The 119,410-nt window shown below is 43.1% G+C and overlaps 3 protein-coding genes and 1 long non-coding RNA gene across 11 annotated transcripts; 2 read left to right on the top strand and 2 right to left on the bottom strand.

Moving 5' to 3' along the window:
• Window positions 1-15,807: 15,807 nt before the first annotated feature.
• TMEM39B (transmembrane protein 39B) lies at window positions 15,808-34,790 on the bottom strand. The gene is made up of 9 exons (XM_070763788.1): window positions 34,588-34,790; window positions 31,807-31,993; window positions 29,823-30,042; window positions 27,797-27,889; window positions 25,801-25,955; window positions 23,568-23,904; window positions 21,131-21,318; window positions 19,532-19,652; window positions 15,808-16,308 (listed from the first exon to the last, which is right to left on the bottom strand). Exons 2-9 carry the CDS (start codon window positions 31,932-31,934, stop codon window positions 16,072-16,074), a joined length of 1,479 nt encoding a protein of 492 aa, XP_070619889.1. The 5' UTR covers window positions 31,935-31,993; window positions 34,588-34,790; the 3' UTR covers window positions 15,808-16,071.
• Window positions 34,791-37,032: 2,242 nt separating this feature from the next.
• On the bottom strand, window positions 37,033-67,485 carry KHDRBS1 (KH RNA binding domain containing, signal transduction associated 1). 5 transcript variants are annotated; one of them, XR_011560316.1, is made up of 11 exons: window positions 66,961-67,414; window positions 59,052-59,176; window positions 57,566-57,682; window positions 55,851-56,024; window positions 52,900-53,033; window positions 51,436-51,649; window positions 50,573-50,640; window positions 47,041-47,099; window positions 44,120-44,311; window positions 41,204-41,253; window positions 37,033-37,492 (listed from the first exon to the last, which is right to left on the bottom strand). XR_011560316.1 is itself a non-coding variant. In XM_070764343.1 (9 exons), the coding sequence occupies exons 1-9, from the start codon at window positions 67,316-67,318 to the stop codon at window positions 44,214-44,216; spliced, it is 1,347 nt and encodes a 448-aa protein (XP_070620444.1). In that variant the 5' UTR covers window positions 67,319-67,485; the 3' UTR covers window positions 43,833-44,213. The 5 variants fall into 5 exon arrangements, 2 of the variants coding, with proteins under 2 accessions (XP_070620444.1, XP_070620442.1); XR_011560318.1 differs by having other exon boundaries at window positions 55,878-56,024; XR_011560317.1 differs by lacking the exons at window positions 37,033-37,492; window positions 41,204-41,253 and adding an exon at window positions 42,925-43,811.
• Window positions 67,486-67,681: 196 nt separating this feature from the next.
• On the top strand, window positions 67,682-77,841 carry LOC139174173 (uncharacterized). 2 transcript variants are annotated; one of them, XR_011560314.1, is made up of 3 exons: window positions 67,682-67,752; window positions 68,753-68,915; window positions 74,761-77,841. It is a non-coding gene; the product is annotated as an uncharacterized lncRNA (long non-coding RNA). The 2 variants fall into 2 exon arrangements; XR_011560315.1 differs by lacking the exon at window positions 67,682-67,752 and adding an exon at window positions 67,777-67,879.
• Window positions 77,842-78,591: 750 nt separating this feature from the next.
• PTP4A2 (protein tyrosine phosphatase 4A2) lies at window positions 78,592-107,855 on the top strand. 3 transcript variants are annotated; one of them, XM_070764454.1, is made up of 7 exons: window positions 87,160-87,311; window positions 89,784-89,954; window positions 91,389-92,074; window positions 94,034-94,126; window positions 101,800-101,930; window positions 104,412-104,486; window positions 107,566-107,855. In XM_070764454.1, the coding sequence occupies exons 3-7, from the start codon at window positions 91,979-91,981 to the stop codon at window positions 107,672-107,674; spliced, it is 504 nt and encodes a 167-aa protein (XP_070620555.1). In that variant the 5' UTR covers window positions 87,160-87,311; window positions 89,784-89,954; window positions 91,389-91,978; the 3' UTR covers window positions 107,675-107,855. The 3 variants fall into 3 exon arrangements, with proteins under 3 accessions (XP_070620554.1, XP_070620556.1, XP_070620555.1); XM_070764453.1 differs by lacking the exons at window positions 87,160-87,311; window positions 89,784-89,954 and adding an exon at window positions 78,592-78,995; XM_070764455.1 differs by lacking the exons at window positions 87,160-87,311; window positions 89,784-89,954 and adding an exon at window positions 78,601-78,999.
• The last annotated feature ends 11,555 nt before the right edge of the window (window positions 107,856-119,410 follow it).

Raw genomic sequence — 119,410 nt, 5'->3', positions numbered from 1 at the left:
GGAGTTGTAACTTGTAAGTTATCTAAACCAAGAATTTCAAGTCTGGCGGAGTAAGGTATTTTGTGGTGAAGAGTGAAGGACTCTTCTTGTGAACCATGTCGTAGTTCCCCCCTGCTCTTTGGCGAGGGGTTTTATGCTCAGATTTAATGTCCCTCGCTCAGTCCCCTGCAAAGGTTAAGCTAAAGACTGCCTCATCTTGGGTGTGTGGGAATGGTTGTGTGATATTTTGGCTCTTTGTCAAGGCCCTTAATATACACACCCACCTGTGATGCCTTGGGTCAAATATAAATAGAATCCTTGGCTCCTGCCATTATAATCCCCTTTGCCTTGTTTTAAAGCAGTATATCTTCACCTTGACAATTTTATGACGCGTCAACTTCAGCTCCAAGAATTCCCCAGCCAGCACGTTGGGAAGTTCTAAAGGAGAGAGGCCTTCAAACTTGGCAACTTTAAGACTTGGGGACTTCAATTCCCAGAATTCTCCAGCAAGCAGCTGGCTGGAGGATTGGGGGTGGGGGTGGGGGTTTGAAGTCCACAAGTCTTAAAAAGTTGCCAAGTTTGAGGACCCCTGTTCTAAAGTGTTTGATTTTGGCTTTTGAGAAGGTTGCATTTTCAGTCATAAATCTCATACTTTTGAATATTTTTGTTTTGCATCTGACTTGGCTTTAGTGGGATTCTTCTGATTATTTATTCATTTATTTATTCATTCATTTATTTATGTATTAATTATTTATAATAATAAGTCTTCTATTTATTTATTTATTATTATTATTAATAATAATAATAATAATAATAATAATAATATGTATTGCTTGTTGTGAGCCACTCCGAGTCCTCAGAAAGGGGCAACATACAAATCTAATAAATAATAATAATAATAACAATAACAATAACAATAATAATTATTATTATTTATTAGATTTGTATGTTGCCCCTCTCCGAGGACTCGGAGTGGCTCACAACAAGCAATACATCTACAAATCCAATTTAAAAAAAAACAATTTTAAAAACCCCTTAGAAAACAACCATACAATCCAGAGAAACCACACATAAATCGTAACGGCTAGGGGTATGTCAATTTCCCCATGCCTGGTGACATAGATGTGTTTTCAGGAGTTTGCAAAAGACAAGGAGGGTGGGGGCAGTCTCCGGGGGGAGTTCATTCCAGGGGGCCGGGGTCACCACAGAGAAGGCTCTTTCCCTGGGTCCTGCCAGATGACATTGTTTTGTTGACAGGACCTGGAGAACTCCAACTCTGTGGGACCCAATCGGTCGCTGGGATTCGTGCGGCAGAAGGTATTCTATTCTATACTATACTATACTATTCTATTTATTTATTTATATTTATTTATTTATTCAATTTTTATGCTGCCCTCCTCCTTAGACTCAGGGCGGCTTACAACATGTTAGCAATAGCACTTTTAAACAGAGACAGCCTATGGCCCCCATAATCCAGGTCCTCATTTGACCCACCTCGGAAGGATGGAAGGCTGAGTCAACCTTGAGCCGGTGATGAGATTTGAACCGCTGACCTGAAAGATCTACAGTCAGCTTCCGTGGCCTGCAGTACAGCACTCTACCTGCTGCGCCACCCCAGAGTTTGGGATTTCTTAGGGTGTGTGCATTCTTAAGCACCTTGGGTAGCTCTGCATTCATGAAAGGCAGATAAGAAGGGAATGAAATAAGATCTTCAACAAAGGACCAGCAAGCAGACGTGCAGCTGCTGGACATCACAAAAGATCCAACCTTCCCCCCCCCCGGGCCATGAAATGTGCATTGGTGCAAACGGGGGGGGGGAGGGAGGGGAGCTGCGCATGGGGCTATCGGCCGGTGTACCCCCTTGGGCGCTGCAGCTTGTGGAGAGCTAGGCACCTCCGTCGCTCTCAGTCACTTGATGAATCCCTGACCAGAATATCAACTAGGGTCGGGGGTGGGGGGGTGGGGGGCCTCCTCCGGCAGCTTGTTAGCAGAGTGGCCTGGACCAATCGCTCCCGGCCTTCCGGCATTCCTCTTTCTGCCTGGCTGCACTGGAAGATGTGCCCAGCGTTATCAATCAGATACAGCCTCCCCGGGAAAGGCGCCCGGACCAGCCTCCGTTTGGTGGTCACTCGGGAGCTCCCATAGGCTCCCGGTGGTATCACAGCCCTCCAGACTGGGAACACCAATCGTCAGTGGTACTTTTCTTTTCTTTCCTTCCTTCCTTTCTTCTTTCCTTCCTTCCTTTCCCCCCCTTCTTTCTTTCCCTTCCTTCCCTCTTTCCTTCCTTCCTTTTCTCTTTCCTTTCTTTCCTTCCTTTCTTTCCTTTCCTTCTTTCTTTCATTTCCTCTTTCCTTCCTTCCTTTTTCTTTCCTTTCTTTCCTTCCTTCCTTCCTCTTTCCTTTCTTTCTTTCCTTCCTCTCTTTATCTTATTTGTCATGCTTTCTCTTTCTGCTCAAGATCCCCATAGACAATTGGTGGGCCACTGTGTGACACAGAATGCTGGACTCGATGGGCTTTGGCCTGATTCATTTCATTTCTTAGATTTGTATGCCGCCCCTCTCCGTAGACTCGGGGCGGCTCACAGCAATAATAAAACAACATACAATAACAAATCTAATATTTAAAAATATCTAAAAAACCCTTATTTAAAAACAAGACACACACAAACATACCATGCGTAAATTGTAAAGGCCTAGGGGGAAAGAATATCTCAGTTCCCCCATGCCTGGCGGCAGAGGTGGGTTTGAGGGAGTTTACAAAAGGCAAGGAGGGTGGGGGCAATCCTAATCTCCAGGGGGAGCTGGTTCCAGAGGGCTGGGGCCGCCACAGAGAAGGCTCTTCCCCTGGGTCTCGCCAGACGACATTGCTTAGTCGAGAGGACTCAGAGAAGGCCAACTCTGTGGGACCTAACTGGTTGCTGGGATTCGTGCGGCAGAAGGCGGTCCCGGAGATATCCTGATTCAGCAGGGCTCTTCTTAGGTTCATTGGAGGAACAAATGACTTAAGTCGGTGTCCCAGAAAATATTGAAGAAAATGCAACTTAATCCTCCCAGGAATGAGTCATTAAGCTTACTATCAAATCTAATAAATAATAATATCAAAAATCTGCATGCAAAGATGCCGTAGATAGGTGTTTCCCAACCTTGGCCACTTGAAGATATCTGGAGCGAACGCTGGCTGGGGAATTCTGGGAGTTGAAGTCCAGATATCTTCAAGTGGCCAAGGTTGGGAAACATTGCCGTAAATAGTCCATGGTTTATCACCCTTTCAGGCCGAAAGACAGAAGCAGAATTATGGATTTCTGCCCCCAACAGGCAGCTGGGTCAATGTCTGACTATCCTGGCTGGGTATTTAAAAGAAAAAAAATGGGTGGCCTAATTAGGCAGAATTAAGCCAATTGTGCATCTGATGCACAACAGTGATTATGCCGTCTAGAAATGTTCTTCAGAAAATTGAACAATGTGTAATCAGGACCTGCCATGCGCACCATCATCCCTTGCGCTGAGATTTGAGGGGGGGGCTGTGGATGGCGCAAGAGCCCCGTCCCAGATGTACTTAGTCAAAAAAAGGGGGTGAGGGGAGAAGGAGGGAAGAAAAGAAGAGGGAAAGAAACATTTTAAGTTGCAACATTTTAGGAAGATGGAGGGCAAATCCGTGCAAGTGAAGGCATCTTTACTACAGCTGCTTCTCAGCCCATTGTCTCAGCCTGGGACATGGCCAGAGGGGGGGGGGCTGCTAAGGTGGGACGGTGACGTGGGTGGCTCTGAGCTCTAGCAGAGTCCAGTGCAATTACGCTACTGCACCTGGGCAGGTAGCAAAATTGTGCGCGGACACGCAGGGGCGCCTGTGGGCTTTCCTCCTAAACTCCCAAGCAATGAAGGGCTCCAATGTTTTGAGTCTTCGTAGAGGGGCGGCATACAGGTCCAATAAATTATTATTATTTTTACTACCATGCTGTGGGCGTGGCTTATTTTGTGGGTGTGGCTTGCCAGCCATGTCACCAGGTGGGCGTGGCTTGATCATGTGATGGGGCGGTGGCTGGAAGGTCATGTGACTGGATTAAAGCCGTCCAACTTGACGTCACTCAACTCAAGGGTTAGGGTTATGGTGCCTGGCCTCGCCTCAAAGAGATGCAATTCCCCTCTCTATTTACTGTGACTGGACATCCAAAATATACTCTTTAATTCTATGCATATATTCCATATGTGTACATACATTATTTGACCCCTATGACAATCATGAAGTGTTGTACCGCATGATTCTTGACCAATGTCTCTTTTTCTCTTATGTACACTGAGAGCATCTGCACCAAGACAAATTTCTTGTGTGTCCAATCACACTTGGCCAATAAAATTCTATTCTATATCACACAAAAATATACATTATCTACTATATAGACTGTATGTGTATGTACACACACACACATGCACAGCTCTTCTAAAATTATGCACATTCAGTCTCATTTACTGTGATAAGAAAAACATACCCAGAGCCCAGAAAGGGGAAAAAGAATAACAAAGATCAATTTTTTTCTACCTGTTCTGCATACCTGGCCGTACCTGTCTCTCAAGGCAGACACAAACATTGCTACACAACCCAAGGGAGGAGGGGAGTGAGGCAATGCGTCCTGGGATCCTGCTGAGAACCTGTGAGTCACCTCGATTGCAATGGGTGGAGAGTCTGAAGCCAAAAGGCACTGCAGGTGTGGCGGGATTGTGGGGAAATGACTCTGCAAGATACACCTCTCTGCAGGGCCTCCCAAAGGGGCTTTTGCAAAAGGCAAGCGGGGCTTTCCTGGGGTTTCTTCTCCTGAAAACGTTTCGCTTCTTATCGAAGAAGCTTCGGCTCAACTAAACTGAAGAAGAAGCTTCTTTGGGGCAGGTTGAGAATCGCCGTAGACACCTTTGGGTAGAACGTTTGCTCCTAAGTTTGCAAACTGCAGGGCATGATCATAAAACCAGCGACCAATTGGGTCCCACAGAGTTGGCCTTCTGTGGGTCCCGTCGGCCAGACAATGTCGTCTGGTGGGGCCTAGGGGAAGAGCCTTCTCTGTGGTGGCCCCGGCCCTCTGGTATCAGCTCCCTCCAGAGATTTGCAATGCCCTCACCCTCCTCGCCTTCTGCAAGACTCATTTATGTCGCCAGGCACAGGGCAATTAGATCAAGCCCCCTCTCCCCCGTTTACTAAATGTGATGAGTGGCTGTGAATGAATTGGCTGACTGATTTTAATATATTGGGATTTTAGTTTGTAATTTTTTAATTAATTTGATTTATTGTTGCATTGTTCATACTTGGCATTGGACCAGAATACCTCAGGGACTGCCTTCTGCCGCATGAATCCCAGCAACTGGTTAGGTCCCACAGAGTTGGCCTTCTCTGGGTCCCGTCGACTAAACAATGCACAGGGAAGAGCCTTCTCTGTGGCGGCCCCGGCCCTCTGGAATCAACTCCCCCCAGAGATTAGGACTGCCCTCACCCTCCTTGCCTTTTGAAAGCTCCTGAAAACCCACCTAGGTCGCCAGGCATGGGGAAACTAATATACCCCTTAGCTACTATGGTTTTATGTATGGTTTGTTTGGGTGGTGTCATTATTTTATAAGGGTTTTTAAATTGTTTTTTAAACATTGGATTTGTACAGTGTGTATTGTTGTTGTGAGCCGCTCCAAGTCCTCAGAGAGGGGCGGCATGCAAATCTAATAAATTATTATTATTATTAAAACATGTATATAATGAGATTTCTTTTTTTTTTAACTGTATTTGAAAAATTAAATAAACTTTTTTTAAAAAGTATTATTATTACTATTACTATTATATCTTGTGAGCCACCCCGTCTTTGGAGAAGGGTGGCATAATAATAATAATAATAATAATAATAACAACAACAATTAAAAAAGGCAAGACGGCAGCCAGGTCAATGCAGTTCCAGCTCCCCCCATTTTTAATGTGTTCAATTTGCACTGGTGGTCCCCTTTCCTCCCAAACCCCCTCCTTCCCCTCAGCATTAACAAAGAGCACGGCTGTTGTCTTTTTATTGTGTCTCCCTTTCCACTGTGGCGTGGAGTGGCGTCATTCTACACATGCTCAGAGGCACCACGCACAAGGACTCATTGCAGGAAGTGGCCTTTAGGGAGGATGCCGGTGGACCCTCCGCCTCCCTCCTTGACCCTTGAGCCTGGACGTCCAAAGATTGCCCTCCCCCTTTCCTTCTGCTCCCTTTCTCTGCCTTCCTGAAATTTGTGCCCCTCTACATCTGTCGCTCATCTCCCCCTTCCCCATCTGCAGGAAGAGGGGTGGGATGTGGATGCTATGGTAGGGGGTCTTGACGACAGCCGTTCCCATGGGAACCCTCTCCTCCGGTTTCCATGGCAACCATTCAGGGGCTTAGAAAGCCCGTCTTGTCCCCCCCTCCTCACTGCTCCCCCTCCCCACCCGGTTATCAAAGAGGGCATCAAAGGGGATGCGGAAAGGGTTGGCCATGCTTGAGAACTGGAAGACCTCTGTGTGTTTGTGTGTGTGTGTGTCGGCAGCTTTGTCGATAGTGGTCCTGGATCGAAGGAGGGAGGGAGGAAGGAAAAAGCAATGGCTGGCAAGTTGAGGACGGATCATGGCCTGGTTGTGGAGACAAGTAGCGGCAAAAACAAGGGGAAAGAGAAATAGTGTTCCCTCGATTTTCGCAGGTTCAAACTTCGCGAATAGCCTATACCACGGTTTTTCAAAAAATATGAATTAAAAAATACTTTGCGGTTTTTTTCTATACCACGGTTTTTCCCGCCCGATGGTGTCATACATCGCCAAACTAATAATTTTTGCAAATCAATAACAAGAAAAATAATTATTGTTAATAAATAATTATGTTTAGAAATATCAGGATTACTAAGTGTCTTATTCAATGGTGAGTACCAGTAATAATGGTGAGTAGATGGTTGTTAAGGGAATGGGAAATGGTTATTTAGGGGTTTAAAGTGTTAAGGGATGGCTTGTGATACTGTCCATAGCCAAAAAATGGTGTACTGTATTTACTTCCGCATCTCTACTTCGCGGAAATTCAGCTTTCGCGGGCCGTCTCGGAACGCATCCCACGCAAAAATCGACGGAACACTGTATATATATATATATATTTGCAGTTAATTTCATCCCTTTGTTTGCAAAACAAATTTCGTCCCTCGGCTCAGCACCGCTTTGCAAGGCTACGGCAGAGATTGTTGTTCAATTAGCAGGCAGCCAACAAACCCATCGGTGCTCTGAAGGTTTTGGGCTGGGCTTGAAAGATATAGGTTGAGCCATCTTGGATGCTAGAAAGGCTGTTGCTTGAAGATAGCTGAGCAAGAGGAGGCCAGAGAAGTGGGGGGTGCGATGTTGGCAGGGCGTTGAGCATCACTGAAGGAACCACAGATCAACACCTTTTTAGCAAAGGTGCAAAACGATGGCGCAGCTGCAAAACCCCAACCACAGGTGTGTGCTAGCACCTTTTCACCAAAGCCTGCACCTTTTAATAAAAAGAGGGTTCTGATTTTTGGCTAGCAACGTTCTCCACGTAAGGCATGTTATTAAACAGGTGCTCCTCAACTTATGGCAGTTGTTTAGCGATCATTTGAAGTGATGACACATCCCCCCAGGATTACATTACCAGGATTTGAAGTTACGATGGCCAGCCACCCCTAACCCATAGCCACATGTTCACATTTGGGATTGGAGGAATGACACCCCCACTCCACATTTGATGGCTTTTGTCCTCCAAGGAGGTTTGTCCTTGAGTGGAGTGAGAGAGATAGCCACTCGGGCAAAGACTGAGAGCCACCAGCCAAGTGGCCATGACTGGATAGCATGCCAGTTGCAGAAGCATGCAAATATATATTTATTTATTTGTGACATTTGTATGCCGCCCAGCTCCAATAGCACTCTAGGCAGCTCACCATAATTAGCCTGCTCAAGTGTGCGTTTCATTCTGAAATTTAACAGCATTAGAAATATAGAAACATAGAAGATTGACGGCAGAAAAAGACCTCCTGGTCCATCTCGTCTGCCCTTATTTCTCCCAGGCATGTTTCAATTCAGTTCCTGTGGATTTACCAACGTCTGCTGGAAGTTTGTTCCAAGCATCTACTACTCTTTCAGTCAAATCATATTTTCTCACGTTGGTTCCGATCTTTCCCCCAACTGATTGTGCCCCCGTTCTTGTGTTCACTTTCCTATTAAAAACACTTCCCTCCTGAACCTTATTTAAGCCTTTAACGTATTTAAATGTTTTGATCATGTCCCCCCTTTTCCTTCTGTCCTCCAGACTCTATAAATTGAGTTCATTAAGTCTTTCCTGATACGTTTTATGCTTAAGACCTTCCACCATTCTTGTAGCCCGTCTTTGGACCTGTTCAATTTTGTCAATATCTTTTTGTAGGTGAGGTCTCCAGAACTGGACACAGTATTACTCCAAATGGGGTCTCACCAGTGCTCTATACAGTGGGATCACAATCTCCCTCTTCCTGCTTGTTATACCTCTAGCTATGTATAGAAACATAGAAGACGGCAGAAAAAGACCTCCTGGTCCATCTAGTCTGCCCTTATACTATTTCCTGTATTTTATCTTACAATGGATCTATGTTTATCCCAGGCATGTTTAAATTCAGTTACTGTGGATTTATCTACCACGTCTGCTGGAAGTTTGTTCCAAGGATCTACTACTCTTTCAGTGAAATAATATTTCCTCACGTTGCTTTTGATCTTTCCCCCAACTAACTTCAGATTGTGTCCCCTTGTCCTTGTGTTCACTTTCCTATTAAAAACACTTATGCAAGTCCCATCCATCACAGCGAAGGTACCGAAGAGTCTGACTGAAGTCCATGAGTCAGAGGAGAAGATCCTTGTGAGCAACGTCTAGTTCAGAATTCGGTGCGATGATACCTTTCCCCTCCAAGCTGCCAATAAGTGCAATCGTTGGCCCTCGGGGCTTTCCCAGAGTCTGGCCTCCTGCTACCTTATCCAAGGGTGCAGCCCACATCATCCACGTCAGAATTCCAGACCCAGTGGAAGAACGGGTCTGCTCGCTCGAGCAAAGAAGAATCTCTCCTCTGTCCTCCTTGCCTCAGGCTTGGCCCAGCACCAGAGATTCCCTCCCTCCGCACCCCCCCCCCCCCATAAAAAACCCCTTTTAATTATAAATGCTGATCTAGGGAAAGCAGCCAAGAGCGAGTCGGGGAATCCACGGACAGAAACTGGCAGCTGTGCCTCTCTGAGCGCCTCTGGGTTTTGCTGCCACAGTGGGAACGACGACGTGCCAGCTCAAGCACAAGGTTTTGACACGTCTGTCTGGGAACAAGCAGCGGCCCTCCGCGCAGGCGCTCACGGCCAATCTACGGCGGCACCAGCAAGGCCCGTCACGTCTACAGGCCTCTCCCAGGAGGCTGGTCGGGGCAGGGTGTGGGGAGGGCTGTGCCGTGCCACGGGCAAGGATTCCAATGAGAGGTGGCAAAGCCCGAACCTCGTGGTGATGCATCTCGAGTCTGCTCTGAAGGCTGGCCGGGGTTTCTCTGCGGGGAGAGGCGGCGCTCCCAGGAAACAGAGGCAGGGTCATTTTTCCCCTGCCCGTGAGCTGCACTGGGGCACTGAAAGCAAAGCGGGAGGGCGGGGTCTTGTCTCTCACCAGGGCCAGGGAAACCCACTCGCTAGCTTCATGGTGGAGGGAGGAAGCCACCCTCCATCTCCCTCCTCTCAGACGGGGGCTGTTAAGGTGGGACGGTGACGTGTGCTCGCCCCCGTGGCTCTGAGTGCTAGCGGAGTCCAGCGCAATTCTGCTACTGCACCTGGGCAGGGAGAGAAATTATGCACCTGCGTGTCCGTGCGTGATTTTGCTACCTGCCTAGGTGCAGTAGCAGAATTCTGCTAGACTCCATGGTTACCATGCCAAAACAGAAGGGCACCTGCATATCCGCGCATGATTTCGCTACCTGCCCCGGTGCAGTAGCAGAATTGCGCTGGACTCCACGGTTACAGCACCAAAACACAGTCCGTGCGTGATTTCGCTACCTGCCCAGGTATAGTAGCAGAATTGTGCTGCATTCCAGTTACTGTGCCGAAACACAGGGGCCCCTGCGTATCCGTGCATGATTTTGCTACCTGCCCAGGTGCAGTAGCAGAATTGCACTGGACTCCACGGTTACAGCACCAAAACACAGGCGCCCCTGCATATCCACGCGTGATTTCACTACCTGCCCAGGTGCAGTAGCAGAATTGTGCTAGACTCCACGGTTACAGCGCCAAAACACAGGCGCCCCTGCATATCCGTGCATGATTTTGCTACCTGCCCAGGTACAGTAGCAGAATTGCGCTGGACTCCACGGTTACAGCACCAAAATACAGGCATACCTGCATATCCACGCGTGATTTCAATACCTGCCCAGGTGCAGTAGCAGAATTGCACTGGACTCATTACAGCACCAAAACACAGGTGCACCTGCATATCCGCGCATGATTTCGTTACCTGCCCAGGTACAGTAGCAGAATTATGCTGGACTCCACAGTTACTGTGTCAAAACACAGGCGCACCTGCGTATCCGCACATGATTTCGTTACCTACCCAGGTGCAGTAGCAGAATTGCGCTGGACTCCACAGTTACAGCAGCAAAACACAGCCCATGTGTCCGCGCGTAATTTCTCTCCCTGCCCAGGTGCAGTAGCATAATTGTGCTGGATTCCGCCAGCACTCAGAGCCACGGGGGCGAGCCCACGTCACCGTTCCACCTTAGCAGCCCACCTCTGCCTCCTGGCCACCTGCCACACCAGTCCTAGCTGATGTTGATCTGATATTAACAATTGGAAACCTCTGGCAGCAGCTGCTTGGTGATAAACCTGCTATCTAGCCGTCCCATCTGGGAGAAGAAATTGCAGTGGTGGCATCCTGAAGCATGTCTGGATTCTCCCCGTTTTTGAACCCATGCTCCACGTCCCTCCCCACTAGTTCCTCCTCCTCCTCCTCCGCTGGGCTCCTGGCAAACAGCAGAAACAAAGGCTCTGCTGCCCTCTAGTGCCAGCACCGGGAGCGCGTTCCAGCAGGCAAGCATGATCTTGCTCCATGAATGCAAACATGGGTAGAAAGTTTGGGGGAGAGGGGGGGGGCAATTTTCTACCCCGTGAAGCTTCCCAACCCATGAAGCATGAGGTAAGAGATTTTAAAACATTGTGAAAGGCTAACATCTCTAGATAAATTCTTAACAGAATAACAGAGTTGGAAGGGACCTTGTAGGTGACCTAGTCCAAGCAGCAGACCCTACACCAAGTGATGGTGAAATTATGGCACGAGGGCCACAGGTGGCAGGCAGAGCCGTATCTGCTGGCACAAGAGCCATTGCCCTAGCTCAGCTCCAACATGCATGTGTTTGCTGGCCAGCTCATTTTTGGCTGGCACAGGAGCTCTGGGAGGGTGTTTTTGGCTTCCAGAGAGCCTCCAGGGGGATAAGGGAGGGCGTTTTTACCCTCCCCTGGCTCTAGGGAAGCCTTTGGAGCCTGGGGAGGGCGAAACATGAGCCTACCGGACCCACCAGAAGTTGGGAAACAGGCCATTTCTGACCTCCAGAGGGCCTTGGGGGGGGGGAAAGCTGTTTTCGCCCTCCCCAGGCATTGAATTATGGGTGTGGGCACTCACACATGCACAATAGGGTGTCTTCTGGCGAGGACTGGTTGCCAAGCCAAGACGGGAATCGGACTGGAGCTACCTGACCTGGGTTACAAAATTTTGAATGACCATTATCTGGCGGCAAAGGTACGTATCTCGCTGCCTACACACAGTAGACCTACATTTAATGAAAGTTTAAGAGATTGTATAAAGGAATGGGAGTGGGACAGTTGATTCAGGAAAGAAGGGGGACTTCTTTGGCAGAAGTTATTATCTGAGACAGGGAAAATTAGTGTGTGTAAGAAAAAGACCATTGGGCTAGGTGTAAGACTGACAGCTTTCTGTTTCAACACTCTGGTTGTATTGCCATTCCATAGAAACATAGAAGACTGACGGCAGAAAAAGACCTCATGGTCCATCTAGTCTGCCCTTATACTATTTCCTGTGTTTTATCTTAGGATGGATATATGTTTATCCCAGGCATGTTTAAATTCAGTTACTGTGGATTGACCAACCACGTCTGCTGGAAGTTTGTTCCAAGGATCTACTACTCTTTCAGTGAACTAATATTTTCTCATGTTGCTTTTGATCTTTCCCCCAACTAACTTCAGATTGTGTCCCCTTGTTCTTGTGTTCACTTTACTATTAAAAACACTTCCCTCCTGGACCTTATTTAACCCTTTAAGATATTTAAATGTTTCGATCATGTCCCCCCTTTTCCTTCTGTCCTCCAGACTAGACAGATTGAGTTCATTAAGTCTTTCCTGACACGTTTTATGCTTAAGACCTTCCACCATTCTTGTCGCCCGTCTTCGGACCCGTTCAATTTTGTCAATATCTTTTTGTAGGTGAGGTCTCCAGAACTGAACACAGTATTCCAGATGGGGTCTCACCAGCGCTCTAAAGAAGGGGATCACAATCTCCCTCTTCCTGCTTGTTAAACCTCTAGCTATGCAGCCAAGCATCCTACTTGCTTTTCCTACCGCCCGACCACACTGCTCACCCATTTTGAGACTGTCAGAAATCACTACCCCAAAATCCTTCTCTTCTGAAGTTTTTGCTAACACAGAACTGCCAATGCAAGACTCAGATTGAGGATTCCTTTTCCCCAAGTGCATTATTTTACATTTGGAAACATTGAATTCCTTCTAAGACCCTTGTTCCTTGATGCTGCCTCAATAAGAGCTGACAAGCTATCAACAGAGCTTCCTCTTTGGCTCCTACTTTTAGCAGGAGGGTCACTTCTGTCACCGCAGAAAACAAAGCAGCCGTAGGGCAGGATGAGGAAACTCAACCACAAAGCCCAGAGAGACTCAGCAGGCTGGGATTATTCTAATTACCTTGGACATAAACGAAGGCGCAGCTGCTGCAGAAAACACCCTCTTTTTTTTTGCCAACATCCATCAGCAATTGGCTGCGTCCCTGCTTTTGTTTAGAACTAACTTCTGCAAGAGCTGCGGGGAGGGGACTTTGCCATCAAAGCAAAATCTCCCCCTCGATTGGTTTGCCAGATGACTTTGGCTGATGCTCCCTCGGCAATAGGCAACCAAGATGTGAATCAATACAGCTCGCCCTCAACTTATAACTAAGTCCAAAATTGCTGTTGCTAAGTGAGACACTTTTACAACTTTCTTGCCAGTTTTTAAATGAATCTATGCAGTTAAATTAATAATACAGCGATACCTCGTCTTACAAACGCCTGGTCATACAAACTTTTCGAGATACAAACCCGGGATTTAAGATTTTTTTGCCTCTTCTTACAAACTATTTTCACCTTACAAACCCCCCGCCGCCGCTGGGATGCCCCACCTCCGGACATCCGTTGCCAGCGAAGCAATGTTTCCCATAGGAATCAATGGAAAAGCGATGAATGCGTGCAAGCCTAAAACTCACCCCTTTTGCCAACCGAAGCGCCTGTTTTTGCGCTGCTGGGATTCCCCTGAGGCTCCCCTGCATGGGAAACCCCACCTCCGGACTTCTGTGTTTTTGTGATGCTGCAGGGGAATCCCAGCATCGCAAAAACGAGCGCTTCGCTGGCAACGGAAGTCAGGAGGTGGGGTTTCCCAGCAAAGGGAGCTTCAGTGAAATCGGAGCATCGCAAAAACACAGAAGTCCAGAGGTGGGGTTTCCCATGGAGGGGAGCCTCAGGGGAATCCCAGCAGTGCAAAAGCAGGCGCTTCGGCTGGCAAAAGGGGTGAATTTTGGGCTTGCACGCATTAATCGCTTTTCCATTGATTCCTATGGGAAACATTGTTTCGTCTTACAAACTTTTCACCTTAAGAACCTCGTCCCGGAGCCAATTAAGTTTGTAAGACAAGGTATCACTGTAATTGTAAAGGGAATCTGGCTTCCTCATTGACTTTGCTTGTCAGGATGCAGGCAAAAGGGGTGGTATGACCCCGGGACCCCACAAACTATCATAACTACACGTTAGTTGCCAAACCCCAGAATTTTGAGCACAGCAGGGAAGCTGCAACAGTCATAAGTGTGAAAATGGTTGTAAATTATTTTTTCAGTGCCCCTGTAATTTCAAAAGTTATTAAACAAAAAGTTGTAAATCAAGGACTACGTATACCATTGGTTTGAAAAAAAGAATCCCAAAATGGTATAGATCAATGTTTTTCAAAGCTTTAAGAGGTGTGGATATTAACTCCCAGAATTCCCCAGCTACACATGAGGAATTCTGGGAATTAGAAATCCACACTTTTAAAATGACCATGGTGGGAGATACACTGCTCTACAACCTACTCAGGATGCACAAATATACCCCAAGAATGTTTCCAGGAGCTGTTAGAAGTTCCTTTGGGCTGGAAAGATACAATTCCAGATCTTTGCAAAGCAGAAAAGGAAAGATTTGACTGGCAAGAAACTGCCCCCCCACTACCTCTCGCCTTTATATATTTTTTAACCATTGATAGAAAAGGTTCAGTGCAAGGACGGTCTATAAATGGTGAACCTACGGGATGCGTGACACCTGTGGCACATGGGGCTCTCCCTGCAGACACACGAGCCATTGACCAGCTCAGCTCCACTGCGCATGTGTGCACACCTCCCACTGGCCAGCTGATTTTCGGGTCAGACCTGTGCATGCTTTCTCCTCACCTTCGGCAGCCCGGGCCTTCCCACATCCCTGGAGATTCCACCCCAGCGCTGTTTGGGCACGCAAGGCTCTCCCCCTTCCCAGCTCCATTTGGGGAAGGGAGGCTCCCCCCCCTCCATTTGGGAATGGGAAGCTTCCCCCCTTCCCAGCTCCATTTGGGGAAAGGCAGCTGCCCCCCAGCTCCATTTGGGGAAGGGAGGCTTTCCCCCTCTCCCACTGCTGTTTTGGGATGCGAGGCCAAAACAAGGTGGGTGGCGCACACATGCGTGTGTGGGGGGCCTGCACGCTCATGTGCAGGGGGTGGAACGTGCAGGAGAGGCATTGCATTATGGTTGTGGGCATCCATGCACGTGTGGCGGTGCAGGTGCGCATGCTTTCAGCACCCGACAGAAAAAAAGGTTGGCCGTCACTGCTCTGTAACCACCTCGGGCCTTTTCCCTGCACGCGAAGGCCCCTATTTCAAGCAGCTGCTACTCAGGAAACGCTACCCAATCCCTGAAGAGTGTGCACGTGGCTTTTGTTACATTTGCATCCCTTGTGGTTTTATAAAAGCGTTTTGTCACATTTATTAGTCGGAAAAGAGGCTGCCCAATTCCGAGGGTCGTATGCCTCCCTCTCCCCCACTCTCCCATCCCTCCCACCCCTCTGAAATCACTTCAGGGCTTTCCCTTCCTCCTCCTGCAGCGGTGTTTCTCCCCCTTGGCTGCCAGGGGGACTTCAACTCCCAGAATTCCCCAGCCAGACAGGAGGAATTCTGGGAGCTGAAGTTCACACGTTTTAAAGCTGGCAAAGCTCAGAGACACTGCTCCACTGTCTACTCAGGATGTACAAAAGTACACAATCTTAAAAACTCTTACCTGCTGTAAAGATGTACAGTACCACCTGCCATCCAGAACCTGCAGCCCTGGGCTGTTTTCTATGGGGGAGAGAGCAGAGTTTTCTATGGGGGCGAGAGCAGGACTGCAGTTCGGATTACAGACCTTATGGGTTTTTTTTTTCTAATTCTTACAAATGCAGCCACCCCCAACAAGCCCCCGGGCAGCCCAGGACACCAGCAAGAAGCACTCGTAAGACCGGGTGGTTGTCACAGCTCTTACTGCTCCACAAAGCAGGCCGACAGAAATTGAGAGTATAAAAATAAGATATTTTCCTTACCAAAGCAAAACCAAACCAAAAGAAACGGTAAAAAAGACGTACAAAGCTCAGGGCCGGCCTGACGGCAGGGTTCTCGGGCCCCGTGCTCCAGCATGCTCCGTGACCCGGCGAGGGAACGCTCCTCCTGCAGGGCGGGTCAGGCAGCGGAAGGGCCCCTCCTCGGTGCAGTCTCCGGTGGCCCTGGAAAATGCCCGGAGCTGCTGCTGCCCCCGTTACCTTCGGCCACTTGCCCTCAGTTCAGCTTCAGGTCAGCCTCTCGGAGGGCAGAGTAGGAGTAGGCTTTGCCCAGCACCAGCCGGTCCCGTAGGAGTTTGAAGAAAGCATAGTAGTTGCTGAAGAGGATCAGGGCCAGCGAGATGGTCTGGTGCCACTTCTCAGAGACCACCAGCGAGTAGAGCTGATAGAAGATGACGGCCCCCTCGAGCAGCAGCAGGATGTTCAGGATCCGCAGGGGCTTGCTGAAAAAAAACTAGAGGGAAGAAAGGTTACAGTTAGAGTTTATTGGGTTTATATGCCGCCCCTCTCCGAAAACTCGGGGCGGCTAACAGCAATCATAGACAGTGTACAATAATAATCCAATACTAAAAGCAAATTAAAACCCCTTAATATAGAAAACCAAACACACATACAAACATACCATGCGTACCATTGTAACGGCCTAGGGGGAGAAGAAATCTTAATTCCCCCATGCCTGGCGGCAGAGGTGGGTTTTAAGTAGCTTGCGAAAGGCAAAGAGGGTGGGGGCAATTCTAATCTCTGGGGGGAACTGGTTCCAGAGGGTTGGGGCCGCCACAGAGAAGGCTCTTCCCCTGGGTCCCACCAAACGACATTGTTTAGTTGACGGGACCCGGAGAAGACCCACTCTGTGGGACCTAACTGGCCGCTGGGATTCGTGCGGCAGAAGGCGGTCCCTGAGGTTCCTTTGGCGGGACAGCCCACACTTCCTGGTGCCCACCCAAAGGTACAGTGATACCTCGTCTTACGAACCCCTCGTCATATGAACTTTTCGAGATACGAACCCCGGGGTTTAAGATTTTTTTTGCCTCTTCTTCTGAACTATTTCACCTTATGAACTGGGATGCCCTGCCTCCGGACTTCTGTTGCCAAGCGAAGGCTCCCCTCGCTGGGGAACCCCACCTCTGGACCTTCCCTCGCCAGCGAAGCACTCATTTTTGCGACGCTGGGATTCCCCTGCCCATGTTACACCAACACTCCACAGCCTGCATTGGTTGCCGATCAATTTTCGGTCACAATTCAAAGTGTTGGTTATGACCTATAAAGCCCTTCATGGCACCGGACCAGAATATCTCCGGGACCGCCTTCTGCTGCACGAATCCCAGCAACCGGTTAGGTCCCACAGAGTTGGCCTTCTCCGGGTCCCATCGGCTAAGCAATGTCGTTTGGCAGGACCCAGGGGAAGAGCCTTCTCTGTGGCGGCCCCGGCCCTCTGGAACCAGCTGCCCCCCAGATATCAGAGTTGCCCCCAACCTCCTTGCCTTTCGCAAACTCCTTAAAACCCACCTCTGTCGTCAGGCATGGTGGAACTGAAGTGTTTCCCTTCCCCCTAGGCTTATAGAATTTATACATGGCATGCTTGTATGTATGGGTGGTTCTTTAAATTGGGGTTTTTAAGATTATTTTTAATATTAGATTTGTTTACATTGTCTTTTTATATTGTTGTTAGCCGCCCTGAGTGTTCGGAGAGGGGCGGCATACAAATCTAATAAGTAAGTAAGTAAGTAAGTAAGTAAGTAAGTAAACAAACAAACAAACAAACAAACAAACAAACGTGGAAGTCCTGAGGTGGGGTTTCCCATGGAGGGGAGCCTCAGGGGAATCCCAGCAGCGCAAAAAATGGGCGCTTTGGCTGGCAAAAGGAGTGAATTTTGGCCTTGCACGCATTAATTGGTTTTCCATTGATTCCTATGGGAAACATTGCTTTATCTTACAAACTTTTAACCTTATGAACCTTGTCCTGGAACCAATTAAGTTCGTAAGATGAGGTATCACTGCACTGTGGATGTCCCCAATCCAAGCACCAGAGTAAAATTATATTATTTAACATTCACTTTTTTCTTACTTTATTTATACCCCTCCGTTTTTCTCTGGTGAGCATTCAAAGCGACTAATCTAACCAAAACAGAATCTAAAACGTTAAACGTTCAGAGTAAATAACTCAAACTCTTCTACCTGAGTCTTCGGAGAAGGGCAGCACATAAGACCAATTAATAAAATAAACCTTCATCAGATCTTTTGCTATTCTCACCTTTTGCTACTCTCATAAAATTGCAAAAGGGAAATGGAACTTTGGGGGAAATGGAACCCTTAAAAATACAAATTATTTTTTATTTAAGCAGTGCTGTGTTACTCTCTTGGCTGTCAGGGTGAGGCATAAAAACTGTGGGTGACAATACAGGAAAAGGGCCCAAAGGAGAACGGTCCTGGAGAAGGAGATAGTGGTAGTGGCCAACAGAGGAATACGAAGGTGCGTTCTAAGTTATGGGCAACTGTGTTTACTGACAGGGCCTTTTCTTGCCTGTGGTTTTCAGATCAGCTACAAGAATCCAGAAAAAAAGGTTTACTGATACAACCAGTATTTTTTCAACACAACATGCAGATATAAGACAGCCTTCACTTTCACAAAGAATGGCCCTGGAACTCCCAATTCTTAAGAACTCTCTGTTGTTAACAGTGGCATCTTTAGCTCTGTGATCTGGGCTTCTCTTTCAATTAGAAAGTTCCAGCCCAGCCTTCCTGGTGTTGGCAGAATTAAGTTCCCCATTTTCTCTTCTTTGGGTAAAGGATGAAATTCGTGGCATGCTTTTAAATTAATGTTCAAGCCTCAGGATTGAAAAACACCCTAAAATGAATAGTAAAAGAAGGAACAGAGCCTATAGGAAATTCCCAGTAACAGTCTTCCTGCCTGGAATGCCAATGAAAAAAACACCATCCTCTGATCATGGACGGCTCAGAGACCTAGAGGCGAACGCTGCCTCTGCAACACTCAACCACAATCCTTTGGGTTATAGGCTAAGCAAAATGGGGCCAGGTTAACTCCTGGTTGGAAGACCAGCAGGAAATCCCAGGGCTTGTAGGGTGCTTAAAAGGAAAAAAGAAACATATATATGGCATCGGACCAGAATATCTCCGGGACCGCCTTCTGCCGCACGAATCCCAGCGACCAGCCTTTTCCGGGTCCCGTCGACTAAACAATGTCATCTGGCGAGACCCAGGGACAGAGCCTTCTCTGTGGTGGCCCTGACCCTCTGGAACCAGCTCCCCCCGGTGATTAGCATTGCCCCCACCCTCCTTGCATTTCGTAAACTTCTTAAAACCCAGCTCTGCCATCAGGCATGGGGGAATTGAGACATCTCCCCCTGGTCTATATAATTTATGCATGGTATGTTTGTGTGTATGTCTTGTTTTGAAATAATGGGGGTTTTAGATATTTTAAATATTAAGATTTGTTACTGTACATTGTTTTTTACTATTGCTGTGAGCCGCCCCGAGTCTACGGAGAGGGGCGGCATACAAATCTAAGAAATGAAATGAAAATGAAATTTAAAAAAAAAGCCCTTAGCAAACCACTGGCTACACTCATGTGCTCCCTGGAGACCAAGCCAATGTGGAGGAAGGGAAGGACAAAATGGCAGCCACCCACGGTCAACGCTGGAACAAGGAGAGCAGCTTACGTGAAAGCGGAAGTGGGAGACATCCGAAGGCACTGCCACGTTGGAGTGGCCCACCGCTTTGTAGACGTTTTTGCTGTGTTTCACGAGCACCCCCTGGGGCCACAGACATTCGTCCGTCCACCTGAAAAATATATTCAACAGGCATTGGGTGGGTGAAGACGCAACTGGGCCTTTCCCAGCTACTAATCATCCCCTTTGGTGGCACTGGCTGGGGAAGGACAGAGGGCTGCCAAGCAGCACAAGGCTTGTTTTCTTACTGTTTTACATTAAAAAGGAATATATATATATGTTGTGCTTAGCTCTGGCCCAGCTCCTGCCCCAAGGACTGTGGATGTGGGGGAGACATCCACATGCCGCAGGCCTGTTTTGCCCCCGGTGGAATCTGCTGTGGAAGGCTCCTCTGACCAAGAGGACATGAGTGACAGGGAGGAGGAGAGTGGGGCAGACAGCTCAGAAGGAGATCAATTATCTCTCTCCTCCTTGGATTCAGAACAAGAGTTAATGATACAGCCACGCATGCGGAGAGCGATGCATAGGCAGCAACAACTGAGAGATTATTATCAAAGAAAATGAGGCCACCTGTGGTTGGGTGGGGCTGTGGTCATTAGTGAGGCTGCTATAAAGAGCAGCCTGTGGGTTTGGCCATTGTGGAGGATTATCTGATCGTTGTGTTTCGTGACTGCTTTACTGACTTTGACCTTTTGTGTGCTGATTTTTCCCACTTTGAAACTAAACCAGAGCAAAGTGTGTTTCACTTTGTGCAAGAAGAAGGACTGTGAATTGCCTCACAGCTGCAAGATAAGTATCACAGAACTGATAAGGGACTTGTACAAATTACCAGGTTGTTTGGAGACAAGTGCTCTTTGCTATACCAAAAGATGGCTTGGTTTAAGTGAATTTTCATTATAAAGAGCATTGTTTTGAATTTTCAAACATGTGTGTGTCTGAAATTTGTATCTGTGAATTTTTGGGAGGAGTCTACCAGAGAGCCCGACAGAAAAAGTCATAAGTCCCTTTTGTTCATTTTAACTTTGAATTGTTGCTAAATGGACTGTTGTAAGTCAAGGATCATGATTTACAATCATCATGATTTTTCGCCGTGATGGGCAGAGGTTCTATAATGGTCATAAATTGAGGATGACTTATACAGTGGCACCTCTACCTAAGAATGCCTCTACTTAAGAACTTTTCTAGATAAGAACCGTGTGTTCAAGATTTTTTGCCTCTTCTTAAGAACCCCAGGAAATTTGAGAGTGACACGAAGGCCCGGGCAGTTTCCTGCCATTCCCCCCTGGGTTTCTCTTTCTGGCCTTTATGCCAGCTAGTGAGGCCCCAAGTAGCATTTAGCATTTTAGGACTTTTAAAAATGCTTAAAAGAGAGACTCTAGATTAGACCAAACTTCAGACACACGTTACTTTTTCCTTCCATTACTGCTTAATGTGGCATTTGGTACCTCCAGGCTGCAACTGCCAATTCTGAGAATTGGGAACCCTTGACCTCTGAGGGGACAATTGAGGAAAGCTGCTTCGTACATCCTGGGTTTCTGACTGCCTAAAAGGACAGAAAAATTGATTTTTGGAAAGACAGAGGCCACTCACTGATGCTGCAGCACGTTGGAGCAAAGAGACGGGTCGACTTTCTGCCAGCAGCCCAGATGTGCGGCAGCTTTATGTAGGAGGTCGCAGTAGCGGGCAGGCAGAAGGTGCTGCATGAGGATGACGGATGTGCTGATGGAGACCAGCAGGAACAATTCACAAGACCACTGCTTGTCGTAATACTGCGTGCTCTGGAAAAAGCAAGGGGGGGGATCAGGAACAAACAGGGGGGCAAATGAGGTCTATAGCCCTATAGACTTTCCAAACTAGACCTGCATTTTCCCTAAATATCCTGGTCATCCAAGGAAGAGCTCTTTGATGAGTGGGAAACATAAATTATTTGTGGAAGTCTACAGCACTGGGATTAGAAACATAGAAACATAGAAGTCTGACGGCAGAAAAAGACCTCCTGGTCCATCTAGTCTGCCCTTATACTATTTCCTGTATTTCATCTTAGGATGGATATATGTTTATCCCAGGCATGTTTACATTCAGTTCCTGTGGATTTATCTACCACATCTGCTGGAAGTTTGTTCCAAGGATCTACTACTCTTACAGTCAAATAATATTTCCTCATGTTGCTTTTGATCTTTCCCCCAACTAACTTCAGATTGTGTCCCCTTGTTCTTGTGTTCACTTTCCTATTAAAAACACTTCCCTCCTGGACCTTATTTAACCCTTTAATATATTTAAATGTTTCGATCATGTCCCCCCTTTTCCTTCTGTCCTCCAGACTATACAGATTGAGTTCATTAAGTCTTGGTCCAGCAAAGCTGTCTTAACTTCCAAAGTTCTTCATTACATGGTGATTCTGGAGACCAGAATAGCTCAAATATGTTTGATCTTAAAGTCTGATCTGGAGGATGACTTCGAAATAGGTTTATAAATAAAACTACAAAAGCATTTACTGTATGGTAAAATGTGATAATATATGTGAACCGTCTCAAACTTTGGCTCTATAACGAGACTGTCCAAATTTGGCACCTTTAAGACTATGGACCTCTAACGGGTGGAGTTGGTCCACAAGCCCTGAAATTTCCAAGATTGGATACCCCTGTTCTAAAACAATAAACAAATCTGTACAACTTTACCCATGGCACAAAACTGTTGAACTAACTTTCAATAATGGTGCGTTTGAGCAAGACATAAAACCTGACATTCTTTCCATGACTGGGTCATAACAGAAACATAGAAGTCTGATGGCAGAAAAAGACCTCATGGTCCATCTAGTCTGCCCTTATACTATTTCCTGTATTTTATCTTAGGATGGGTATATGTTTATCCCAGGCATGTTTCAATTCAGTTCCTGTGGATTTACCACGTCTGCTGGAAGTTTGTTCCAAGGATCTACTACTCTTTCAGTGAAATAATATTTTCTCACGTTGCTTTTGATCTTTCCCCCAACTAACTTCAGATTGTGCCCCCTTGTTCTTGTGTTCACTTTCCTATTAAAAACACTTCCCTCCTGAACCTTATTTAACCCTTTAACATATTTAAATGTTTCGATCATGTCCCCCCTTTTCCTTCTGTCCTCCAGACTATACAGATTGAGTTCATTGAGTCTTTCCTGATACGTTTTATGCTTAAGACCTTCCACCATTCTTTTAGCCCATCTTTGGACCCCTTCAATTTTGTCAATATCTTTTTGTAGGTGAGGTCTCCAGAACTGGACACAGTACTCCAAATGTGGTCTCACCAGCGCTCTATATAAGCGGGATCATAATACCATAATGTCAACCCATATCTGAGATCCCCAAATTTATGGTGCTGAAGCAAAACAGAACAGGATAAAACCTCCTGATTCTGAACACAGAAGAGACCAGTAACTCCCAGAAGAAAATGACAGAGTATTTATGGGGCAGAGTACATGAGATTAGGTTAATTATATAAATACAGTGTTTCCTCGATTTTCGCGGGTTTGAACTTTGCAAAAAGTCTATACCATGGTTTTTCAAAAATATTAATTAAAAAAATTCTTCACTGTTTTTTCCCCTATACCACGGTTTTTCCCACCCGATGATGTCATATGTCATTGCCAAACGTTCGTCCGCCTTTAATAAATATTTTTTAAAATAAACATTAATAAATAAACATGGTGAGTAATAATCTAAATGGTTTCTAAGGGAATGGGAAATTGCAATTTAGGAGTTTAAAGTGTGAAGGGAAGGCTTGTGATACTGTTCATAGCCAAAAATAGTGTATTTACTTCCGCATCTCTACTTCGCGGAAATTCGACTTTCGCGGGCAGTCTCGGAACGCATCCACCGCGAAAATTGAGGGAACACTGTATATCAAAATAGGCTCATTTCTGAAAGGGCCTATTACCTTTTATGTAATAGGTAATTCCTTTTTGGAATTGGCCTAACCTTGACCGAGGGGTCTGCCCTCTCCTCTCCACAAGTGAATTGTCACGCAGGAGCCCCAGTCCACAACTACCTACCTTCACAAACCACACTGGTACAAAGGCCACATAATAGGCACTGAGCATGGAGCTTAGCAGCACCTCCTTCATGCGCCAATTGAAGTCCACTTTCAGATACTCCACTTCATTGCGGATGAGATCCGGGGAGAGGCAGCAGGCATGGGTGGGCATAGTCTCCATGCTGTAGAGCTGCCGGGTGTGTTGCTTCCAGGTCTCCTTGAGGACGGAGAGGTAGTCCTTTCCCTGCAAGCTGACCTCCGCTGTGTCGCGAGGGCCGATGCTGGCCACAGGAGAGAAGAAGCCGCTCTTACGAAAATCGCAGTTGAGTTGCAGGAAGGGGATGTACATGCCAAACCTTGGAAGAGGAGGACAAGGCTCAAGTAACTTTTATGAAGTTATATTCACCACCCATCTCGCTTTCCAAACACCAAGCAGCTTATAATCTAACTGGTATTCGTTTGAGAGTTCTCATGGAAACTAACATGAATCTGCTCCTCCACTAACAAGACTGTAGAACAAGTCGACTGGGAGGTGGCCTGCTTAAGACAACTGGACACAAGAATAGTTTTCCCCCAAACGCCATCACTCTACTAATTTTGTTCCTGCATGAGTCTGGGAGCCTTGCTGCAAGGTATTTGTACAGTGCTCTGTGTATTTAAGAACTATTTATTTTAGGAAAAGGGTTTCAACAGTTGCAACATCTTCCCCCCTTTGTGGCCAGTGGCCCTTATATATAACAACCTGGTCTGTTGCTCCTCTGGTAATGTCAACCCTTCAAGGTAGACCCAACTAGAAAACTTTGTCATGTGACTTCCTAGCCTGGTCTAACTCAAAGGACTAACAGCTGCCATCTAGACACAAGAACAGTTTTTCCCCGAATGTCATCCCTCTGCTAAACAAATAATTCCCTCAACACTGTCAAACTATTTACTATGTCTGCAGTTCTATTTCTACTAGTTTTTTCTCATCATTCCTATCATCCTTTTCCTCCCACTTAGGACTGTATGACTGTAACTTGTTGCTTGTACCCTAAGATTTTTATTAACATTGTTTCTTCATTGCTTATTTGACCCCTATGACAACCATTAAGTGTCGTACCACATGATTCTTGACAAATGTATATTTTTCTTTTATGTACGCTGAGAGCATCTGCACCAAGACAAATTCCTTGTGTGTCCAATCACACTTGGCCAATAAAATTCTATTCTATTCTATTCTATTCTAATGTCAAGAGTTTAAAGTAATTTAAAGAAATTACCAGTAACATAGCGCAATGCTTATTCTGGCGTAGATAGAATAATTTATTAAAATACAGTCATCAAATATCCAGAAGAGGGCAATTATGTCATTACTGGCCACTGACCAAAACGACTGGAGAAGTAATTGAAACCCAAAACCATTTGGACGCTTCATTCTTTAACACAGCATCCAGGACAGGAATTTCTATCACTAAGCGATGCAGACATAAACGGTGACATCACGTGACAGCAGGTCCAGCACTTCCTGGTTGCTGTGCTTAAGGGAATCCAGAGTAAACATTAAGCGAGGATGTCACTTGGCCATCATTTGTGACCTCCTCTGTCTGCTTTCCCACTGAATTTTAATCTTGCCTTAGACATGAAAGCTGACTGAGTTACTTTGAGCCAATCATTCTCTCTCTCAGCCCAACTCAGCTGACACTGGAGGAGGAAGGAGTATTGTCTGCATTGGTTGCCGATCAGTTTCCGGTCCCAATTAAAAGTGTTGGTGGTCATGACCTATAAAGCCCTTCATGGCACCGGACCAGAATATCTCCGGGACCGCCTTCTGCCGCACGAATCCCAGCGACCGGTTAGGTCCCACAGAGTTGGCCTTCTCCGGGTCCCGTCGACTAAACAATGTCATTTGGCGGGACCCAGGAGTAGAGCCTTCTCTGTGGCGGCCCCGACCCTTTGGAACCAACTCCCCCCAGATATCAAAGTTGCCCCCACCCTCCTTGCCTTTCGCAAGCTCCTTAAAACCCACCTCTGTCGTCAGGCATGGGGGAATTGAGACTTTCCCTCCCCTTGCCTTATAAAATTTATGCATGGTATGTCTGTATGTATGATTGGTTTCTTAAATTGGGGTTTTTAAATTAACTTAAATATTAGATTTGTTTATATTGTCTTATTGTTGTTGTTAGCCGCCCCGAGTCTACGGAGAGCGGCGGCATACAAATCTGATAAATAAATACATAAATAGTGTGTGTTCACCACCTTGAGTTGGTACTTACGGATAACAAAGGAACAAGAGGTTGAGGAGCGAGTAGGACCTGAAGAGGTGGATAATAGACTGGCACAGGCTCCAGCCTGCACCAGTTAGGACAGCAAAGCGCATCGTGACAAGGAAGATGGAGCGTGGCAGAGAGACCTTCCCCGTATGAGAAGCCTAAAGGAACAACAACAAAAACAACAGAATAGGACAACTTCTGGTTAGGAGGGGAATGAATAATTCTAGATGTTGATTTGATTTTTGAGGGACTGTAACTCTTAGGTCTATGCCCACTCAATTTATAAGGACTTAGATTTGAATAAACATGCTTGGGATTGCAAAATATGAGGCAAATTACCTGGATGGTGTGTGTGTGTGGGTGTGTGTCAGAAACCCCATCATCCTTGGAAAGAAAATGGATGGATTACGTATGTCTCTGAGGCGGTCCCCAGACTGGAGCTGCCAGCAGGATCTTGGTCCGTTTTCCTTGATGGGGGTGGGTGGCAAAGGACAGAAATAGGCCTATTTTGCCTCCTCCTACTCTTAGTTCTGTATCCTTTGTGTGTAGGATTCTATCACCAAAGTGGCTTCTGATGGTCTTCAGGAGCTAAATCTAGTTTCACTGGTAGGCAGTTATTATTATTATTATTATTATTAATTGGATTTGTATGCTGCCCCTCTCCGTAGACTCGGGGCGGCTAACAACTATAAAAAACAACATGTAACAATCCAATTAATAAAACAACTAAAAACCCTTATTATAAAACCAAACATACAGTTGTGCCCAAAAATATTCTCAAGGGAGATAATCCACTGAATGTCTACAGCAGTGTTTCTCAACCTTGACCATTTGAAGATGTGTGGACTTCAACTCCCAGAATTCCCCAGCCAGGGGAATTCTGGGAGTTGAAGTCCGCACATCTTCAAATGGTCAAGGTTGAGAAACACTGGTCTACAGTTAGTCCTCGATTTAGGACTGTAACTGAATCTGGAATTATGGTCATAACTCATGGCAGTCATTATGTGACTGCATCCAATTTTAAAACATTTTTGTGGTGGTTGTTTAGTGGACACCCTGATCATTGAATAAATCCATTTTATCCAATAAGCTTTTTTTTTTGGGGGGGGGGGGGGGTTTGGTTGGAAGTAAACACCAGAAACTGGCAAAAAATGCTGAAAATTACATTCATGTGATGAGACGCTGCAAACAGCGGTAGATGTGAGCCAGTTACCAAGAATCAAAAATGTGATTGTGTGATCATAGGGTTTTGTGTATGGCCATTAAAAATTCTGCATGGGACCGATGGTATAATTGGCTACAACAATATAAATACATTAAAAAGTAAAAGAAGTGAACAAATAATTGATCCAAAAAGAAATATCATTATATTTCAGATAAGAGGAATAGTAAACACCTCGGTCAATGACTATCCGACAGCTGCAAAATGTAAATATAGCAAAAACATGTATAAATTCTTGATAGTATTTGGAAAGTCGCAAACCAGCAGTCAACAGTATAGCTGACACATTTTGTTGTTTATGTCTATGTGAAATGTTTTGTCAGTCTTTGCTTGTCTTGCTATTATGTTGTTTCTTCTTTTCTTACAATACGTTGCTATTTTTTTCTTTGTTGTTTTTAACGTATTTAATCAATAAAAACTATTTTTTAAAAAAGAAATTCTGGAACTGGGCTTAAGTATCTTTTCGGAGAGCTTGTTGTAACTCTGAATGGTTGCTAAGTGACTAGTTATTAAACAAGGGCTCCTGTTCCCTTCTCTACCAACAGCAGTTTACAAGGAAGCAAGAACAGGAGAACATTTTTTTTTCCAGATGTGCTTGACAGTTTATTATGGGATGGAGGCAACACTTTCTTGCCACTGCCAGGCATTTTGTGGAAGGCTCCTGGAACTAGGGAAAGCTACTGAGGGCAGAGTTGCTGTTCACATAGTAAGCAGCAGCCAAAGCATAATCTGCAGCAGTGATTTCCCACATCTGTGACCCAAGTGCAACAACTTTACCTCCTTCACCTCCTTCACAATAGCAATGATCAACCTTCTTGCCAGGACAATAGTGGTCACTGCCAGGACATTGAAATCAATGAGATGAAAATTCTGCAAGAAGGAAAGACAAGACTGTGGTTAATCTAGGAACAGCAATCTTAACAAATACCAACACACAATGAGAGTTCTCTGAGTCTCTTAGGAAAAATAGCAAAATAAAGCTGTGCATATTTTATTTATTAATCAGATTTGTATGCCGCCCCTCTCCGCAGACTCGGGGCGGCTCACAGCAATAATAATACAATGTAAACAAATCTAATATTTAAGTTAATTTAAAAACCCCAATTTAGAAACCAATCATACATACTAGCATACCATGCATAAATTTTATAAGCCTAGGGGGAGGTGGGTTTTAAGGAGCTTACGAAAGGCTAGGAGGGTGGGGGCAACTCTGATATCTGGGGGGAGTTGGTTCCAAAGGGTCGGGGCCGCCACAGAGAAGGCTCTTCCCCTGGGTCCCACCAAACGACATTGTTTAGTATTGTTTAATATACAGGTAATCCTTGACTTATGTCCATAATTCGGTCAAGAATCTCTACTGCTAAGCAGGTGGTTATGAAGTGAATTATACCTGACTTTACAAGGTTTTTTGCCATGGTTATTTAGTGTATCATTGCTGTTGTTAAATGAATCACCTGGTCATTAAATGAAGCTGGTTCCCCCCATTGACTTCACTTGTCAGAAGCTGGCTGGGAATGTTGCAAAGGGCAATCACGTGTCTCTGGGGGACTGCAACAGCCATAAACAGATGCCGATTATCAAGCCCCCAAATTTCGATCATGTGGCTATGGGGCTGCTGCGACGCCGTAGGCTAGATGAGCACTTTTTTCAGTGTCACAGTTTTGAAAGTTTGCAAAGTAAAAGGTTGTAAGTTGAGGACTAACTGTATCTGTTTCTCTGAGTTATATTCAAAGAAAGTATTTGAAAAGACTGTCATATACTGTTATGTCCTTGCAGAAGCATAGCTCAACATGCCATTTTCCATATCTTTCGACGTATAAGACGCACTGGAGTATAAGACGCACCTTAGTTTGGGGGAAGGAAAACAAGGGGGAAAGGCCTCTGCCCCCCAGCAATTGGCCAAACAGCAAACAGCACAGATCATATACACCGTTTGCTATTTCTGTGCATGTGTTCCTGACCCATAGAAATATGTTTATGTTTATTAGATTTGTATGCCGCCCCTCTCCGTAGATTCAGGGCGGCTCACAACACAATAAAAACAGTTCATGACAAATCTAATAATTTACATTTTAAAATATTTTAAAAAACCCATTATTAAGCAGACATACATACAAACATACCATACATAAATTGTATAGGCCCGGGGGAAATATCTCAGTTCCCCCATGCCTGACGACAAAGGTGAGTTTTGAAGAGTTTACGAAAGGCAAGGAGGGTAGGGGCAGTTCTAATCTCTGGAGGGAGCTGGTTCCAGAGAGTCGGGGCCGCCACAGAGAAGGCTCTTCTCCTGGGGCCTGCCAACGACATTGTTTAGTTGACGGGACCCGGAGAAGGCCCACTCTGTGGGACCTAATCGGTCGTTGGGATTCATGCGGCAGAAGGTGGTCTCGGAGATATTCTGGTCCGATGCCATGAAGGGCTTTAAAGGTCATAACCAACACTTTGAATTGTGACCGGAAACTGATCGGCAACCAGTGCAGACTGCGGAGTGTCGGTGTAACATGGGCATATTTGGGGAAGCCCATGATTGCTCTCGCAGCTGCATTCTGCATGACCTGAAGTTTCCGAACACTTTTCAAAGGTCGCCCCATGTACAGAGCGTTACAGTAGTCGAGCCTCGAGGTGATGAGGGCAGGAGTGACTGTGAGCAGTGACTCCCGATCCAGATAGGGCCGCAACTTACCGAAGCAGTATATAAGTCTAAATGCTATTGGTAATCTTAAGGCAGCAGTATTTTTTCTAGTTGTACAATTGTGACACTTAAGACCTTGCAAACAGCAATCCGATATAAAATACTCACCAAAGAAGTATGGGAGGGCGGGTGAGATGGTGGGTACCACCACACTGTTTTGTAGATGTTTATGTAGTGGACAAAGAGAGCAATGAGATGACAGAAGAAGAGCTGGAGTTCAAACAAGATGCTCCTCTCAATGGGTAGTTCTGGGATCTTGCAATGCTGGAGGGGAACCACTGTTTGGGTCGCCAAAGGAGGGCTGGAAAGACCTGTCCCTGAACCACTCCTGGAAGAGGAAAACAGAACATGTTGACTCAAAAAAGAGATTTGTACACATTCATGTGCCTTGCTCTGGAGGGGATAATTCCCAATGACCCAATTGATAAGTGAACACTACATGATCAGTTTAAGCCAAGTTTATTTGAACAGCAGGATGGGGTAACAAACAATATTTACCTTGAAGGATACAAATAAACTGCATAATGTGGAGTTTATATCAAATGCCATTCTTATTGGTAACATGGATTAATTTTCTGCTTACAGTGAGACTAGAGTTAATAAAGTGGAGGTTTGCACAAGTCAAACTTTGTGGTTGTTACTTCCTGTTTTGAAATATTTCTGAGCAAGCGTCTGTAATTGATTAGAGAGGGTTATATGCATTCAGGACTTTGGTAATTTTCTGGTCTCTATTTTATGTACTTATTCAACTTCTAGAAATGTAATTTGGCTTTTCAGGTGGTCTTTGACTTGTGACAATTCAGCCCAAAATTTCTGTTGCTAAGTGAGAAATTTGTTAAGCGAGTTTTGTCCCATTTTAAGACCTTTCTTACCAAAGTTGTTAAGTGAATCACTGCAATTAAGTTATTAACTTGGTTTTTAGGTGAACCAGGATTCCTCCTCGATCTTGTCAGAAGATGGCAAAAGGAGATCACTTGACCCTGGGACACTGCAACCATCAGACATATGAGCTGGTTGCCAAGTGACCAGATTCTAATCAAGTGGACCATGGGGACGTTGCAATGATTTTTTAAAAAGTCATAAGCCACCTTTTTCAGTGCCACTGTAATGGTCACTAAATGAACTAGTCGAGGACTACAAATCTATTTTGCCCTGCTCCTTCTCCTATTTTTATTAGCATTCCCATGCCCAATCTGTTTCTTTCTTCATACCACTAGAATACCATGGAAACACCGTTTAAAACTATCATCCTCTCTTGCTATTCTTGATATAGGTTGACTCAGCCTTCCATCCTTCCGAGGTGGGTAAAATGAGGACCCGGATTGTGGGGGCAATAGCCTAGCTCTGTTAAAAAAGTGCTATTGCTAACATGTTGTAAGCCGCCCTGAGTCTAAGGAGAAGGGCGGCATAAAAATTGAATAAATAAATAAATAAATAAATAAATACTATTGAAATTCTAATTTTTTGAGTTTCACTTGTACATCATTTATATAGCGCCTGCTGTACATCTCAAGGCAGTACACAGAACAATTAAAACCAAGAGAACCAGCCCTAACTGAACAGTCAGAGCTCTCTAAGCAGATATATTTTAAGATAGTGTAGAAGCTAATATCAGGCCAATATTTAGCATCAGCATCTGGTCATTGATAATTTCCAAATCAAATTAAAGAGTGATTATTTTAAAGGCTAACATGAAAACAATGAATCATTGCACTAATCTTCCTTGGCTCATAACCATTGATCAGGATGTGATTACCAAAGAAAAACACTTTTTGTTACGGTTTTACATTCGTTTCAACAAGAACACTGCTCACCTTTGTAGCCTTAAAGTAGGAAAGGTTTTATTGCAAATCACCTTGGGAAGACTTCTTTTAAACTACAGTGTCAGAGTGTAACAATTTTTAGTCAAGCACTATGTAAATTAGGCAGGATTTACAATCACTGTAAGCTCACATCTACACACTCTCAAGATCTTGCTCCATACTCTTTATTTCCCAACAAAGTGAAATGTTTAAATGGGACTTCTTACTGGGCCTACTTTAGCTGGTTCATGACTCTGGAATTCATAGAACTTTCCGTAGAACAGCTGTACCTGGTACGTGAACGCACACTAGTGACTGAAGAAGTTGTGGAGTGGCTGGCACCACCAGGAGCTCCAGTTTCACAGAGAGGATTGCGGCAGTAGGATGTCCGGTTAGGTCCCCTTCTTCCCCCTGCCATAACCCCTGGCAATCAGAGGGGCAGCCGAGCTCCTCAAACGATTTCTTTGATTCTATGAACTGGAAATGAAAATGTTAGGCCTGCATTGTAGTAGCAATTCCTAGAATATCAGGAAAGCTCTGCATAGATTTACCATTTCAGGAAAAGCATCTCATGTGAGGCGTGGATGCAGAAATATAAAATCTACACATAAATATTTTAGCAATCTCTACAAGAACGATGACTGGAGCATGATAAAACCCTTCCTAAACTGCAGACACATCAATGTCAAAGTTAAAACTATAGATTTCCGGAAGCTCGTTTCATTAGCATATTTCACATATCTTTTTGCCATTTCTTAACCTGGAGGTCTGCTTCAACGGCTGACTAGGAAAAATGGAAAATATTATCTAACAATATGCTAAAGGTACCAAATTGTAGGAAGATGCAATGAGTTCTACTTATAATAATCCTAGAGTTGCTCCACACAAATACATACCGGTAGATACTCTAATGATTCAATATGATTAAATCTGTGCATCTATTTTGAGGAATCCTGTTCCAATTTTTGAACATTTTATCATTTCGGGAATATTTGCACATGGGCCTAGAAATAGCACTGCTGCATTTAAACATTCAAAACCGGTTTCTAAATATCTCATTTTCTGGGGCCACTTTCTCTCAAGTAGCCTGTTTTATATATAATGAAATTCTGAATGGAAGAAAATAATCTTATGTCACTATCTTGTGGGGGGAAATGGGGTACAAAACAGACTAAAACTATTTATAATAATTCATTCCAAAACACTTTAATCTCTATTTCACAAAATCAGGAACAACCCCCAATAGTGTATAACAGTGATGGGGAACCTATGGCATGGATCCGTAGGTGGCAGAGAGCCATATCTGCTGGCACCCAAGGTCATTGCCCTAACTCAGCATCAACCTGCACATGTGTGCCAGCCAGCTGATTTTTGGCTTGCACAGAGGCTCTGGGAAGTCATTTTTGGATCCAGAGAGCCTGTGGGGGATGGGGAGGGTGTTTTTAAGCCTCCCCCGGCTCCAGGGAAGCCTTTGGAGCCTGGGGAGGTGAAACACGAGCCTACTGGGCCCACCAGAGGTTGGGAAACAGGCCGTTTTTGGCCTCCAGAGGGGCAGGAAAAGCTGTTTTCACCCTTCCTAGGCATTGAATTATGGGTGCGGGCACTTGTGCATGCATGAAAGTGCACGCCCATGCTCTTTCAGCACCCAAGGAAAAAGGTTCACCATCACTGGTGTATAAGAATACACACCATGCAGCAGCATTTACAGCAGCGTTTTTCAAAATTGAGGAGTCCCAGAATTCCCCACAGGTGAATTGGCTGGAGAATTCTGGGAGTTGAAGTTCACATCTCTTAGTGGCCAAGTTTGAAAAAATGCAGGCTTAGAGTGTCCACAGTTAAATAGAGGAGGTAGGGAATGAACTTTGAGCAAAGATGCCGCGAAAAGAACTGTGGGAGAGAGCAGCCGGCCTTAAACCTGCAGTAACTCCTGGGGTAATGGAGCCATTTGTACAGGTAGTCCTTGACTTAGTTTGTTTAGTGATGTTCAAAGTTACAATGGCACTAAGAAAAGTGACTTATGACTTTGCAACCTTTGTAGCATCTTCATGATCATGTGTTCAAAATTGAGACTCTTAGGTTGCCAGCGCCCCAGTGTCATGTGGATCCCCTTCTGACAAGCAAGGTCAAAGCCAAATTCACTTAACAATCAGGTTACTAACTTATCAACTGCAGTGATTCGCTTAACTGTAGCAATAAAGGTCCTAAAACGGGGCAAAACTTACCTAAAAATTGTCTCACCACAAAAATGTGGGGCTCAATTGTGGTGGTTAAGTCAAGGACTACCTGCAAGGGCTTCCTGGTGAGTTGAGAGGCTCATAGGAGAGCGTGGGGTGATTTGGGGGAAGACCACATTAGGGATCTCATTAAACAATTCTGGAGTTGATTCCAGATTCCCTGTGGGATCAACTCCCCCCAGAGATTCACACCTTCCTGGCCTTTTGTAAGAATCTGAAAATGCACTTTTGCCCTCAGGCTTTATGGCCAATCAGACCCCCGTCTCTGCCCAGTGAAGGTGCCGGGTGTAGTAGTAGCCATGTGAATGTTTTGATTCTTAAATGTTTCGCTTTTTAAGATAATTTTTAACTGAATTATTTCTATTAATTTGTGTTTTATATATTGTATTTTTATTGAAATGTTGTAGGCCGCCCCGAGTCCACGGAGAGGGGCGGCATATGAGTCCAATGAGTAAATAAATAAAAAGCCCATTGGGTTTGAAGGGTTGAAGAATCACCGGGATGCGAGGAGGCAGAAACGTGAAGCTCATTCTCGCCCCCGGCGCGGCCCTCCCGTCGAGCCCCGCCATTTCCTGCCTTCAGCTCTCAAGCAAGGCCGCGGCCAGAGCCGTGGGCCTGTTCCGGCGCGACCCTCGTGCCTCGCGTGAGGAAGGAGCCGGGCGGACGAGGCGGAACGGGGGGGCGAAATGCCCACCCTTGTGCCGGAGGAGGCCGCTGCTACCGAAGCAGCAGCAACAGCCGGAGGTCGGAGAAACGCCAGGGCCCCCGCCTCCCCCAGTACGGAGCGCGGCCGAGGCGCCGCAGGAGCCCTAAAGCGGCCCGCCGCCTTCGCCTCACCCATCGCCAGCAGAATCCCTCAGCTCCGGCGGCCGCGGGAAACAAAATGGCGGGGGCGCGGCGCGCTCACGGCACTGGGAAGGGGACGGCGGCCGGCGAGAGACAAAAGGCCTGGCGCGCATCCCGGTGCAGCTTCGGAGGAAGGTGCGCGCGCAGTACGACCCCCCCCCCCCGGTACTCTTGATGGAATTCCAGCGCGTCCCGGGGCAATGGGAGCTGCGCCCAGATTAAAGGCACCGTTTTGCCTTCGAAGTCAAGGCGTTTTATGCGAACGCCGCCGCAAGGATTCTAGTCTAGACAAAGCGGCGCTCCTAATGCACCAGTTGGGCAGGTGCAATGACCCGCCCGGAGCTTGGAACCCTGCAGTGTCGGATGGGAGACCACCATTCAATCTCACAGCAGGCAGGATGCTCTCACAGCACCAGCTAAGCTAAGCAAGAAATAGCCTGGCTCAGGAATTCTGGGAGTTGAAGTCCACAAGTCATAGAAGAGCCAACTTTGCCTACCCCTGGCCTGGAATGGTTGGCCAGCTTTTGCCTCGTCAGCTATGCAGACTTGTCTGTGGACTCTGGGCAGGAATGAAGCTACTTTTAAATTCAGACACTAGTTCCTGAAAGCATCTTTCTCCAGCTGCCCAGTGAAGTGACAGCATTTTGGCATTAGGTCTGTGGTTGTCTTCATATGCAGCATTTTCTTCTTGGTGTATTGTACAAAAATGACCACAAATAAAGATTTTTTGATTTCCAAAATGGAAAGCCCGCAAATCCTCCTGAGCTTCAGATAATTTGCTTTAAGGTGAAAAATTATATAGCAGGAAATGTTGCCTGCATGTAACTAGGACCACCAACTTGCATTTTCGAGAGCTGTGCATTTACCCTTAATGCCATTTATGCTGTTTTGTCCCACCTGCTCTCCACACTTTGAGGGTATTTGACCATTAGATTATTTAAATTTGATTTGAAGGTGTAGGTCAAACACTGTTTGATCCCTTAAAAGTGAGGAACTACCCTGTTTCCCCGAAAATAAGTCATCCCCGAAAGTAAGACATGGGAGGTAAGACACAGAATTGCCTAATATAAGGCATCCCCTGAAAGCAAGACGTAGATGTTTCATTTCGCAGTATTCTTGAACATATATAACACTGCTGTCCATAAATTGCATTCCCAAACGCTGCATCAATTAGTTTTAAAACACATCCAATACGCATCCAACATGTAGCTGCGCGTTTGGATGCATTTTTGCTGCAGCAGGATACAGGATACAATTCATTGGGGAAAAAATAAGACATCCCCTGAAAATAAGACATAGCACATCTTTGGGAGCAAAAATTAATATAAGACGCTGTCTTATTTTCGGGCAAACAGGGTAGATTAGCCCAGAACCATTTACTTTCTTGACAAATATGCACATCCTTTGAATTTTTAAGCAGATTCAGGGAGGTTAAATCTCTACATTTGTTTTTCAAAGTGTTAAACATGGCAAAGATAATAAAAATGAAAACAATATATTTAGTACAGTGATACCTCGTCTTACAAACGCCTCGTCATACAAACTTTTCGAGATACAAACCCGGGGTTTAAGATTTTTTTGCCTCTTCTTACAAACTATTTTCACCTTACAAACCCACCGGCGCCGCTGGGATGCCCTGCCTCCAGACTTCCGTTGCCAGTGAAGCACCCATTTTTGTGCTGCTGGGATTCTCTTGAGGCTTCCCTCCATGGGAAACCCCACCTCCGGACTGCCGTATTTTTGTGATGCTGCAGGGAAATCCCAGCAGGGGAATCCCAGCAGCGCAAAAATGGGCACTTCGCTGGCAACGGAAGTCCGGAGGTGGGGTTTCCCATGGAGGGGAACCTCAGGGGAATCCCATCAGTGCAAAAACAGGCGCTTCGGCTGGCAAAAGGGATGAATTTTGGGCTTGCACGCATTAATCGCTTTTCCATTGATTCCTATGGGAAACATTGTTTCATCTTACAAACTTTTCATCTAAAGAACCTCGTCCCAGAACCAATTAAGTTTGTAAGACAAGGTATCACTGTATTATGATCTTTTGTTCCAATAGCTGTGAATGAAAAGGGGAGGGGAGAAGTACCAAGCTCAATTTCTGTGCTATATATATGTGAACCTATTTTTTTGGTTGCTTCTAGTAATTCCTGAGATGTTAGGAAGGACCAAGAACTGTTTGGCAGAAGGAAATTTTCTTCCAAACGTCCCATCCAGAATGTTTGTGTGGAAAGAATTACATCCATTTCAAAGAGGAAGGGTGCAATTATAATTAAATCCATTTTTTCCTGTTACCTACCTGATAACAATAAACATTTCTTTCAATAGTGATAAATGTTTCGCCTGATCCATATGAAGGCTGAATTATAATTTAAAAATAAAAGTTCAGCCGAATGTCCATTGGTTGCTCCATCTAATGAAATGATTAACATAAAATCATACTTTTTTTTTTTTTAAAGGAACCTTTATTCAAATATACAGTACTATCATAGCACATGAAAATAGATCCAAATCACACTCCTTTATTCCGGTACTAAAGGTAAAAAAGAAGAATTTTAAGAAATTTAGTGCATTCTTTTAAAATATGAAAGTGCATGGAGCAATTATGGAGCCACAAATCACCAAAATTGTTCAGGTCTTGTCGGAACACTTTACATAGGCTGAGGTATCAATTGCTCTGCAATGTTATTTTATGTCAGCCAGAATTCATAGTGCTTCCAAATTTACAACCAAAAATTAGAGAAATAATAAATGGGGAGGACTACGTTATCTTAAGCCTCCCTGCAGTCCTGTCCAGCACACATAGAGTTGAAAAACATTGGAAAATCTCCAAGACTTGATAAGAATATGTTCTATTAAAAACATTATTTCCAGGTCATCTTCTTTGAGTTGAAGACTCCACCTGTTTGGGGGAAAAATGGAGTAAGTTACTGAAATACAGTGGTACCTCATGATATGAACCCCTTGTCTTACGAACAACCCGAGATACGAACCCGGGGTTCAGAAATTGTTTGCCTCTTCTTACGAACTTTTTCCTTCTTACGAACCCGCCGCCACCGAGAAGCCCCGCCGCCTGGCTGTCGCTTTTTGAAACAGCTGGGGGGCTTCTCAGCATCCTCCTGAACCCGAACGCCAAACCCGAACTTCTGGGTTCGGCGTTCGGGAGGCCGCCGAGAAGCCCCCCAGCTGTTTCAAAAGACAACAGCCGGGCGGCGGGGCTTCTCGGCAGCCTCCTGAACGCTGAACCCGGAAGTTCGGCAAAAGTTCGGGTTCGGGAGGCCGCTGAGAAGCCCCGCCGCCCGGCTGTCACCTTTTAAAACAGCCGGGGGCTTCTTGGTGGCCTCCCGAACGCCGAACCCGGAAGTTTGGGTTTGGCGTTCGGGTTCAGGAGGACGCTGAGAAGCCCCCCGGCTTTTTCAAAAGGTGACAGCCGGGCGGCAGCGGGTTTTTTTCCGTTGCACGGATTAATTGATTTTACATTGTTTCCTATGGGAAACAATGTTTCGTCTTACGAACTTTTCATCTTACGAACCTCCCCCGGGAACCAATTAGGTTCGTAAGACGAGGTATTACTGTATAGCACTTAATTCTTGGTTATGTTCAGCAGTTACATCATGATAATGGTTCTTAAATGGTGGCACAGTATCATTTAGTGATTTACAGTCAGAGGCTCCAAAAACACAATACAAATTGCCCCAGAAAACTCAGTGAAAGTAAGATATCTATATTGGAAGCCAAGATATGTTTTAATTTCCATTACATAATCGAGAAACATGTCACTTTCAGTTTAAGAGGTGGCTTGCATCTTCAAACCCATATAGAAATTATTGTAGGAAGAGTTAGTCTACGGTAGAAAAAAAATCAGGAGTCTGGTATAGTTTTTGCAACTCTCAAATTTTATTCAAAGGCATTGGTCAGTGTGAGCTGCACCTACTGACCATAAGTAGGAACGAAAGCTTAGGCCTTTGGAAAAGATGTGTGAGTCAGAAAAGGTGCTACTAGACTTCTTACACAAAGAATTCACTGAGCTATTGGTTTTTCCATTCATGATTCAAGGGAAACTGGTCTATCAATTGTACAAAGCTTGTAAGATAATAAACACAAAGCTTCTCATTGTCTTTCCTTGCTGGGAATGTTACAAGCAGCAATCAGGTGACCTGGGACTCCGAAATAGTTATAAAAATAGTTATAAAAAATAATAAAGGTGGGGTATATGTAAAATAAATAAAATAGATAAATTAAAATAAAATAAAGGCCTTCTCAACAATCTCAACATAGATATCAAGTTTTGCAGGCTGAATTTTTAGTTTATCTTGAATAGTCAAACCATCTATTGCTCTTGAGACGTACTGATATATATACTCACAAATCCTTACCACATTGATGATACATGCTCATATACACCTACTATTCATGCACATAACGTCGTACAATTCTAAAGTGTCTGCTTTGTTGCAGACACTCTTATTTCCCTCCTCTCTTTACTTTCTATTCTTTTCCCCCACTTCCCCCTTTATCCCTTCCATGTCTTTTATTTTCATATTCCATATTATTTAGAAACATAGAAACATAGAAGACTGACGGCAGAAAAAAACCTCATGGTCCATCTAGTCTGCCCTTATACTATTTCCTGTATTTTATCTTACAATGGATATATGTTTATCCCAGGCATGTTTACATTCAGTTCCTGTGGATTTACCAACCACGTCTGCTGGAAGTTTGTTGCAAGGATCTACTACTCTTTCAGTAAAATAATATTTTCTCACGTTACTTCTGATCTTTCCCTCAACTAACTTCAGTTCATGTCCCCTTGTTCTTGGGTTCATTTTCCTATTAAAAACACTTCCCTCCTGAACCTTATTTAACCCTTTAACATATTTAAATGTTTCGATCATGTCCCCCCTTTTCCTTCTGTGCTCCAGACTATACAGATTGAGTTCATGAAGTCTTTCCTGATAGGTTTTATGCTTAAGACCTTCCACATTTACATTTTTATGCTACTTTGATGACTAAATATACATATTTGTTATTACGGTTTGTCAATTTTTCAATATACTATGTATCTTGTTACTTTTCTGTTATGTTTGTCTCCACTCTGTGTTATTTTAAATGTTATCATTTAATAAACATTATTTTTTTAAAAAATAAAGCCTTAATAATGCCCAAGGCAAAGTAAGTACAGTGGTCCCTCGATTTTCGTGGGTTCGAACTTTGCGGAACGGCTATACCACGGTTTTTCAAAAATATTAATTAAAAAATACTTTACTGTTTTTTCCCTATACCATGGTTTTTCCCGCCCGATGATGTCATACGCCATCGCCAAACTTTCGTCCGCCTTTAATAAATATTTTTTTTAATAAACTTTAATAAATAAACATGGTGAGTAATAATCTAAATGGTTGCTAAGGGAATGAGAAATTGCAGTTTAGGGGTTTAAAGTGTTAAGGGAAGGCTTGTGATACTGTTCGTAGCCAAAAATAGTGTATTTACTTCCGCATCTCTACTTCGCGGAAATTCGACTTTTGCGGGCGGTCTCGGAACGCATCCCCTGCGGAAATCGAGGGAACACTGTACTTTGAAAAGAGTACTTCCATCATCAGTTTTTTTCCAGAAGACAATGTTTGAGAAAAAGAAATCTCCACTGAGAGGCCATTCTAGATGGCAAACCCCATCATTGCAAAAACAGCCCTTTGGGGGTTTCTCCGCATCCTCCCCCCAAAAGGGGACAACCAGCTTCATTTCCAGACTTAGCAGGACCTGAGTAGTCAGACCAACTCAAACAGGGAGCTGTATCAAGTCTGTAAATGACCTCTTATTTATTTATTTTGTTTATTTATTAGATTTGTATGCCGCCCCTCTCCGTAGACTCGGGGCGGCTTAAAACCTTAAAACTTTTAATTATTATTATTATTATTTATTAGATTTGTATGCCGCCCCTTTCCATAGACTCGGGGTGGCTCACAACACAATTAAAAACAGTTAATGACAAATCTAATAATTTACAATTTAAAATATTAACACCCCCCCCCCCCCATTATTAAACAGACATACATACAAGCATACCATGTATAAATTGTATAGGCCCGGGGGAGATATCTCAGTTCCCCCGTGCCTGACGAGAAAGGTGGGTTTTAAGGAGTTTACGAAAGGCAAGGAGGGTAGGGGCAGTTCCAATCTCTGGGGGGAGCTGGTTCCAGAGAGTCGGGGCCGCCACAGAGAAGGCTCTTCCCCTGGGGCCTGCCAACCGACATTGTTTAGTTGACGGGACCCGGAGAAGTCCCACTCTGTGGGACCTAACTGGTCGCTGGGATTCGTGCGGCAGAAGGCGGTCTCGGAGATATTCTGGTCCGATGCCATGAAGGGCTTTAAAGGTCATAACCAACACTTTGAATTGTGACCGGAAACTGATCGGCAACCAGTGCAGACTGCGGAGTGTTGGTGTAACATGGGCATACCTGGGGAAGCCCATGATTGCTCTGGCAGCTGCATTCTGCACGGTCTGAAGTTTCCGAACACTTTTCAAAGGTTTGACAGCCAATGCAAAAATAACCTATGCAAACTGCAAGAATATGGTTTCTAAACCAGCCGAGCAAAAAATAATTCAATAACATACCCAACACGCTCTCATCAAACGTCACTTTCACCCAAACTGCCAAGTGCTTCCTGCAAATGGAAAAACAGGGTAAGTTTTCTCAGAACCACACTCAAATTTGAAAGAAATGTTGACGTAACGTTTGCATGCAATTTAACGCTGCAGGGGAAGGAAGCATGCAATTTACACCTGAACATGGGCATTTTAAGATAGTGCACAGCAATAACGGGTCAATAAGGACTGAGTTTTTACTTGGATTTTGTTGATAAACACAGGACTAGCTACATCCATATTTATATTTAAGATTTAAATCTTTTTGCTTTTGCCCAAGGTTTACAGTTCATTACATTGACAAAAGAGCACAAGTATTAAAACATTATTACTAATTTATGCAGATGCAAGTGGATATATTTTAAGTATCTATTTTTAAAACATCTTTTTTTTTTCTTTTTACCAACTTTTACATTAAAGTTAACACTTGAAGAATTTCAATGCTAAATAAGTTTATGCAAGTTGCCGTCACAGTTTATGTAAAAGAAATGTGCTATTAAAATCAGACATTTAGGTTACCTTTTGAGTTTTTCGGTGCATGTTAGCTTTAAGACATCCTGAATTCTCCTGCGATAATTTTCCTTTAAAAGGGGGGTTGGGGCGATCTTTTCATCAAGCAAGACATTAAACCCTGAAAGCTGACTCCAAACCGTTGTGGAAAATTCAGTTATTTACATTTTTTTAAAATAACAATCTACAAATAACAATCTTTTTTTGTGTGTGTGTTTTGGTTTTTAAAAGTATTTTCCCTCAATCATGCACTTCTGTGAGCAATTTGACAGTAACAGTGGAAATTTTTTTTCACCCCCAAGCAGTTCCTCCCCGATGAAAATCGAATTTTAAAAAAATGGCCAAGGGAACAGAGACAAGCTACGATGTTACATAGCCACCAATTCTGGTTTTAGTCCAGGAATAAATAGCCTCATAGCCACTTTATAGCCGCGGGCCACTTGGATTTTTCCCAAAGGGACAGAAGTGCTTTCTCCTTGGAGACAGGAATTCGGTGACTTGAGGCTGTGTGAACTGGCCAGCTGTCCAATGTTCTGTTTTATGTCCCCTTCTTCATGGGCCATAGCAAATCATCTGCCTGCCCCCAGCAAAAGCCATTACTTTTGTTAGTTTAGGTCATCTAAGATCATTTTTTTCCTTTCAAATATAAAGTATTTTAGTTTCTAGGCCATTGAACAAATTGGCAATGGTTTGGCCCAACCGTGCCTGGAGTTCTGTGGAGGGTACAAGGGGGACATGCTTTGGGCAAGCGACCCCAAAAGAAAGGGGGCTGGGGGAAAGGAGGAGGCTGGACCCTTCTGAAATCACCTCTGGCTGCAAGGCGACAGCACAGCATCACTGCCTAAGGTGATGGTCAATAGCTGGCAGAAGTGAATAGCCAGCAGAGAAAGGAAAGGCTTTTCTTAGCCGGTGCCCTCCAGAATGATTGGACTATGATTCTTACCACCCACACCTTGGGGATGAAGGAAGCTGAAATCTACACTTCCCCAGGAACAGCAGGTTGAAGGAGGATGGAAGAAACATTTATGCAGGCAGCTTGAAACCTTGTTCAACTTCCAGGGGGTGAAAAACAGTTTTGTTTTAAAATTAAGCTCATTTGGCTCCATAAAATTTTAAAGTTTCAGAGTATACCCTTTTATCTCTTCTGATTTTAATTTTTTTTTTTAAGAAAACAGACCATGTTCTTTAACATTAATTTAAATTTTATTGAAAGAGGAAAATCTATTTTACTGCTCGACCAGAATGTTTTTAAAAAATGACAATTCATCACATTTACTTTGATTAAAAAAAAGGACTAAACTTTATTGACAAACTGCTGCAGACATCTTGACAAATTTTAGCTACCTATTTCGGCAAGCTTACACATATAGTAGCATTTAATCTTCCAAGAACAAAATGGGAGGACAGTGTACAAATTTATGTACAAAATAAGCTCTCCTTGTTTTTTCAGCTGCAATGTCCCTTTTTAACATAATACGAGTGTCGAGACACACAAACATGTCACTGGAATGACTAAAAGCTTGATAATGGTGCCAATCGTAAGCTTGAACTATATTATGTACTGCAAACACTCGTGTTAGCTTTTCATTAAAAAAAAAAAGATACAATGCACAGCTACTCATATTTAATACTTCCTAATATCAAAACACTGGGCAGTTAGAGCAATATAAAATTACAGAGCAGCTAGATGTCCATTTTCTTAAAATCTCTTCATGCACAATTGAGCTAAGAACACCTTTTGCTTGAAAACCTCTGCCATTACATCCCAGAATTTGGGGACAAATTTCAATATCCACATTGGAAGTCTTTCTACAAACCTAATTAAAAGAAAAAATTAAATCTACTGAAGGAAAAAACCCACCATTTAATTTGTTCTAGAGGATCCTTCCTATTAAATGTTTAAAGTTAAGATTAATCAAGCAATTTGCTATTAAGGGCAAAATTTGACCTTGCTTTTTAACTGTGGCAATCACTACAGTTACATTTTAATTCGTTTTTTAAAAAAAAATCCTGAATTTTGAAATGTAGCCTACTTTGGGAATCTGCAACTAGAACTTTTATGGGTTGCCTAAAAAACAAAACAAAAAAATTTAAAGATTAACAAACTTTAATTCCATAACTGTTAAGCAAGCATGTCACTTTTGGAAACTAACATTTTATCTCAAAAGTTTTCTTTTTAAAGGTACAGATTTTTTTTTTTAATATAATCTATAAACAGAGAAAGAAAAGCAGTCTACACACTTAAAAGTTGAATTCAGTTTTCTAACTCTAACTTATTTAAAATACTACATACAGAAGCAGAATGCAGGGTCGAGTGGTGGGGGGGATGGAGGTGGGAGAAAAAGGGAGCCAGAGAAAAATCAGGGAGACAATTACTTGTCTGTGGTGGTAAAGCAAGAGGAATCCTGGGAGACACTAGAATCAGAAACAACTGTTTTGCTCAAAAGGGTGATTTGCCCTGGTGAATGTTCTAATAGCGTCCGTACGGGTGCTCTCGGAAGGCTCCCTTCACTGGCCTAGCAGGAGGGGCCTTGAGCGAAGGCCGAGTGCCGTTCCAGTCGTCTTGACCTGCAGGAGAGGGAGGGAGAGAGAGAGAAAAAACACCCATCACATTCTCCCATTTAGCTAAGAGGAAAGGGGTCGCAATTCTGGGACAAGGGCAGCTCATATTAACCAAGATATTATGAGATGCCACTAAATTGTCTCTTTTCAGAACGATTCATGCATTTAGTCAGTGGTGGGAGTCAAATAATTTAACAACCGGTTTTCTGCCCTAATGGCAAGCTGAGTGGGCATGGCAGGCAGCACTCGGCCTCACGCGTCCCCCTGGCAGCAAAAACGGGCCGCGGGAGACGCACATCCCCGTACCTGGTTTTGGGCCTGATAGGCCTCCCTGAAGCCTTCTTGAGCCAAAATGGGCAGTGGGAGGCCATGCTGCACTCCCACATCCTGTTTTGGGCCTAACAGGCCTCCCTGAAGCCTCCTGGGAGTAAAACAGGCCTCGGGGGGCCTGTGCCACACCCCATTTTGGGCCTAATAGGCCTCCCTGCAGCCTTCTTGAGCCAAAATGGGCAGTGGGAGGCCATGCTGCACTCCCACATCCTGTTTTGGGCCTAGCAGGCCTCCCTGAAGCCTCCTGGGAGTAAAACAGGCTATTGGCACCCGCACCACACCCCAATTTTGGGCCTAGTAGGCCTCCCTGCAGCCTCCTGGGAACAAAAAAAGGCTGTGAGGGGAAGTCATCTGTTTTGGGCATAGTAGGCCTCCCTGAACTTACATGGAAGCCAAAACAGGGCGCTTTGGGACTCCTGGAAGGGGTGGCGTGGGGCCAGTCAGCAATTTAACTACCGGTTCGCCCAAACAGGCCTGATCTGGCTGAATCCCACCACTGCGCTTAGTGATGATTAGCACTGGAAAGCTTCTGTGCCACTCTTTCTCCATCTTGACAACTTCAGGATGTGTGGGCTTCACCTGCCAACATTTCCCAGCTACCACCTCTCTGAATAAAACTATGCATTCCAACTGTTTAGGACAACTCTAAAGAGAATTAACTAAAGTCTCTCTACTTTTCTATCCAGAAGCAGAAGAGTGGTAAAAGTGCAGCATTGCAGGCTCCTTCAGCTAACTGCTAGCTGTAGTTCAGCAGTTCAAATCTCACCACCGGCTCAAGGTTGACTCAGCCTTCCGTGGTGGGTAATATGAGGACCCAGATAGTTGAGAACAATATGCTGATTCTGTAAACCACTTAGAGAGGGCTGTAAAAGCACTCTGAAGTGGTATATAAGTCTAAATACTATTGCTATTCTTCAAGAAAAAAGTATGTTTCACTCCCCATTTGTTATGTGCAAAACTGTTCCCGGGGTGACGGAATAGTTTGTGGAAATAAGCGTCTTGGAAATGTTATAGATCAGGTGATTAGTGAACTCTGCATATCCATACTTTACTCCTCAAAACCCACCTCTGCCGTCAGGCATGGGGGAACTAAGATACACTTTCCCCCTAGGCTTCTACAATTTTATGCATGGTATGTTTGTATGTAGGATTGGTTTTATAACAAGGGTTTTTAGCTGTTTTAGTATTGGATTTTTACATTCTGTTTTTATCACTGTTGTTAGCCGCCCCGAGTCTACGGAGAGGGGCGGCATACAAATCCAATAAATAATAATAATAATAATAATAATAATAATAATAATAATAATAATACCAGAATGCGTAACAGTGAGGTTTCAAGGCTGCTTTCAAGCTTTCCTCCACGCATTTTGTTTTTCCTTTAAACTACTTATTTAGCATCTTATATTCTCCCTTTAGGAATTAAGGCGGCTTATGCAGCGCTTAAGAGCTGCAATTATACTCACACCTGCTTAGTGCCAGCAAAGTGATAGTATTATGTTCTCATAGGTACGAGAAAAGGTGACACACAGGAGGGAGCTCACCCAACTTAATAGGGAAAAAAGAGGGGGAAATCAAAGACTTAGGATGGTAAAACAGAAGGATCATGTATGTTTCCCCTTTCTTTCGATTGGCTAAAATGCCAAAAACTAGATTTTAATTTCAATAAGGATTCTTGCCAATACCTCCAAAATCAATTCCCCCTTGGACAAACAGCTCATACTCCAATCAACGCTGTTGTTTCCCTGAAGTGCAGCACAGATCTTATTTTTCTCATTATGGCTGCAGGGAACCAAGTGAACCATCTGCTCCTATCACGTTAATTAATCACCAAGGGCATCTGGGCCCAATGTCCAGAAAGACACAAACCCTTCAGGTGGACCACAAGGACAGACAAGTGATTTCCAAAAGCAAAGGGAGGGTGGTTTTTTGGGGGGAGGGGTAATATGTGTAGAGTTGAAACAAAACAGAGAAATTGTGCTGAAAAATATGCTACAAAAAGTTTGGTATTGTCCAATCTGTGATAAATTCCAGACTGAAGTTCCTGTATGAAGCCCTGAAGCTGCTTTTTGCTGCTGTCTCTAAGGAAAGAGCCAGCTTGGTTCAGTGGTTCAGTCACAAGGTAGAAGCTGGGAGGCTATGAATTCTAGTCCTGCATTAGGCATGAAAGCAGCTGGGTGACTTTGGTCATTCGGAGGAAAATAGGAGGATCACCACCTTCAGTTGTTTTATAATAATAATGGTGGGGTATAAATAAAAATAAATAAATATATTCTTAAGGTGATCCCTAAAGACATGAATTATCAGCTTATCATAGGATCTCAGTTAAGCAAAATGTGATGCCCAAATTCAGTTTAATGGACTAAAGCTTGAACCTATACAATCACTATCCCAACATGCAGACGTACCATACGCCTCATAAGATTCTTGAGCTTCACCATGTCCATAATCGTAATATTCTGTTTCCCTGTAAGAACAAGAAGAGGCTGTTAATCTTCTCTAGATACTAGGCTATTACTGAGAATGGCCTAATTTGAGGCTTTTGCAAAATAGTTTTCAGTAACAAAATGAAACAGTAGGTTAGGTCAGTGTTTCCCAAACGTGGCAACTTGGAGATATCTGGACCTCAACTCCCAGAATTCCCCAGCCAGCATTTTATTTTGACTACTGTAATGCTCTCCACATGGGGCTACCTTTGAAAAGTGTTCGGAAACTTCAAATCGTGCAGAATGCAGCTGCGAGAGCAGTCATGGGCTTCCCCAGGTATGCCCATGTTACACCAACACTCCGCAGTCTGCATTGGTTGCCGATCAATTTCCGGTCACAATTCAAAGTGTTGGTTATGACCTATAAAGCCCTTCATGGCACCGGACCAGAATACATCCAGGTCCGCCTTCTACCGCACGAATCCCAGCGACCGGTTAGGTCCCACAGAGTTGGCCTTCTCCGGGTCCCGTCAACTAAACAATGTCATTTGGTGGGACCCAGAAGAGCCTTCTCTGTGGCGGCCCCGACCCTCTGGAACCAGCTCCCCCCAGATATCAGAGTTGCCCCCACCCTCCTTGCCTTTCGCAAGCTCCTTAAAACCCACCTCTGTCGTCAGGCATGGGGGAACTGAAGTGTTTCCCTTCCCCCTAGGCTTATAGAATTTATACATGGCATGCTTGTTTGTATGGTCTCTTAAATTGGGGTGGGTGGGGTGTTTTAGATTATTTTTTAATATTAGATTTGTTTGCATTGTCTTCTTTATTGTTGTTAGCCGCCCCGAGTCTTCGGAGAGGGGCAGCATACAAATCTAATAAATAAATAAATCTTCCAAGTTGCCAAGGTTGGGAAACACTGGGTTAGGTTACCACTTTTAACCTTTCTCGTGTATGTCACATATGAAACCAAAGCACAATATTACTTAAATATATGATAACGTCTCTGAAAGACTTCCTGTCAAGGACAGTCAATATTCTGTGCCCTGCATCCCACTAAACAAGAGATGTGTGTCAAGGTCGACTTGCAATGCAATTTGGCAAAGAAGCTAAGGGAGGGGGGATGAATATGAGTGGAATGTGTAGGGAGCTGGGAGGGAGAAAAGGAATTGACGTGAGCCCTTTACAGCATGAGAAAATCTTGCAATCTCAAAGTCAGAGAACTTTCAAAGGCGCAAACTGTTTTCCCATAAAATAAAACATGTAACCTAGATTGGTAGACAGTGACAATGGGAGGAAAAAGGCAGAGGTTTTACTATACTGCACTTCATGCCAGAATCTTAGAACTGGCTTTGTTCTTCTGCGCCTATATGGATCTGTCAGTAAAGTTATGACAGATAACTGATAACTAGGCCGTCACAACTGTATATATGGTATGCTTGTATGTATGTTTGGTTTTTATATATTAAGGGGTTTTAAATTTGCTTTTAGTATTGGATTTTATTGTACATTGTTTATGATTGTTGTTAGCCGCCCCGAGTTTTTGGAGAGGGGCGGCATATAAATCCAATAAAACTTGAAACTTGAAAAAAAATGTACATGCTGTTGTGGTCAGCTCTGGCCCAGCTCCTGCCCCAAGGACTGTGGATGTGGGGGAGACATCCAGATGCTGCAGGCCTGTTTTGCCCCCGGTGGAATCTGCTGATGAAGGCTCCTCTGACCAAGAAGACATGAGTGACAGGGAGGAGGAGAGTGGGGCAGACAGCTCAGAAGGAGATCAATTCTCTAGCTCCTCCTTGGATTCAGAACAAGAGTTAATGATACAGCCACGCATGCGGAGAGCGATGCATAGGCAGCAACAACTGAGAGATTATTATCAAAGAAAACGAGGCCACCTGTGGTTGGGTGGGGCTGTGGTCATTAGTGAGGCTGCTATAAAGAGCAGCCTGTGGGTTTGGCCATTGTGGAGGATGATCTGATCGTTGTGTTTCGTGACTGCTTTACTGACTTTGACCTTTTGGGTGCTGATTTTCCCCCGCTTTGAAACTAAACCAGAGCAAAGTGTGTGTCACTTTGTGAAAGCAGAAGGACTGTGAATTGCCTCACAGCTGCAAGCTAAGTATCACAGAACTGATAAGGGACTTGTACAAATTACCAGTTTGTTTGGAGATCAGTGCTCTTTGCTATACCAAAAGAGGGCTTGGGTTAAGGGAATTTTCATTATAAACAACATTGTTTTGAATTTTCAAATGTGTGTGTGTCTGAAATTTGTACCTGTGAATGTTTGGGAGGAGTCTACCAGAGAGCCCGACAGAACACATGCCAACAGGACAGTTGACTTGCAGTTTACTGACATGTTCAGTGAGAAGCAGTAAGCTATATACATGTATGCTGAAAAATTAAGAGCCAGACTGATTTGTGTAGCTTGGCAGAATGCTCACTAGAGTGAGACCTAACACAACCCGAAGCAGCAGGGCTTATTCTGTTACAGAGATCTCCAACTTGGCAATTTTAAAATTTATGGACTTCAACTCTCAGAATTCTCCAGCCAAGTCTAAAGACCCTGTATATTACAAATGGCACCGGACCAGATTATCTCAGGGACCGCCTTCTGATGCACGAATCCCAGCGACCAGTTAGGTCCCACAGAGTGGGTCTTCTCCAGGTCCCGTCAACCAAACAATGTCGCTTGGCGGGGCCATGGGGAAGAGCCTTCTCTGTGGCGGCCCCGGCCCTCTGGAACCAACTCCCCCCAGAGATTAGAATTGCCCCCACCCTCCTTGCCTTTCGTAAGCTTCTTAAAACCCACCTCTGCCGCCAGGCATGGGGGAACTGAGATACTCTTTCCCCCTAGGCCTTTACAATTTTATGCATGGTATGTCTGTATGTATGTATGTTTGGTTTTTATAATAATGGGTTTTTAACTGTTTTTAGTATTGGATTATTGTTATATACTGTTTTATTACTGTTGTTAGCCGCCCCGAGTCTACGGAGAGGGGCGGCATACAAATCCAATAAATAAATAAATAAATAAATAAATAAATAAATAAATAAATAAATAAATAAATAAATAAATAATAGAAGGAAGTGAAAAGGCTGTGTATGCTTCTGTTCACTTTGTTATATGGAAATTAGAACTGGCTTTGTTGGGAAAACATTTGAGATGAATGGAAGAAGGAATTATTTAGCAAAGGTACGTGATAACAGAAAAAGAGATAGGGCCAAGGAAGCCCTGGTGCTGAATGCAGGTAGGTTGAATACAAGAGTGAGTAACCAGTACAAAATCACATAATGGTGTTTCAAAACTTGTGAACCCTTTTGAACATTCAGTACATAAATATGTGATCTGTTCTCAATACAAGTGCTAAAACTAGGCAGAGAACTCAGTCAAAAACATTGTATTTCTTCACTGATTTAGCGAGGAGAATGAGCCCAGGTGACGAACAGTAGAAAGGTCAATAAGCAAATCAAGAAACTTTCTGGGAAACAGCAGATTAAAGAAGCTAAAATGAGGACTTACTGTTGACCCTGGCTATAGTAGCCTTCATATCCTTCATAACTTTGCTCAGCGTAAGCATCATCATAACCCTGAAATGGACCAAAAGAGAGAGAGAGAGAAGGGGGTCAGCAGCTGGAGTTGTACAAGAGGATTCACTAGGGAAGGGAATGATGCCTCTAATTAAATTTCACCAGGTAGGAAATCTCTTGTAAGCCTTACACTCATCTGGGAAGATGACTTAGCTCATAGCATTTTCTTTGGAACAGAATTCCCCCTTTTTTAAAGCAAGTCATCCGGAACTGATCATAAAGTTAATGCAAGGTTAGAATTAAAATCACATGGTATAGTTGTTAACTATTCCCTAACAGCTACAGTATTCCCTCAATTTTCGCGGGTTCAAACTTCACGAAAAGTCTATACCACGGTTTTTCAAAAATATTAATTAAAAAATACTTTGTGGGTCCCCTATACCACGGTTTTCCCCACCTAATGACGTCATATGTCATTGCCAAACGTTCGTCTGCCTTAAATAAGTATTTTTTTAATAAACTTTAATAAATAAACATGGTGAGTAATAATCTAAATGGTTGCTAAGGGAATGGTAAATTGTAATTTAGGGGTCTAAAGTGTTAAGGGAAGGCTTGTGATACTGTTCATAGCCAAAAATAGTGTATTTACTTCCATATCTCTACTTCGCGGAAATCCAACTTTCGCGGGCAGTCTCGGAACACATCCCCCGCGAAAATCGAGGGAACGCTGTATTTCTTCCTAGCAACTATTTCAGATTATTTACAAAATGCTCTCAAAAATGCAAGCCAAAATGATCAGGGTCCCTCCCCATGTTTCCAAAATGCTCTCAAATCACCAGGCATGCCATTTCTTACATAATCTTCGTAGGTCTCTGGTGCAGGAGGAGGGGGGAGTGGTATTCTTTGAATGCCGGCTGCCCGAGCTCTTGAGGAAGGGGCCCCTCTCACTGCTGGGAGAGGGGGGACTCCACGGGTCACAGCTGCTCCTCTTGCAATTGCACCCCTCACTGGAGCACCCCGTACCAGGGCTCCACGAGGAGGAGGGGGAGGAGGACCCACACCGCGTCCTCTGTTCAGAAAAGGCAGAAAAAAAGAGACGCAGGTGGTTTGTATAGGACGCAAGATCTGTTCCTTCTCGGAAAATCTACCTGAGATAAAAATGATTTATCTTCACAAAGCAGAGAAAGAAGTGCCCACATTGGAAACCCAATCAAAAACTGTTCAATAAGTTAGTTTAGCACTAAGAAGTTTCAAGTTTTATTGGATTTATATGCCGCCCCTCTCCAAAAACTCGGGGCGGCTAACAGCAATCATAAGCAGTATACAATAATAATCCAATACTAAAAGCGAATTAAAACCCCTTAAGTCTGAACGCTCTGTATGGGGCTATAGGTATTTTATTATTTGATCAGAAAATATGGATAAGAAAGAGGGGGTATTACTACTTGGTACCAAAACACCTGATTCTGATTCTATTACCCAAAGGGGCAGATGGGAATTTTACAGAATATTTATTTTCCAAGATTCAATCTCTGAATCAATTGTGACCTTTTTTTAATTGCAAAACCAACATTTTCAAAATGGAAGAGAAATCTACCAAGAGGCCCTAGAAGACATGAGGCAGATTAAAAAAATGTACAGGACAATGAAATTTAGGGTGACTAAAGCACTGTTTCTTAATCATGGCACCTTCCATATATGTGGATTTTAGCTCCCAGAAGTGTGAATGGACACATTGGCTGTAGCATTTTGGCTCTGGAGCCCAGAATTCTCACTTCGCCTGGAAATGGTCAGAATTGGGAAACATTAAACTAACGGAATATTGCTATTTAATATGTTTAAATGCCAGCTGTACAAAACACTTAAATTCATCCCCAAAATACTGAAAGATTTGCCCATCTCAATTCAATTTGGAAACTAGGTTAGGTAGCCTGACACTGGAGACCTATTAGACAAAAATCGCTTGCTCACTGCAAAATATATTAGTACGACTATGTGGGTGGGCATAATGAAAACTGATCCACAATAAAGGCAAAAAGTCTGTTGGAAAAATAACAACACTCTCCTGTATTTATACATGAAATTCCAGAGCAAGTTAAATATACTTTATTCCAAATTTTCTGTCTAAAGGAAACTGAACTTTTATATTATTTCTCACTTTTTTTTAACAGGACTGTATCATACCACAGATGTAACTCTCCCAAATATACTAAAAAAAATTACTCTTTTATTTAATGTCATTGGCTCATTTTCTCTAACCTAAGTCCAATGATACTACTTAATCATTTCAAATTAATTATCCATTAATATGTTCATTACCTAGGAACAGGTGGTGGTGGGGGAACTGCTCCCCTTCCACGGACAGAGAGCCCTCTACCACGTGTTGGCTCTGGCACCCCATTGAGATAGGACAATTCCAAAAATTGTTCCTGGCAAATATCATCCATCATATCCTATAAAGAAACGAAGAGTATTAATTTCTGTTTTACGCAGAATATTTTAATTTAAAAGATCATTTTTGTGTAGTCAGCAACAGATTCTCTTTGCAAAAATGTCATGTTTTTGCAAACATTCTTTGTCTCTTCAGAATTTCTATGTTTGCTATCCCTTTAATGCTTTCATAACTTGTATTACTTCAAACTCATTATTTCTACTTACTGGAGACAAGGCAAAATTTTTAGACAAAGAACAAATGTCCATCAGTAAGTCTTAAGTTATTTATTTCACTTCTGTCTCTGCTACATACTTTTATCTTTCTTCCATCTGGGGGTTCATACATTGCTTCAAGCAATCTGCTGTCAGCTGAGTCACTATGGTGAGATGGGAAGCCTATACCGTATTTTTTGGAGTATAAGGCACACCGGAATTGGGGTTTTGGAAAGGAAAATAGGGGAAAAATAATTCTGCCTACCAGTATTCATCTGATCAGGTCTTTATACAGTGGTACCTCTACCTAACGCCTCTACTTACGAACTTTTCTAGATAAGAACCGGGTGTTCAAGATCGGAAAAGACAGGAAGAAGCCTCCATGGGGCCTCTCTAGGAATCTCCTGGGAGGAAACAGGGCCAGAATAGGCAGGGAGAAACCTCCATGGGGCCTCTCTAGGAATCTCCTGGGAGGAAACAGGGCCTCCACACTCCCTGTGGTTTCCCCAATCGCACACCTTGTTTGCTTTTACATTGGTTCCTATGGGAAAAATTGCTTCTTCTTATAAACTTTTCTACTTAAGAACCTGGTCAGGGAACGAATTAAGCTCATAGAGGTACCACTGTAGTCTGATCAGCTTCAGCACATTAGTCCACTGGTTTTGAGCACACGCCTTAAACTTTTTATGCCCTGGTTGGGGATTAAAAAACAGCTTCAAAAGCACAAATGATTAGAGAGAGAGCCTGAAAAAGGAAGATCATTTCACTCGCTAGCACCTTATTAGAGCTGAAAAACAGCTCCTAAGCATGAGAAAAGCAGGCAAAGCATAGAAGTCGCTAGTGCTTCATTATGTCTGAAAAAAAGCTTCAAAAAAGCTATGCACTGAAATTTTCAGTCTCTATTAGGGGGGAAGTGCACCTTATACTCCAAAAAGTATGGTAGCTCAAACACAATACACAAACCAACCAGTCTCAAGCAATTGTTTTTTCCAGTGTCCAATAGTCTAAACCAGTGTTTCCCAACCTTGGCAACTTGAAGATATCTGGACTTCAACTCCCAGAATTCCCCAGGCAGCGAATGCTGGGAAACACTGGTCTAAACTCTATGAAGTTTTCCATAGTTGAAAACATAAATAATAAATAATTTTAATTTTTAAAGTATCCTTAATTTGCTAATATATTTTTTATTAAAAGTACTAAAGCAATAAAAAACTAAATTAGAATATAGAAAACAAGAGAAAAATAACAGAGAAGGCTCTAAGTAAAATAAGAAAAATATGTTAATAAGATATAGATATAAAAAGTTGCTTTCAACATTCTTCATAGCAATTTTAAGTACAATTGTTTGTTTACATAAAATTCATATGCCATCTATCTCACAATCGAGCGGCTCTGGGTGCTTACAGTATCATAAAAACAATATAGGCTATTAAAGGTTAGAAACATTAAGCATTTAATGTTAAGCATATTCAACATTAAAATTAGAAACATTAATAAATTAAATAGTATTAATGAACAAAATGACTATATTTTATTCTTCTGAAGTAACATCGTGACTCTCTTCTTCCTATAAATTATCCTATCTAATAATCAAATCATAAATGTTCATTGCTTTCATTTTTATACAAATAGTCCATAAGGGATTTCCAGTCATCAAAATAAATGTATATTGTCTCTTTCTTATCAAGGCCAGCGTGTCCATTTCAGCAAGTTTGGTCAATTTCTCCAGCCATTCCTCCAAGTGAAGAATCTTTTCATCTTTCTTACATTTTTATATCTTTTATTTATTCTTGCAAATCTATCTTCCATTTCTTTTTAAAAGCATTTAAGGTAAGCATGCTGCTCGCTCACCCCTTGCATTGCTGAATCAGGCCAAAGCCCATCGAGTCCAGCATTCTGTGTCATACAGTGGCCCACCAATTGTCCATGGGGATCTTGAGCCGAAAGAGAAGGCAAGACCCTCCCTTTCACTTGACCATTAACAAATGGGACCCAAGGGAATCCTGCCGGCCTCAACCAACATAGAGGCGGCACACGGACATCCATTTCAATAACCACCTATGATATCCTTGGCATCCATGAATCTTTCTAATCCTGCCTTGAAGCTATCAAGGCTGATTATTATTATTATTATTATTGTTGTTGTTGTTATTTCAATGATTATGAATTAATTTATTTCATTAAGATGTTTACCATTGATATGTAGATTCTGGAATTCAATTTTTTCCCCAAAAAACATTTCAAGCTCTTATATCTTTGGATGCCCAGAGGTCATTTTTCTAGGAAATGGCTGGAGGAACAATAGCTGGACTGACTCCAATTAATTCCCAAGAGTAGACAGACATAGAAAACTAAGATAGCCAATACAGGCAGTCCTCGCTTACTGACTGCCTCATTAGTGATGGTTCAAAGTTACGATGCTGTTAAAAACAATCCTCACATTTAGGACATTTATACTGCAGGGTCCCTATGGTTGTTGCAATTGGCTCCTGACAAGCAAAATTAATGGAGAACACAAAAGTAAAATTGGAAGTCATAGTCAGATGACATTTTGATTAAAAGATTGCAGTGACTTAATGATAGAATAGGAAGGGGGGTCATAAACCCATTGTGGTTATATGTACCTGTAGGAGGGGGTAACTGTTACATACCGGAACAAGGAACTTCTTGACTTCTTCCATAGCATGGGCCATGAGAGCATAGGCCTCACAAGGAGGGCCAAAGACCTCAATGAAAACATGCAGGTCCATATTTAAGTGAGCATACTTTGGATCGCCTCCTTTGCGCAATTCTTCCTCCTGAAAACAAAAATGATAATTAGGATTTTAAAATAGACAGCAAACCATTCTTAATCACACACTAGTTCTTAACATCTGATTACAGCTGAGATTTGTCCTCCTTTGCTAGAAGCTTTTCTTAATGTTTATCCATCAAGCATAAGATAAAAATTTATGGTACTCTGAAGGAATTAAGATTAGGACTGTTCTGCCTCTTAAAATTAGACGTAATTGGTCATCATTATTTTCTCATTGCAAGACTGCTTGAGGACAATAGAGATCCTTGAAGAATAAATGCAGTAAAGCTAGAAGGATCATGATAATCCTTGAATCTTTCAGTCCCTCTCCTTTCTATAAAACTGATATGCCTGGGGGTATTTTTTTTGGGGGGGGGGGAAGTAGGTAGCATTGAGGGGGTGAGGTTATTCTTACTGGCCACTTCATATATTTAGTTGGGGGAAATATCAAAAGCAACATGAGAAATTATTTTACTGAAAGAGTAGTAGATGCTTGGAACAAACTTCCAGCAGACGTGGTTGGTCAATCCACAGTCACTGAATTTAAACATGCCTGGGATAAACATAGATCCACCCTAAGATAAAATACAGGAAATAGTATAAGGGCAGACTAGATGGATCATGAGGTCTTTTTCTGCCGTCAGTCTTCTATGTTTCTATGTATTTCATGTTCATTGGTAGTAAAAGCCTGAATAGGATTATTGCCCAGATCATTTGCAGTAGTGCAAAATATTGGGGCTGCCTGACAATTTTTAAATTTGGAGGAAACCATCTTGAAATTATAACCCATTTCCTCAATTTCTGTGGAAACAAAAATTCATAAATTATTTATCCGAACAAGTATTTTATAATCCGCTAATCCATTTGTAGGTATGAATGAGGTATGAATCCAGGAAAGCCACTGAGGAATGAACATCAGTTCAGAGCTTACTGTGTTTCCCTGAAAATAAGACCCTGTTTTATATTTTTTTGAACTCTGAAATAAGCGCTTGGCTTTATTGGGCTTATTATAGGGGGTGTCTTATTTGGGGGTAAACAGGGTACTCACATTGCAAAGTCTGGGGGCTGAGAGTACAACTCTCTCTCAAGAAGATTCCTTAATTATGATTGTTGTTTCTTTTAAAAAAAATCTGGTTTACAACAAGTATTTAAAAAGTGATATATAATAGAATATGAGTACAGTTAAAACCGTTATATAGATTTGCTGCACATTCGTCCAATTTTCTTTTTAAATGTTTCTGTTTTGTTTTATGTGTTGTGTGTGTGTGTGTGTGTATGTATTTATAGAAGGAAGGCAGCTCAGGTCTCGCAGTGTTCGCCCTAGAACAAGGACAGAAATACCAGCCTGAAGATAGATCTATTTCGGCCTTATATATATTTGTATTTAAATAAAATGTATTTTTAATTAAAAAAAAGAAGATTCATTAACTTCAGGACATATCTTTAGTCTTCAGCTACCATGTTCATCTGCAGGTAACAAAAGGTGACAGATAGTAAGTGCTGCAGTAGATACTGAAGATCCGAATGTTGTCCATGGAGTCCTACCTTTGCCTTGTCTCTCATTGAGCCCTTCCCTAGGACAGAAATCTTTGCTCCAGTTTCCTCCTGTAATCGCTTGATGGTGTTGCCTTGGGGGCCCAGTATCTTCCCAACAAAATTGAACTGAAAGAAAACATCACTTTCCTCAGTTGACATGACAGGGAACATCAAAACTTTATTATTTAAGTAGCAACCGTGCTGACTTCAGTATTCCAACCCAAAAGGAAAACAAACATTGTGAATATTGGTATAGAACAGAAAGCAACAAGACAATTGGACAGAGTAACTTCATTATTACATTATAGGGGAATTCTGCTTCAATTCTGCGCCCATCATTCAGCAATAGCACTTATAAACTGCTTCCCAGTGTTTTATAGTCCCTTTTAAGCTGTTTATAGACTCGGCAGCATTCTGGGCACGAATCCCAGCGACCGGTCAGGTCCCACAGAGTCGGCCTTCTCCGGGTCCCTTCGACTAAACAATGTCGTCTGGCGGGACCCAGGGGAAGAGCCTTCTCTGTGGTGGCCCCGACCCTCTGGAATCAGTCCCCCCCAGAGATTAGAACTGCCCCTACCCTCCTTGCCTTTCGCAAACTCCTCAAAACCCACCTCTGTCGTCAAACGTAGGGGAACTGAGACATCTCCCCCTGGCCTATGTAGTTTTAGTGCATGATATGACTGTATGTATGTTTTTATATTGGGGTTCCTTGTTTTTAGATTTTTTAAATGTACAATTGCTATTTTAGATTTTAAATTATTAGATTTGTCAATATATATATTGTTTTTTATCACTGTTGTGAGCCGCCCCGCGTCTGCGGAGAGGGGCGGCATAGAAATCTAATAAATAATAATAATAATAATAATAATAATAATAATATTTATTTAATTAATTTTTATGCCGCCCTTCTCCTTAGACTCAGGGCGGCTTACAACATGTAATAATAATAATAACAACCCTATATGAAGAAATAAAAGAATAGATCCAAAGTCATGTTCAGATCCCAATTATGAGATCAGTAACAGTAGCATTTACGTATGAAAAAGGCTCCGTGTCTTGCTTCTTCCATCATCAATTTTTCCTGGTTACCCATATTTTCCTCCATCTCTATTATTTTGGTGCCCATTTACACACACACACCCCTTTCTAACCTATGCATATTTTGGATTTGCCATTTTCCCTCCTTTTCATCCTTTCGGGCACTTGCCCTTACTGGACACTACCAGTCGTGTGTTCAGGCCACTGCAGGAATGGATGCTGATGCCAACCTCCTTTCCTACCCCTCAGCCCACTTTTTTTTTTCTACCTTTGAAATTTAATTTCTTAGGCTTCACTTTCCCCTTTACAATTGTGGAATATACAGACTGGAGGTCCAACATATCTGAGAAATATCTGTTTCTGAAAGTTTTATGTAAATAAAATTGTTACAGTTTTATAATCCGAAAATAAGCCTAAAATGAAGGTAACCCTTTTCCAGATGTTACAGGTATCTCACCTTAGGATACTGCTTGACCGGTATAAGAACTCGTTCCTTCAATTTCATGTTTTTATGAGAAAACAAGTCCAGATAGGTCTCTTCTTCATCCTTCTTTGATTCACCCTTCTGAATCTTGTCGATTTCTAAAAAGAGACAAACTAGTTGTCAATTGACTTCTACTATCTTGGAAAAATGCAGGACTTACAAAAAGGCTGGTGCAAAAAGAGTTCGCAAGACCTCCTTCTTGTTGTTATACTCTCATATAAGCCCATATATTGTGGGTAAAACACATGATTACAGTATTTTTGGGACTATAAGAGGCACCACTGTATAAGACGCAGCAAGATTTCTAAGAGGTAAGAAAAAAAATGTTTTTACCCACCCCCAGGAGCAGTGTCCAGACCTCCCAAATCCTTTGTGCAACCCGTTTTTGTGGAAAATGGGCCATTTTTCACAAAAATGGGGCGTTTTTGCCCTCCCCTAGGACCCAGAAATATTCTGCAAACCTCCCAAACCCTCTCTGCACATCCAGTCCTTTTGGCTTCTAGAGAGCCCCCAGGAGGATGAGGGAGCGCGCTTTTACCCTTCCCGGGCTCCTTGGAATGACAAAATAAATAAGCACCAAGTAAATAAACAATGAGCATTTATTTCCAATTCTTCAGAAATAAGCAGGGCTACACTCCGTGGCCTGCATTGGCTGCCGATCAGTTTCCGGTCACAATTCAAAGTGTTGGTCATGACCTTTAAAGCCCTACATGGTATTTGGACCAGAGTACCTCCGGAACCGCCTGCTACCGCACGAATCCCAGCGACCGATAAGGTCCCACAGAGTTGGCCTTCTCCGGGTCCCGTCGACTAAACAATGTCATCTGGCGGGCCCCAGGGGAAGAGCCTTCTCTGTGGCGGCCCCGGCCCTCTGGAATCAGCTCCCCCCGGAGATTAGAACTGCTCCCACCCTCCTTGTCTTCCGTAAACTACTTAAGACCCACCTATACCGCCAGGCATGGGGGATTTGAGACACCTTTCCCCCAGGCTTATTATAATTTATGTTGGGTATGTATGTGCTGCTTGGTTTTTAATTTTAGATTTGTGCCAGTATAATATTGTTTTTATCGTTGTTGTTCGGAGAGGGGCGGCATACAAATCTAATAAATTATTATTATTATTTTTTACTCCAAATTTCACATATCCACTAACTAAGCTAGAAAAGGGGAAACCTTCTATGTCCATCCATTAGCAATTCTTTAATATAGCCTCTGTTGATGTAATAGGGCTATTTTTAACCTAAATGCTAGGAAGGGGGAGCCTGGTAAATGTGTCTGCAAAAGAAAAATTGTCCCAGTTTCCCCATGAAAAAAGGACACATTACAACTAATCTTTTAAAAATCCTCCAATAGTATTAGCAGAAGCTGTTTTTAAAAATTAGTTGCTATACAGCAGTAGCCCCCAACCTTTTGTGGGCCAGAAACTGGTTCCATTCAGAAAGGTTTTTGCACAGTCCAGAGCCGATGTAGTTACAGAACAGAACAGAACAGAATAGAATAAGAGATAGAGTAGAATAGGGACCTTTGAGGTCTTCAATCCAGCCCCATATTCAAGCAGGAAAACCTACACCATTTCACTGGACTGTCTAGTCCAGTGATGGCAAAACCTTTAGGGACAAAGTGCCCAAACCAGAGCACCAGAAACCCAATGACCAAGCTAGTCAGCACACATGTCCGCCCAGAGTCCAAGGAGAGGGGCGGCACACCAATCCAATTAATAATAATGATAATAATAACAATGTGCGCCTTGGAAATCCGATGACCACATCAGAAACCTGGCAAGCAGCTGGCTGAGCTGGTGCACGAGGCACATGCCCAGAGAGGGCCCTATGTGCCACCTCTGGCACACACGCCATAGGTTCGCTATCACAGGTCTCGTCTCTTCCTAAAAACCTCCATGGATGGAGTGCCCACAATTTCTGAAGGCAAAGTTTTGTGTGCCACCTGCATCCATCGGGTAGGTCTTTGCTTGTCCCTGGTATGCAGGAACTAGTTTTGGGAACTATTTATCAAAGAGATGCAATTAATGCAGTGTTTCCCAACCATGGCAACTTTAAGATACCTGGACTTCAACTCCCAGAATTCCCCAGCCAGCGAATGTTCCCAAAACTAGAATGCTGGCTGGGGAATTCTGGGAGTTGAAGTCCAGATATCTTCAAGCTGCCAAGGTTGGGAAACACTGAATTAATGAATGACAGAAGAAAGAGAAGCATCCATTTCCTGACTTACATGTTTACCAATTCAGCCCTATGGCTGATGTGGATCTTGCATACAGAGATACATTTGGGCAAAAAGAGAGGGCAAAGTCCAAAAGCAGGGTCACAAGGAATAGAGTTGAAAAGCCTGTTTGATGTGGTCAAATAAACAGCATAAAACAAGGTAAAATTATGCATAGGTCCTCAGCCAGCAAGAGTCACTATTATTAATGGAAATAGAATAGAATAGAATAGAATTTTTATTGGCCAAGGAATCTGTCTTGGTGCATATGCTCTCAGCGTACATAAAATAAAATATACATTTGTCAAGAATCATGTGGTACAACAATGATTGTCATAGGGGTCAAATAAGCAATGAAGAAGCAATATTAATAAAAATCTTAGGATATAAGCAACAAGTTACAGTCATACAGTCACCATGGGAGGAAATGGGTGATAGGAATGATGAGAAAAACTATGGGAGTTTAACTGGCAGAATTTTTAACTCCTCACTTTAAGGCCTTCGTGTTGCCTTTGACACATTTATTCCTTTGGGGAATAAATCGAATTGGAATAAAGTAGTGTTTTCCCTAAGCATGAAAAGTTGCTGTTTTCAGAAATTTTCAGAAACTTAAGCACTTATTTCCAATTCTTCAGAAATAAAAGTATCAACAAGCCTTAAAGTGGACATGAAACTCAGAGAAAGGAATTATTTTGACACTGTTATATTCTGCAGTCTAGCAATCTAGAGATAACAGGGAACAACAAGCAACTGATAGAAAAAGGATGATAATTGTTGAGAAGTCAATTGTAGGAATCAATAATTCGGGATAACTTCTTCTGAACATTGTTTTCCATCTATGTTTCAGCAAATGGAATTTAGTGCTGTGAGGTTACTGATTTCCTCCACACACCCTGTGTTAAAAGGATATGTAAATGCTTCTCATCGGTAAGAATATACTATAATACAAAACTGAAAATGAATATATCGGCAAAATTAAACTACAGATCTTTCTTTGCTTTGGGAAAGAAAATAAATTATATTTTTATATAATTTGCTTGGTCCTCAGAGCAAGAACACTTCTTCTACCTTATGGAGAGAAGAAAAACAAAGCAAGCAACAAATCCTGGCTGGCCCTTTGTTCTACATTCGGACTACAGGGCTTATTTCCAGCCAGTTAGATTCATTTGCTGTAAGACGATCCCGATAAGGCCAACAGCTGCACTGTTGCGATTAGATCCTATTAAAATGGTGAAGGGGGTGCTAGTGAGACAAAGGCTGCCATTCCCACTCTGCTCGGTTCCAGGAGCATGAAAGGAGGATTAATGCAGATATGCATACCAATAGCATAGAGCCAGATTACAAAACTGTCTCTGTCTCTGCAGGGGGATACATGGAAAAATCTCCTCTAAAACATAAAGGGATCCTTAGTTTTGTCTTTTTAAATCTATGTTTTACAAACAATTAGCATCAGCTTTCCTACACCGATGGTTAGGGTTGCAACTATAATTCCTCAGAAAAGATAATACTATTGTCATTACAGAGTGTGGTGCAAAAAAACAGGTAAAAACATCTTTCCCAAAAAGAAACAGCGCCATGGCACTGCTCCTGAAGAAATTACAGGCTGGAAAAGCACAAAGGAAACGCAGAGAGAGAATTTGCCTGGATCCCATTTGCAACTGAAAGAGAGGCAATCAGCAGGGAAATATTGTAAGGGATCAAACTAAGATCTTAATATTCTCTGAAGGGAGTCATCTTTCTTCTAAGAGAAGAAAGGCAGTTGAAAACAGCCTCTTCACAATATATTCGAAGGAACAAAAGACATTCTTCATCTACATCATCTGGTTTGCTGTATTTACAAAACCACCTTAAGTAAATCTGCAGTACAATCCTATTTTGGTGGGAGGGATTTAGCAAAGCAGTTTGGAGGAGATTAAATCCAGTATCTGGTAGTAGAAGCAGATGTAAAGATTTTCTGGAAAAATAGCCAGATTAACCTATTGCCACAACCACAGATCACTGAGTTATATGTAGTGTGTATGTTATTATTATTATTATTATAAAAATTAATAAAATTTATTTTAAATTCATTATGGTATTATCTTTTACCCCAATGAATATGGTTTTGAGTGCAAAAATTAATTAAAATCTTCTGTGATCACTATAGGTATAGAAGTGCTGAATTGTCATTATACACAATTTGATACTTTTTGATACCAGACTTTTGTTAAATCTGTTTGTGAACTAAAACTTACATTGTAACATACAAACAGAGGTTTGCTCAAGTATACTTTCTTACATCGAAGGCTGGAAGCCTGATGAGCAAAGCATGCAGCTTAAATTTGAATATGCAAACATGAGCCACAATACTTCAAGCTTTTATGTTCCTCAATGAATGCAATGGTGTAAATAATCATCAAATGGATTTTAGGAAGAACTTTTATCATTTAAACTTTTATCATTCATAAGAATCTCAGGCATCAAGCAGAGGGGAAAAAAAATAAGCAACCCAGAATTAACTTAACCTAAGTTGTTGAATGCTGTTCCTAAATATAAAAGCATATTGGATGTTTACGGGTTCTTAATATTTTCACATATGTGTGAAAAAGAACTATTTTTCCTACCTATAGTTCCTTAACCATTTGTTCCTTATAAATAGTGGTGGGGGTGGAGATTTCTCCACCACTATTTATAAGGAACAAATGGCAGTTGCAAACAAACTATATTTACAGCAGCACGAAGCTTATAACTTCTGCCTGATGATGGTGAATGTGATTTCACCGAAACGTCGCATAGACACTCAAAATATTACATGGGCCAAAACCCGAACTCAGAACAATCTACACACACACACACACACACACACACACATATAAACAGGTAAAATATCGGGTCAGTATGTGACAACTGTAACTTTATTGTTGTGAGCCGCCCAAGTCTACAGAGAGGGGCGGCATACAAATCTAATAAATAATAATAATAATAATAATAATAATAATAATAATAATAACTACATCACTATCTGTATTGATTGGCACTGGTGCTTTAAGTAAGCAACACTGTCAGAAGAGGTACAAAACTTGTTGCATGACCCTACTTTCAAGCCAGCCCGAGGCTAAATCTTTCTGAAAAGAGAAAAGGTCAGAGGGAGGATTCCGCTTGACCAAGGGAGATCTGGCCCTCTTAGACCACTTTCAGATAACCCGATCAGAGGTATGTGGGGGGAGGGGGGGCATACCACGCCTGTGTCCAACCCGTGATGCTGATTCTTGGATCCGCCTTCTAACTAACTAACCCTGGAGCTAAAACGTCCCAAAGAAATTCCGTGCTGGAAACGCAACAAAGGAAAGGCAGGGAAAGACTCATAGAGCCCGTATCCCATTTTCCAAACTTAGAGAGAGGCAATCAGCAGGAAAATGCACAGCTCAAAAAATAAATAAAGGGAACACTCAATTAACGCATCCTGGATCTGAATGAATGAAATATTCCCATTGAATCCTTTGTTCTGTACAAAGTTGAATGTGCACAACAGCCGGTGAAATTGATTGTCAATCGGTGTTGCTTCCTAAGTGGACGGTTTGATTTCACAGAAGTTTGATTTTATTTGGAGTTATAGTCTGTTGTTTAAGGGTTCCCTTTAGTCTTTCAAGCAGTGTATATTGTAACAAATCAAAGGGGGGGTCTTCCTAGTCTCCCAATGGAGCCAGTTGACTGTTAAAATAGGCAGTTAAAAATAGCCACTTATTGACTCCTATCCAAATACCAATTCACAGTAATGACAAACAGTATAACCCAGAAAAAGAAACACAAAGATATATAAACCATGTAATTTATAAAGCGTAATTTACAATAAAGTAAGAACAAGAAACAGAATAAAAAGAGATAGACTGTAAGAAACAAGGCCCCGCACAATAGCTGGCATATATGTTAATTGTTAAATGCTTATGATCTGATACCAAAATATCCCATATATTATAAAATAATATGTTTTTGTATGTTATGTTTTTTTCTGTCTTTGTTTCTGTTGTTTTAAACGTAAATATTCAATAAAGATACAGTGATACCTCTATTTATGAACTTAATCCGTTCGGTGACCAGGTTCTTAAGTAGAAAAGTTTGTAAGAAACAGACATTTTTCCCATAGGAATCAACGTAAAAGCAAATAATGTGTGCGATTGGGGAAACCACAGGGAGGGTGGAGCCGTTTCCTCCCAGGAGATTCCTAGAGGCCCCACAGAGGCTCCCCCCCCCCCCGCCTTTTCCAGCCCCGTTTCCTCCTAGGAGATTCCTAGAGAGACCCCATGGAGGCTTCTCCCTGCCTTTTCCGGCCCTGTCTCCTCCCAGATGATTCCTAGAGAGGCCCCATGGAGGCTTCTCCCTGCCTTTTCCGGCCCTGTCTCCTCCCAGATGATTCCTAGAGAGGCCCCATGGAGGCTTCTCCTTGCCTTTTCCGGTTATAGTTTTGGAGGCTCAGGTTTGTAAGTGGAAAATGGTTCTTGAGAAGAGGCAAAAAAAAATCTTGAACACCTGGTCGTTGGTCCTTCTCTAGAAAAGTTTGCAAGTAGAGGCGTTTTTAGGTAGATGTACCACTGTATTTTATTTGTTAGTAATGTTTCATTTATTAGTAATAGTAGTATTTTCGTAGAAGCTGTATTAGATTATTTTTGTCATCTCTGGCATCTCTGGCATCCTTCAGAAGAGCTGCTACCAAGCTGGAAATTTATTATAGTACAATACAGTTTCTTCCCTCTTTTCTCCTGTCCTCGTTTTTATATGATACATATGATTGTGATATTAAGCATTATATGTACCTTTGTTATGTCTTGTTTTTCTTGCGTTTTTTAAAGTATATATTTAATAAAGATCATTTATTTATTTATTTAAAATAGCCTGTTTGCAATATAGTGGAAGGAAACCTCCCCCCCCCCATGACCTGGATGATTGAGAAGGGGAAAGGGGGGGGGACTCCAGCAGGCCTTCGCCCTCCCAACCACCCCCACCCCCAATCGGGGGCCTGGGCAGAGGTGTACTGCACCTGGGCAGGTAGAGAAATCGCGCACAGACATGCAGGGGCGCCTATGTTTTGATGTGGAGTAATCGGTGCCCGAGCAGAGGTGGGTTGCTAAGGGGGAACGGTGTGCTCACACACACCCCTCGTACTGGCAATCCGGCCACTGCACCTGGGCAGGTAGTGAAATCGTGCAGGGACACACAGGGGCGTCTGTGTTTGGGTAGGGAATAATCGGGGGGGCGGGGGCGGGCAGAGGTGGGGGGCTAAGGTGGAACAGTATGCTTGCCCCCCCTTGTACTGGCGGACTCCAGCGCAATCCTCCCGCTGCACCTGGGCAGGTATCAAAATCGCACACGGGCACAAAGGGGCGCCTATGTTTTGGCGTGGAAACCGTGGAGCAATGGGGGCCCGGGCTGAGGTGGGACGGTGTGCTCGCCCCCCCCCTCGTATTGGCGAAGTCCAGCGCAATCCTGCCGCTGCACCTGGGCAGGTAGCGAGATCGCGCAGGATTGCGCCGGACTCCGCCAGCACGTTGGGCGACCACACCTCCCGCTCCCACCTGTGCCGGGGCCTCCTCCAGGCCGAAACACAGGCGCCATTTCTCCCCCTGCCCGAGGGAAGCGCATCCCGGCGCCGTCGTGGCACGCGAGGCGGTGGGCGGGCGCGGCCTCCTTACCTGCTTGCAGGAGCTGCATGGCGTGGGTGAAGGAGGGGTCCAGGCTGTCCTTCTCGGCCATCAGCTCGGGCAAGTACTTGTTCTCGGGCTCCGTCTTGGCGGCCGAGACGGCGCCGGGCATCAGCGGGGTGGGCGCCGAGCTGGGCGCCGGCGGGGCCGAGCCGGTGGCCGAGGGCGGCAGGAGCGGCGGGGGTTGAGGCCCGCGCGCCCCACCGCTACCGCCTCCTCCTCCTCCTCCGCCACCGCGGCCCGGCCGTCGTGGGGAAGCGGCCGCCTGAGGCGACTGGAGTCGAGTGGCTCCGGCGGGGCCTGGAGCCCGGCCCAGGCGGGGGGCGGCGAGGTCCTCGCGGCGCTGCATCCGCGGCCGAAGGAGCGGCAAAGGCGCGCGAGGAAACAGGGCTGCCACGCCGACGAAGCGCCGGGGCCACCGGGGCGGGAAAAAAGATGGCGGGGGAGGGGAGGCCTGCTGGAGGTCGAGGCGCCCGAGTCTTGCGCTTCCGGCCTTTCTTTCCGCCGCGCGCGCCAACTACGGCCGCCGCCAACCGCTCCTCGACTCGACGCCCGGCTGCGCCTGCGCGGGGCTCGGCGCAGGCGCGGTGGCCGGAAAGCGAGGCGCCCCTCCCCCCTCCGGACCAGACGCGCAGGCGCCGTCTTAGTTGCAAGGCGGCTCCTCCCCGCCTTTTTTTAATTTTTTTTGCTCCGCGCACATGCGCGTCAGGAGGAAGCGAGCTCTCTTTGTCGGGGTGGAGCACGTGGTGCCTTCCTGGGTGGATTGTTGCGGGAGGCCGAATGGTGCGTCATGGAGGCTGTCCTTGTTCTCCATGCAAGGGGGGAAAACGCCACACACAAATGGCGCTTTGTAGCGGGGCAAATGTTATTCGGGGGAAATGCAGTGCAGAGACCGGCCTTTAAGTCACGTGTGAGAAAGCTGCATTTATTTCAGTCTGTTTCGTTGGCCTAATGTAATTTATTCGACCTCTCCTTCGGGTAATCTCAGAATAGAATAGAATAGAATTCTTTATTGGCCAAGTGTTTATTTATTTTATTTAATGTATTTATTTATTTAGTCCAGTGTTTCCCGACCTTGGCAACTGGAAGATATCTGGACTTCAATTCCCAGAAATGGTTATGACCTATAAAGCCCTTCATGGCACCGGACCAGAATATTTCCCGGACCGCCTTCTGCCGCACAAATCCCAGCGTCCAGTTAGGTCCCACAGAGTGGGTCTCCTCCGGGTCCCGTCGACTAAACAATGTTACCTGGCGGGACCCAGGGGAAGAGCCTTCTCTGTGGCGGCCCCAACCCTTTGGAACCAACTCCCCCCAGATATCAGAGTTGCCCCCACCCTCCTTGCCTTTTGTAAGCTCCTTAAAACCCACCTCTGTCGTCAGGCATGGGGGAATTGAGACATTCCCTCCCCCTAGGCTTATAGAATTTATGCATGGTATGCTAGTATGTATGATTAGTTTCTAAATTGGGGTTTTAAATTAACTTAAATATCAGATTTGTTTACATTGTATTATTATTGCCTTGAGCCGCCCCGAGTCTGCGGAGAGGGGCGGCATACAAATCTGATTAATAAATAAATAAGTAAATAAATTCCCCAGCCAGCAAATGCTGGCTGGGGAATTCTGGGAGTTGAAGTCCAGATATCTTCCAGTTGCCAAGGTTGGGAAACACTGATTTAGTCCAATACACAATGACGGTTATAGAGAATATAACACGTAGTAAAATATATCAAAGAATAGTAGAAATGATATAGTGTTGGTAATTATTATTATTATTTATTAGATGTGTATGCCGCCCGTCTCCGCAGACTACAATGACCTATAAAGCCCTACATGGCATCGGACCAGAATACCTGTGGGACGAATCCCAGCGGCCAATCAGGTCCCACAGAGTCGGCCTTCTCCAGGTGCCCTCAACTAAACAATGCCATCTGACAGGACCCAGGGTAAGAGCCTTCTTTGTGGGAGCCCCAGCCTTCTGGAATCAACTCCCCACGGAGATTCGAATTGCCCCCACTCTTCCCGTCTTCCGCAAGATGTTGAAGACCTATCTATGTCGCCAGGCACGGGGGGACTCACTATCTCTTCCCCCACCACCACCTTTTTTCTGACTGTAATACATGAGAACAGTATGATTGTGCAGTAACTATTGTTTTTAATATTTATGGGTTTTAAATTTAGCTTTTTATTTAATATTGGATTTGTACACTATATATATCTCCGGGACAGCCTTCTGCTGCACGAATCCCAGCAACCGGTTAGGTTCCACAGAGTTGGCCTTCTCCGGGTCCCGTTGACTAAGCAATGTCATTTGGCAGGACCCAGGAGAAGAGCCTTCTCTGTGGCGGCCCAGACCCTCTGGAACCAGCTGCCCCCCAGATATCAGAGTTGCCCCCACCCTCCTTGCCTTTTGCAAGCTCCTTAAAACCACCTCTGTCGTCAGGCATGGGGGAATTGAAATTTCCCTTCCCCCTAGGCTTATAGAATTTATACATGGTATGCTTGTATGTATGAGTGGTTCTTTAAATTGGGGTTTTTTAGATTGTCTTTTAATATTAGATTTGTTTACATTGTCTTTTTATATTGTTGTTAGCCGCCCCGAGTCTTCGGAGAGAGGCGGCATACAAATCTTAATAATAATAATAATAATAATAATAATAATAATAATAGTATTATTGTTGTGGTGAGCTGCCCCGAGTCTTCGGAGAGGGGCGGCATACAAATCTAATAAATAATAATAATATTTAGTTAGTTAGTCCAATACACAATAAAGGTTAAAGGGAATAGACATGTAGTAATATATATCAAAGAAAGGATAGAAGGAAAGATATAGGAATAAAATATGTCAATGAAGAATAGAGGAAAAGATATAGGAATGGAAGAAAAGATATATGAGATAAAGGAGAGACAATTGGACCAGGGATGGAAGGCACACTGGTGCACATATGAACGTCTCTTACTGACCTTTTAGGAACCAGGAAAGGTCAATCATGGATAGTCTAAGGGTAAAATGTTGGGGGTTTGGGGATGACACTACGGAGTCCGGTAATGAGTTCCACGCTTCGACAACTCGATTGCTAAAGTTGGTTCATATGCTCTCAGTGTGCATAAAAGAAAAAGAGACATTTGTCAAGAATCATGTGGTACAACACTTAATGCTTGTCATAGGGGTCAAATAAGCAATGAAGAAACCATCAATATTAATACGAATCTTAGGATACAAGCAACAAGTTGCAGTCATAGAGTCCTAAGTGGGAGGAAAAGGATGATAGGAATGATGAGAAAAAACTAGTAGAAATAGAAGTGCAGACTTAGTAAATAGTTTGACAATGATGAGGGAATTATTTGTTTAGCAGAGTGATGGCGTTTGGGAAAAAACTGTTCTTGTGTCTAGTTGTCTTGATGTGCAGTGCTCTGTAGCAACGTTTTGAGGGTGGGACTTGAAGCAGTTTATGTCCAGGATGCGAGGGGTCAGTAAATATTTTCACCGCCCTTGTTGATTCCTGCATTTTGCCTTTTTTGACCCTCCCCCCAGGACCAGCAAGTTGTGTAGTGCAACAGTTCTCTCCTCCAATAGAATCATAGAATCATAGAGTTGGAAGGGACCTCCAGGGTCATCAGGTCCGACCCCCTGCTCATTGCAGGATTCATCAAACCATCCCAGAAAGATGATTGTCCAGGCTCTGTTTGACGACCTCCAGTGAAGGCGAGCCCACCACCTCCTGTGGCAAACTGTTCCACTGGTTTATCACCTTTACTCTTAGAAAGTTTTTTCTGATATCTCATCTAAATCTCCTCCCTTGCAGCTTCATTCCATTGTTTCTAGTCCTTCCATGTGCTAAGGAGAACAATGCTGACCCCTCTGCTCTGTGCCAGCCCTTCAGATATTTGTAGACAGCTGTCAAGTCTCCTCTCAGTCTTCTCCTTTGCAGACATTTTTCAAAAATTTTTAATTTATTTTGTCCAATACACAATAATACACAATGAAGGTTATAGAAGACATAGTAGAGAAGAAATATGAGATATAGGAGAGACTATAGGACAGGGGACGGAAGGCACTCTAGTGCGCTTATGCACGCCCCTTACTGACCTCTTAGGAATCTGGAAGGGTCAACCGTGGATAATCTAAGGGTAAAGTGTTGGGGGTTAGGGGATGATACTACGGAGTCCGGTAATGAGTTCCACGCTTCGACAACTCAATGACTAAAGTCGTATTTTTTACAGTCAAGTTTCGAGCGGTTAATGTTAAGCTTGAATCTGTTGTGTGCTCTTGTGTTGTTGTGGTTGAAGCTGAAGTAGTCTTTGATAGGCAGGACATTGCAGCATGTGATCCTGTGGGCAATACTTAGATCATGTTTAAGGCGTCGTAGTTCTAAGCTTTCTAGGCCCAGGATTGTAAGTCTAGTTTCGTAGGGAATTCAGTTACGGGTAGAGGAGTGAAGGGCTCTTCTGGTGAACCTCCTTAGATCCTTTAACCGTTCCTCATAGGACATGGTTTCCAGACCACTCACCATCCTTATAACTCTCCTCTGAACTTGCTCTAGTTTATCAATGTCCTTTTTAAATTGGGCCCCCCAGAACTGAGCACAGTATCTTTGGATCAATTCCATCCCCCTAATGTCTAAGCCTGGGCTCTTCAAACTTGGCAACTTTAAGACTTGTGGACTTTAACAGCCAACATGGGGAAGTTGAAGTCCACAAGTTTTAAAGTTGCCAAGCTTGGAGACCCCCTGATTTAAGTCACGGTCCCACCTGCCCTACCATTGCAACCTTCAGTGTTCTTGATGGGTGTGGAAGGACCGTGGAAGACTGACGATTACTTTTATCATTTGGTAGAGCAGGAAAGCAGTTTTCTGCTGCCCTCTGCTGGCAGAAACTGAAATGACGTTAAGCAGAGGCACAGCTTGTATCCCTCTAATGGTGGCATTCATCTGGCTCACGATGAGTTAACTGGTTATTATACACCATTATCTAATTTTCCCCACCATTCCTAAATTTGACCCCTCTTTTTGCTCAATTGCAGCCAAGCCATGAATCTTCAGAGAAGGGCAGCATACAAATATTATTATTATTATTATTATTATTATTATTATTATTATTATTATTATTATTATGTCAGTACAACACAGCAAACGAGATCACTATGCTGGATTTCGTATTTCATCACCAGTCGGGCGCTTCCCAAGCACCTAGGGCTGCGTGATGTAGCAGCGAATTATGTGTGCAGATCCCAGTAAAGCCGCCTTTTGCAATTGACAGATGGAGATTTGGTCAATTCCGATGGTTTTCAAATGTCCACTAAGATCCTTTGGCCCTGCGCCCAGCGTGCCAAGGACCACTGGGACCACTTTCACTGGCTTATGCCAGAGTCGTTGCAGCTCGATTATTATTATTATTATTATTATTATTATTATTAATAATAATAATAATGTGGTGTCAAATAATTATCTTTCCAAGTACAATTAAGTTATTGACTTATGACCACAATTGGGACCAGAATTTCTTTGCTAATCAGAGTGGTTCTTAAGTGGGTCATGCTTAATTTTTCTATATATTTTTTTACAATGCTGTAACAGTCGTTAAAAAAAAAATCTGTCTTCCCTCTTTGACTTTGCTTGTTGGATTGGGAATTCTGGGAGGTAAAGTCCACACATCTTAAAGTTGGCAAGTTTGAAAAATAGGTAGGTAGGTAGGTAGGTGGAGCGAGGCAGGAGGAGAGAAAGAGTGCTCACACATACAGTAGATTAATTAATTAGTTAATTGGATTAAGATATTGTATATTGTATATTTATATGTTGTGAGCCGCCCTGAGTCCTCGGAGAGGGGCGGCATAAAAATCCAATAGGTAGGTAGGTAGATAGATAGATAGATGATAGATAGATTAGATAGATAGATAGATAGATAGATAGATAGATAGATTAGATAGATAGATAGATAGATAGATAGATTAGATAGATAGATGATAGATAGATAGATAGATAGATGATAGATAGATAGATGATAGATAGATAGATAGATGATAGATGATAGATAGATAGATAGATGATAGATAGATAGATAGATAGATAGATAGATAGATAGATAGATATGGATTGCTAGAGTAAGAACCTGACACTACTCTTCTTTCTTTTTCTATATTTTTTTGAACCCTGAAATAAGTGCTTGGCGTTAATTGCCATGTCCTCAAAAGCCCGATTGTCAAACATTTTACTAAGTCTGCACTTCTATTTCTACTATTTTTTTTCTCATCATTCCTATCATCCTTTTCCTCCCACTTAGGACCGTATGACTGTAACTTGTTGCTTGTATGCTAAGATTTTTATTAATGTTGTTTCTTCATTGCTTCTTTGACCCCTATGATAATCATTAAGTATTGTACCACATGATTCTTGACAAATGTATCTTTTTTTCTTTTATGCACACTGAGAGCATCTGCACCAAAGACAAATTCCTTGTGTGTCCAATCACACTCGGCCAATAAAGAATTCTATTCTATTCTATTCTATTCTTAAATATCATTCAGCAGAGAGGTCTTATTGTTTATAGAAACATAGAAGACTGACGGCAGAAAAAGACCTCATGGTCCATCTAGTCTGCCCTTATGCTATTTCCTGTATTTTATCTTACAATGGATCTATGTTTATCCCAGGTATGTTTACATTCAGTTCCTGTGGATTGACCAACCACGTCTGCTGGAAGTTTGTTCCAAGGATCTACTACTCTTTCAGTGAAATAATATTTTGATCTTTCCCACAGCTAACTTCAGATTGTGTCCCCTTGTTCTTGGGTTCACTTTCCTATTAAAAACACTTCCCTTTTTTTTACTATTTTACTGTTTTTACTGTGCGTTTTGCATAGGACCTCAGTGCATGTTGATTGACTTAATCTGATCCCGGCACAGCCCACCTTCAAAGTGACCTATACAATGAATGGCTTTATGATCCCCAAGGTTACCAATAGCGAAGCATGTGTTCTGGCTCAATTTGTGGAAAACACTGTGGAATGAAACTTCCTAGAATCAAGAAGAACGACTTGTGCCGGAGCAGCAGCGTAGTTTCTGCCAACAAGCTTCATCATTCTTGGAGTCCCACTAAACGTGGGCGGGGGAAATTTGGTAGATTAGGCTGTGGCTGGAATTCCAGGAGGCTTTTGGAAATCCCCTTCTCCAAAGTTTCATCAAAATAATTGCCACAGAACAGCTTTCACAACATGCAGGAAAAGGCATATTTGTGGCTTAATGTCTCCTCCTCCTCCCTCGACCTCCTCTTCATCTTCGGAGAGGGGCAGCATACAAATCTAATAAATTATTATTTATTTATTCATCCATCCATCCATCCATCCATCCATTCATTTATTAGATTTGTATGCCGCCCCTCTCCGTAGCCTCGGGGCGGCTCACAACACAATAAAAAACAGTTCATGACAAATCTAATAATTTACAATTTAAAATATTTTTAAAAACCCCCATTATTAAGCAGACATGCATACAAACATACCATACATAAATTGTATAGGCCCGGGGGAGATATCTCAGTTCCCCCATGCCTGACGACAAAGGTGGGTTTTGAGGAGTTTGCGAAAGGCAAGGAAGGTAGGGGGCAGTTCTAATCTCTGGGGGGAGCTAGTTCCAGAGGGTCGGGGCCGCCACAGAGAAGGCTCTTCCCGCCAGGGTAACATTGTTTAGTCAACGGGACCCGGAGAAGGCCAACTCTGTGGGACCTAATCGGTTGCTGGTTAAGAAAATAAAAATAATTAAAAATATATTTATTTATTTATTTATTTATTACTTAGATTTGTATGCCGCCCCTCTCCGAAGACTATGGATAACCAAAAGGAAAAAATAGTGGATACCGATGGCATACTTCACCAGAAGATAACTTGAAATTAGAAGATGACGTATAACTTTCCCCCTCACAAGAGAATTTAAATGTAAATAATATATATTATGTTATTTGTTTACTGTTATTGTTATTATTGTTTAGTGTACTTAAATAAGTAATTAACTATATTAACTAGGATTATTTTTTGTTTGTACGTGTTAGTTTTGTCTTGTTTCGATTTATGGTTCGATTATTTATCTTATATTTTTGTAAATGTGTATATATGTATTTTAATTCAATAAAAATATATATTTTTTAAAAAGGGCAACTTACAGAATGTAAAGCTGCTGAGATCTGACTTGGAGTCATTGAAACATCGACAGTAAAATGATTATGTGAACTAGTCATATACCCAAACACTATGAGGCCAGAATGCAGCATTTTGTGTGTGTGGTTTTTCCTTTTTTCTGTTTCTTATCAGTTAGAGACACACTTCAGAGGATCCTGTCTCTCTAAGTTGTTATTTACATGCTGGGATCGGCAGCAGCAGTCTAGGCAAAGCATCTCCTGGGAGTTAGATAATGTTTTTAATTCAGGTTGTTTTTATGTTCTTTTACTGTTGTTTACTTGTTAGCCACCCTGATTCATGTCTATGAGAATAGAATAGAATAGAATTTTATTGGCCAAGTGTGATTGGACACACAAGGAATTTGTCTTGGTGCATATGCTCTCAGTGGACATAAAATAAAATATACATTTGTCAAGAATCATGTGGTACAACACTTAATGATTGTCATAGGGGTCAAATAAGCAATGAAGAAGCAATATTAATAAAAATCTTAGGATATAAGCAACAAGTTACAGTCATACCTTCAACATGGGAGGAAAAGGATGATAGGAATGATGAGAAAAACTAGTAGAAATAGACGTGCAGATTTAGTAAAAAGTCTGAAAGTGTTGAGGGAATTATTTGTTTAGCAGAGTGATGGCGTTCGGGGGAAAACTGTGCTTGTGCCTAGTTGTCTTAAACAGGCCACCTCCCAGTCGACTTGTTTTGCAGTCTTGTTAGTAGAGGAGCAGAGGGAATTATTTGTTTAGCAGAGCGATGGCGTTCAGAAAAAAACTGTTCTTGTGTCTAGTTGTCTTGGTGTGAACTATATACAGATGACATGGCCTGTAGGTTTATTACATAAATAAAAATATCAAATAAATAACTCTCCAACAGTATACCTAAGGCAGAAATCTGAACTGTGTCACAATGGCGCGACACTATTCAGTGTTTTTTCTTACTTTTTCCAGGGGTGTGTTGTGTATAGCTTGAGTGTAAAATGGGACATAAGGCAGCCATGTCTTAGGGCAATGGGGGGGAAAAAATCCCCACCCAACTATAAGAGGCAGTCAATTATAATGTAAATATTTAAATAAACATCGTGATGGTTTTTAGTTGGCAATGCACAATATGTTTAAACACACTTTCCTGGATAACCTAATGTGAGCTGGGTTTTTAAAATATAAACTACAGTTTACAAACCACAACAAGAGGCTGTCACACAAATTAAGCCAAAGCCAAACAAATCACGTGAGGAGTGACACTAGCTGATAAAATACCTTAAATTAAGTGCTATGCATTCAGAATTTTGGAAAAAATGAAAGCCTTTTCCCCCACACACTCTCTCCACGCATGATGTGTTAGCTTGGAGGAAAACAAACCTGTTTGCGACCTATTTACCCAAGCAGGTGCCTTCTGTAATTTTCCATCGATACCAAAGAGGAAATATTCTGTCCTGGATTGTAAAGTCAGGTTTTATGGCAGGAGGACAAAGGTATCTTTGCCATATGTTAATGCTACAGGACATAAGCTCCCACTTTCCTCCATGGTATATCTGAGATAGTTTTAGTTTGGAGCAATGGTTCTCTTTTTTTCTATTCTTTTTTTTTTTTAAAAAAATTTAATTAAATTTTTATCACAACAAACAAAAAAATCTTAAAGAAAAAGTGCCCAACACCAATAAACCCCTCCACCATTTAGGCATGGGGGAACTAAAACACCTCCCCCTTGCCCATGTTGCTTTGTTGATTGATTGACTGTGTGCCTGTTTTTATATATACTGTTTTTATGAGATTACTAATTTTAAATTGTAATTAGATTGGTGGGCATTGGATTTGGTATTATGTACTGTGCTGTTTTTTTTATTATTGTTGTGAGCCGCCCCGAGTTTGCGGAGAGGGGCGGCATATAAATCCTATAAATCTAATCTAATCTAAATCTAAATTATTTACAGTAAATTTCAATTTCTTCCTTGGCTCCGGTTTACATTTCTTTACATACAAAAAGTGATTGGAGTTTATTTTTCACACTGTCGTCATATATTCTACTTAAGATATAATCTTTCACCTTATTCCATCGTGCCATCAGTTTCTCCAATTTATTTTCATCAAAGTTATTTAATCTTATTTCCATAATTTCGAAGTGGATGTGGTCCACCCTGTACCAGTACCAATTCTGGATTGTCCATTTATTGCTGTCCTTCCACCCTAATACCACTACTGCTTGAGCGCTTTCCAAAGCTGCTGTTTTGGTGCAATGGTTCTCAATCTCTGGTCTGTGCACCCCTGAGGGGTTTGTGTGTGTGTGTTCCCGATCACAGAAGTCTGTGAAGGCTTGTGAAATGCTATGATTTAACCCTTGAGTTGTCTTGGAAGCTCATGGCCATGGTCCATGGCCATAAAAGGTATTTAAAGGGGGCCCATGGTGAAGAAAAGGTTGAGAACCACTGGTTTAGGTCAGGGATGGCGAAAATATGGCACATGTGCCACATGGAGCCATATCAGCCGTGCACACAAGCCGTTGCCCTAGCTCAGTTCTAGCACATAGCTTGTGAGCCGCCTTGTGTCTTCGGACAAGGGTGGCATACAAATCTAAATAACAACAACAACAAACAGAAGGACTGATACTGGCTGCACAAGAACAGGCCATTATTGAGACATCTATTGTCTATTTTTCTTCCTATGTATTTATGTATTGGACAAATGAATAAAATAAAATAAAAAATCTCCCCCCAGCCTATATAGTTTATGCATGGTATGTTTGTGTGTAAAGGGTTTTTTAGTTACTTTAAATATTAGATTTGTTGTACATGGTTTTATTATTGCTGTGAGCCTCCCCGAGTCTACGGAGGGGGGCAGCATACAAATCTAATAAATAATAATACTGTAATAATAATAATAATAATAATAATAATAATAATAATAATAATAATAATAATAATAATAATAATTAGAACGAATGCTTTTAAAGCCAGAATTGAAAAGTCAACAGACGATCCAAAGTACAGACTCTGTAAAGAAACAGAATAAAACTATCAACCACATACTCAGCTGCTGCAAAAAGACCACACAGACTGACTACAAGCATAGACAATCACACTTGGCCAATAAGGAATTCTATTCTATTCTATGCAGCCCCTTTGAATGGTCACTACAGGAACTTTTCTAATTTTTGTAAGCCTATCTAGAGCAGCAGTGCTGGCTGGGGAATCCTGGGAGTTGAAGTCCAAATATCTTCAAGTGGCCAAGGTTGGGAAACACTGCTCTAGTCTAGAGAACCCCCACGGTAAAGAGCCTTGACCGGGGCTCCCTCCAAAATGGTTACCCGACGTCCCAGCTGGGGATTTCCTCGTGGTGCCCCATCGCAGCTTCCAGGGCCTCCCGCCAGGGGCGCCCACGTGCCTCCGCCCGAAGAGGAAGAGGCGGGGCTCCCGAGCCCGCGTGAAATGTGACGCACGGGCAGGAAGGGGGAAGAGGGGCGGGGGGGGGGGGGGAAGAAGGCGGCGCCGAGGCAACTGGGCCGTCCCTTCGACCAGGGCGCCGCGCAGGCGCACCTGGGCGGGGCGGCTTCGCCGGCGGGCCTTGTGGTTGGTGGGCGGCCTCCTGCCTCTGTTTGTGTGTGTGTGTGTGTGTGGCCCGGCTGAGGGGAGTCGCGAAAGCGCGGCCGCCGCTCCTGCTGCTGCCGTCACTGCCTTCCCGCCGGCCAGCTCCGGCTTCGAGGCTGGGCGCGGTGACGTCGCATCGCGGGCAGGCGGCCCCGGCCCGGCTGACTTCCCCTTCGGCCTCGGCTCTGGCCCTGACGCAGGCAGAGGGGCCTCCCCGCCCAGGCCGTGTGGGAGGCGCCCGGCCCGCTCAGCGCCTGGCCCTTCAATGCTGCCGGTGGGTAAGCGCGGCGGTGGCGGCGGCGGCGGGCGCCGGAGGGAGGCCGCGGGCGGGCGGGCAGGGGGGCGCTCCGAAGCCGTTGGCTGTGGGGAACGAAGGGGAAGAAGGGACGCGGGGTGACATTGGAGGCGCGCGAGCTCCGGGAGCACTTGGGGGGCTGCGGGGCGGGAAGACGAGCCGGCGGCGGGGCCTCGTCTGGGGCCGCTTTCCTTTCTCTGAGGCAATGTCCGTTTGAAGAGGTGCGGACTTCAACTCCCAGAATCCCCCAGCCATTGACGCTGCCTGAAGAATTCTGGGAATTGAAGTCAAACTGACATGGTCGAGAAATGGGTCCCTCACGAAGGCCCAGGCAGCGCTGAGGAAGGCCTGGCCGGGATGGGAGAGAGGCCTTTGTGGGGATTCAGCCGGACATGGGCAGGTCCGAGGAAGGGTGTGCAAGTGACCTTCTCTCTCCCTCCTTCCCGAGAGCCGGGCTTTCGGAGCGCGGCTGCCCTTGGAGGCAAAGATGGCAGCCCGGGTCAGCGAGGAGGGAGCCCGGCCGCTTAAGGAAGAGAACGGGAGGCGGGAGGAAGGCAAAGGGCAGCCGGGACGGCCGAGAAGCGTTTCGCCTGGAGCGCCCCCGGGATGGAGGGAGAGGCGGGGGCGGCCGAGCTCTTGCTGGAGCCACCTGTGGCCCGGCGCCCCAGTTGGGAAGGAGGACAAAATGGAGGCTGGGCAGGGAGGCAGTCACGGCTCTAAGGCCCTGTGCTAAGAGCCGGTGGTTATGTAACAATAGGGTGGGAGTTTGGAGCTGAAGCCTCTTTATTTATTTGGTTTGTTTGGTCAATAAAATACAGCTCCAAAAAAATGAACACGTCCTAGATCTGAATGAATGAAATAATCTCGTTGAACTATTCCATTTGCATCACAGCATGTGAGATTGACCTTCGGTCAGTGTTGCTTCCTAAGTGGGCAGCTCGATTTCACAGAAGTTTGATTGACTTGGAGTTCTATTGTGTTGTTTCAATGTTCCCTTTATTTTGTTGAGCGGTGTATTTAAAATACATGATGCTAGTAAAAGTCTAAAATTTGAAAGGGGGAAAAATAGGAAAGTATTAGAAGTAACAATATTCATATGTACATGCAACAAGTAAGTCTGCAGAGAGGGGCGGTATACAAATCTAATAAATAATAAAAATAAAAATAAAGAAACAGTAAGGACAGGGGACGGAAGGCATGCTGGTGCACTTATGCACACCCCTTACTGACCACTTGATAATTGGGAGAGGTCAATAGTACAGAGTCAGTGCTTCCCAAACTTGGCAATTTGAAGATGGCTGGCTGGGGAATTCTGGGAGTTGAAGTCCAGCCATCTTCAAATTGCCAAGTTTGGGAAACACTGGTCTAAGGGTAAAGTTTTGGGGGCTGGGAGATGATACTACAGAGTCTGGTAGTGAGTTCCATGCGTCAACTACTCGGTTACTGAAGTCATATTTCCTGCAGTCGAATTTGGAGCGGCTGCCCATATTACAGCAGGCATGGGCCTTCTTGCTAGTTCAAAGGCCAAGGAGGGAGTGCAAACAGAACGAGTGTGTGTGTGTGAGAGAGAGAGAGTTAGAAATGGGATAGCAAAGTTGGGTGGGAAAGCCCAGCAGAGACAGCTATTTATTTTATTTTATTTATTTATTGGATTTGTATGCTGCCCCTCTCCGCAGACTCTAATGGGGAGTCGAGGCAGTCCGTCCATTAGGGCTAAAATATTCCCAGGGGTAAAGGTCTTTTATAAGCCTAGGGGGAAAAATGGTATACAGTACATCAATATTTGTATTCAGTGATTAGCTACCATTCCTTTTTGTTTGTTTGTTTGTAACTTTTTTTTGTCTCAGTTTCAGTCTCCATGGACAGGTTGCTAGTTTCAGTGTTAGCTCTTGAGTAAATTGTAAATGAAGAGAAGAGTTGCCCACTTCCTGTTGAATGAGCAGAAGTGGTTGTGACTCAGAACTGCAGTAGTAAGGAAAAGTAGGCACCTCCTCTTGTGACTCAAAGTGCAGAAATGGGCCTTGGTCAGTCCTTCAGGAGAAAGGCTTGTTTCTATGAGGTTGGCATGGCCGAGGATAGGATCCCTGTTGATTCAATTTGGAGGTCTGCTGGAAGTTATTTATTTATTTATAAAAACATAATGAAGACTGATTTTTTTTCACTCTTAACATTTACTCAATAAAAGCATTGTTTTCAATTGCTTACTTAAAGGTCTTTTTTTTTAAATGGTACAAATACTGGTGTTGAAGAGAAAAGTTCCTTTAAAAGTAATCTTCATTTTATAATCACAGAAAATATATTAATATGAATTATTATTATTATTATTTATTAGATTTGTATGCCGCCCCTTTCCGTAGACTCGGGGCGGCTCACAACACAATAAAAACAGTTTATAACAAATCTAATAATTTACAATTTAAAATATTTTTAAAAACCCATTATTAAACAGACATATACACAAGCATACCATACATAAATTGTATAGGCCCGGGGGAGATATCTCAGTTCCCCCATGCCTGACGAGAAAGGTGGGTTTTAAGGAGTTTGCAAAAGGCGAGGAGGGTAGGGGCAGTTCTAATCTCTGGGGGGAGCTGGTTCCAGAGAGTCGGGGCCGCCACAGAGAAGGCTCTTCCCCCGGGGTCCGCCAACCGACATTGTTTAGTTGACGGGACCTGGAGAAGGCCCACTCTGTGGGACCTAATCGGTCGCTGGGATTCGTGCGGCAGAAGGAGTTACGCAGTTTTGTTCCAAAAATTAGAGTAGCTAATTCATTAAAAAAATTAAGTGTCATTAAGCTTCTTAAATATTTAACAAATATACCTGCCCAAACTCTTGGAAATGATTTAAACTATGAGAATTGAGTATGACTCAACAGAAACGCTTGTCACAAAAAGTTGTTCCTATAAAGCTAAAGTACATATAAATTACCATCTGCTCCTGTCTCTGTACTTTGCCCCACTGTGGAATATTGTGCTGGTTAACTGAGAGCCCAGAAGGAAAGAGACAATAGGGGCTGTAAAGTCATGAAATTTGAATAAAGGCTCTGTGGTTCTGTCTGAAGTAAGGTGGAAAAGCTTTTTAGGATGCTACAATATACTTTTACTAACAAGTAATTTATTTGATTTGTAAATACCGTGCTAAACTTTTAAAAAATCAATTTTCAAACTTGGGGGAGGAGGTTGGAATTGAAATTTCAGTTTTATTTTCAATTCTGTCTTTTTGCAATTAGAATGTTACTGTAATTTCTTAAAATCCAGAAATTTTGTGCCATTTAGAAATTCCAGTTTTTCTTTCTAAAGAAAGAAGAGTGAATACTGGTACTTTCATCTTACAGCACAGAAGTTCTGCATTTTGTTACTGGAAGGAGATCAGATGCAATTTCCTCTGTTTTGTAGTGGGGGGGTGGGGGAGGATAAGAAACTTTATTCAACTTGGTAGATAATGTGATTTTTGCTAAAGAAATGGAACAAAGCAGCATTATAGATACCGGTAGTTGATTTATAAAAAGGCACCTAAAATTGCACTCAAAGAATTGGTATATCTTGAAGTATACACAACAGTAATGTTTACATTAGAATAACCATTTTATAGAACATTATGTTCACTTGGAGCTACTGACAATGATCACCCAATGCATGAAATATGTTTCTATCTCTAACTACCACACAGGATACTACAGGGGAAATTTTGTTATTCTATCATACTGATTTCTGATAAAATGCTAAGCCACATGGACTTTTAGTTTGTGGGATGAATAATAAATAGTCTTAATATGGAAATGATCTTAAATAGCTTGCTTGTTCAGTAAAATATATAAGCTTTTACTGCATTTTGATCTTTACCTCACAAAGTTCTCCAAATAGTAAACTTAATTTCTAAAAATGGATTTATACTATCTTATCTGTGTGATCTGCAGGTATACCAATAATTAGTCATTGGGTAAACCTAATTGTTGATGTTGGTCATAGGAAATGGTGGGCCACCAGCTTCTAAAGGCTGACAAGTGAAACACATTTGAGGGATGACATGCTGAAAAAGTTGTTTTTGTAAATATATTTTATTTCCATTCTGCCCACACACCTTTCCTTCCTGTAAATTGGAACTGCATATACTAGAAACACATTGCTCAAAATTGTGAATAATTGGAAATCTTATTATGGATCTGAATTATTTGCTGTGGAATTAATTTGCTAATTTTAGCAAATTCTAGGAACTCTGCAAAATCATTTCTTTCATTAGCAGAATTAATTTCATGCATTATTTCCACAGTTCAGAAATGAGTTCTGTATTTGCAGTTTCTAGGTCTTTTCCACATGATGTAAAGTTTGTTGAAGTCTGTTGATATAGATAATACATTGAAAATAAAGTGCCATTAATCAGATTACTAAAGTATGTAAAATTTTCCAATGTGTTTATTTTTCCATGGAAAATTTTCTTCTACATCACTGATGTGGCTAATTTGTATTGGGTAATTTGCATCCTAAATTTTCCAGTGCAATCTGAAAATTGCCTTATGCATATTATCTTAAAGAATTTGCATGATGTACTTTTCCAAAATATTTCCCCGTTCAGTGTTTTCTAGAAAATATACATCATTGCAATGCAAACGTGTTGGGGACAGTTCTTTATATTTCTTTTACAAGTCCCGTAATATTTTATTTTTAGTGTAGAATCTTAGCAGCTTACTACCTAACCCATCTGAGCTCCTAGAAATTTGGCACCAACACCTAGAAACCTGAGGTGTCGATAAACTCCTAAATGTGCACACACCTCCCTTCTGTTTCTTTTCCTATTACATTTAGTAACAAAAACATATTTCAGTATCTTGCTTTTTCATAATTGCTTTTAGGCTGCTAATATTTTCAGCATAGCAAATAAGATACTTAATAGTACCTGTATTCCTGATTCATTTAAATTTAGATTAATTTTTCAGTTTATAGCCCAATGAAAAATTATTCTTGTGCAAATTATCTCTAATTATGAAATGCTATTAGTATATTGTTTAATATAGAACAATCTTCATAACATCCCCTCAAACCAAGTTATCACTGAGTAGTAGTTCCAGTTGTAGGCAGGCATTAGGCTATTTTGAATGTTTAATTTGTATTTTACTTTGTTGAATGTAAATTACTGGATCTTTTAACTAAAACTAATCGATCATTTTTTTTAAAATTCCAAGTTTATAACTTTATAAATTAAATCTACAGACTGCCCAATTCCTAATGATTCTGAGCACTGTATAAGTTAAGAATATATCCAGAAGAATAAAATGAAAGAGAAGGTGGACACATTACAACAGTACAAGTAGTCCTAACTTACGACCACAACTGAGCCCAGTTGCTAAATGAGTTTTCTCCATTTTATGACCGTTCTTGTCACTGTTAAGTGAACCACTGTAGTTGTTGTTAAGTTACTGACAAGGTTACTACAGAGAAAGGGAAAACAGAGTTTACCTACCGTACTTCTGAATGTGAAAAGGCTTAGTTTCTGTTATAGGAGGTTAAGCTGCAGGAGAGTCCAAATACCTGAATGCAAAGAGAATTATACACCTGTATCTATGCTAATTAATGGAAATCTGACTTGTACTTTTAAAATCCTGATAAAACATGGCTGCATACTTGTTCTGGACTTGTTGAGAGGTGGAACTGTTTCATCATGTTTAATATAGCTTGCGACAATCTAAAGCTGCTGCTGTTATTTCTAAAATGTCAAAATTTTCCCGTCAAGAAACAATACTCACAATATATCCTGGAAAATGTCTATTGATCTGACACAAAGAACCCCACAATTTTTTAATGTTACTATTTGTGGAAGTTCCTATTGCTCACATGGAAAATAATGAAATATGAAATACAGCAAGAAATAGAATTTGAATTCAGATAAACCTCTGGAGGTGTAGCTTTCACACACTAAAAACTAGTATTCTAGGTGTTGCTTTCACACACTAAAAACTAGGATTAGCATCTTGTAAACTTGCCTCCAGAAGTTGTAGGCGAGTGAGGGCGGAGCTTTTTTTCCTCGGGTGCCCAAAAAGTATGCAGGTGTGCTATTGCGCATGCGCGAGTGCCCACCCCCATAATTCAATGCGTGGGGAAGATGAAAACAGCTGTCCTCCCCTCCTGGAGGCCCTCTGGAGACCAGAAATGGCCTGTTTTCCAACTTCTGGTGGGCCCAGTGGGCTCGTGTTTTACCCTCCCCAGGCTCCAAAGGCTTCCGTGGAGCCGGGGGAGGGTCAAAATTTATTTATTTTTATTTATTTATTAGATTTGTATGCCGCCCCTCTCCGCAGACTCGGGGCGGCTAACAACAGTAAAAGACAATATAAATAAATCTAATATTAAAAGTAATTTAAGGAACCCCAATTTAAGGAACCAATCATACATACAGACATACCATGCATAAATTTTATAAGCCTAGGGGGAAGGGAATATCTCAATTCCCCCATGCCTGACGACAGAGGTGGGTTTTAAGGAGCTTACGAAAGGCAAGGAGGGTGGGGGCAACTCTGATATCTGGGGGGAGTTGGTTCCATAGGGTCGGGGCCACCACAGAGAAGGCTCTTCCCCTGGGTCCTGCCAAACGACATTGTTTAGTCGACAGGACCCGGAGAAGGCCAACATCCCCTGGAGGCTCTCTGGAAGCCAAGAACGCCCTTCCAGAGCCTCTATGTAAGCCAAAAACCAGCTGACCGGCACACACATGCACGTTGGAGCTGAGCTAGGGCAACGGCTCGTGTGCCATAGGTTCACCATCACTGTTGTAGGTGCTTTATCACTAGAGGGTTTTTTAAAAAAGAGATTGGAGAACCACTTGTTTGAAATGGCATAAGTCTCCTGCTTGAGGAGGGGGTTGACCTCCAAAGTCCTTTCCAACTCTATTATTCTGGTAAGACGCTGAATTAGAGGTTGGGCACAAAGAAAGTATTTCTGGATTAAATGGACAGCATTGCCAAGCATACTTTTTAAATGTTCTGTCTTGTTAGCAATGAAATTTAGTATTTGTTCCAGGACTTGCTTGATTATGTTTTTAATCGACCTGGGCTTCTGTTATCTAGCCTGTGTTAGGACTACAGTTCTCAAAAGTTCCCATTAGCCTTGCCATCGGTCATGCTGTTTGGAAATTCCCAGTTGTAGTTTCGGTGCAGCTGGAGACTATCCTGTTTGTGGGAGGACTCTGTAAGGAGCTAAGGTTAGCTAATGTTTAAACCATGCTCCTGTCCCTATGTCATGTCATCCCCAAGGTCTGGGTTTCCTGATCTGTTGCCTAATCTACTTCCTAAATTACTTCCAAAACTGCTCTATCCATTCTTATTTTTTCCAAAGTTCTGAGGATTTGTGGGGGTTTTTTGAGTTCTATATTTTCTGTTTGTTAAAGCAAACATGGTTGTGTGGAAGGGTGTTTTTACTGGAAATTGGCAAAATATTCAAGTTGCAATCATGTAACCATGTGCCTGACATGTGGTCATCTGTTTGCAAGAGAGGGGGCAGCATGACTTCTTCTGAAACTTAGAGGAATGCTTTATGAGCCATAAAGCATCCATTTGGTGGCCATAATAAACCTGTACATAGTCATCAAGGGACTGGTTGTAAACTGAAGACTGCCTATAACTGCTTCCGACAAGAGTTTTTAATACGCAAGAAAAGAGAAAATATCACTTCCTGCTTTCATGCCATTTTTAAAAAAATTATGGCCATGCTGGGGTTTAATCAAAGTGATAATGATTTTGGAGTGATGAGCAGTGACCATAAAGTTTTGGAGTGATGGGCAGTGACCATAATTTTAAGAACCGAAACTATCAAGCTTCACAATCCAGAGTCTGCTGGTATAAAAGTAAATTGCTTTATGACTCTTGTGAGAAGAGTAAAATGGAAATATTTTAAATAAAAAAGGTAAAGAAGAATCATAATTAAAATAAATCAAAAAAGGACCTTTTTGCACGTGATTTTCTTCTATATTTATTTAATATATTTTCTTGTATATATTCTATTATACTTTGATATTTATTAAGCAATTCTCATAAAGTAAAATAAGTAACATAGAAATTTGGACCTCCAACAGTATTTTCTAAAATTTGTAACCCACGTCTTAAAGATGGTCTTGAAAAATCATATACTGTATAGTAATCTTCATTATTTTTCTACAGGGCACTACCAGTAATCTATTTGATGCGAGTACATTATACACTTAGTTCAGTTTCAGGTTTGCAAATAGTAATCTCATCTCAGTTTCTGAAGTGATGATTTCCTCTGCTAGCCTGTGATATTTTTCTGTGGTTACAATGCTACATATAAACAGGTACATTTCTATTTGGGCTTGCTCACCATAGCCACCTCTGTTACTATGGTTTGAATCATTTTTTAAAAATCATACAGTGGTTGCAGGTGCTCCTATTGTGACATAGGCAGCTGGAAAAATGAAAAGTAGGTTTAAATTCTGCACCATTGCACAAACTACCAATTAGAAACCTAAGGATTGTTAAGGAGAGCTATAGCAAGAGCATTCATTCCTTTATGCAAGCAGTAGTTGTTTTATAAATCTCTTCTCACTTGTAAACTACCTGTGTATTGTTAATTGAGTCCCTAGTGTGTAGAATATGGTTTCACCTCTATTGGACCACTTGAGTTTCTTGGGGACCTGAATGCTTTACACGTATTGCTAGGCAAGGAGAAAATTGAACAACTGCATTGCAAAGCAGTCTTTGACCCATAAAATCCCCTTTCACACTACCAACATTTTCTAACATTTTATTAAGTTTAAATATATTAAAGGGTTAAATAAGGTCCAGGAGGGAAGTGTTTTTAATAGGAAAGTGAACACAAGAACAAGGGGACACAATCTGAAGTTAGTTGGGGGAAAGATCAAAAGCAACGTGAGAAAATATTATTTTACTGAAAGAGTAGTAGATCCTTGGAACAAACTTCCAGCAGACATGGTAGATAAATCCACAGGAACTGAATTTAAACATGCCTAGGATAAACATATATCCATCCTAAGATAAAACACAGGAAATAGTATAAGGGCAGACTAGATGGACCATGAGGTCTTTTTCTGCCGTCAGACTTCTATGTTTCTATGTGTCCCTTTCCATTTATCTTGGCAGTCTGGGATTTTCTTTTTCTTAAATTTAACACATATTTTATTAGGTTATTTACATTAAAAAAAAGAAAATATAATACAAAGGAAAAAACAAGAAAAAACAAAAGTCAAAAACATTAAACAACACACCAACAATTATATGATATAACCTCCAGAGTTCTTTTACAGCAATACATATTGACCATAGTTTGTGTAGCTTTTTTGTAACTCAGTTACAATGTTTATATTCTCATATTACAGTATATACAAAATGCCATTTCCATTAATAAGTTGAGTATTTACAATTCTGTTTATTTATTATTACGTTTTCCTCCTTTCCAACAAATCATTAAACAAGTTCCAAATATCATAATATTTTGAGTCCTCCTTATTTTTTAATTTCATTGTCATCATATTTGGCAGTCTGGGATTTTCTACGTATTGAACTTCAGCTATAATCTGCAGTCAGCACAATTGAAGATCATGTCACTTGGGACCTGACCTGTGGTCACATACATCTAATGATTTAAAGCTTTAAATCCTAATAGTAGTAATAAAACTGGAAAGGGTGAGGAAATTTCTGTGGCACATGGTTTTTGCACATCTGTCTTTCCTTCCTTCAGAGTAATCTTTGATTCTGAAAGGCACTGTGCCCTTAGTAGCACAACACATATCTGTACCACCTTCTCCATTATACAGGATGCGTTCCAAAAGTAATGCAATTTTTAAAAAAGTAATTTATTGAACAGATTTTCACAAACACTTAAAATTCTTCAAAGTACTGTCCTTGGACATTTTTTCCAGTGACTCTGCCATGACCGGTACGCACCCTGGAAGGCGTCTTCGGGGACCTCTCACAAGGTCTTCATCACGGCTGATTGGATCTCTTCTATGGATGAAAAACGGGTTCCTTTCAGGGCTGGGAACAAAAAGAAGTCTGCTGGGGCGATGTCAGGACTATAGGGGGCAGCGTTGGCACCTGGTGTTTGGCCAGGAACTCGCGGACTCGTAGCGCATTGCGGCAAGGCTCGTTTTTCGTCCATAGAAGAGATCCAATCAGCCATGACGAAGACCTTGCAAGAGGTCCCCGAAGACGCCTTCCAGGGTGTGTACTGGTCATAGCAGAGTTGCTGGAAAAAATGTGTAGAGGCCCAAGGACAATACTTTGAAGAATTTTAAGTGTTTGTGCAAATCTGTTTAATAAATTACTTGAAAAAAATTGCATTACTTTTGGAACACACCTGCATGTGGTGGGGATAGAATTGTGAAACCCACTTGGTTGCGTTTCCCTAGTAGGTGAGCATGATAGACTATTGCAGGCATCTCTACACCTGCAAAACCCTTTGCAATATCTAAATTGTTTTCACACCTAATCCATAAAATGTATGTGTTTTCAGCATTTCCAGGACAGGTCTAGCTTTTTGTCTTTGATTAAAAACCTCTCTCCATGTACAGACTGGGTGAAGGGTGCTTATCTGGAATTGTGTAAACAGGTTTCTGAAGTGATTAAAGAGGCTACTGAAGCATGTGGCCCCTTTCTTAGTATATTGTCTTGGGTAACGTACGTCACAACCTTGGTAAAGATCAACACTGAAGTGAGGCAGGTTAGAATTTCCTGGTATTTGTTTTATTTGTGCGTCATGGAACACACTGCCTTGTGAAAATGTGAACTGAACTGTTCTTGGTTTTCAGCTTCCTCCTGACGTGACGGCTACACATATGCTTGACCAATTCTCACATCATGACACTAAATTTTCCATAAGCGAAAGGTCTCATTGAAAGGCAGAATTAGTTCCCAATCTGCATACAAGGAGAATTAGTGGAGTGTATCATCTGTGGAAGGTTATATGTGTCGAGTAATATGTAAGTCTTTCATGCACTTGGGGAAAAGGAATCCTCCATCTGAGTATTGCATTGGCAAGTTCTGTGTTAGGAAAAACTTCAGAAGAGAAGGATTTAGGGGTCGTGATTTCTGACAGTCTCAAAATGGGTGAGCAGTGTGGTCGGGCAGTAGGAAAAGCAAGCAGGATGCTTGGCTGCATAGCTAGAGGTATAACAAGCAGGAAGAGGGAGATTGTGAGACCACATTTGGAATACTGTGTTCAGTTCTGGAGACCTCACCTACAAAAAGATATTGACAAAATTGATCGGGTCCAAAGACGGGCTACAAGAATGGTGGAAGGTCTTAAGCATAAAACGTATCAGGAAAGACTTCATGAACTCAATCTGTAGAGTCTGGAGGACAGAAGGGAAAGGGGGGACATGATGGAAACATTTAAATATGTTAAAGGGTTAAATAAGGTCCAGGAGGGAAGTGTTTTTAATAGGAAAGTGAACCCAAGAACAAGGGGACACAATCTGAAGTTAGTTGGGGGAAAGATCAAAAGCAACGTGAGGAAATATTATTTTACTGAAAGAGTAGTAGATCCTTGGAACAAACTTTCAGCAGACGTGGTTGGTAAATCCACAGTAACTGAATTTAAACATGCCTGGGATAAACATATCCATTGTAAGATAAAATACAGGAAATAGTATAAGGGCAGACTGATCGTGCAGAATGCAGCTGCGAGAGCAATCATGGGCTTCCCCAAATATGCCCATGTTACACCAACACTCCGCAGTCTGCATTGGTTGCCGATCAGTTTCCGGTCACAATTCAAAGTGTTGGTTATGACCTATAAAGCCCTTCATAGCACCAGGCCAGAATATCTCAGGGACCGCCTTCTACCGCACGAATCCCAGCGACCAATTAAGTCCCACAGAGTGGGTTTTCTCCGGGTCCCGTCAACCAAACAATGTCGCTTGGCGGGACCCAGAGGAAGAGCCTTCTCTGTGGCGGCCCCGACCCTCTGGAACCAACTCCCCCCAGAGATTAGAATTGCCCCCACCCTCCTTGCCTTTCGTAAGCTGCTTAAAACCCACCTCTGCTGCCAGGCATGGGGGAACTAAGATACACTGTCCCCCTAGGCATTTACAATTTTATGCATGGTATGTTTGTATGTATGATTGGTCTTTATATAATGGGTTTTTAACTGCTTTTTTAGTATTGGATTTTGTTGTACTGTTTTACTGCTGTTGTTAGCCGCCCCGAGTCTACGGAGAGGGGCGGCATACAAATCCAATAAATAATAATAATAATAATAATAATAATAATAATAATAATAATAATAATAATAATAATAGATGGACCAGGAGGTCTTTTTCTGCCGTCAGTCTTCTATGTTTCATACATGCATTCCGTAGAAACCTATTATTACCTTCTCTGTAAGCCTAGAAACCGTCTTCCTTGTCTTTTAGGTTTTCCACTTGAATCCAAGCCACACATTTATGGCGATTCTGAGCGTCAGGGCAGACTTCTGCCGGGCCCAGCACAGCACCCTGGCCGAGAAGTGAGCTGGAGGCCGGGGTCCCTCGTGGGGTCACTCAACCTGGCCTTGAAGACTCGAGACACTGAGAGATAACCCTCAAATATATGGGGTTGTCTTCTGTACCTTGGAAACCTCTTCCTCTTAGTGACACTAGAGAAGCCAAGCCTGGCTGAACCCCATTGGAGAGAAGACTCGTCCTTGCAATTTTCTTTGTGCCTCACCAGTGCCTAAATGTAGTCAAGGCTGCCTGTGTTTTTTGCATGTAGTAGAGACCTGCAAAATCTGAAGGAGAACCATCTGCAGTGATTGAGGCTGACGTTGAATTTCCAGCAGATGCGCAAGAAAATCAGTATTTCTTAAAAGTGAAAAATTATTTTGAAGAACAAGACCAAGGAAATAAGGAAAGCTCTCACCAGTCCCCCACTCTAGTGGTCTTTGATGCTTTCTACTGTGAAACGTTGCACAATTTGATTTTTTAAATTTTTGTTAGCCCTCATACACTTCCATCCCTTCGCCATTATGAACCGTCCTGCTCCAGTGGAGATCACTTACGAGACTATGCGCTTCCTGATTACCCACAACCCAACCAATGCGACCCTCACCAAATTCACAGAGGTAAGAGGAGCATCAATCTACGACGTATAAAGTGTTAGGAAAAGCATTGAGAGATGGAGGAGTGGAGAGGAGAAAGAAAAGAGCGTATCAAAAGAAAAGTAATGTTACGCAACCCATTCATAAAAATCCCTTTGCTCTTGGTTCACAGGTTATTGAAAAGAATTCATTCGTTTGAAAGTACAGCCCCCATGGGCTTCTACCAAAAAAGGGACCCTCTTTCATAGAAACTACATGGAGTAGATCAGTGTTTCCCAACCTTTGGCAACTTGAGGATACCTGGACTTCAACTCCCAGAATTCCCCAGCCAGCATTCGCTGGCTGGGGAATTCTGGGAGTTGAAGTCCGCACATCTTCAAACGGCCAAGGTTGAGAAACACTGATTCCTAAGCCAATGCCTAACGCTAAGCACAAGGAATGAAGGACGGGGTGGGACTCTTAAGGAGGGGATGTAATTTTGTTTTGGAATTACAGTAATACCTCGTCTTACGAACCTAATTGGTTCCAGGGGGAGGTTCGTAAGATGAAAAGTTCGTAAGACAAAACATTGTTTCCCATAGGAAACAATGTAAAATCCATTAATCAGTGCAGGGGGGAAAAAACCCCGCAAAAAACCGCCGCCGCCCGGCTGTCACCTTTTAAAACAGCCGGGGGGCTTCCCAGCAGCCTCCCGAAGCCAAACGCCAAACCCAAACTTCTGGGTTTGGCGTTTGGGAGGCTGCTGGGAAGCCCCCCGGCTGTTTTAAAAGGTGACAGCCGGGCTGCGGGGCTTCCCAGTGGCCTCCCGAATGCCGAACCTGGAAGTTCAGGTTTGTCGTTCGTAAGACGAAAAAAGTTCGTAAGAAGAGGCAAAAATTTTCTGAACCCCGGGTTCGTATCTTGGGTTGTTCGTAAGACAAGGGGTTCGTATCTTGAGGTACCACTGTATTGAATCAGAAAAGATTCCACGAAGTAGATAACTTTTTTTAGATAAAGACAGGAAAACTGCGCTCATTTGTTATTTCAATTTCTGCCTTCTAATCAAATTAAAACACACACTCAGGTGAATGAAAAGGAACAAATCCTCTGATTGGCTGACAGGAAAGTGTCCCCTGCACCCAAAAGGCCAGGGTGAAAGTGCTTTTGAGCCCCTTTGGTGAAAGGGCCAGGGAGAAAAGGCAGCACAAATGGCTTGGGGGCCGGGGCTGAAGGCTGGGCACGAAACAGGTTCGGAGAAGCGGAAGAGGCAAAAAGTCCTATAGGAGGAGGGTGTGTGTCCTGCACTGTCTTTCATTGATGGCTGGCTCCTTTATTCTGGCAAGATTCCCAGCTGGTAGTGGCAGGGGCATTTGGTGGCAGCAATCAAGTCTTTAGCCAAAAGGGCAGAGATTGGTGGAGATGCATTGAAGAAGAGGCAGTTTCTTCCCATAATGTCTTGGATCTCATTGAGTCCTAACGTAACCATGTGAGATTCGCCCAGCAGCAACTGGGATTGCTAAGCAGAGTAGTCAAATGAGGTTTTGCTTAATATCTGTGTGGGTGATGAACTTGCCAGCACCAATTTAGGTAGTTAAGTATTTCACTATATCTAGGTTAGTCACTTTAACTATTCAGTAGTGGTAAAAATAAATGTCAGTCTATTTCAGTAAAGGAACAGTGTCATTCCTTTGACTTGCTTTGAAGAGACCATTGTCGATCCTCCATTACAATTGTAACTTAAAAACCATCTGTATTTATCTAGAAATATTGAAAATTCCAAAGGGTTCAAAGTTTTTAAATACTGCTGTATAATATTACTCTTTTTTAATGCATTGTTGACACAGAGGCCCCAGGGCAGCCATCTTAGATTGCAGCAAAAATACTTCCTTTTTATAGGTTGCTGTAAGTTAATAATTATTAACAAAGTTACATGTCTCCATAAGTGACACTTTGCCCCCTGACTCTGAGAAATAAATGGACATCTTTCTTGTTTGTTCACAAAAGGAGCTGAAGAAATACGGCGTGACCACCTTGGTGCGAGTTTGTGATGCTACCTATGATAAAGCACCTGTTGAAAAAGAAGGAATACAAGTTCTGGTGAGTATTTTTCAATCTTTTGGGAAATACAGTCACAAACAGAATGGGGCTGACAATATGCAATATTTCAATGTCATTGCTAAATGTCTTTTTTAATGCTGCATCTGTGTAACATTGATTTGGAACCTGGGCTGTAAAGCAGCTTGCATTTTTCTTCCTGTAGGTCTATGACCAAGTTACTCATTTAGAGGAAGAAGGTATAAATAGCATCCTGTTCATATCAGAACAAAGATTTCAAATTGGTCAGTTCGGCAGATAATACTGAACTTAGAGAAGTCACAGAGGAAATAGTCGCAGGTGGTTAACTGCTTGTTTTCTGAGCAACCCATGATTATGATCTGAATAGTGTATAGCGGCATGTCAGCTGAGCATATTTTGATGTATTGTAAATTGCAAACCAGCCGAAAGGTAGGAATTAAATAGTGGCTCAAGTCATATATGTTGCTTGGCATCCTCTGTGTTCTGTCGAGCTCTCTGGTAGAATCCTCCCAAAAATGCACAGATACAATTTCAGATACACACACACGTTTGAAAATTCAAAACAATGTTCTTTATAATGAAAATTCACTTAAACCAAGCCCTCTTTTGGTATAGCAAAGAGCACTGGTCTCCAAACAAACTGGTAATTTGTACAAGTCCCTTATCAGTTCTGTGATACTTAGCTTGCAGCTGTGAGGCAGTTCACAGTCCTTCTTTTTTCACAAAGTGAAACACACTTTGCCCTGGTTTAGTTTCAAAGTGGGGAAAAAGCAGCACACAAAAGGTAAAAGTCAGCAAAGCAGGCACGAAACACAACGATCAGATAATCCTCCACAATGGCCAGACCCACAGGCTGCTCTTTAGAGCAGCCTCACTAATGACCCCAGCCCCACCCAACCACAGGTGGCCTCATTTTCTTTGATAATAATCTCTCAGTTGTTGCTGCCTATGCATCGCTCTCCACATGCGTGGCTGTATCATTAACTCTTGTTCGGAATCCAAGGAGGAGCTAGAGAATTGATCTCCTTCTGAGCTGTCGGCCACACTCTCCTCCTCCCTGTCACTCATGTGTTCTTGGTCAGAGGAGCCTTCATCAGCAGATTCCACCGGGGGCAAAACAGGCCTGCAGCATGTGGATGTCTCCCCCACACCCACAGTCCTTGGGGCAGGAGCTGGGCCAGAGCTAACCACAACACTCTGTATATATAGATAGTCTTCAGATAATGTCTGTATGGAAGACTGGAATTTCCATTGCTGAGTGATGCAGTTGGGAAGTGTGACAAAATGTGACTACGTTGTTTAGCAGCAGCGATCCCGACAATCTCTGTTGCTGCTGTTAGCTAAACCCAACATAGTCATTAGGAGAAGAACAGGTGATCCTTGCTTAACAACCAGCCATTTAGGAACATTTGAATTAATTGTGACCTGTGAAACACTTCTGATTTTGTTGCAAATGCCCTTCCCAGTAATGTGATTGCAGTCTTGCTTAACCTCTGCTTCCATCAGTGATTGAGATTCTGGTCCCAGTTATTAATCCGGGTACTAATACTAAAATCAGTCCCAGCTTCTAGAAGTTGAAGTCCACAAATCTTAAAAGTTGCCAAGGTTGGAGACCCCCTGCTCTAAAGAACCACCCACAGTATAAGGATTGATCGACCTGGTTAGCCCAGGTATCTTCACTTTGCTTGGAATCTTTAGAAATATGCAGAAATAATTCATTATAAGAAAAAAGGCGGCAGGGAAAGCGAGTAGGATGCTTGGCTGCATAGCTAGAGGTATAACAAGCAGGAAGAGGTAGATTATGATCCCGCTATATAGAGTGCTGGTGAGACCACATTTGGAGTACTGTGTTCAGTTCTGGAGACCTCACCTACAAAAAGATATTGACAAAATTGAAGGGGTCCAAAGATGGGCTACAAGAATGGTGGAAGGTCTTAAGCATAAAACGTATCAAGAAAGACTTCATGAACTCAATCTGTATAGTCTGGAGGACAGAAGGAAAAGGGGGGGACATGATCGAAACATTTAAATATGTCAAAGGGTTAAATAAGGCCCAGGAGGGGAGTGTTTTTAATAGGAAAGTGAACCCAAGAACAAGGGGGCACAATCTGAAGTTAGTTGGGGGAAAGATCAAAAGCAACATGAGAAAATATTATTTCACTGAAAGAGTAGTAGATCCTTGGAACAAACTTCCAGCAGACGTGGTAGATAAATCCAAAGGAACTGAATTTAAACATGCCTGGGATAAACATATATCCATTGTAAGATAAAATACAGGAAATAGTATAAGGGCAGACTAGATGGACCATGAGGTCTTTTTCTGCCGTCAGTCTTCTATGTTTCTAAGATTGACTTTCCTTATTCTTTGCATTTTTCTGATTATCTAATAAGACAATAAAAAGTAAGTCCTGCAGTTAATCAGGAAAAACCAGATTAAGATGGGAAAAACGTATTCAGTGAATTCTAGAGACTACTTGTAGGCCAAGGAAATTCAAGTAGGAATCTCTCCAAACCAACAGATGACCTTGGCCTTGCTGCTACTCCCACTTTCTTCATTCCCAAGGTGCCTGTAGAACAATGCACTTAATTTTGCCTTGGCAGATTACATTTAGTTCCTATGCCCTCTTTTATAACGTTAGTGATAAAGACGGCATTCCATAAAGGAAAAGAGAAGGGGATGGTCATGGGATTTTATATCCATGGCAGTTGTTGAAACGTCACAAGTTCATGTGTAGGCTTCCAAGAATAGCTTGTGCTTGAAAAGCAGGCATGATTAAAGATAACAAAATTCTTTTCTAAGAATGGTTTCATTAGAAGGTGTCACAGGAAAGTCGCTGTGCCTGGAACAAAACGCAACTCGACTCTGGTGGTTTTGGAGGAGTTGAATATGTTTGTAAATTATATTTAGCGGGCTCCGAGAGCAAGCTTTGAGCAGCACGTGAGCCTAATTATTTGCCTGGAAGACAGATACCAATTTGCAGGTTTGTATTAATATATGCATTGTGGTCCTAAAGAGCTACAGCGCAAGAGGGGTAAACATGTTGGTCTAGCTTCTCCTCTTTCCTGGAAGCCCCTTTGTCTTTGGAGCAGGCTTACTCTCTTTCCCCCACCTATTTCTCTGGGGCTGTGGGGAAAATGGGAAGAAAGAACACTATACAGTAATACCACGTCTTACGAACCTAATTGGTTCCAGGGGGAGGTTCGTAAGACGAAACATTGTTTCCCATAGGAAACAATGTAAAATCCATTAATCCGTGCAGGGGGGGAAACCCCCCCGCAAAAAAACGCCAACGCCCGGCTGTCACCTTTTAAAACAGCCAGGGGGGCTTCCCAGCAGCCTCCCGAAGCCGAACGCCAAACCCGAACTTCCGGGTTCGGCGTTCGGGAGGCTGCTGGGAAGCCCCCTGGCTGTTTTAAAAGGTGACAGCCGGGCTGCGGGGCTTCCCAGTGGCCTCCCGAACGCCGAACCAGTAAGTTCGGCAAAAGTTTGGATTCGGGAAGCCGCTGGGAAGCCCCGCCGCCCCGCTGTAACCTTTTAAAACAGCCGGGGGGCTTCCCGGCAGCCTCCCGAACGCTGAACCTGGAAGTTCGGGTTTGGCGTTCGTAAGACGAAAAAAGTTCGTAAGAAGAGGCAAAAATTTTCTGAACCCCGTGTTCGTATCTCGGGTTGTTCGTAAGACGAGGGGTTCGTATCTTGAGGTACCACAGTATATGGTTCTTTGAATTCCTGAAGGAAAGACAGAATATAAATCTAACAAACGGGTATGTTTAAAAACTGTTCTTCCTGGCTTCGAATTTGTCCTCTAACATGTGAAACTGGGAACAATAACAGCCAGTTCATGGCTGTTTGGGAAGGAAAACAAACACGAAACAAATTTAGCAAGCTATAAATATAGTCCTAGTAGCCGTGAATGCAGCTCTTGTCCTTTTGGTCTCCGTCAGAATTGAAGGGTGTACTTTATGAGTTTTGCAACTTAGTCAGCTTCTATTGCTGCTCAGAAGACATCTCAATTCCAAGAACTTATCAGCGGCAGCTTCAATTTCAGTAGCTCTGCCCTAAACCACAGCTCTTCTACCTCATTTTGTGGGTGGGAAGTTCCTCTGGTGCAGGACACCTCTTCTGATAAGGCACTGCAGGAAAAGTCTTGCATAGCTGTGCAATGAAAGAGCTTTTGAGTTTTAAACAGATGTTGATTCACTGAAGAGCTTGAATTGACTTCCAGCAGTAGCGTGTGGGAGCTTCTTGCCAATAACATGATGTTCTCAGGAGGGCTTACAACACAATGTACTTGTGAAATCAACTCTATATCTGGGGTGGGCAATTAATTTTGCCATGGGGCTGCATGAGAAATTGGGATGGTTTTAGAGGGCCGGACTTGTGGATGCTGTCAAAGTCCCCAGTGAAGACGATGTCCTCAAAAGGGGCTAAGTGCAACCCAGCCGTGTGTGGTGTCACCCACGAAAGCGAATCCTAGAAAGAAGAACCTGGACACATTGTCTCTCTCTGGGTGAAGTGGGAACATAAGGAAATGGGGTATAATTACATATACTGTGCATGTCAAATGATACATCCAACCATACAACTTCAAACATATCTTTTTGAGTTCTTCCTTTCCCATAGATACCAAGAAACAATTTCCTTGGAACTTCCTAAGAGCAGAGGTTTATTCAAACCTAATTTCTCTGAAGTCTTCTTCCTTATCTAGCTAATCTTCCTTAATCACCCTGCTGTTGTGTGCTCCAGGCAATGAAAATTCCCCCTTTTGATCCTATAATGTCCTGTCCAGAGTGGTGAAAACTTTGTTTATTGTGAGATGTTTTATTTGAGCCCTGTAGTGATTATATTTATGCTAGAGGTCCAGATTTAATACAATCCTATTCTAACATAATTTGCTATGCTGCAACACGGACTAATATAATTAACTCAGTTCTACCCAATACTGTAGAGACCTAGACCCTGGCCTGACCTAAACACACAGACCCACTCTACAGACCCCTAATTGTTTGCTTTATGGCAACACGGTGCACCACAGTCACTGCGCTGGAGTGTTTGCGTGGTTTCTGTGCTCGGATGCTCTTGGTAGGAGGTCGGGGTCCAAGTGTGAGGATGAAAGAGCTCACCGCGTCTGTCGGGACTCCTCCGGTTCCTGCTTTCCTCATGATTCATCAGGAAAGTGGGCCGCCCCTTGCCCAGGTCTGCTCTATAGGATGTATTACAGCAAAGATGCCTGCATCCTGGCTGCTAGTTTTTCCTTTGATATCTCCAGGGACTTCTGTTCATGGGGCAGGCTGTGTGGATCGCTGTCCTGTTTGCTTTACTATCCTTCACTATCCTAGCTTGTTGAGTTTGTTTGCCTTTGGCCCGCTCCTGCATCTCTTTGGCTGTTTCTGGACAGAAATGTAACATTAAATGTTTTACAGTGTTCCCTCGATTTCCGTGGGGGATGCGTTCTGAGACCGCCCGCGAAAGTCGAATTTCCGCAAAGTAGAGATGCGGAAGTAAATACACCATTTTTGGCTATGAACAGTATCACAAGCCTTCCCTTCACACTTTAAACCCCTAAATTACCATTTCCCATTCCCTTAACAACCATTTACTCACCATTATTACTGGTACTCACCATTGAATAAGACACTTAGTGATGCTGATATTTATAAACATAATTATTTATTAACAATTATTATTATTATTTGTTATTTATTTGCAAAAAATATTAGTTTAGCGATGATGTATGATGTCATCAGGTGGGAAAAAGCGTGGTATAGGAAAAAAACCGTGAAGTATTTTTTAATTAATATTTTTTGAAAAACCGTGGTATAGGCTATTTGCGAAGTTTGAACCCGCAAAAATCGAGGGAACACTGTAATTGGAAATTAACATTTTAAAAATTAGCTGCTTTGTTTAGCCAGGTGCTACCTGACACGGTGCCATTATCTCTGGTATGGTGATAGTTGCTCAGTTAACTTTTGGGATCTACTAACCTGAATATGGGTGGATTAAAATACAGATTGTACCTTTTTCAGAATGTAAACTAGGGTCAAAAAATACTGAAAGATCTGACTCTGGTCTTGTCTAACAAAAAATGCTTGAAACACGTTTCTTGAAAATGAAATCTGCTGTCTTTACTAAGTGGATTGGGATCTTTGGAATCAGAGGTTTTGTGAGGAGGAGGAGGAGGAAGAGCAACAGGAACATCTGCCTTGGGTTTGATGAATGTCATCTGGACTGGGTGAGATATTCAATATGTCCAGATGTTCAGAGAGTCCAGATGCTTGTAGATTCTGGGAAGACGTCCAGCTGTCACCAGCCTAGATTGAGAGCCAATCTTTCCCTGCACGTGTTTTAACAAGGTGGGATTTGTGGCTTATTTTTAGAGCCTTGTTGTTTTTGTGTTATTGATAGCACAAGCTGCAGAGCTCTCTGTTCTGGGGATTTGATAAACCTTTGACTTTGACAACCAGTGCCCACATTTGCTTTATTTCTTTCCATGTCAGTCTTTTGTCCTTCTGTTCCATATGCTAGAGCAGTGTTTCCCAACCTTGGCAACTTGAAGATATTTGGACTTCAACTCCCAGAATTCCCCAGCCAGCGAATTGAATGGGTCCAAAGACGGGTTTCAAGAATGGTGGAAGGTCTTAAGCATAAAACGTATCAGGAAAGACTTCATGAACTCAATCTGGGCCATTCCTAGTCTGCCCTTATACTATTTTCTGAATTTTATCTTAGGATGGATATATGTTTATCCCAGGCATGTTTCAATTCAGTTACTGTGGATTTACCAACCATGTCTGCTGGAAGTTTGTTCCAAGGATCTACTACTCTTTCAGTCAAATAATATTTTCTCATGTTGCTTTTGATCTTTCCCCCAACTGACCTTAGATTGTGTCCCCTTGTTCTTGTGTTCACTTTCCTATTAAAAACACTTCCCTTATTTAACCCTTTAGCATATTTAAATGTTTCGATCATGTTCCCCCTTTCCCTTCTGTTCTTCAGACTATACAGGTTGAGTTCATGAAGTCTTTCCTGATACGTTTTATGCTTAAGACCTTCCACCATTCTTGTAGCCCGTCTTTGGACCCGTTCAATTTTCTCAATATCTTTTTGTAGGTGAGGTCTCGAGAACTGGACACAGTATTCCAAATGTGGTCTCACCAGCGCTCTATACAGCAGGATCACAATCTCCCTCTTCTTGCTTGTTATACCTCTAGCTATGCAGCCAAGCATCCTACTTGCGTTCCCTCCAAGAAACTTCTTCAATTTGGAGTTGATATTGGTAATGGGGGATGGAAGCATATTTATTTTCAATCATCTGGCCATTAGCACTCTTTCTGAGAGCTGTTGAGGCCACTTGGGGGGCCAGGCCTGCCCTATGGGTCACCTGAATCAGTGCAAGTGGGTGTGGGATCTTCTTGGAACTGCTGAAAACTGTCCAGTTCTGGAAAACCACCTTTGAGAAAACCATGATCTGGATGACTGAGAATCACTTTAGACATGTCTTCTGGCGATTGCTCCATTCAGATGGCTTTCATGCCTAAGGCGGGACTAGAACCCATCGTCTCCTGGCGATTGGCTCAAACTCACCCATACGGCTTTCATGTCTAAGGCTGGACTAGAACGTGTAAGCTCCCAGTCTCTGGACGGGCATCTTAACCCTTCAGACCAAGCTAGATGTCCCTCTTCTTCTCTTCCCAAGGACTGGCCGTTTGACGATGGAGCCCCACCCCCTGGTGAAATTGTGGACGACTGGCTCAACCTGCTGAAAACCAAATTCCGTGAGGAGCCAGGCTGCTGTGTCGCTGTGCATTGCGTGGCAGGATTGGGAAGGTAAACATTGTCTTGTGTTGGAACCGGGGGGTGAGGGTGGGGGCAGAAGGGGGGGGGACAACAGAGCAAAGAGGCAAATTGCATGAGGCTGTGCTTAGCATTTATTTGTGAAGTTTTTATAAAAGAGGGTCTTGTAGCAGCCGTTTCAGGCTTATTGTGGTATTGACAGGAAATATTCTTGCCCACTTATGCCAGATATACAGTGATACCTCGTCTTACGAACTTAATTGATTCTGGGATGAGGTTCTTAAGGTGAAAAGTTTGTAAGACGAAACAATGTTTCCCATAGGAATCAATGGAAAAGCGATTAATGCGTGCAAGCCCAAAATTCACCCCTTTTGTCAACCGAAACACCCGTTTTTGCGCTGCTGGGATTCCCCTGAGGCTCCCCTCCATGGGAAAACCCACCTCCGGACTTCTGTGTTTTTCCGATGCTGCAGGGGAATCCCAGCATTGCAAAAATGAGCACTTCACTGGCAACGGAAGTCCGGAGGTGGGGTTTCCCAGTGAAGGGAGCATCAGTGAAATCGCAGCATTGCAAAAACACCGAAGTCCTCGAAACCCCACCTCCGGACCTCTGCATTTTTGCGATGCTGCGATTTCACTGAGGCTCCCCTCGCTGGGAAACCCCACCTCCAGACTTCTGTTGCCAGAGAAGCGCCCGTTTTTGTGCTGCTGGGATTCCCCTGCAGCATCACAAAAACACGGAAGTCCGGAGGTGGGGTTTCCCATGGAGGGGAGCCTTAGGGAAATCCAAGCAGCACAAAAACGGGGGCTTCTCTGGCAACGGAAGTCCGGAGGCGGGGCATCCCAGTGGCGGTGGTGGATTTGTAAGGTGAAAATAGTTTGTAAGAAGAAGCAAAAAAAATTTAAACCCTGGGTTTGTATCTGGAAAAGTTTGTATGACGAGGCGTTTGTAAGACGAGGTATCGCTGTACTGTCAAAACTTGCTTATCCCTTGTGTCAGATACCACTGGATGAGTGTGTGGCCCAGTCTCTTTTGAGTGAAGGCAGCTGCCTGTCAGTTGGCATTATTTGTATGTCTGCATAAAAGTGACTACGGTAGGTGAAAACTCACCGAACAGCTATCTCATTTTGCAATTCGAGGCTCAATGGTGGACATGCAGTAAGTCAAGGAGAACCCTTCCTCTTCCCTTACGAGTCTGTCAATCACTGCTGATCTGGCAGACCATTACTCTCAAACAGTGATTGGCATCCACAGTTAGCAGGTAGCATAAAAGTCCAATCAATCAATCAATCAATTAATTGACTGTCAGCTAACTGTCCTGGGTGGCTAAAAACCTAAGGCAAACAGTGTTTAATTGAATGGGTGCGCCAAAGCTTGTGGGACGGAGGGGCCCTGGTGAACAGCTAGTAGTAGAAGTAGGAGTGGCCAAGGGTAGGAGCCGAAAAGTCCTAACTCCCCCCCTGGATATCCAGAGATGTAGAATTTTCAGAAAAAGTAAGACCAACCTGTTTCAAACTTGAAATATCTATTTTGAGCTTGGGATGTTTCAAATGTGAAACATTTTGCGGTGTTAATATACCCATTAGTCTGCATTAGTGTGTTGAGCATCGGGCTGTTGGCGGAGGATTGTCTGATTTGGTGTTAGGCTTCCTTTTTATGCTAATGGCCTGTGATATCGCAATCTTGAGATATCAATATGTTAGCTAATAATACCTTTCTGGGTTCTTAGCAATAAGAAGGATGGATAAGGTAGGCCCAGACTGTTACTTATTTTATTTATTTATTAGATTTGTATGCCGCCCCTCTCCGTAGACTCGGGGCAGCTCACAGCAATAATAAACAATATATAACAAATCTAATAATTTAAAAGAAACAATAAAAGCCCCATTATTAAAAGCAAGCATACACACAAGCATACCATACATAACTGCATAGGCCCGGGGGAGACGTTTCAATTCCCCCATGCCTGACGGCAAAGGTGGGTTTTAAGGAGTTTACGAAAGGCCAGGAGGGTGGGGGCAGTTCTAATCTCTGGGGGGAGCTGGTTCCAGAGGGTCGGGGCCGCCACAGAGAAGGCTCTTCCCCTGGGTCCCGCCAAACGGCATTGTTTAGTTGATGGGACCCGGAGAAGGCCAACTCTGTGGGACCTAATCAGTTGCTGGGATTCGTGCGGCAGAAGGCGGTCCCGGAGATGTTAGCATGAGTTCCTTTGTAAGGATTGCCAATATAGGTTGCAGTATTAAATCAGCCCATTAAAAATTGTTCCTAATTACAAAGCAAAGGTATCTTCATGTCTCATTTGTAATGAGCTGTTTCAGCAAAATGTACAAGCTGTATCACTTCTGATTGGCACCCAGAAAACCATTGACTTGGACTTGAATCGAGATCAGAACAGGTGTTCGGTTGCTGCAAAGCAGAAACTGTCTTGGGCCAATGACTGTACTAATTGCATTTATTCCTGAATGTTTATTGGACCAATTTTAAATCTGTCTTAATGTCTCTTGCCCTTCTAGAGCTCCAGTGCTGGTTGCCCTTGCTCTCATTGAATGTGGAATGAAGTATGAGGACGCTGTGCAGTTTATAAGACAGTGAGTGGGGTTGATCTCCTGGGGGATTCTGTCTCCTTCCGCTTCTTCAGTTTTTGCCTGGAGGGGAGGTTTCTATCACAATGGTTGCAGCAATCCTGGTTTTGTGCAGAGGCAGCTGTGAATAAAACCTTACTTCAGACTTCCTCCCAGCTGGTGATGAGAAAAAAAGGGATTTGTGTTTGGGATTTCTGCTGGTAGTAGAGAAGGTTCCCTAAAGCAGTGTTTCCCAACCTTGGCAACTTGAAGATATCTGTTCTGTCGGGCTCTCTGGTAGACTCCTCCCGAAAATTCACAGGTACAAATTGCAGACACACACACATTTGAAAAGTCAAAACAATGTTCTTTATAATGAAAATTCACTTAAACCAAGCCCTCTTTTGGTATAGCAAAGAGCACTGGTCTCCAAACAAACTGGTAATTTCTACAAGTCCCTTATCAGTTCTGTGATACTTAGCTTGCAGCTGTGAGGCAATTCACAGTCCTTCTTCTTTCACAAAGTGACACACACTTTGCTCTGGTTTAGTTTCGAAGCGGGGAAAAATCAGCACACAAAAGGTCAAAGTCAGCAAAGCAGTCACGAAACACAAGGATCAGATAATCCTCCACAATGGCCAAACCCACAGGCTGCTCTTTATAGCAGCCTCACTAATGACCACAGCCCCACCCAACCACAGGTGGCCTCATTTTCTTTGATAATAATCTCTCAGTTGTTGTTGCCTATGCATCGCTCTCCGCATGCGTGGCTGTATCATTAACTCTTGTTCCGAATCCAAGGAGGAGCAAGAGAATTGATCTCCTTCTGAGCTGTCTGCCCCACTCTCCTCCTCCCTGTCACTCATGTCTTCTTGGTCAGAGGAGCCTTCATCATCAGATTCCACCGGGGGCAAAACAGGCCTGCGGCATGTGGATGTCCTTGGGGCAGGAGCTGGGCCAGAGCTAACCACAACAATATCTGGACTTCAACTCCCAGAATTCCCCTTATCTTCCAGTTTCTTCAAGTTGCCAAGGTTGGGAAACACTGCCCTAAAGGACATAACAAGCTTTAAGCAAGAGAGCAACTTAATGCTGACTTGTCTTGCTTTCTTGGGATTTTGGCCAACTCCTCTGGAATGTTTGGGCAGCCTGGATGTGGGAGTTTCCCTGCTGAAGGTTTTTCGTCCAGGTGAGAATGGTACCATTTCCATGGAAACTTACGTTTTCTGTGTAGCAAGTGCCCTTTAAGAGATAATCCCTACAGCATTTAACTGAAGAAAGGGGCTGCCGCTAGCAAAGGGGGCCTGTATTTCTTTTCATATGCCACATGTTTTTTAACGTATGGATTTATCTCACCAACCCAGCTTGCTTGTAAAATATATATATATTATCACATCTTTCCTCTAAGACATTTGGCAAATTAACGTCTCCCCAAACAATCCCATTTTATCCTAACACTTCTGATATTTTGATTGGGTTATGGACACTACTCTTTTCTCCTTGCAAAGAGAGGGACATTTATTTATTAAATTTATATGTGACCAGCTTCATGTGATTCTGGGTTGCTTGCAATAAAAGCGTAAACATAAAAGCATTACTTTTAACAACAGTTAAATAGATAAATGGTTAAAACCAAGCGTGTGGAGAAGACACGGATAGACATTTGTCTCTAACTCCAGTAGCAGGGCCCCAGGGCAACGGGCACAGCCAAGCTTTTAACTCTCCTCTGGAAGGCCAGAAGGGTGGAGATGGATCTCATCTTTGGGGGCAAGATGGTCCAGGGGTGGTCCTCCTTGACCTCACTAGCCGAAATTCCTCAGCTGACAGGATCTCCAGAAGTGAGTGCTGGATTGAGTGGAGGAGACCAAAGCCATTAGGGGCTCTTCCAATGCCATGAAAGGCTTTAAAGGTGACACTTTGAACCTGGAAGCAAACTGACAATCAATGCAGGTCCATTGCTGGGTCTTCCCTGTTGTTGAATTAATGCAGGTGGCAATGAACTAAATTGCAGCCTTAATAGAATCTGTGGACCCACTGTCCCTTGTGGGTGCACACGCCAATAACTTTATTTGTCTCGTGACTTGTTGTCATGGGGTAATAAAGTGGAAGGGCTGGATAGGATGCAGTTTTCAATTATTATTATTATTATTATTATTATTATTATTATTATTATTATTATTATTAATTAGATTTGTATGCCGCCCCTCTCTGTAGACTCAGAGCGGCTCACAGCAATGATAAAAACAATATATAATGACAAATCTAATAGTTAAACTCTAAAATAATAATAATACATTTTAAAAAGTCTAAAAAGCAAGGAACCCCAATATATAAAAAACATACATACAGTCATATCATACACAGAAAACTACATAGGCAGGGGGAGATGTTTCAGTTCCCCCACGCTTGACGACAGAGGTGGGTTTTACGGAGTTTACGAAAGGCAAGGAGGATGGGGGCAGTTCTAATCTCTGGAGGGAGCTGATTCCAGAGGGTCGGAGCCGCCACAGAGAAGGCTCTTCCTCTGGGTCCCGCCAACCGACATTGTTTAGTTGACGGGACCCGGAGGAGACCAACTCTGTGGGACCTAACCGGTCGCTGGGATTCGTGCGGCAGAAGGCGGTCTCGTAGATACCCTGGTCCGGTGCCATGAAGGGCTTTATAGGTCATAACCAACACTTTGAATTGTGACCGGAAGTTGATCGGCAACCAATGCAGACTGCGGAGTGTTGGTGTGACATGGGCATATTTGGGGAAGCCCATGATTGCTCTCGCAGCTGCATTCTGCACGATCTGAAGTTTCCGAACACTTTTCAAAGGTCGCCCCATGTAGAGAGTATTACAGTAGTCGAGCCTCGAGGTGATGAGGGCATGAGTGACTGTGAGCAGTGACTCCCGGTCCAGATAGGGCTGCAACTGGTGCACCAGGCGAACCTGGGCAAACGCCCCCCTCGCCACAGCCGAAAGATTATTATTATAAATTATTATTATTTCTTATATTTGTATGCCGCCCCTCTCCGTAGAATTGTCCACCCTTGGGGCGGTTCTGTTTTACTCAGGGACTCAGCGATCATGCACTAATGCCCAAAATGCTCTTGTGTTCCAGGAAGAGGAGAGGAGCCTTCAACTCCAAGCAGCTGCTCTACCTGGAGAAATACCGACCGAAGATGAGGCTACGCTTTAGAGATGCCAACGGGCACTGCATCGTGCAGTAAGCCAAGCCCCATGGCGATGTCTTTGACGCTATCATGGCCGTGTTTCTGGACTCGTGGAATCTGGAATTGTAATTCTTACACTGAGCGACATCCTGGCTGCCGTGGAGTCAAGGCTCCTCCGCCTTTCTCCTAATGATAATGATTGTGATCAACTCAAATAAAATTAAAACGAAACATTTCAGTGCAGGGTTGTCTTCTCGTGTTACAGTCTGAACACCGGCCAAGTGATGGGGGTTCCCTTGCTTTTCTGTATTTTTTGGTAGAAGAAAACCAAATTGACTTTGTGTTTTGAGGGACACCGGAGTATGTGCAGAAATTTGTAATGGTGGAGTAAGACGGGGAGCCCGAATGAGGTCCTAACCTGAATTTATTATTTTTTTTAGTTTTAGAAGTGGATTCTCTTTTCATTTTGTTGAAACCTGGAAGATAGAATTGAAGTTTTGTATGGTCCATGCGAGCGAGCAGCAGCCTTAAACCCTGTGGGGTGTTTTTAGAAACAGTGTGATAAATGTATGTGTGTATGTTTGCTGGCAACGGGTTGTTGTTTGTACCAAGGAGGGAGAGGCAGCGTCAGTGAACCTGATACTCTGGGCTAAAGCCCTTCACTAGGTGGTATCTACAGGTGTCTTTCAGGATACACCTGAAGAGGCACCAGGAAGAAGGCTGGGGCATGGGCTCATTTCATAATGCTGGTGGTTGTGATACTGTTTCATGCTCTTATTATGCAGATGTCCAAATTACACGATGGTGGGTATTTCCGATGTTGTCTTCAGTGCTGAGATATATTGCTCAACATTTGTCTACAGTTACATGTTACCTAAATGTTTTGAGTTAGAAGTTAACTTCCTGCAATTTAAGCAGAGGGAAAAACACCTTCCAGCAAAGACTCTGATGTTTTTGATGAAAACGTTTAAAATGCCAACTCCAGTATCATCCAGGATGGATGAAACAAGGCGGTACGTTTCCTCCCTAGAGAGATCCTAACAGTTGAGTCAAGTCTTCTCATGCGGCTTTTCCATCCGTTGGCAGCCTTTGGGCATTTGTCCGGCTTAGCCTCTCATAGAGTTCACCTTAACCACTGATTGCCTTGTTTTTAACTCTTCACCAGGTTCTTAAGGGAGACTTGCTGATCACATACTTGTCAACGCCTCATCTGTTTGTGTCGTCTTTGTGTAAAATATCGGGAAGCTGGGTTCAGTTTTGATTACTGATTTTCGATTAGGAAAGGCGGGAAGTTTTGTGTGTACGATTGTTCATTTTAACTTACTTCTCTGCCAAATTGCTTCAATTAAACTGAGTTGCTTGTCTTCCGGCTCAGTTTTGCTCTTTAAAAAATGTGTCTGCTGAAGATTTTTAATTTATATTCTCCAGTCTTTTGTGCAGCATCAGGCTCCAGTGGATTCCTCCAGCTGCTCCAACAGTGAACACACAAACAAGGCCTTCCAGCTGTCCAGCAGGGTATCTATCACATGGCATCACTTGATATACAGTCGTCCTTTTAAATATTTTGAGTGTAAAAAAATCATTAAAGCTTCCTGACAAACTTGTATGAAAGATGATTGTGATGATAACGCCACTCAAATCTCGATGTGGGTGACCTGGAGTGTAATCTTATGCATGTTGATTGAGAACTTCTTTAAATGTAGGGAAACTGACACCCCTGAATGTTTGTAAGATTGAAGTCTTGACTGATTTTAGTTTAATCTATCAAACCCTAAATCCCTTGATATTTTGCTTTTCACATTGCTGTAAAACAGTGCTTCCCAACCTTGGCCACTTGAAGATATCTGGACTTCAACTCCCAGAATTCCCCAGCCAGCATTCATCCCCAAACCCCCAACACTTTACCCTTAGATTATCCACGGTTGACCTCTCCAGATTCCTAAGAGGTCAGTAAGGGGCGAGTACAAGTGCACTCGAGTGCCTTCCGTCCCGTGTCCTATTGCTCTCCTATATGTCCTATACCTTTCTTCTATTCCTATATCTCTTCTTCCATTCTTTCATTGATATGTTCTATTCCTATATCTTCTCTTCTATTCTTTCTTAGACATATTTTATTATGAGTGTCTCCTCTATAACCTTCATCATGTATTTGGCTGGGGAATTCTGGGAGCTGAAGTCCAGATATCTTCAAGTGGCCAAGGTTGGGAAACACTGCTGTAAAACATACAAGTGGGATGTCTTACATTTAAGAAAGATCACGTTTATCTGGAAGCATAATTCGAAGAAGAAGAAATAGCGCCGCCTTTCCTTATTTCCTGCTCTGGCTGTCACACACGTGTATGAAAAGTGCACATCCTTGTAAGCAGATCTTATTTCCTAAAAAAAAAAATGTTATTTTGACCGAAAAATGCTGCAACATAATGTGTCGAAGTCAGATTTTAAAAAAATTCCTAAAGTTCTGCCCTAAACCTGTAAAATAATGGGATTTCTTTCCTTTCCCCTATGTATAGTTTTGTTCTCCCCCTTTCAGTTCCACTGTATTGTATTACAGTATATTAGCTTGTATTTCGAACCTGACAGAACTGGGTGGTGGGGGCGGGTGGGGGTGGGAGCAGTTCGGTATACAGGGCTACACATTCTGTCATAGAATAGAATTGCTGGAGCTTCAATGTGAGCCGAGCTTAATAGGCACAATTTCTGATTTAGCACTCGAAACATAGTGCAATAAAGTTCTTACTGTAAAGTCTCCTCTTTGCTTCTTAGTGAATTTGTTACAAAGGTCAGCTGTTGGGGTTTAGGGCAGACGTCCAAGGGCTAAACAAACTGAATAGTTTTGCTGCCGCCTCCTGGAAGATAAATGACTTTTATTTTTGGGTGTTTCCCCCCCTGTATTAGACCCAATGGTGAAGATGCATTTCTGAGAAAATCTATGAGACCGCCTTCTGCCGTACGAATCCCAGCGACCGGTTAGGTCCCACAGAGTGGGCCTTCTCTGGGTCCCGTCAACAAAACAATGTCGCTTGGCAGGGCCCAGGAGAAGAGCCTTCTCTGTGGCGGCCCCGGCCCTCTGGAACCAACTCCCCCCGGAGATTAGAATTGTCCCCACCTTCCTTGCCTTTCGTAAGCTCCTTAAAACCCACCTCTGCCACCAGGCATGGGGGAACTGAGATATTCTTTCCCCCTAGGCCTTTACAATTTATGCATGGTATGTTTGTTTGTTTGTATGGATGTTTAGTTTTACAATAAGGGTTTTTTAGTTGTTTTTAGTATTGGATTTACATGATGTTTTTTATTACTGTTGTTAGCCGCCCCGAGTCTACGGAGAGGGGCGGCATACAAATCCAATAAATAAATAAATAAAATGATCCACTCCAATTTACTTAATTCCCAAGCTTCTGACCCTGCAAAGCCTTTTTGTTAGGAATTCATGTAATTACATTTTTGGATAGCTATCGCCTGTCCTTCAGAGGACCTTGGGCAGGAAGGAAGTTTGTGTGCCAGTATCTGGCGCTGCCCGAATCTCTTTACTTGAAAGTCATTTGCATATATTTGATGATGTCAGAAAGTCTTTTTTTTTTCAAGATTCTGTAACCATTGCATGGCATTTAGGTGACAACAGTCACATAAATGCTGTGCCACACAGAGGAATTTATCAGCCCGAGTGTTAATGCCAACACATCCTTCTTTAAATGGCTGAACTTTCACTTCAAGATATGAGCATTCCTTAGTTACTGAACTTGATTTGATGCAAAAATATGATATGTAGTGGGCTATGGATTAACTAAATGCATTGTGAGATTTAGGCATAAATTAAGCCACAGTTTAGGCCCCCCAATCCATAAGACCTCTCAAAATGTCAAGAGATTTTTTAAAAAGAATTTTATATGACTTTTATATGTATTTGCATAGCAAATGTTTGTGTAGATTTAAAATGGCTTTCTATGTAATTAAAACACTTTCATTTCTTTGTGGTGACGAAAGATTGTTTTGGTACACATCTTTGTGAGACCTTCCAATGCATTTTTTAAACGAGGCCGTATAACCTAGTGCCTCATCGAATCTGAATCTGGCATTGACCCCATGGGCAAAGTTGCACGACAAACTAAGCTGTGGTTAGCTGTTTGTGCTTTGATGTGTCATGTAAACACAGCTATTGTATCCAGCTGTCTGAGCTGCATTGATTCTTGAAAACACCTGCTTTCTTGAAAGTTAACATTTCTTCACAAGAGCCAATTTTAGAACATGAATTTAGAGCAGTGTTTCCCAACCTTGGCAACTTGAAGATATCTGGACTTCAACTCCCAGAATTCCCCAGCCAGCATTTGCTGGCTGGGGAATTCTGGGAGTTGAAGTCCAAGTACTGTATCTTCAAGTTGCCAAGGTTGGGAAACACTGATTTAGAGTACAGGTCAGAATCTTGAGTTTTGTTAATAAGCTCTTTGTTAGTATGTCTTGGTATGAAACCTTCAACACACATTAAGCAGAGTTGTGATGTAGGAAATTTGGTTAGCCAGACAATGACAGACTTAGTATATACAATATTATTATTTACAAATATACAGAATCAACAATATAATACTCTAATAGTTTACAAACCACGCACACAGCAAGAATACAACTCAAGGCAAAATATATCTCTAACAAAGTAACTCCCCCCCAAAGGGAACAGTTTTGGCGCCCCCTTATGGCCAACCAGTAATAGTTCCTTAAAGATACAGTCTTTACATTTTACAGACTAACATAGTTAGTTACTGTATGGCAACACCCAAGTAGGTTACGTTCTATATACTACCACTCTTGTTCAGCCAAAGTCGGGGAACTGTAACTATGTTGGGGAACCATTCTCTGTGAGCGTGTCACTGCTCTTGTTCCTTCAATGCAAGACAACAGAAACTCAGCCATAAATTGGTAGCTCAGTTATCAGCGTAGGTTCATTCTGCAGCTAAATTTCCTTCACCCTGGTTTTTCAGGAGAGAAGACGTCAAGTAGTGTTAATCCTCTCCAAAGGCTGTCCATTTAAAAGAAAGGTTCTCACCATGCCTCATAAACTGGGCCACTGCAAATACTCCTAAAATCAGGGTTTAAAAGAGGCTTTGTTGAACAGTTGTAACTTTAACCTGGGTTATAGTAACATAGCCTCAGTGCCAAAACCAACAACTCCCTGAATTAGTGTCAATTGGCTGCAACCCTCCTCCCCAACTGAACTACATCACCAGTCATTCCCTGCCCAGACGGGTGTAACCAGAGGTGGGCAGAGGTTATTTTCTCCCAAATATGCCCATGTTACACCAACACTCCGCAGTCTGCATTGGTTGCCGATTAGCTTCCGGTCACAATTCAAAGTGTTGGTCTATAAAGCCCTTCATGGCATCGGACCAGACTATCTCAGGGACCGCCTTCTGCTGCACGAATCCCAGCGACCAGTTAGGTCCCACAGAGTGGGTCTTCTCTGGGTCCCGTGAACTAAACTGGCGCTTGGCGGTTCCATGGGGAAGAGCCTTCTCTGTGGTGGCCCCGGCCCTCTGGAACCAACTCCCCCCAGAGATTAGAATTGCCCCCCCCTCCTTGCCTTTCGTAAGCTGCTTAAAACCCACCTCTGCCCCCAGGCATGGGGGAATTGAGATACTCTTTCCCCCTAGGCCTTTACAATTTTATGCACAGTATGTCTGTCTGTCTGTATGTTTGGTTTTATAATAAGGGTTTTTAACTGTTTTAGTATTGGATTATTATTACATGCTGTTTTATTGCTTTTGTTAGCCACCCCGAGTCTGCAGAGAGGGGCGGCATACAAATCCAATAAATAAACAAACAAACAAACAAACAAATAAATAAACTGACACCCCCACTCCACACACACTGAACTACAACGCCTACTGCACCAGGACAGGTAGCAAAATCACACGATGGCAGGTGGCTAGGGTTGTAAACAACCAATCTTTCCATCCAAGTTACCGTTGTTTAGATCAGTGTTTAATCTGCCTGTTTATTTCACGTCAAGAGGTATATGGCACGATATTATCTGATTATTCCTATTGGTGCTCACCGGGCTGTGATGCCAAAGGCAGTTGAACAATTCAGGGCAGCTCTTTTACCAGGGGAGAATCGGTCATCTGCAAAGGATAGAAAAGCTTTGATCAGGCCATTGAAGCAGCTCCAACCTGTTTCCAGCTTGCCTCTAGGCCTCACCTGCTCCAGGCCACCTCCCTTCCTCTGACCTCCTCAAACACTGCCCAAATATTCCCCTGGAAGGCCACATCACTAGGAACTATTTTTCGGATCTGGTTTCTCCTTTCAAAGCTGGCTGAGGAGCTCTAGAAGTCGAAGTCCACAAATCTTAAAAGTTGGAGACCCCTGCTCTAAAGAACCATCCACAGTATAAGGATTGATTCTCCTGGTACCCCCAGGTATCTTCAAATTGCTTGGAATCTTCAGAAATATGAAGAAATAATCCATTATAAGAAAAGAGGACAAGATTGACTTTCCTTACTCTTTGCATTATTCCGATTGTCCAATAAGATAATAAAAAAGTAAGTCCTGCAATTAGTCAGGAAAAAAACAGATTAAGATGGGAAAAATGTATTCAGTGAATTCTAGAGACTACAAGTTTAAATATGTTAAAGGGTTAAAAAAGGTCCAGGAGGGAAGTGTTTTTAATAGGAAAGTGAACACAAGAACAAGGGGACACAATCTGAGGTTAGTTGGGGGAAATATCAAAAGCAACATGAGAAAATATTATTTGACTGAAAGAGTAGTAGATCCTTGGAACAAACTTCCAGCAGACGTGGTAGATAAATCCACAGTAACTGAATTTAAACATGCCTGGGATAAACATATACCCATCCTAAGATAAAATACAGAAAATAGTATAAGGGCAGACTAGATGGACCAGGAGGTCTTTTTCTGCCGTCAGTCTTCTATGTTTCTATGTTTCTAAGTTGTAGGCCAAGGAAATTCAAGTAGAATTCTTTCCAAACCAACAGATACAGAATAACCAGTACCTGGCTCAACAGTATTTATTTTATTTATTTATTCGATTTTTTAATGCTAATCTCCTTAGTTTCAAGGCGGCTTGCAACATGTTAGCAAGTGCACTTTAACAGAGCCAGCATATTAATTATAATATTAGAGTCTTGGAGTCTCCAGACAGGGGCAGCATACAAATCTATTAAATTATTATTATTATTATTATCATCATCATCATTATTATTATTAACTGGGATGCTAATGGGGCGTGGGGGGGAGAGGCTTCATCTCTTGGCTGTCATTTAATGATGGACCGACTTCTACAGCCCCGGCTTTTAATTGAGAGGTCACAACGCCAGTCATTCCCTGCCCAGACGGATATATAACGCAGCTGGGGATTAACAGCTTCCCGCTCCCTAGCTACAGGGGTAGGCAAAGTTGGCTGTTCTATGACTCGTGGACTTCAACTCCCAGAATTCCTGAGCTAGCATGATTGGCTCAGGAATTCTGGGAGTTGAGGTCCACGAGTCATAGAATGACCAACTGCCTACCCCCTGCCCTAAGCAGAAGAAAGTCCACTTACACGTGCTGGGTGGGCCTGGCCAGAAGCGCTCAAGTCCCGCCCTCCCCCGCCTCATTGGCTAGCGGGTAGGTCCCGCCCCACTAGCGTGCCGCCCCCCCTCTGCCGGCCTATCGGCATGCGAGTAGGCGGGGCTCCCGCAGGTAGGCGGCCGTTGTGGTGGAGGCGCCTCCTCCTTGGACTGGAAAGGAAGGCAACGAGGAGACCCACCCGCCGCGCTGGGAGTGGAGATGACGGGGACCGAGGAGAGAGAAAAAAGGGAGTATCCGTCTACTGGACCCGTGGGGGAAAAAACAACACCCCTGCGAGGAGCCCCCACCTCACCCGAGGCTGAAAACGACCCATGGCGTGTTTGAAAACCGTTCCCCCCCTTTAAGATTAAGAGCCTAAGATTTTTATTAATATGGATTGTTTCTAAACACGGCAGTTCCCCCCCCCAAACGCCCTCACTCTGCTAAACAAATAATTCCCTCCATACTGTCACGTTTTTTACTAAGTCTGCACTTCTATTTCTACTACTTTTTTCTCATCTTTCCTGTCATCCTTTTCCTCCCGCTCAGGACTGTATGACTGTAACATGTTGCTTGTATCCTAAGATTTTTATTAGTATTGAGTGTAACCTGAGAAAATATTACTTGACTGAAAGAGGGGTAGATGCTTGGAACAAACTACTAGCAGAGGTGGTTGGGAAATCCACAGGAACTGAGTTTAAACATGTCTGGGATAAACATGTTTAATTTATATATGGTATGCTTGTGTGTATGTCTGTTAGTATATGGGGTCTTTTTTAAATCTTTAATATTTTAAATTGTTAGATTATTTATGATTTGTTTCTACGTGTTGTGAGCCGCCCCGAGTCTTCGGAGAGGGGCGGCATACAAATCTAAGTAATAAATAAATAATAAATAAATAAACCTAGATCCATCCTAAGACAAAATACAGGGAATGGTATAAGGGCAGACTAGATGGACCAGGAGGTCTTTTTCTGCCATCAATCTTCTAGGTTTCTATGAATGAGGAAGGGAGGGAGGAAGGAAAGAAGGAAGGAAAGAAAGAGAAGGAAGGAAGAGAAAGAAGAAGGAAGGCAAAGGAAGGAAGGAAGAATCAGTATAAGGGCAGATGGACCAGGCGGTCTTTTTCTGCCGTCAGTCTTCTAGGTTTCTATGAATGAGGAAGGGAGGGAGGAAGGAAAGAAGGAAGGAAAGAGAAGGAAGGAAGGAAGAGAAAGAAGGGAGGAAGTAAGAATCCACAGGAACTGAATTTAAACATGCCTGGGATAAACATAGATTCATCCTAAGATAAAATACAGGCAATAGTATAAGGGCAGACTAGATGGACCATGAGGTCTTTTCCTGCCATCAGTCTATGTTTCAATTGCTTCCTCATTGCTTATTTGACCCTTATGACAATCATTGTGTTGTGCCTCCTGACTCTTGACAAACGTATCTTTTTCTTTTATGTACACTGAGAGCATCTGCACCAAGGCAAATTCCTTGTGTGTCCAATCACTCTTGGCCAATAAAATTCTATTCTATTCAACATCTATTCAGATCATCAATGATATACATATACATACATTTTTAGTCGATCAACCATAAACCAGTATTCTATTTTGCACCAATTTTCCATTCCAATAACAGCAACAAAAATAGGAACAGAATTGGAAAGGACCTTGGAGGTCTTCTAGTCCAGTGTTTCCCAACCTTGGCAACTTGAAGATATCTGGACTTCAACTCCCAGAATTCCCCAGCCAGCATTCGCTGGCTGGGGAATTCTGGGAGTTGAAGTCCAAATATCTTCAACTTTTCTAGTCCAACCCCCTGCTTAAGCAGGAAACCCTACACTACTTCAGAGAGATGGTTATCCAACAACTGCTTAAAAACTGGTTGTTGTTGTTTTTTTCTCATTAAGTCGCGGAAACCCTGTCTGGCCCTTGCAGAACTCTTGGAACCTTGCTTGAAAAACACTGGTCTAATGAAAAGAAGGACCAGGGTTGACCTGATACCAGGGTTCCAATATCTCAGGGCCTGCCCCAAAGAAGAGGGAGCCAAGCTGTTTCTCCAAAGCATTTGTGGGTAGAACAAGAAGCAATAGATGGAAACTAATCCAGAAGCAATTTGGAACTGAAATTATCATTTCCTGACAGCTTTCCTCCAGGTGTGAATGCTCTAACACTGGAAGTTGTAAAGAAGAGATTGGACAACCATTTATCTTTTTTTATTTGGGTGTCAAAAGGCTGTGCACGTGTGTCCGATAGGCCCATTGGGTCATTTTTCGTCATCATCGGGGTTTAGGAGGCTTTCCTAAAGCCTGGGGAGAATTAAATCAGCCAAAAAGGAGACCAAAATAAGCTGCAACTAACATAGGGTAATGTTGTGGTTAGCTCTGGCCCAGCTCCTGCCCCAAGGACTGTGGATGTGGGGGAGACATCCACATGTTGCAGGCCTGTTTTGCCCCCGGTGGAATCTGCTGATGAAGGCTCCTCTGACCAAGAAGACATGAGTGACAGGGAGGAGAAGAGTGGGGCAGACAGCTCAGAAGGAGATCAATTCTCTAGCTCCTCCTTGGATTCAGAACAAGAGTTAATGATACAGCCACGCATGCGGAGAGCGATGCATAGGCAGCAACAACTGAGAGATTATTAGCAAAGAAAATGAGGCCACCTGTGGTTGGGTGGGGCTGTGGTCATTAATGAGGCTACTATAAAGAGCAGCCTGTGGGTTTGGCCCTTGTGGAGGATTATCTGATCATTGTGTTTCGTGCCTGCTTTGCTGACTTTGACCTTTTGTGTGCTGATTTTTCCCTGCTTGGAAACTAAACCAGAGCAAAGTGTGTTTCACTTTGTGAAAGAAGAAGGACTGTGAATTGCCTCACAGCTGCAAGCTAAGTATCTCAGAACTGATAAGGGACTTGTACAAATTACCAGTTTGTTTGGAGACCAGTGCTCTTTGCTATACCAAAAGAGGGCTTGGTTTAAGTGAATTTTCATTATAAAGAACATTGTTTTGAATTTTCAAACGTGTGTGTGTGTTTGAAATTTGTACCTGTGAATTTTTGGGAGGATTCTACCAGAGAGCTCGACAGAACAGGGTAATACCTTGCACGACTCGGATATGACTCCACTTGCCACCTGTGGCTCATGTGCCATATACAATGGAAACACCTTGAAAATCCAGATTTGGAATCCAGAGTTGTGAAGCTCCCTTGGAACAGTTTTTGTGGAAACTGGGTTCTGTACGTGTCCGTTGAGCTCTGCAGTGATTTTAGGAGCTGAGTTCTTGCGATCCGCTCTAACAATTCGCTTTAGAGTCCGACGGTCTCTCTCAGACCACTTCGACTTTCGACCAGACCTGTGCTTGGCTGAGGATGTTTCCCCTTCTCTTTCCAAAGCAGTCATGACTTTTGAGACATGACCTCTTGAAACGGCCAACATTCGGGCACTTTCTGTGACACTAGTGCCTGCCATTCGAGCACCAACAATTTGGCCTCTTTGAAAGTCTGAGAAGTCTGCCATTTCTAGAAGGTTATCACCCATTTCCTTAAATTTCTGTAAAAAAAAAAAAGGTACGGTAGTTTAAAAAAACATATCAAATAACAGAATTTAAAAAAACATTAAAATATGTCAAGTTTTGATTGATTTGAACATGTTCAAACATTATGATGCCAAAAAGGTAAGTGTTTCCATTGTTTTGTCCACCCACTGTTTGCCATCACTGGTATAGGATTTCCTGCCTTAGCAGGAGGTTGGATACGAAAAAATCCAAGTCCCTTCCAATTCTATTCTATTCTATACCATTCCATTTAATATACCTTTCCTTTAATGATCTAACATTCTTCAGATACACTTAGCACTTGGTTTCTTGTCAGCTTTAAAATATGTAGATTTTCATTTGCTTAGCTTTCCTTTCTCTTGAACAATAAATTGTGTATTTTTTCCTTGGGTGGGTTTTTTTTTTGGTGATACATGCTTTGCTTGTAAACTTTTAAGAGAGGAAGCAAAGTACGGTGATAACTTTTTCTTACAAACTTAATTGGTTCCGGGACGAGGTTCTTAAGGTGAAAAGTTTGTAAGATGAAACAATGTTTCCCATAGGAATCAGTGAAAAGGTGATTAATGCGTGCAAGCCCAAAATTCACCCCTTTTGCCAGCCGAAGTGCCTGTTTTTGCACTGCTGGGATTGCCCTGAGGCTCCCCTCCATGGGAAACCCCACCTCCGGACCTCTGTGTTTTTACAATGCTGCAGGAGAAT

The sequence above is a fragment of the Erythrolamprus reginae genome, chromosome 11 (assembly GCF_031021105.1).
Source record: "Erythrolamprus reginae isolate rEryReg1 chromosome 11, rEryReg1.hap1, whole genome shotgun sequence".
Lineage (NCBI taxonomy): Eukaryota > Metazoa > Chordata > Lepidosauria > Squamata > Dipsadidae > Erythrolamprus > Erythrolamprus reginae.
The sequence above is the reverse complement of the archived record's forward strand: the minus strand, read 5'-3'. Positions and strand labels throughout refer to the sequence as shown.

Bases quoted from the DNA above. Each gene is read 5' to 3' on its own strand.
- KHDRBS1 (XM_070764343.1), bottom strand. From the start codon at position 67,318: ATGCAGCGCCGCGAGGACCTCGCCGCCCCCCGCCTGGGCCGGGCTCCA. The intron at 47,100-50,572 runs GTAAGTCCTCAT...TTGTTCTTACAG, and splicing joins TACTATAGCCAGGGTCAACA to GGAAACAGAATATTACGATT. The intron at 44,312-47,040 runs GTACGTCTGCAT...CCTCTCCTGCAG, and splicing joins AGAATCTTATGAGGCGTATG to GTCAAGACGACTGGAACGGC.
- TMEM39B (XM_070763788.1), bottom strand. From the start codon at position 31,934: ATGGCAGGGGGAAGAAGGGGACCTAACCGGACATCCTACTGCCGCAAT. The intron at 25,956-27,796 runs GTAAAGTTGTTG...TTGTTCCTTTAG, and splicing joins TTGTGAAGGAGGTGAAGGAG to GCTTCTCATACGGGGAAGGT. The intron at 23,905-25,800 runs GTAAGTACCAAC...TCCTCTTCCAAG, and splicing joins CTCTTGTTCCTTTGTTATCC to GTTTGGCATGTACATCCCCT.
- PTP4A2 (XM_070764453.1), top strand. From the start codon at position 91,979: ATGAACCGTCCTGCTCCAGTGGAGATCACTTACGAGACTATGCGCTTC. The intron at 101,931-104,411 runs GTAAACATTGTC...TTGCCCTTCTAG, and splicing joins TGCGTGGCAGGATTGGGAAG to AGCTCCAGTGCTGGTTGCCC. The intron at 104,487-107,565 runs GTGAGTGGGGTT...CTTGTGTTCCAG, and splicing joins GCTGTGCAGTTTATAAGACA to GAAGAGGAGAGGAGCCTTCA.